We start from the raw sequence: 116,422 nt of genomic DNA, 5'->3' as shown, positions 1-116,422 counted from the left end.
ATCTCTCGGCTCTACAGTAAGCTCGTGGCGTTTGTAAAGTTTGATTTGTGAAAAAGAGGGCTACGTAGTAGTAATAATTTCTGTTACTAGCATAAATTGGGTTAGGACTAATAAATTCTAGAATTTTCTTTGTTTCTTACTAATGAATTCCACTTTGAAGTGGGGCCGGTCAGAGTGCATGAGAGACCCCTTTATTTTTTATTTGTTTTGTTCTGCTTTGGACAAGTAGAACATGAAATCAGTGTTTTCATAATCCGTATGGGACAGCTACCATTAAGGGTGGGTTTGGTGCTTGTTCTCAGAGCTGTTTTCTTTTAACCCATGCTTGCAAGTCAGGGGCATCGGTCACTGTTGGCGTCAGGCAAGGTGATTTTGCTGCCTTGTCCATCCATCCATCCATCCACCTGTCCAGAGTCAAGGACAAACACCCTGTGTCAAGCAAGAGAGCTGTGAATGAAGCACAGCGTTTCCAAAAACCAAAGCAAGTCCAATGAGCGCCCCTGTTAACCCTGTGCATCTAATCCTCCCCTCGCCATGTGCGTCTAATCCCCCCGGGTTACTCTGCTGGACTCCAGATGATGGGTCACAAAAATACTAGTACAACTTTTAATTTTTACACCCGTAAGTGAAACATTTTCCATTGACCGATGTTGCTGTTTATCTCAGAGAGGAGAGAATGTCTCCAAACCGGGGTTTCCCAATGTTAGGTCATGGTAAAAAAAATCTAGGACTACGACATAAAGTTAAATACGGGCTTGTTGAAGAAGCTGGTGTTTCTCTTGCAGAGCAGAGGAGACAGCTGCTGAAACAACGGCAATGTTATTGCAGCAGATTGATCTTGGGATCAATCCCGTTTGTTTTCTATGCTGGCAATCTCCCAGGCAGAGGGGCTGGGCCGGTGGGAGAGCAGCATCCAGCCCACGCAGGCGCTCAGGTAAATCCCTCCCAATGGGCAGGCCATAGAGCAGGGTTTTCCCTAAAATACCCCCCCATGTAGTCACCCCATGTGGCTGTAAAGGATTAACACAGATATTAGTTATTTGTGTCTGAATTTGGAGACGCTCAAACAGAGGGCAGGAAAAGAGTCCCCAGTATATCCGTGGTTTTTGCTTTTACATCTCGAGGCATAAAGTATGCTACCTGCGGGTGAAAGGCAGGTTATCTTGATTTGCCAGGAGGCAGTCTAAGTGGTCTAAGCATTTGTTTTAATAAAAGCCAGCCGTCATAATGCCTCGGATTAAAAAAATGGCCTCTGTCAAGCATAGAGACAGATTTTAATATAGAGCCTTAGTTGCGCGGTCACTGTGCTGGGTGCTGCGAGGGAGCGTGTTATCCAGCAGCGCTGTACGCAGAGCAGCAATGCAATCCCTGCCCAGGACTGCAGGAAGCGGGAAAGCCAGAAATCCTCCCAAAGGTCCTGAGGGACACGGTTCAGCCTCGGTGGCCGGAGAACGGCCATCGGCTCCTCGGAGCTGGAGCATCCATTGCAAGGGAAGCAGCTGCTGCCCGGAGTGGCTTTGAGGAGTAACCGTGCCAAAGCTGCCTCCTCGCGCGGGCTCATGCAGCCTCCTGGCTCTGGATTCCAGCGGGAACGTCGGTGGGAAGGGCTGCTGGAGAAGGGCAGGCAAAGGGAAACCAGCCGTGCAAACGGGTCCCGTTCCTTCTCCGTTGTGCGGGGGCCGCTCGGGAGCCTCCCAGCGCCGGGACCACTGGATTTTCCTCTCTCATTGAAATAACGTGGCCTGCATGAGGGAGGGAGCAATCGCTGTTAGGGACTGTCAGTTGACAACAGAGAATTGTCATTTCTGTGATGCAAAATAGTTACTTGAAATTCTCATTTTATTCTATTTTCTCTACTAATTATAAATACACTGTCATCAGAGTTAGCAGTTTATTGTTGTCCTTATCCAGAGGGTATTTAATATTATATTTAATTTTTCATATATACTATTGTGTTTTGACATCTAAGCCAACTGTCTTTCATCTCCGAGAAGTGAAACAAAATGAAATTAAGATGTCAAGACAGAACGGTTCACTGTTTATTGCAATTAAATATTTTCTTGTTTCCAAATCAGAAAATTTATATTAATTCCTTCGAATTAAATAAATAAATAAATAAAATAAATAAACTCCCTGCTGGGCAAAGCCAACACACTGCAGGGTGCGAGGCTCAAGGATGAGGGCCATGTTCCTGCTTTGGACGCTCAGGTTAAACCAGCACTAGTGATGAAGAAACAAACAGGAAGGTTAAAAAATCCAGGCGTTTTGCATGAGTACACGAGGGCTGTGCAATTTGGGCGAGAGGGATTGTCTCGCTGCGGGTTGGGACAGAAATCTGCCTCCGGGGACCGGAGTTGCCGTTACCGGTGTCGCTGTTTTGTTGTCTGGTGCTTTCGAATGATGCTGTGATAATGGCGCTTATATATCACATTTTGATGATGCTTTTTATTGACTTAATGTGAATATTATTGCCATCGTTTATTATGGGGAAGTATCTCATAGTAATTGAAATACAATATGGTGCCATTAATCACTGTGAGCGCCAAGTGCTAACTTTGAGCTCTTCGTGGCACATTAAATGCTCCTCTAACCCTAGGACAGTTTGACTTGTGAAAGGCCAGTGCTTGGGACTCGCCACTGTCACCCTGTGTGCCGTGGCCGTGGTGTTTCTGCCATCGGAGCAACCCCTTTTCTTTGACATTTTGGTGAAAGAGACCGGACTCAGCGGCTTTCCGAGGTGCAAACCGAAGGAACGACTGTTTGCTGTTTTTTTCTCCTTGGAAAGGCAAGAAGGAAAAAAGAGAAAGAGGTCCAGATACTGCAGTTGTACGCAAGGATAGGTGAACCAAAGCTCATTTGTTTTCATGGGTTCACTTTGCGGGGCCCACGGTTAAATGTTTCCTGTGAAAGAGCAGAGCGAGGGCTCTCCTCCAGTGCTATGTGCTGCTTTTATTGTCAATATGTATTTTTAATAAAAGGGGAGCGATGGCAGCAGGTGCCTGAGCCCTGTGCCGACCCTGACATTTATCAGGCAACACCAGTGTCTCTTTGACACCACCACCACCATGTTTCATAACCAACAAAAATGACAAGATGGGGAAAAATCCCAGGATATCTTCAGGACCCTTCTCCTTCTCCAGGGATGTTTTAGGTCCTCCTAGCCCAAACGTGGCAAATTGACCTTCACTGCGGGCGTAAAGGCTGCCAGTGGGGCAGGATGCACCTTCCTGTGAGCAGATCGATGCTGGGATGATGCTGCACAGGAGCTTTTATTTCCAGATGAGAAACGAGAGTAAAGCACGTGCCACAGCTATTGATTCTGCGGATCTGCATATCTGGGTCTCCGTGTTTGATGTCTGCCTTGCGTGTTCGTTGCTGAAGAGCCAAACGTGACAGGATTTGTTTTTTTAAACCCGGGGGCAAGTTCTGCCCGGCGCATTTAAAATAAGGGTTCTCTGAATTATTGAATATGTCAATAAATAAAGCGGAGGAAGCGGGCAGGGAAAAATCCAGAGGCCCTCGCTGAGAGGAAGTTGTAGACACTGATAATAGGCTGTTACGGCAGTAAGAGGAGAAAAAAAAAAAAAAGGCAACTTAAGGAAAGGGACAGAGAGTTGAAGCGATTGTCTCTGCCTGTTTTCCTCGGGTTTGATGGAATTGTTACCTGGAACTTCTTGTTTTCCTGGGAGCTCCCGTCCACCTTGTTGCAGAGGGTGAAGGATAACCAAGAGCTTAAATCACGAGTGAACAAGCTGCCCCCAAAAAGGGAAAAAAAGAAAAAAGAAGGCGATGGTCGTCCCTGTGCTGAGGGGGAAGCCGGGAGGTTGAAGGGCACCGGTGCCGGGGCAGCTGCTGGGTATCGGTTCGGGGGGATGATCCCAGCGCCGGCCTTTCCGCAGCGGCCCCGGGATGCTTCCTGGCAAGGACTTGCCTGTGCACCGGCTTCTCAACGCACCAGGTGAGAAGAGAGCTCTTAGCCAGCAGATAATTTCCTTGAGTAAATAGAAGGGGCAGTTTTGCTGTTATGTTGTAACCACCGTGAATGGAAGAGGATATTTGGGAGGTTACGCGTATTTCATATTAAGTAAGCGAAGTTGGGAGACACAAAATAGCAGGGTTTACTTAGCTGTGCAGCGCGGAGAGGGTGAGAAGTGGGATATTAGGAGCTGCGTGCATAATAAGGCTTGTGCCAATGGTTGTTGGGAGCAGCAGGGGGAAAATGCCCTATTTATTCAAAATATAGGTCCAGCATCCCTGCCACCGTCCTGGACCAGCAACGTTCCCTGCAGGGCCTGACCCCAGGGCTGTGGGGGGAGTCCCAGGCCCGCCAGCTCCTGGAATGAGGGCTGCTCTTCCCCACCTCTGGTAAACCCAGCCTGGCAAAGCCTTTGGGGACCCGTTTAATAAAACGTGGCATTTTGCAGAACATGTGTCATCCCATCGCCAAAACGATCAAGCCCCTCGCGCGCCTCTCCAGAGAGGCTGCTGGAGCAGCCACTTAAACGAGCGCTGCATTATTTACAAGTTTTGCAATTATTAAATTAGCGTCACATTCATTGGGGTTTTTGTTTTGTTTTGTTTGCGAGACAGAGCTGTAATTTAAGCAACACATTCATCAAGGCTGAAATGGTGGCGCCAATTATTTTAACATTCATTTGCCCGGGCAGCTTCCTCTGCATCTGCTGCTTCCCTGCGCGCTGCAGACTGTGGAAGCGCAGAAAAAGCCAGGATTTTATTTGTGCTCTTCGGCAGTAAAAGGGGATGTGTTTGAATGCAACACGGCACAGGCAGCCCCACGTTTCCATCCGGTCCTTGCAGCCTACAGAGCAAGCTGGGATGGTTAAAAAAGGCCATATGGGTTTGGTAGCACAGGCTTCTTCACCCAGAAATCACTGAAAATAAGCCCACCTGTGTTTTGTTATTTTTTTTAATGCCGAACGGGTAAGCTTTCCTGACCTGACCATAAGATCTGATCATTTATTTATGCTCCTCGTTCAGGGAATTCATCCCACATCAACCTCAGCCTTCTGCCTTTTAGTCCAGTGTTAGGACTCTGGTCCTCACAGTCATGGGGTTGTCTTAAAATGGCACGTCACAAAAATCCAGAAACTGAGAGCAAAGACCCGCACTGAAAGACAATAAAAGTCAAAAATGCTGTTCGAAAAGGACATTTTGCCGAATTCCTCTAATTTTCAGGCAACAACAGGCAAAAAGCAGCAGCGCCTGCGCTGTGGACCCGGGGCACAGGGACGCACCCGGGGCACTGCAGTTTGGGGACATAGGACCGATATTTTGTGCCGCTGCCAACACCGCCCCCGGATGCTGAATTTCGCAGGACAAACCCCCGCGGCACCATGAGGCTACACAGCCGTGGCCCTGCTCTCCTCATTAATCTGCAATAATGAGGCCTATTTGACAGGTTAACAGCGGTGGCACAGGGTGATTGCCCAGGAGACCCACCAGGACCCCTGATGTGTCTGAGCGGGTCCTTCTTTGTGTTCAGGAGCAGTCTGATGAGCAGGATTTGAGACATGCCAGGTTGGTGTTTTCCAATGAGTTTCTGACTCGCTGCATCAATGTCTTGCAGCCCACGAGGCCCAGACTCACCTGTGTGTGTTTTTTGGCTCTCACCCATGTCCTGCAGCAAGGGTTTGATCCATGTACCTGCCATATCCATCCTCTGAGCGCTTAACGAGGTATTCCCATTTTTGCTTTTGTCTCCTCCTTCTGTCTTTATTTTTCTATGTTTTTTTGTCCAGCAACAAAGCAGAAAACGAGATAAATAGTCATTACACGTGAAAGAAACAAGTTTTCTGAACCAAGATTTTAAAGATTTTTTTTCTGGCAAAAAAAACCGCACACATACAAACAGCACCAAACAAAACTGTTCTGCTGTGAGGCCTGTGGAATGGAAGCAAGCCCAATATTTCAGTTTCCATTTCATGGAAACGGTTTCCCACTTTCCGAGCAGCTATGGCTAAAGGATTTGCCATCAGTAACAGAAGCAGCTCCTCATCTGGCCAGGCTTTCGCAGACAAAGGGGAGGCCGCTGCGAGGCGTTAAATGCAGATAATGGATTATCACAGAAAAGTGGATCTCCAGGGGCCTGGAGCAGGACATCTGCACGGTCCTGGGGCTGCCTGCTGCCAAATTTGGGGGAAGAAAGCAAATATTAACCGGCGCCTGCTCTGAAACCAGAGCGAGGGAGAAGACAAGGGATGAGGGAGTGAGACTAGTGGAGCTAGGAGAGCCGCAGGAAGCCAAGCAGAAGCCAAGTAATAAATTATTGGTGAGCGGGAGGAGCGGGGCTTTCCAAGGCGGCTTTGACAGCAGCGCTAGCAAATCCCCGGGGCGAGGAAGAGCCTTTGCAGCAGCTCTGGGGGGTGGCAGAGCAGCCCTGCGGCCCGGCGGGGCAAAGGGGAAGGATCTGGGTGGCAACAACACGTCTGGAAGGGAGCAGCGAGGAGCCTGGATGTGGCCAATGGAGATGGCTTGGGTCTGGTGGGAACATACGGCATGGTGGACACCCGCAACCAGGGGTGGTTTCAACCCATGGACTCATAGGGCCCTGTTGCTCTTCTCTTGATGGGGATGGATGGGCCTTGCTGGCCGAACGCAGCATGCTTGAGCTCATGGGAAAACGCATGAGGGTCCTGCACCTGGGCAGGAATAACCCCGGGCACCAGGACAGATTAGGGCTTGACCTGCTGGAAAGCAGCTCCATGAGCGGGATTTGGGAGTCCTGGTTGACACCAAGTTCCCCATGAGGCAGCAACGTGCCCTCGTGGCCAGGAGGGCCCATGGGCTCCTGGCTGCAGCAGGAGGAGCGTTGGCAGCGGGCGAGGGAGGGGATCCTGCCCCTCTGCTCAGCTCTGGGGAGGCACCTGGAGCATTGGGGGCAGCTCTGGGCTCCCCAGGACAAGAGGGACGTGGAGCTGCTAGAGAGGGGCCAGCTGAGAGCCATGAGGATGATTAAAGGACTGGAGCATCTACCTTATGGGGAAAGACTAAGTGAGCTGGGCCTGTTCAGCCTAGAGAACAGAAGACTGAGAGGGGATCTGATCAATGTGTATAGGTTCCTGAGGGAAGAATGTAGGGAGGATGGGGCCAAACTCTCCTTGGTGGTGGCCAGTGACAGGACAAGGGGTAATGGGTGCAAGCTGAAACCCCGGCAGTTCCATCTCCATGTGAGGAAGAACTTCTTTGCTGTGAGGGTGCCAGAGCCCTGGCACAGGCTGCCCAGAGAGGCTGTGGAGGCTCCTTCTCTGGAGATCTTCAAACCCGCCCGGCTGCCACCCTGTGCCCGTGCTCTGGGTGTCCCTGTTGGAGCAGGGGCTGGACTGGATGATCCTTAGAGGCCCCTTCCAACCTCAACCCGTCTGTGGGTCTGTGCAAACAGCGCTGTGACTGCTGGGTAAGGCTGGAAAGGGACCGGGAGCCCCCAGGGGACGGCTGGTGACGCCACAGTGGCGCATTAGAGAGGGCTCCCGCGGCCACCAAGTGACCGGCACTTTACAGGGGGCCGAGATGCAGGAATGGGGAGAAAGGCCAGAGAGCAAATTAAACAAATCTCAACATACGCAGATTTATAACTTAGTTGGCCAGTTGTAAAAAGTTATTTCCCTTGCAGGCCGGGTGCAACATGAGCACTGCCCCTCTCCTCGCTTAGCAAGTGCTGGGCATATTTGATGGTCACTTGCAACAGAGCAGCTGAAAGACCCAAATGCTTCGCTCGCTATGCACTTCCCTGTGCTGAAACTCTTATTTCTCACCATTTCCTGGGAGAACTGAGCTCCTGGTGACAACACTGGGAGCAGGATACCCTTGAGAGCAGCGTCATGCGCCTTGCCAACGCTTTCATGCTAAAATCCCTGGGATGAGGACGCCAGGTGACCCATGGACTCACTTTTTTTCCACAGTGTTTGTCGATCCCTGGTTCTGTTTTGGCCCCTGTGATGGCAGGGCAAGAAGACTGCTAGGAGATCAAACTGAAAACCATGTGTTGTAATGAAATGTAATGAAAAACGGTTTGCAAAGAAATGGCTTTTTGCTTACAAAAAATCAATGGCAGCTTTAAAAAAAATAAAATATTTCCTCAAAAGTTTAATGAGAAAAAAAAACGTTCTCTGACGAATGCAAGGTTTTCATCAGATAAAACCTATTAATATGACCTAGAAACCTTTACTTATTGGGTTAAAAAAGAATTACTCCAGTGGCCTTTTTTTCCCTCCATTTTGCTGGGATCCAGAGCAGGCGATTTAATAACTGTTACAGCCTCCATGAGGAGATTCCCCACTGGAAGTGGAGCTTGCACATCTCCCTCCTCTGAGGGAGAGTGTTTGGATATGGTTTCCCGGGAATTGCAGCAGGAGCAGCACATTTAGTGCTCTTGTCTGCTCTGGATGATGCAGAGTGAAGTGCAGGGGACAGAGAGGGGACCAAAGCTTGGCTTTAGAAGGACTTTGTCATCGTTGTTGTGTAGATATCATGGTACTTCTTTGAAAGGGGGGTCCTTGGCCTTTGTTTCCTGCTGCATTAACACCCTTACTCAGGAGGAAGGGAAATAAGCAAACAAACAAACAAAAAAAAGCAAAACACAAAAATGCAGAGTATAACTAATCTGAGATGATCTGTGCAAACTGGGCAGCTGAAATTCAGATGAGAGCACCTCGCTCTGGCCCAAATGACTGAGGGGATTTCTGCTGGGCTTTCCTTGTCCGTGCTGAGCCATGCTAACCCGCCAAGGCCGCTATCCGCAGGCATGTGGGGCTGTGGTGTCTCCCGGTGCCATTTCCCAGTGTAATCCCTTGCTGTTTTGGAGCAGAACGTGCCCATCAGGTCCCTGGCGAGCTCCCGCTTGCTTTCCCTCTGCGCTTAGTTATTAGCGCAGTAATAGACACCCCTCATCCTCCCTCCTCGCGGCACAGAGCCCAGAGCATCACCAGCCTTTTGACCATTTAGATTTTCCCCATTTCTGCAGAAATTTTCTATCCCCAGAATGATTTTTTTTCCTGGAGAGTTTAGGCTTAGGGGACAAGCACGGCTCCAACCGCCCTGCCTGGGGCCGGATCCATCGGATTGAGCCTGAGCTTCACTCTCAGCTCCCAGGGCTGGCCCAGAGCTGCCAGCAGAGACAATCCGGGGAAAAACATCGGCTGGGGAGCTCTAACCCAAAATCCATGGGCCGGGTGGTGACACGGGGCTGGCGAGATGATTAGCAGCAGATGGCAGGTATCAATTATTTACCGTTTATGTACAATAAAAGAAATGCGCCGTAAGGCCGGGCCAGCAGCAGACAAGCTCCAACACAATCTGGGAGCATATGGAAACAAAGTGCAGCGGTTTAAGGGGCTGTAATAAATGTGCGCTGCTCGTTACGGTGCCCCCGCAAGAAATGGTAAGCCATGGTGAAGTGCACTTAAAAATAAATGTAACATAAAAAAAGAAATTAGGTACACAAATAACTTTACATCCAGGCACTTATAAAAGAAATCCTGTTTGCAGAAGCTAATTAGAAAAAAAAAAAAAAAAAAGGAGGCTCTAATGAGCATTGCTTTTCCTTTTCTTTACTGCCAAAACCAGGCTGAAATGCTAAGCACAGACATAGGTGTGTGTAGAAGGGCAGAAACAACTTGATGCTGGGATCACAGTTCCAGATAGTTTTTGGGTTTCCCTGCTGGGGACACAGTGAAAATGCTCAGCGGTTTTGATGGGGAAGCAGGATCAGCCCTGCCGCATCCAGACGTCACACAGCTGGGAAAAATAAAATCCAAATTCCGGGTGGTTCAGAACCTTCCCATCAGAATGGCATTAAAATGAAAACTTGGCATCGAACATACACTCGTAACGCAACGGCAGGGCCTCGCCAGGGCACGTCGGGGCCAGGCTCTCGGCACGGGCCGGCCCGCGGTGAGGCCTTGCAGGCCGAGCGCGTCCTGCCTCCCTCCGCTCGCCCTCCGGCCCCTGGCTCCGCACGCGCGGCCGGGCTCTTCCCCGGTTCTTTATGGCGTTTCATTAACGCCGCCAGAAGGCGATGCTGCTCCCTTTCCCGGAGTGAAATAAATGCGCTTTTTTATCGCTTCTGGAAACGCTGGAGCAGCTGTCAGGGCAACTGATGGATTTTCTCAATTACGGGACTTGTGGAGCATTTTATACTTACATCCTCACCGAAGTCTAATACACTTTGTATATAGTAGGAGATGTGTGTGTGTGTGTGTGCACGCCTCTTATCTCCATGCATCTCCCTTCCTAATAATGATCAACTTGCCTTTTTCCCCCTAATTTCATAGACTCATAGAACCATTAATGTTGCAAGGGACCTCTCGAGGTCATCTAGTCCAACCCCCCTGCACACGCAGGGTCACCTAGAGCACGTGGCACAGGACTGCGTCCAAGCGGGTTTTGAAGATTCCAGAGAAGGAGACTCCACAACCTCTCTGGGCAGCCTGTTCCAGGGCTCTGGCACCCTCACTGTTAAGAAATTTTTCCTTAAGTTCCTGTGGAACTTTTGGTGCTTCAGTTTGTGGCCATTACCTCTAGTCCTGTCGGTGGCCACCAGTGAAAAAGAGGCCAGCACCATCCTCCTCACTGCCTCCCTTGAGGTACTTCTAGACACTGCTCAGGTCCCCTCTCAGCCTTCTCTTCTCCAGGCTGAACAGGCCCAGCTCCCTCAGTCTCTCCTCATAGGGCAGATGTTCCAGGCCCCTGATCATCCTTGTAGCCCTGCGCTGGACTCTCTCCAGCAGCTCCACATCCCTCTTGTCCTGTGGAGCCCAGAACTGGACACAATACTCCAGATGTGGCCTCACCAGGGCTGAGTAGAGGGGCAGGATCACCTCCCTCGACCTGCTGGAGATGCTCTTCTTAACGCACCCCAGGATCCCATTGGCCTTCTTGGCCACGAGGGCACACTGCTGCCTCATGGTCAACTTATCATCCACCATGACACCTAGGTCTTTCTCTGCAGAGCTGCTCTCCACAAGGTCGGTCCCCAGCCTGTCCTGGTGTCTGGGGTTATTCCTCCCCAGGTGCAGGACCTTGCACTTGGCCTTGTTGAACTTCATGAGGTTTTTCACCGCCCAGTTGTCCAGTCTGTCCAGGTCCCTCTGGATGGCAGCACAGCCCTCTGGGGTATCGGCTACTCCTCCCAGTTTGGTATCATCAGCAAACCTGCTGAGGGAGCACTCTGTGCCTTCATCCAGGTCATTGATGAATAAATTGAACAGGACTGGACCGAGGACTGACCCCTGGGGGACCCCGCTAGCTACAGGCCTCCAACTAGACTCTGCACCGCTGATCACCACTCTCTGGGCTCTGCCATCCAGCCAGTTGTTAATCCACTCATCGTCCACTCATCTAACCTGGGAGCATGCCCAGGAGGACGTTGTGAGCGACGGTGTCAAAAGCCTTGCTGAAGTCCAGGTAGACGACATCCACCGCCCTCCCCTCATCTACCCAGCCGGTCATTCCATCATACAAGCTATTGGGTTAGTCAAGCATGATTTCCCCTTGGTGAATCCATGCTTACTCCTCCCGAGCACCTTCTTATTCTCCACGTGTTTGGAGACAACAGCCAGCATGAGCTGCTCCATGACTTTTCTAGGGATGGAGGTGAGGCTGACTGGCCTGTAGATCCTGGGTCCTCCTTCTCGCCATTTTTGAAGACTGGCGTGACATTGGCTTTCTTCCAGTCTTCTGGCACCTCCCCCGTTCTCCAGGACTTTTTGAAGATGATGGAGAGCAGCTTAGCTATGACAGCCGCCAGCTCCCGCAGCACCCTGGGGTGCATCCCACCAGGGCCGGAGAGTGCTGCAGGAGCTGGCGGATGCTATTGCTAAACTGCTCTCCATCATCTTCAAAAAGTCCTGGTCCTTTCTTTTTTTTTTTTTTTTTTTTTTTTCCTGTAACCATTTTCTCCTCCCTCATAAGGAGGAGAAGCCTCAAGAAGCACTTGCTTCTTTATTCCCCTGCGGCACTGGGGCATAACTTTGCTACAGGATGCACATACCCGCGTGGGGCTACGGCAGCTCCTGCTGCGACAGGGCTCCACTGGGATAACTCCTCTGCTGCCGTGGGATTTCCTACTGTGGGGCCTGGTTTTCAGCAGGGGTGGGTAGGTTGAGGTTTACATATATATTAGATTATATATATATTTGCTTTTTATTTTATTTCCCTGTGCTTGAGCAGGACTCAACTCCCACAACTCCCCAGATAGGGAAGCTGTGCCAGTGTTGAACAGGAAACATCTAGCAAAAGCTCCATTGCAGCTCCAGACATTGCAAAAACCCCATTGTAGCCCTGGAAAACACTGCAATCACCAACAAAAAGTTTCACTATGATCTCTAAATTCAAGGCTGACCTGAGTGACACTTTCCATCTTGGGCTGTCACAGAGGATGGGGGGAAAATTCCCCCTTCCAGCTATTGACGCACAAAACAGTCAGGCGAGGAATATCCTCCTTCCCTTTCCCAAGACTTATTGCTTCCAAAACCCCAAATATGCAGCAGAGGGGCAGAAACTGAGTCAGGAACATGTGGAAGGAGCTGGAGAGCAGCTCGTGTCCTCCTCCCGGCCATAAATCACCGAAATCAAAATAGATCATCTCAAATTGAGGGACAAAATGCCGGATATAGATCAACTCTGCAACACAGGCTGACACGGACTCCATTTGCTACTTGCTGAGTGACATTAGTTATCCTGAGTGCTCCCCTGACACCATCAGCACTTAACGCGAAGACACGTGTAAAATTGCAGCAGAATGAATGAAACTCAGAAAATGAGGATATTTTTTATATTTATTTATTTTTGTTTTCAGGTCTCCTCTCAATTTCTGCCCTTTAAATTAAGACTTGGGTCATGTATCAACTGACGGTGGCTTCCCAGAGTAAAGGTGTCCCCTGCTCTTGATGCATAGGAGCAACTTTGCACCCACAGCAGCACCCACTGAGCGGCGAACAGGCCTTTCTGTTGATGAGGCAAACGCCAAGGCACTTAAAGGCGAGTGCTGCCCAAGCATCCCATGTATCTCCGTCTCCAAAGTGCAACACGCTTATGGAAATTGCAGCTGCCACGGTGCTATTTGGCTGGAAGGAGGCATTAGAGATGACAGATGAACCCCATTTCTCAAACGGATGAGGGCTGCAAGAGGCTTAAGGAAACATCCATAAATTAAGGTGCAGAGCAACACTGACACTGTCTTCCTCGGCCTCCGTCGTGCTGGCACGGGTGGCGAGTGCTCACAATGGTAGCCTTGGCCGTGCATCAGCCAAATTTCTGCAGTGCGCAGCGCTTAGATATGAGGGGACAAAAGTTTGTTTTCTGCACCATGACCTCAGGAATGGCTCAAATGAGCCAATATTCCAGCCCCACACGCCTCCTGCGACAGCATCTGGGCTTTCCAAGGACACAAAATGCAGCAAGCGGAAGCAGCACCCGGGTTCCTGCTGCCATCTTCAGCCCTCCCACAATAGTGCATGTGCCCGGGGGCCACAAGCTGCGTCAGGTGGCCTCGGTCCACAGTGCCCACCTTGATGCGTGCGGCTGCTCCTGTCTGCTTTGCCCTGGAGGCCACCCAACACCGGGCTGCTGTTATGACTCCAGTTGTGGTGACAGAGTCAATGGGGATGCAGCCAGGTACGTTTATGTCTGTTCGGGTGCTTTCCTGGTACTTTTAGATTTCTTCAAAATGGATTTTGGGGAGGGGGATTAGACATAGACTGTTTTTTAGCTTAAAACCAGAAGGGTTTGGAAACACCCTCCATTGATATGAACTATATTCTTTCCCTTCAGCCGATCAGCAAGTGCATGATATAATGACTGTGTGAGAGAAATCCCACAGCAAGAAATACTCTTTTTTTTGCTGATCAAGCACTAGACAAGGTCCATGATGGGAGGTAGCACAACCTGACCACTCTTGCACCAAGTGTCCTCACTGGTACCTGCGTTTGGATGAAGCCAAGTGTCAGTCCACGCTCTCCTCCAGGCTGTATCGCCTGTAGGGATTGCCTGGAACGAGGAGGGATTAAAAGAGCTTGGCTCTGCACAAAGGACCTCAGCTTTGCAAACACCTGTGCCAGCAGCACAGCGAGCCCCGAGCTGACAGCGACCTGCAAGAGTAACGTGGCACGCTCAGGTTGCTTCAGCAGCACCCGTGCCCTAGCAGAAGCCGCTTGTAAATGATTTTCCTTTTTGTCAGCACAGTCTCTTTGAGGGGAACAAGGGAAATCTCCAAACCTGGCACAATAAACAGGGCATCAAGGAAAGGCACAGAAGTATTTCCATTTGTTTCATGGCAGGTTCATGGCAGGAGCATCTCCCATTTTGAGATCGTGGCTTGCTCTGCAGAAGACCTCCAGCTGACACATCACTTGTCATTTACAACCCGCTATTAAACTTTGGTAGTCATTGTATCTCCTTCCTCTGCTTGCTTCAGCCTCAGGACTTTTTGCTTAGGCTGCACATAAGTTCTCATCTGGAAGGCTTAAAAGAAACAAAAAAAAAAGTGGAGAAAGTGCCAGGTTGCAGTCAAGATGTGAAAAGTTCCCTTTTTAATGGGAAATCCCAACAAGAAGACAGGAAACCTCCTGGAAACTGTCCGGCGGGTCCATGCTGCCCTCAGTAGGGTCCAGGTCACACTGCACCAGCTTTGCTCAGCACCACGGTTTCGCTTCAGCGCTTTCCTACCGCGGGGTATCTTTTGTATCAAATTCTAGTGGTTAAGGAAAGAGCAGCGATCAATAGAGCCTTGACAAGAAACGTGAAGTCAATAGAGGGCTGTTTTCCACCAGCCGAGCATCGGCCCCTCCGCGTTTATCCCCGGTCTGTGGCAGAACCGGCCTTTACGAACCCAAGCGAAGTGCCGGTGCGCGGGTTGGGACAGAGGCGGCTCGGGAAGCAGCGTCTGCCTTTAGCCAGGAGCCGGGGACAGCTGTGGGCAAGGCAGGAGCCTGTCCCTGCGCTGGCCATCGCCACCATCTATAAAAATTAGGTCCCTTCCATAGGCACAGATTTTTATTTCAAACGTGGAGGAGAGAGAGAGAAAAAAATCAATATGTTTTTCTCAGTCCAATTCCCCTCTGTCTAATAGGTCTCTTGTAAACGCCAATTTTACTGTCATTTACACCCTGCCCATTTGAGCTATTTTATCAACAGTTAAATAAGAATACGCTAAAGTAACGCAATTTTTTATTTGAATTCCAATTTATGCTCAGACAGGTTGACACAAATCGAGTAAGGAAGGCTCACTACCTTCATACAGCAAATTAAATTATATGTTTTATGACCACACAAGTAAATACATTATATAATTGCAAAAATAAATACATGCAGTCAGACACAGCAGCTCATTCCCACCAGCGTGTAACGCCAAGGGTGGTGGAAGTAAGGCCAAGTCTGCTGGGCCCCATGGCTTCAGGCTCTCAGGAGAGAGAGCATGGGAGAGAAATTTGGGTCCTTTTGAGCCGATAAGCAGAGCCCCACTTGTTGCTTGGACATTAGAGGCTGTGAGACAGGTTATTCTTAAAGAGCTGTTCCCCTTCCAAAGAGGAATGGTCTTTAGGGACATAGAAAGACAGGGAAAATGGGAGCCCCACTGCCTTCCCCCTTGACCACTGGCAGGCATGTTTTTCTCCCTTTTCTTCAGTGCTTCTGAGCACTTTTTGGGTTCCCACCTCTTGGAGCAAGGGAGGAAGGCAAAAACAGAGCTTCATCACTGGCTGCAAGCCAGGGCTTTTGCCATGTATCTGCTGAAACAGAGCATTGCTCCTCTTCAGCATTGGAACATCCTCATCACACCCAAGGGGACCCTTTAATAAAGGTTTAAATAGGTCATTCATATGTTTTTAAAGCATCAGAAAGTTTTTGAGCATGCTCTGGTCTACAGGACATGAAGTGTAATATAAGAGGGCTTGATGATCAAGATAGAAGAGTGTCAGTGGGTTGGAGTGTACACCCATCCGTAGAGCATTTCTGAACCCCTTGGTGGTCAGCAGTTCCTTCTAGTTCTCCCTTTTCTGCAACAATCTGTCATGTGAAGATACAAGGTGCTCTTCAAAGCTTATGTGACCTTCAAAGGTTTGGCCCAAAGCTGCTTTGCTGACATGTGATATGAGATGAAATAATAAAAACCAAACTTGTCCGCTGCCTGTTACCTGCTGATCCCAAGGCGAGCAGAGCATCCTGGAAAAGAAGGCAGGGAGAGGGGTGGGAAAGCCATTCCCAAGTTTACACTGCTGCACCAAGGCGAAATCACAGGGGGTCTTTTCCCAGGGAAAAAGCTGCAGCTGGCAGAAAGGGAGGTTAATACCTGCCTGCAACCCCCAACCTTTGCATGAAGGCTGGCTGGTAACTCCCGCCAACAAAAACAGGTGGCTGCAAGAAGCTTGAACATTTATTTGAGGACATTGCCCTTTCTTGCACAGTTCTGGGGTAAATCTTAATGGGGAGAGAGTATCGATGTGTACATTGTTGCAGAAATAGAAAGTCAGGAGGAGAAAAAAAGGTAGCGACACAGTTATCCAGGGCTTTAAAAATAAAGAGAAATTCAGCTTAATGACAAAGATAAAGAGGAGTGAAGAGGGAGAAAATACAGTGGCAAGAAAACAGTCTTTTAAGAGGTGTTCCTGGAGAACACGGGGACAAAAATAAAAAGGGGATTTTTCCCTCGTCTTCTTGGTGGAAATGGTTTGGGCTGTGGGCTAATGCAGCCTTTGTGCAGTGTGCTCAGGGGCCTGGGCCAGGTAACTGGCTGTGTCCAGAAAATACATCACGCTGCCAAAGCCTCGAAACGTTGCACTTGTGTATCCCACGCTCTCCTACTGACCTGCAGAATTCCCTCTGCTTCCGCATAGACGATATCTGCGGATGCCAGAAAGGGTTGTAATTTAGCAGGGAATGCAATCAAAGGCACTTGGGCTCAGAAAGACATGGCTACACAGCCACTAGGAATCCAAACGTGTTGTGCCCATGGGAGAGGCATCCGTGTGATACACACGGACACGTAACTTCCTCCAGCAGCCGCGCAACTCCGTATTTCACACAGCCGGGGTTACGCAAAGCGACCAATTTCCTTGGACTAATTGAGCATGCAGCCTGCCTGCTTGGAAAGCCTGTATTTGGCCAGGAAGATTTATTACATCCAGCAGTGATGAATGTCCAAGAGCAGCAAGGGCAGGCCCGAGCTGCAGTTCATTAACTTGCAGTGGGGAGGTGTTGAAGAACTGTTTCTATTTTGGTTACTTGAATTTAGGTCTCTGCCTGCAACGAAGTGCTCAGGGAGGCCATGAATCCTATTCTCCGTGGCAGGTACTAAACCTGTAGGGTTTTGTTCTTATTCTGATATGTAAGCAATTTTACTCGGTCCTGAGAGGATGTAAAATGATACAATACTGTCTGGTATGGGAGTTTGAAGCTAAGCCTCCGTTTGTCTCAGAAGCAGAGACCAAAACAGAGGATTGATGTCCATTGGGTTTGAGAACAGCATCATTACCTTCATTACCTTCATTTTCTGCTCAGAGCGTCATCACCTGGGACTTCAGCGTTCATCTGTGCTACTGACCAGTCATCACAGGGGTATGGTAGCACCCCCCCTTTCCCCTGTGTCTGCTTTAAATCCAGTTGATCTATTTGTGTAGGGTGGAAAGTGCAAGACAACACTCATTGCACCAAAGTTCAGGCTCTGCTAACCATCTAACTTGCACGCACCTCTGCGTTTCCACAAGCAATATTATCTTGGGTGCTACCAGCGTGAGGACAGAGTCAGACCACTGCTCTGGAGTGCAACTTGTGCACTGCAGTGCCACAACACCCTGCAGCCAGGTATGCTCCTTTCCTGAGCACCTTAGGCTGTGGGCAATCAACCTGCAACGCTGTATGCAAGGAGCCCACTGCCCAGGAAAACCAACCAGAAAACTGCAAAGCTAAAGAATTTGCCCCTACGGCTTAATTGCAAGAAGAGTAATTAATCTTGCTGGGTATCACTAATCACTAAGCAAACTTCTGCTGATGGAGAGGAAAACTGGTGCGCACCCTGCTTGCCTCCCCAAGTCAGTCTCTCCCTGTAGGACATCACTCGTAACTGGCATATCATTACCATCCCATTTTATATAAATTCTCCAAGAGAAAACGTGAAAGGGATAGGTAGATGATAGGGAAGAAGGGTTCTTTGCAGCTCAAATGTTCACTCCCAGCCCCAGTGAAGCTCCAGTGTGATTAGTGCCTCACTTTTGCTCAGATCTGATGAGCGGAGAAGAAAGCAAACAACAAAATCAAACAACAAATCAAAAACCAGGAAACCTGCAACGGGAAGGGGAACGTGCAAAGCAGCTACCAGATTTCCCAGCAGCTGTGCATGAGATGTTTGTCCAGCTGTGCCGCTGAACCCGAATGAGTCAAGGCTGAATCCACCTGCACCCCATGCATCATCTGTTCTTCCGCCGTGGGGCAGGAGGGAATACCCTCGGATCACCTTGGGCATCTCCCCCACCTGAGACATCTGTTTCAGCTTGAGATAAATTGCACTCTTGAGCTGTCTGCCACAACGGCAGCTGAGGCCGGGCCGTGGTGAAGCAGACCCCTCTGCAAGATGCCCTTGAGCCTGGGAGCGACGAGTGCGAGCAGGGCTGGAAGGACCAGCAGGATGCCGGGATACTCGCAGTGCCTTAGGAGAGCAGGATCGAGAGCAGAGAACAGCACACAACGGCAGCCCCACCACCTACACTCACGTGGCTCAGGCTGCTGCCGAGAGCCGCTCACCAAAACGGGGCTCGCGCTGTTTCAGCGGCCCTTCAAGGACTGCGGTTTGGGGACAGCAATTCCACAGGCTTCCCACAAGCAGGCGGGCCCTGCGCTTCTGGGCTACGTGCGTGTGTGGGGAACGTGCACGGAGTGGGTCACCTGGGGGAGCCAGCAGTACAGGCGCAACACAGAAACATTTCTACAGAACTGGAAAGAATGAGAGGGAATGGGGAAAAAAAAAAAGAAAAGAAAAGAAAAAAAGAGGACAAACTAATGCACAAATCAACCAAGAGACACTCAGGTGGCTAAAATTGTCCTCTTTGTTGTAAATATTTCCTTACATAAAGAAGTTTGCTCCCTATATGAGGCACACGAAGGCTGGTCCTGAATGCTCTGATTTCAGAGCCACTCCCAGATGCACGATGCTTTTGGAAGTGATTTTAGCTGTACACTCCTGCCAGGGCAAGCAACAAATCAAGGAACAACACAAATCCAAACTAATGAGGGAGAGAAATGGCAGTATCCTCAGACATGCCAGGCTGCTAACTTGGACCTCATGTCTGCAGATGGAGTGGATAGGAAAAGTGCAAAACTAGTGCAAAATGACATGTGGCCCAACCATGTTCATGTCTTGTCAATAAAACAATGTTTATCAGTTTAACTTTAGCTGCTTGCTTTGAAAATATCAAAAGTGGGTTTATTTCAGGTTAATTTCTAAAAACTGCAATCAACAAAGCCAAAATCAGAGCAAGGCTCCAATTGGTGTCTGCACCGTCTCTGCCAGTTGAGATGGACTTGGATGAAACTCACTCCAAATAAACCCAGTTCAACCTTCTCAAGGAGCACCGGACTTGCGAAGGACACAAGAACGGGCACCGCTGCCCTTGATGTGCGAAGGCACCAGCGGGGCGGCTGTGCGAGGGGGACCTGGCGCCTCAAGCCTGGTGGTGCAGTGCCATCTTGAGGTCTCTGGGAACACAATTCACTTTCCTCAACGCTACGCATGGCTTTCGAGGGGCCAGCTCCCCACCTGCCCGTTCGTGTCCCCATCGTGTGGGCACGTGGGGCTGCACTCCCGCGCCATGTTACTGGTGCAGATATCTCCCTCTCGGTGACAGTCATCGCTCCAGCAGAGGCCTCCAGTCTAGGAGAGGGGACAAAATGGCACGTGGGGAATCCCGCCAGGCTGGGAAGGGGCTGTGGGACTGAGCGGAATGCTCAAGTTTCTGTATTCATCAATAAGGGTTTCTCCACAGTTTGGCTGAAGAGCAGGACAAAGGGAGGGGAGACTGAGTGGAGCCATGAGCCGAGAAGGACAAAAAGAGCCATCTGCAAGGAGATGGGGCCTTTACAAAGGAGGGAAATAGGGCAATTCCCCCACATTCTTCAGCAAGGGGGACAAAGGAGTTGGTGAGCTCAGGTGAGAACAGATGGCGGGAGGCCGGAGTTCGGTGTAGGCGGCCTGGGAAGGCTGTAACTTCTGAGTACCTTGGCCAATGGGGAAAAGGAGAGGGCGTCCCTCGGTCGGGAAATTAGGATAAAAGGGGGGCTGCGTCCCCCAGCAATCTGAGAGACCCCACAGGGATATGCCCGGTGGACTCTCCCTTTATTCGAATAAAGTTTTAGGACTCCTCTGTCTCCTTTTGGACATTCAGTTCTTGACAGCGAGATTTTCCGCACAATTGGGGGCTCGTCCGGGATCCTTCCACCTTCCGGGAACGGCAGACGGCGATTGGAGTCGACGGCGCGCCTCACCATAGCTTTTGGTGATCGACTCCCTTCGACGGCAGCCTGCACCGGACGACTGATTGGGTTCCCGAGACTGTCCGGAGACAGACGAGAAGCGGATCGGGGGATCCGCAGGTAGGACCGGGAGGGGGTCCTCAAGGGTTAGGTCTGACGGAAAGGGACTAGGTCTGACGGAAGGGACAGGACTAGGTCTGACGGAAGGGACAGGACTAGGTCTGACGGAAAGGACCTCCCGGTAGCGCTATAGTCTGACGGAAAGGGCTAGGTCTGAAGGAAAGGACCTCCGGGTAGCGCTAAGTCCGACGGAAAGGACCAGGTTTGACGGAAAGGACCATTGAAATCTCACTGGTGAGTACTATGGGACAGGGGAACAAAAGGGGTGACGACTCGATATGGACATCCAGGAAGGGCAGCAAAGGGAAGCCAAAAGAGGGTGCTGGGAAAAAGGTATGACCACCTTGACTTATACCTATATAGTCCCTTGGGGAGACTTTTGAGGGTTTGGGATAACTTGTGCATTCCCCCAGAAATAACCAAGGAACTAATGATAAAATATTGTTGTTTTGTTTGGCCAGAATATAAGTTACCAGGGGGATTTAAGTGGCCCCCTGTAGGGTCGGACGACGATCCTGGTCTTTGTCAGGTTTTGTGCCAGTATCTCAGTGATACTGAGAAGGGTCTCATCGAGAAAGAATGTGTGTCAATACGGTTAAGGGCAACATCTAGAGGAATCTATGTAAAAAAAAAAGAGAGGCAATCTGCTGAGGGGTTGGAGTTGATGGCTGGATTGGGAACGTCAATTGATATTGTGGGGGATGATAAAGAAGTTAGCACTACTGTAACTTTGTGCAAAGTGTCTGATAAAGCTAGGCTGAAGTGAACTCAGAAGTGTGGGCAGTTCCAGGAAAATGATAAAACACCAATTGACATGGACAGTCCTCCTGCAAGGATACACCAAGGCACCGGTCCTATTTGGACAAGCCTTGCAGAAAATACTGAAGGAATTTATCCCAACCCCAGGAGCCAGGTTATTGCAGTATGACTTGCCCCTATCAGGTGAACAAGAGAGGGTGGTGAAGGAAACTGCTGTGAAGTTACTCAATTTCTTGGCCCAAAAAGGGTTTAGGGTGTCGGGGAAATGTATATATATGTATATTATATATATATCTGGGGCATATTTTGGCTGGAGGTTTAACCCAAAACAGCCCCAATGTTGTGGTATGGACATGAGAAGGAGAACAGAGCTTTAGAAAATTAAAAGATAAATTGACCCAGGCTCCGGCCTTAGCTCTTCTGGACACAGAGAAAGAATTTGAATTATATGTGGATGTCAAACAGAGCCGTGGCAAGGAAATTTTAGTGCAAAAGCATGGAGGCATGCGAATACCAATAGCTTATATGTTAGACCCAGTGGCTAAGGGGTGGCCTTATTGTCTGCAGAATTGCGCAGGTACGGTCCTAATGGTAACTGAGGTCCGAAAACTGACCACGGGGGATCCCATGTTGTCAAGGTCCCATAACTGGTCAGGGCCTTGCTACCTGAAGGGGCTTCTGAATGGATGATCATTAAGGGGAGGGAGCTGCTAGAAAGAGGAAAGCTGCCGTCTACCTGGTCAGCCCAAACCGCAGAACTGTATTCTCTAATAAGAGCCTGTGAATTACATCAAGGCAAGCTATTGAATATCTTTATTCATATGGGGTGGCACATATGTTTGGAAAACTGTGGGAAGATATATTTAAAGCAATATGTGGCCAGAATACTTTTTCTTGTGAAGTCTCTCCAACAGGAAGCCCAGCTCGCACAGATCCTCCCCTTGGATTTTGCAGTCCATGATATCCAAGCAGGGGATTGGGTCTTGGTACATCAATCAAGACAGCTGAGCATGGATGGACTCATCACACCAGAGTTAAGATTTCCAAGACTCCAGAAGCCTGGACTTCTCAGTTGATCTGTACCGCTGGCTGGGAGTGGGTCTGGAAAATAAACTCTGGGTTGCTGGGTCTGTGGGAGTCCAGAAGAATATGAAGACTACTCATGGGTACTAGACATACTGAATGCAGGTTGTTAGTTAATAACCTAGTTTGTAAAAACAAATATTGTCCAAAGGAGGAAAAAAAAAAAAAAAGAAAAGAAAAAGAGGAGGGATTGAGCGGAATGCTCAAGTTTCTGTATTCATCAATAAGGGTTTCTCCACAGTTTGGCTGAAGAGCAGGACAAAGGGAGGGGAGACTGAGTGGAGCCATGAGCCGAGAAGGACAAAAAGAGCCATCTGCAAGGAGATGGGGGCCTTTACAAAGGAGGGAAATAGGGCAATTGCCCCACATTCTTCAGCAAGGGGGACAAAGGAGTTGGTGAGCTCAGGTGAGAACAGATGGCGGGAGGCCGGAGTTCGGTGTAGGCGGCCGGGAAGGCTGTAACTTCTGAGTACCTTGGCCAATGGGGAAAAGGAGAGGGCGTCCCTCGGTCGGGAAATTAGGATAAAAGGGGGGCTGCGTCCCCCAGCAATCTGAGAGACCCCACAGGGATATGCCCGGTGGACTCTCCCTTTATTCGAATAAAGTTTTAGGACTCCTCTGTCTCCTTTTGGACATTCAGTTCTTGACGGCGAGATTTTCCGCACAGGACCAACCTTGGCTGGCCCTGATGACTGGGAGAGCTGAGGAGCAGCCTGAAGGACACCATGGAGAGCAGACGGAAAAGCCAGGTGGAGGCCAGGCAGCCGTAAAGTGTTGATGAGCGGGGAGAGGAGCTGCCAGGGCAGCGGGGAGGCCTGGCAGGTTTGGGACAATACCTCATCCTCCATGTGGTGTTTGTGGACACCACATCCACCATGTTGAGGGGACAACAGGTCCACCTTATCATGCTTGTGGAGACCATGTCCGCCATGTTGTGGGGACACCACATCCACCATATCGTGCTTGTGGTAACCCTGTCTACCATTTTTTGCCTGTGGACACCCTATCCTCCATGTTGTGCTTGTGGGCACCACTCCTACCACACTGAGAGGAACCCCATGTCCACCAAGTTGTGCTTATGGAGACTTCATCCACCACATTGAGGCGACACCATGTCCACCATGTTGTCCTTGTGGACACCCTACCCACCACGGTGTGCTTGTAGACACCATGTCTGACATGTTGAGGGGACAACATATCCACCCATTTCGTACTTGCGGTCACCCTATCTGCCATGTTGCGCTTCTGGACATCCTGTCCGCCATGTTGCGCTTGTAGATGCCATCCCTGCCATGTTGAGGGGACACCACGTCCATCCATGTCATGCTTGTTGAGACCACATCTGTAATGTTGTACTTGTCATCACCCCATCTGCCATGTTGTGCTTCTGGACACCACGTCTGCCACACTGAGGGGAACGCTACCTCATAGAATCATAATGGTTGGAAAAGACCTTCAAGATGAGTGAGTTCAAACATAAGCCCTTCCACATCGTGCCTTGTAAACCATGTGCACCATGTTGTGCTCGTGGAGACTGTGTCCACCACATTGAGGGGACACCATGTCCACCATGTTGTGCCTGTGGACACCATGTCTGCCACATTCAGGGAAACACAACATCCACCATGTTGCACTTGTGGAAACCAGATCCACCACGCTGTATTGACCCAGCACCTGCCCTGCTCTGCTTGTGGCCACCCTATTCGCCATGTTGTGTGGACACAGCATCCACCACGACCTGCCCGTGGACACCCTGCCCGCCATGTCGTGCTCGTGAAGGGGGTGCTGGAAGACTTTGGGAGGAAACCACGGGGGCTGATGAGGACAGGCTGGGGCAGCGGCAGCGCACGGATGGCTCCTGGCAGGGCGAGGAGCGCCGTGCCCAGCGGCGGGGACCCGGGGCCGGGGGCGCCCAGCATGGCGGCAGCGGGCGCCCCCTCGCCCCTCTCGCCGCTTTTCGGCGGGACGGAAGCTCCGTCGGCCCCTTCCGCGGCCGCTCGGCTCTTTCCGCCTTGGCCGCCGTCCCCTCCCCTCCCCCGCGCGGCGCTTCGTTCGTTTCCGCGGTCGCTCGGCTGTTTCCGCGGCGGCGGGCGGTCGCGTTCGGCCGTTCCCGCCGCTCGGCGCTTTCCGTGAGCGCTCGGCGCTTTCCGTGCGGGGCCGCGGCGCGCTCGGCGCTCGCTCCCTGGCTGGCGCTCCTCAGTCGGCCGCTGCCTGCCTGTCGCCGGGCTGGGAGCGCCTGTGTGTGTGAGTGACGCGGCGGAGGTGTAGTTTGACGCGGTGTGTTACGTGGGGGAGAGAATAAAACTGCGGCGAGATCCCAGGCGCGAACGAAAGCAGTGACGGAGCAGCCTGGTAACCGGTAAGAGGAGGAAGGCGCCCAGGCTGCGAGAGGCGGAGGGGGGAGGGAGGAGAGGAAACGCAGCCCGGCGGGGACCGGGGGCAGCAGCCGGGCGGCAGGACGCGGGGGCCCGGCCTTGCTCCGCCGGCGGGAGGGGCGCCCGCTTTAAAGATGGAGCCGAGCCCTGCAACATCCCCGCCGCCGCCGCCGCGAACAAAGGATCATGGCGGATGGGAGCCGGCTCCGGCGGCGGCGGCGGCCGCGGGGGCATCGCGCCCCCGGCCCCGCGTAGCAGCAGCAGCAGCCGCCGCCGCAGCAGCAGCAGGAAGACGACGAGGGGGGAGAGGCGGCCGCGCACCCACCTCCCTCCTCCGCGCTGCCCCTCCTCGCCGCCACCCCTGCTATCGTTATTACTGCTTTTTACGTATAAAAAATATTGTTTTTCCGCGCCGCCGCCCAGCGCAGGGCGAGCGCGGCCTCCCGGCCGGCCGAGCCTCCCCGCGGCTCCGCCGAGCGCCCCGCTCCGCGCCGGGGCCGGCGCATCCCGCCATTAAGAGACAAAAACCCGCGGCCGCGCACGCGGGGCGCCGCAACGCGCCGCGCTGCTGCCAACGGCGCCGCTGCGCCCTTTTTAAAAGCTTCTAAAGAAATCCCATGCGCTGGAGCTTCGGGCCAGCATTTGCTTCTTTTATTATTATTATAATATATATTTTATTATTTTGCGGTAGTTTCCTCTGCCGCGCGCTCTGGTCTAGCAGAGAAGCCGTGTTTTCACTTTATTTGCTCTTGCCAGCCCTGGCTGCCTGCACTTTTGTAAAGATGCTCTTTCTGCGTCTGGCAACCTATTTTTTCCCATTTTCTAAGTTTTTCATTTTTTATTTCTAACCGGGATTTTTATACTTGTAAAAGTTTATACAAGGATAAACACACACACACACACACATATATAAATGTCATGTGACTTTTTCTTCCCAAAACACCTTTTTTTTTCCTTTTTAACACCCTCCCCCTTATACATTGAAATGCACTTATGTAATCTTCTGAACACTTACCATGAAAATTCTTTATTTTTGGGAGTTGGAAGCAAGTTTCCTAGTTCTTAAATAAAAAGATAGAAACTTAATTGAAAATAATGGGTATTTCTTTTTCAATTTCATTATCACCACCAAGTGTCGTGTTTTAAATTACTGGAGCTCTGAGATTCCGCTCCCCTTCCCCGTGTTATCAAACATAGGCTAAAACGTAAAGTCCCAGACATACATATGTTCATTTAAGATACGCATGATTTGTGTAAGCGCCCGGATAGGCCTGTCGCTCCTCACACATGAATTTGTTCTCTGTCACTTCCACCGCTGCTGGTGAGATGAAAGCCAAGGTGTTGTGCAGCGCTCCGAAAAACCCCAAGGTGGGAAGCGGGTTGCTGCAGTTGCAGGTGACTAACAGACATCTGTGAACTTCCGTGAGCAATGCAGCCTCTGGTAGGGATTAAACGGAACACAGTGCTTGGTGTAATGCATTCATTTTTGGCTCGATGCACTATTCATTTTAAATACAAGAATGTGACAGTAAACTTTAGCATGTCATTATTATTATAACATTTTATTTATTCCAAAACTGTTCTGTTTTGTGATAGAGTGGAGAGTTCCCAAATCAACATTTTCTAGCCCTATTTCCTGGGTTTCCTTAAAGCTTTGTACGCTCACTGATAGAAAAGGGGGCAGGAACGTAATAATGTATTTGTCAAGCATCACTTATGGGCGATTTAAAACGTAATATTATTTGGATGTAGGAAAGTGGAGTATAATAATTCTTCCTGTTTTTAAAAAAATCATTGGTGGAACATCCAGTAATATTTGCTGTTTAGATTAGTAATCTCAGCTTTGTATCTGAGCCTGCAATAAATGGTCTGCATCTGGACTAAATGTCTGCTGTTTTCCCATGCTTTTGGGAAGGGGGAGTACAAAGGTGCCTCCAGGAGGAGGAAAGGTCTGGAAGGGTCTCTAAGGTCAAAAAAATTAGAAACAACTAATGGAGACTGTCAAGTTATCAGCCTCTCTGCTTCCTGGAAGTTTGCACCAGCTGGTGCTGGTTCTAGTATCAAATATAAAATATTCTGTAGTAGCTCATCTTAATCTGGAAAGTCGTATTTCTGCTGCAGCAAGAAATAAACAGCCTCTTCTTGCGTAGCTGCAGCTACAGCTCTCTAGGTGCAAATTTTGGTCGTAGGTGAGGCTCCAACCAGGAATTTCTGTTGACACCCGTGTGGAACAAATGGGATATTCACACTTCACCTCTATTTTGGGATCTCCGTGAGCAAGTGGAGATCTGTTACTCATGCCACACTTCTCAAGGCTTTTTTATTTTTTGCAGTGAGAAGGCCTAGCCTTCTGCTGTAGCTTAAAATTACTTTTTATGGAAAATGATGGTAATCCTCATCGCCAAAAGCAACCTCACAGGGTTTGGTTTGAGCACTCTGGTGCCCAGCTGAAGCTCCACAGCAATTCAGGGATTTTATTTCTCTAAATCCAAAATTATGTTGCCTCATCTGCAGTCAGCGTGGTCATGTCTCATGGTGATTATGAAAGTCTGAGCACACTCTGTGGGTAACGATTTTCCTTTTACTCCTCCCAGCTGTTAGGTTGTTCGTGCCTACTTTATTCTTAAGCTTTTAGACCACTTGATTGTACCAAAATTTAAAAAAAAAAGGGAATGAGAAGAAGCACCGCACCGTGGTTGCAGATATGTGAAGCATCTTGTGGGCTGTTGACAGGGCCAGGACATGGCTGGGTTGGGTAGCTCTTTTGGAACACCGGGTAAGGCAGCGCTTGGAAGCAGACAGGATTTTCACATTTCATCCTGCTGCTGTTTTTTTTCTGGCAGTGCTGGATTTAGAGTATCCTCTGAGGAGTAGAGGGAAAAGAAAAACAGCAGATGGTGGAAGAACTTCTTAAGTGGAGAGGGTAAAGAATTTGAAGGAAGTTTGTGTGTCTGCATGAAAATATATATATATACCCACACATGGACACATATTTAATTGCACATGTTTAGAACAGCATTGGGTACTGGTTAGGTGCTCTGTGATTTTGAGCAAACTGCATAGATACAGCGTTTCTCTCACAGCTGGAGACAACAAGCATGTCTGCTTCTCTCAAACGAGTGTTGTGAGATTTGATGTTCGTCATAAATCTGAGACCATCAGGTGGAGGACGTAAAAATAGTTCTCAAGATGGGAGTCCTGCCAGCTGCTGTTCTGGACGTCCTTACTTGTCAGTTTGGTCTCTGAGACTGCACAAGCTGCTTCGGAGAAGGCTGCGGGAAGCCCTGTAATGGACTATTTTAAAGCTATCTCCATGCAGGAAGTTGAAACCTAAATGCCTGTCTCTGGTGTTTTCACACTCGTCTTTCCCTTCCGTCCTTCCCCTCAAACAAGTGGTTTGTGAAAATCTCTCTCTGTGTTGCTCCATTGGTGGTTTGGTTGGTTGATGAGGTTACCAGCATTTTATTTATTTATTTTTTAATTTTTCCTATTTAGAACACCTGTTAAGCCTGGCCCTGTTCTCCTCTTGTGAAGGAAAAAATTTCAGGTAGCTTTCTAAACTTACGAAAGAGCAGGTTCTTCGCTCGAGAAGGACGTTAGGAATAAAAGCGTCATGGTGCGGTAGCCTGCGAAAACCAGGAATTCCCGAGGCTTACGTGCTCCTGGACAGATGGAGCCTGGTTCCACATGCATTTTTGACATTACTGGCTTAAGCAACACCCCCAGCCGGCCATTTGCTGGTGGCCTCTCCGTTGCGCTGGCGCAAGCGTTGAGGCTGCGGCGCGAGCGCCAGGGAATGTGGTTATTTTTCACCTGGCTCCTTCCCTTGCCTGGCTGTAGTAATCAGGGCAGGACGGCAGTGCCGTGCGCGGCGAGATAAGGGCGCTTGGGGCAGCAGGGCTGCTCCGTGGGAAATGCAGCCTGCAGGCGTCCTTTAAATTATTCCTGCGCTTATAACTGTTGTTATAAAGCGGGCTATAACATGGACCCTGTTGTGGTTCTCTCTCTTGTGGTGCTGGATCGCTTCTCTACGTTTAAGTTTTAACGTGGGTTAAATGTAAGTAAATGAACATGAGCAACAGCTGTCGCACAGAAGAGTTTGCTGCGCCACGTGGGTACTTGGCTTCAGGACTTTTTATCTTGTATATTCTTTATCAGTGATGTTCAGGCCCTCAGTCCTGTTCTCACATGTTCTCTGTTCACCACTTTTAACGCCAGACGTCCCGTGTATGTTCTCCGAGTTCCCCATGGGTGCCTTTGGAATCCTCCCTCCAGCTCCTGTGCAACCCGTGGCATTTTGATTCCGGCATTACCGATCGATGCTGCCGTAAATCTTCTCACATTCTCTGCTGCTATTGAAACATCAATAACTCTGTTTGGGTGGCATTGCCTCAAACCCCAATGGGGCATGTCCACCCCTCCGAGTGATATGAAACACAAGCAGTTTGTACATCTGTGCCTTCGTACACTGTTCAGAGCTTTCTCTTGAAAAAAGCGCAGGGTGTTACTGTAAAAGTAGGACTTCTGCCCCTCTTTATGAAACTCATTGGACTTTTTCTCTTTCGTGCTTCTGGGAGATACCAAGGGAGGACAGAAGTGAAAAAGGCAGTTTCAGTGTGTCCTCCTGCCACAGAACGACACCAACAGAGGTCTGTTAGTGTGGTTTCAGCTGAGCTGCAGCATCCGATGGCAGCTCTCAAAAGAGAGCTTTTCTCTCTCCCACCTCTCATTGTGGGGTGTTGCCACCCTCTTATACTGGCTGCAGTCTTTGATGTATAAGTTTATGAGTCAGCTGAGGTCACTAATCCAGGGAAAACCTTTCTGTTCTTGTCAGGGTAGTTTCCTTCTGGGTGAGTGCGTTGGATCCATTCGCGATTCAGATCCTTCTAGCAGCAGCACTGGTGCAGAACCATAGCGAGAAGGTGGGACGGGGGGAGGCAGCACCGCTTTACCCCTTCAGCGGCACCAGAGATGGTCGCTCGCCCATCTCGTGGGGCTGCTGCACTGGGTGGTTTGAGAGCAAAGCACTTGGGCTCTGTCCATGGTGATCAGAGCTGTGTCAGTTGGTGACGAGCTGCAACACGCTGAGTGCTTCACTTAGAGAAAAAAGCTTGAGAGGGGGATTTCCCCTTCTGGAAAGCCTGGTGATATCTGTGTGGTTGAACTAGCTACGCCTCATCAAAGGTAGGTTTTAGTCTTATCACAGAACTGGATCGGAGTAACTGCTGAATCCCTCTCTTTATGAGGAGCCCAGGCACATGGGAAGAATTGTATATAACATGTCTTTAATCGGCCTAGATGGAAAGACAAAGTTCCAGAAGGGCTCCAGGCCCAACATCTTGGTGTGAATCCGGTCAGTCCTTCCCGACACTTGACACAAGGCTCCTGGCTGGGCAGCTTTTCTTTTACTGTTAGGACAACGTGATCAATGGCCTGGTCCCTCTTCCCAATTTTAAAATAATAATTGTGGCTCAAACTGTATAGTGTGAATGTTGGACCATAAGGTTACCTTTTCACCATGTGTGTGATTTGACATATCTTTACTTTCACTGGCAAGCCAGACTTAAGCAGACTATGCCTTGCTTTCTGTATTTCCATCCTTGTGCCCCTAGGATTGGTACCGCTGTTTGAGGGGCTGTGAGGTGAAATGAATTGGTCTAGGTTGGAAATAATTGTATTTTTCTGGTCCGCTCATAATCCAGATTCCCTCCTTAGTCTCATTTATTGCACAGCCTCACAGACAAGGGTAGGAATAAGAAAGTGAGAACGAGGAGGAGAGCGTGGCCTGAGCTGGCACTGCTGCCAACAGGAACTCTTGTAAGGTCGTAGCTGCAGAAAGCAAAAGGGAGCATCTCTTATTTTTTCTTATTTTTGCATAATGCCCCTTATGCAAACGCAAGGGGCATTTCTGTTCTTCCCGCCGCGCTGGCACGTCCCGGTGCCTCCGGCTGCCTCCGCAGGGTCGCGGCTCCGAGCTGCCCGGGTATCTGCCCGCCACCTCTTACATCTCTGCTCCGCCACGGCAGCTGGGTTGCCCACAGGTAATTCAGTCCTTAAAGTCCAGCTGAAGTATGCGAAAAACAAGGTAATTGTTCTTTGTTATGGAGATGAGGCTCATGTGTAGGGTAATTGACAGAGCAGGGGCCAGTGGTCTTCAATGAAAGGCATTTATTAAGTCCAGGGTTTGCGTATTTATACAATCTTCACACATCCTAACCCCCCAATCCTGGATTTAAGTGAATCCCCTCTGCTTCACCAGCAGTTCCTCATTCCTAGTTTTGCAGTCTTTTGCAGGTGACCTTCGTTTACCTTTTATGCTATATATTCTCACACTCGTGCAAATTAGATCTGCCCATCAAGCATAGGGAAGATCTTTCTCATTTACAAGGCTTTCCTGCACTGTCAAGACAAAAATACATGAAAAATTAACCAAAATCCACTCACATGATGACAGCCAAAATTATTTTAGTAGAAAATTCAGTCACTTAGTTTTGGTTGTTTTGCAGGGAGTGAGATTCAATGTTGGAGCATTAAGGTAGATAAATGTGTCTGCTATCATGTCAAGACCCGTGCTGATTGAGCTAGCACTACTGATTTTGTTTTCAGTCTAACCAATAAAGCTAGAGCAATTCTGGGTTACAGCTGTGCTTAAAATATCTTCAAGTCTGAGCTGTGGCTTAGGCACCAACCCTTTTGGTTTTAATATTGCCATAAATTTTGTGAATAGGAAGTATTCAGAAGCTGGACAAGGATGAGGTTTGTAAGAGCGTGCTGTTTTTCTTACGCATACCTGGGATATATGTGACTGTAGCACTCTTAACTATAGAAATAATTGAAAAAAAAAAAGTTTTCGCATGGGAGCATTGAAGCCAAAAAGCTTTTTTAAAAAAATATATTCTAAAAAAGAAAAAAAGCTCCTACATGATAACAAAAAGTATGTTACCTCTGCAGATTTTGGCCATTTTGATTTCATTTCAGACGTGGTTTTATATCCGGTAATTATCAGCCTCAAATATATAGCTACTTAAATAGATAAGTAGTCTATCCTACTTTCAGATGAGAAGTTCTCGTGGTAATTCATTAATAAAACAGTAAAAGCATTAATCCGAAACATCCATTTTGTTGTGTTTTCTTTCTGAACTCTTTACAAGTTTTTTCTGAACAAGATTTTTCACGATTTATCATTGTATAACTTCATGTTCTTACCCTGTGGGTTGGACTGTAGAAATACTCATTAGATTCCAAGCACTGAACAAAATGAACAGTGTTTTTTAATACAGTTTATGCCTATAAACCTGCAGCATAAATATATAACAAAGCATTTTAAATGCGTGGTTGCTTTGGCCATGGACATTCAGAAGTGGCTTAAAAACATTTAAATGGAGCTGTACCTTCTTGCCAAGAGACAAAATCACAGCACAAAGACTGATACATGAAATTCTCTCGTCCAGTTTAATTATACTGTTGATACTGCCAGATCTTGATGTATTTGCCCTGAATTTCTTAACTGACTTGTTAGTTCTCTAAAACCACGGAATGATAGGAAAACTGTAGACTTTATCACTATGGTATTTCAACATCAGCCCCTTTCCAATCTCAGTATTTTGCTGAGGCGGCCGGGAGCATCCAAACCCCAGGCCTTTGGGTTTGTTCTGTTTTACAGGAACAGGGCATGAGGGAATTCAGGTATCTAATGCAGTGCATGAGGGGCCTGAATGAGCAGTGTTAAATACCAGGAGTTGCCCTCCCTCATAATAGGAAGGGAAAAGAAGCATTTTATTCTAGAATTTCAGGGGCTTTCTAGAAGATGAGGTTTTAAAATATAAACTTGCACTCCTGTTATATTAGAATGTCATCTTTAATCAGTCTTACAGTACAGTCTTGTTTAAAATTAATCCAGAATCTAGAAATGAATTACTTTAGAATTGAAATTTGGTATTACTTTAGAATTGACACATTTCAGATAATAATAAGCATGTGTGTCTGTGGATATCTGCTTTTGTAGCAGTCGTACACATGCGTCCATTAAATCACACTTAATGCCTAATTTAAACATACACTTAAGGAACTTTATTGAGCTGGTTGTCTCTGTTAGAGCTGCAGGACTGCCCTGGGCTTGTAGTATTCGGGTTAACCAGACAGGTATGAGTCTGTGTCATTTTTAAGTAGCCATTCTGCTCCGAGCAGCCAAGTGAAGAGCTGGTAGATGTGTTGAAATTTAAAAGCAGCCTGAATTACTAATTTTTAACCTAACCAATTTGCCATAGAGCCAGTGATCCAGAATATGTGATTCTCTGTGTTCCATATATATATGGGACAAAAGTGGGAAACACCATTATTAAATACCCCTGGTTTGACCCAACTATATCCTAGTCCCTCCACTCGAGGACGGTAGCTCTGTTGATCAGCCAGTCATTGCTTCTTTGCTGGGTGCAAGTTTCAGTAGTATCCCCACCTCAGAGATGACCATTGGCTCAGTGCAAATAGGTACTTGAGTCTCTGCCTGCAGGATTTGATGTGACCGTGGATTTGGGACCGCAGCAGTTGCTCCAGCTTGTGCCTCTGGACTGCAGTGTACGAAGGTTGCATAGCTCACGCACAGAGATCCTTGAACATGTCAAGTGTTTGCAGTTATGTGGCTCATCTGTGCCAGAATGACCGATGGGGCAGTAAAAGGCCCTAAGAGGCAGAAATACGTAAGGAAAAAAGCAGATGCCTATTTGAATAACTGTGACACAGGTCAAGAGGAAACGTCAAGTCCTGGCAGGTCTGCAGAGTGGAAGAAAGAAACGTGCCTACCACCTCCGATGGATCCTAACCTTGCTGCCCCGGCATCGTGGTCTGCTCCAAATTCTACCTCCTTTGTGCTGTGAATACAGTTGTTTTCCTCACGTTGTCTCTTGCATGTCCTTTTGCAGAATTGGCTCTTTCCTTTCTATTGAGTCTGCACTGCCTCAGCTCTTCCTGCAAGAAGACCTTCAAGTGCTTGTGTATGAAAAGAGGCAGCCCTGCAGCTGGTGAACAGCGGGGAGGCAGGAGCTGCTGCAGAGCGGCACCGAGCCCAGGCTCCTAATCCTTGCTCAGAGCCAGGTTTGCTCGCCTAGACGGAGGGCCTGGCTAACAGAGCAGAGATGCTGGTTGTTAGACCCATCGCTGTGCTCACATCTCCTCAGCCACCATGTGGCTTTTCTGTGGCGTTGGGTCATGTCCGGCCACCTTGGACCATGGGCCGAGCAGATGCAATTCCCTCTGCTGTGCAGGAATGTGCCTGCCATTGGCAGGAGCGAGTACTGCAACGAAGCATCTGCTGGCGTTTTAGAGTCATAAAACAGCCTTCTCACTAGTCATAGCACAGATGCAACCATATCTTCCTTTGTTAGAAACTGCCACGGGACGGGAGTTTGTTGCAGTTCAGCATTCAGTGTTGAGGTGCAAATGTGAGGCAGGTCTGGCTTTGTGTCACTGAGAGGCGACCACTGGAGAGGTCACAGCTTCAAGTCTCAGGAGATCTTCATTTCTGCTGCTATTGTTCTGACAGAGATAAAAGGGGAATTGGGACCGGAAATTAAACCAAGTCACCAGCAGCTCTGCTGAGTGGGATTGACAATTTTTGAGGCCTGTACCAATTGCAAAGACCTGGAGTTGCTGAGACATTCACTGGGAGGATCAGCTCCCAAATGCTATCATAAAAATCAAGTGATGCCCATATTTTAGGTTATGTTAAAAATGTCTGCATATGAATGATGCTGTTCAGATGCAGTTTTTGAGAATTGTCTCGAGTTAGCAGCAGCTGCACAGAGCACAGTTTGGTAGCCAGTTGTCACCTTTGAGTGCACGTAGGCTGAGGATTATCTCCGCTTACGGCATTTTCAACGGAGGTGGCCGTGGAGGCAGTTCCTTCACACTTACCCGTCAAGCTGGTGGCAATGAAGGAGGCCGTTTGCGTGGCATACACCTTGAATGGCTCTGTGGAGAAGCGGTTCAGGGAGCTGACGTGGTAAAAGGTACGGGTTTAATAGGAATTGGCAAATGCAGCTGTGTTTGTGCTATGTCACACAGCAGAGCAAGGTGGGAAGAGACAGGGCAATGGCAGTGCCAGCATAGGGTGACAGGGAAACTCTGGTATAAATTACAATTCCTGTGCCAACACACCATGGTGATCAGGGACAAAGAGGGGTAATTGTGGACCTGTCTTGTCCTGTGGAGTGCTTATTGCTGGTTATTTGGAGTTCCGCGTGGCAGCGGTAAATAAGGTGACTGGCAGTCATTGAATGAGGTTCATGAAGCTGCGGCTGAGCCGCCGCGGGGAGGGCCGCCCTGCGCAAGGTGACAGAGCAAGTGTTTACAGGTTTCATGTGAATGTCCCTAGCAATTACATCGAAAAGGTGCAAACAAATAATAGCGTATGAGAGTAGCCTTTGGTGACCTTTTCCATGCTTCGTAAAGCCATGTATAGTAAACAGAGGGAGCTGAATTCCTGGAACTTTAGACTGGAGCTGTATTTGCTTTCTAAACAGAAGTACTGATACGCTTGCTATGAATAAATCAGAGTACAGAACTACTGGGGGAACAGATGTTACCTCCCTCTTCGACATGGCTTTCCAAAATCCGAGCGTTCATGTAGTTACATGACACTGATGTTAACCTGCCAAAGCTTATAACTTGCTATCGTATTTATTTTCCTGTTTGAACATGTTTGAATTGCCCTTATACCAGAGGTTACCAAGTATATTAGCATAGGCAGAACAATGCAGAAGGGAGCAAAATTAAGTCCATGCAGATTTGAAACAAGAAACTGTAAAAAAAAAATGTAAAAGGAAAGTGCTTTATGAAATAATGTAATGTTTTTATTACACTTAGCTTTCTCTATTTGTAGCTACCACTGTTTTTAAAGATTTTTTTTCAGGGAAGGAAGGAACTATTCGAGGAATCTTCCTTTTTATTGCAGGGCTTTGGTAGACTGAGATTGGCAGAATAGACCTTCCCCACTTGTTCCTCGCAAGAGACTTCCTTATGAGCCATTAACAATATCTTGGCCAACGTGGAACAGCTGAATAGGACGGCTGAGGACTTTTACAGATTTGGAGACGTTCAGCCCTTCTTCTCTGGATTCCTCAGAGTTCTGCCCTTTAGGTCAGATGAACAAGCAGGCAACCTCTCCAACAATGTGTTCAGAACAGACGTTTCTACTGTAGAAGCCGGTCAAATGCATTCATTTTTTAAACACATACACCTTCTAAACACATGCACCTCTAAGTGCGTGGCAAAACAGAACCTACAGTTCTAGATGAATGCACAGAAATTCAAGGGAGCTGAGTGTTGAAGCCGTTAGTGCTCCCACATTGTAAATGGGTAAACATGGGGCTTCTACTGGAAGAAGCTGTTTGACCTCCTTCAACCCCTCTCTGCCCTGGCACTTAGTTGCCATGAGCGTTTGAGGGGGTCCGTAATGAAGTGGGTCAGGAAAGGACTGTGGCCCCGAAGATGGATGGTGTAGGTGATGCCGGGGAATGGGTGAGTAACTCGCATCAGAAGGCGCCCAGGGCTGTTGGGTCTCTGATCTGCACTGATTTGGGAGGTTCTTGGGTTCTTCACAGTCTGGGCATGTGCTTCTGAGAATACAACCAAAAGTCCTTGTCTAGCTGTGCAGGGGAAGGGGACCTTAAAGAGCTGCAAAGAGTGTTCCTTAGTAAAGCTCCTCTTAGGAACAAGCTGTGACAGTAACAGAGGTGTAAACTGAACCGTATTGCCTCAAATATGGTTACGTGTGATCCACATATGAGTTAACAGTGAATTGCTGCCCCGACAGGATTAAAGAGAGGCTGGCAGGGAGAGGCATTACTGATACTGTCAAAAAACACGGAAAGCTTTGGGCCATTCCTGGCCTTCTTCACGTATGAAAGTGGCTGGTGGTTATGTCCCTTGCAGTGACAGCCACAGCAGTATGTTTTGACTCTTGGATTTAACAGTGTTTAGGAAAAGACCTCCACGTTTTTTCATTAGTGATTCTGGGAAACACAACCCACCTTTGCGTGCAGTGCAGGGAAGCTCTGCGGTTTGTGTGAGCTGAAGGCTGGGAAAAAGGTGCAGAGAAACCAAGGAGGAGCGCGGTGTTCAGCGGGGCTGTCGGCAGTTACAGGGACATTTGAGATGAGAGACAGTGAGAGAAGTAAGAACACCCAGGGAGACCAAAAAAATACGGACAGGTGGGTAGTGAGGAGTGAAGATGCTGCTGACATGAAAGGTGTGGGAAGACGGAGTTGGCTCGTAGGCTCTTGGGAGGAGAAATAACTACTTGTGCTCTCAGCGCTCCAGGGGGTACCGTGTACCGTATGGTGTCTGCGTTACGTGAAGGGTCAGGTCCTCATCACTTTTTACAATAGAAATTTATACATTTTTTATTTTTATACTTTTAAGTTTTTTGCCACCATTGAGCAAAAAAAAGAATGAAAAAAAAGCATGAAAAAGTGAAAATTTCCAGTGTACTTTCCTTGTTATTAATCTAAATATATTTTTAATGCTTGGAGCCCTTCTTTCTGAGGTAAATAACCCAGTTCTTTCCTGTCTCTATATAAAGCGTTTTCATTACCTCAAATACTTTCTTTTCTCTGCGCACCCAGATTTCACAGCATCCGGTTTTAAATGGGATTTACATTGTACCCAGCCGATGGCATAGGGTCCTCTATAGAAATAACTTATTTTTAAAACATTTGTTTTCTATCTTGCTACTCTTGCATTGTAACATTCTAGCTTTTACTATCTCAGGTGCATGTTAGGTTGAATTCAGTAATAGTGTCCAGGCCCCTTCCCAAATTCACACGGTTAACGATACAGTTTAGTTAGATTTTCCTACAGTGTGTGTAGTTGAGGATTTTCCATGCATTTTGCAACTGTTTGCATTTAAAGCCCGGCGAGTCGCATTGGGAACTCACTTAAATTGCCCATGTCAAGAATCCAGGAGGCTCTGCTTGGATGTGTGCAAGTCCCGTTAGCAGTTTCCCAAATGCTGCGTTCTGGAGGAGGGAGCACTTCACACAGCTAATGCTTGTGCTGAAAATACACATGCAAACCATGATGCAAGCATAGAAACCAAGCTCATAAAATCAGAGCAGTTGATACACTATAATGTTCCAGTTTTAGGTGCTTTGTTGAACGATGCACAAGAAGATGGGAAGTTCTTCTAAGGAAAACATTTCCATTTATTGTCAGGAATTTGGCACAGTTTACCTGTGTGAACATTGCAAAATATGTGATTCGAGACACTCCCCAGCTGCACATTTCATGTTTTCCTACTCCCTCTTGTTTGTGCCTCCACATTTGAGTCACCAATTTCTATCAGAAAACAAAAGCATTATCTGTTGGGCAACACACTTCAATTCACAGATGGAAATTCTTTAAAGTTCAGCTTTGCTACTGGCTGGAGATGGTGCTGCTACAATGATCTGCCAATTCCTGCAGGAGGGTGTTCAGGGAGGTGAGTTTTTGCCTGGAATGCCCAGTGCAAACACAGGGATTGGGAAAAGGTCGTCCTTTTGCTTTCCTTTGAAGGCCTGGCTGATGCACTCCCAAAAAGCAATAACATTACTCCTCCTTAAAAATGATAAACATAGAAGGAAAAGCTACAATAATCTAGTTGGCAGTTTGCACCTTTTGGCTTGCACATTACTCAGAAAAAGTTGGGGATGTGACATGACTGACTAAGACTATTAAAATATGTTTCATGCATCAAGGATGGTATAGAAAACTGCTTAGGTGTCATGAATGAAGTGTGTAAGCATAGTTTGCTAATGTGCATTATAAATGGTAGTAGTACAGGGCATTACTTTTGTGAAGTTACTGCTTTCTGGGAGATGAAAGTACCAAGTACTGTAGGAAAATAGGGCTGTCATCCTGGCATGACCACAGGCTAGTCTTGAAATAAAATTTAATTTGCAAACCACTTTAAATTCAGTGAGTCTACGCTGGATTTATTAGCTGGCCAGATTAGCAGTGTACACATGCAGGCACTGTATATCTGAAGCGTTTGCCAAGAGTAGGACCTGCTTCATGTGAAACTAAATCATGGCAATGGAGAGAGACAGAAAAAAAACTCCGGGTGCTTAGAAGAATTTAACTTGCTCTTTTTTTCCCAAAATGTGTAGTTTCTCTCTTTTAAGTATTCGGTAGGATTACTTGTTTTTGTTCATTTCATAAGAATTTCCTCACAGCTGTTTCATATTTGTTGGTTAGTACTTATTGTAAGGCAGAAATTTCAGATAATTCTTGGGGATAGCGCATGACCCTACTGTTTGTATAATACATATCTTCAAAGAGTATTCTCTTTCCAAAAACCTTAATATACAGTTTGCACTGAAGTGGAAGTTTCTTCAACACTGTGTTTAGAAGGAAATGGTTTATCATTCTTAACAGCTAACTGGTTTTCTTCACACTGAGTACCAGGGCTGCCTGCAGTGATTTTCCTGCTGCTGTCGTAGTTACTGACCATCTTTAAGTTTTTTCCAACAAGGCCCAGCAGGGAGCAGGGATTTCCTCTCCTTTCCACCTTCCTACAGATGTGAGCGTGTTCGGCGCCAGCTCTTTCCCAAAGCAGCCATCTCTCCTGGCCGTTTTTGCCCCAGCTTGGCGGAGAGGAATGTTTGACCCAGGGCAGGCAGAAAAAACACGAGTAGGTTTGGCTGCATAGAGCAGCGTGAGAGATTAGTATTGTGGATATGGAGGTAATACCCGTTTTCAGTGTTTTTGGTGTTGGGGTTCTGTATATTTGCTATTGTGAATTACAGTGGTGTTGCTATATCACCTTTTCAAAGATTTCCCTATATTCTTTGTTACATATTACATACTCTCATATCAGTATTTAAAGAAGACTAGAAAGTAATTTTCACAGATCGGTGTGGAATTTCACGTTCGTTACACTCTGCCTAATTGCATGGTTTTGGAAGCTACACAACCTCTTTTTATAGAATTGGATGTTCTGGTAATTTAGACTTACTCAATTATTGCTTAAAAATAAAAATGTATCAGGAGCCATGTAGGATACAGCACAGGCCATGAGAAACTACTGTGTATCTCTTAATAAAAAGATAAGTATTTGCAATAAATAAAGTTCATCTAGAAATGGCTTTCAGCACTTTTTATATACTGGTTTTATAAACATGGAGTGGAAGAGACCAAGTTCCTCAGCCCAAGTATGGAAAGAATTTGAATGGAAATGCTGCATATTTAATTCAGACTGAAGACACTGAAAATTAAGTGTTTAACACAAAAATAAATTGTGATTGATTATCTGCAAACTGCCTTTGGAGGAGGGGAGCTGTTGCAGGGGAGGCTTCTAAGACCTAATTTATGGCACATTTTCACCTTGACACTGAGACAGATGCAAGTTACTATTTCAAGTTATGGAAGTATTAGATTGTCTTAGTAAAACTCTGTAATCTCTTTTTTTAATGATATGTAAAACTTTTTTTTTTTTCTGATCTCAGTATTGTATGAGATTAGACCCTATTTTTATGGGAACATTACAGAAAAATCATGCAAGCAGACACACAGCATGATAAGTTTTGCCTACATACTTAATAGTTTAGCAGCATTTTAATAAGGAAGTGAAAATAATACGACAAATATTGTGATTGTAGGTAACTAAATGACCATGGAATCTGGAGCAGAGAACCAGCAGAGTGGAGATGCAGCCGTTACGGAGGCAGAAAGCCAACAGATGACAGTACAGGCACAACCACAGATTGCAACATTAGCCCAGGTATAAAATAAGTTCTACATATTGGATTTTCTTTTTAAGAAGGATGGTGTTTGCATGTGAGATTGAAAGAAGGATCCACTGATGTGATTCTAAAACAAGTGCTGTGTGTAGTTCCTTTAATTTGTATTTTGGTATTTGTGTGGCAGTAGAGACTTTTGACTTCCTGGCACGTTAGGCTGTTCTAAAGAACTGTGTGTGTGTAAACTGTGGAATTTTAACAGAATAATAAATTATTTGAAGTATTAAAGCGTTCTTTACTGCAAACATAACACTGAAAGGTATTTTTTCAAAATTCATGATTTACCGTATTTTTAATATTGACTGGATTGTTTGGCTGTTGCCTTCTTCTGTTAGAAACTTGCCTATAACAAAATGTCTAATTCTGAAGAAAACGAAGTGAAAGTATAGGTAAATAATGTAGTAAATACGAGAGCTGTCAGATGGGATAGAATATTGTAAGCATTATAAGCAAGTGGAACAGCATGGCATTTGACTGCTCAGGTTATATTGTTGTTTCCTAAATTTCGCAGAATTGTTTGCTATTTAGTGAGAGAGCAGTAGCTCATTTATGAACCCCACATTATTTTGGAGAGATAACAAATGACACAATCCTAGCCACATCTCTAATTTTGGAACCCAGTTTCATTCTGGGATGCACACACTGATGCTTGGCAGGAGCAACTCCACTGTGCAAATGTACAGGGTCTCTCCATGCTCTCTTCCATAATCATTTCCTTCTGAAACTATTTGCAGCCAGCACAGCACAAACTCTTTTTTTGGACCACATAACTGGGGAATTTAACATCTTCAATTGCATAATTGTTCCATAGCTTATCATTTTGTTAATTATTCCTTTATAAAGTCATGGCATCTTGCAATAAAGCAGAGCTTGGTTCTTGTCCGTTCCAGTGGTGGCACAAGGAGCAGAAGCTGGAAATGCACTGGGCTCTTCGTGTCCAGTGAGTTCCAGGGTGACTTTGCAGGCCACCCGCTTCCCTGCAGCAGCTTCCCTCTTTGGGCAGCTTTTCACTGTTTAACTTCAGCTCTGGATGTAGGTGGTGTGGATAACACTTTAGTGTGAGCTGTGTGGAAGTAGTTTATTAGTTTATTCTCTTGCAAAGCCAGTAAGCTGCTTTTTACTTGGTGCACATTAAGATTTAGCACAAAAAAAGAGAGCCAACATCTTTTAAATTTGTATCCTAACATGAACTCCAGGTAGCAAAACTTAACAGGCGGGCAGTAGATTGAACGCATTTTACTCAGGCAAAGTCAGCCTTGTACTAAAACGAAAATTTTATCTGGGTAAAAAAAGGTGGGATTCTGCATGGCTGTGGTTGAAGTCCATATGACCGACAAATACAGAAGTATTTTTTTTGCTAGCTTCCCCTACTGTTATTCACTGTTTTACTTGCACCGTAGCAGGTTCCCAGGCTTTGTGTTCCTTATGGAGGTAGTACAACAGTCCAAATGTAATTCCTTGTCTTGTTTATATCATTGTTATGTTATTACAGTATTTTTAGTATGTAGTAAAGCTTTATTTGGCATTAGAGAGTGTCCTCAGAAGCTTAGTAAAATCTAAATAAATAATTATATCTTTTTTTCATTTTCTCTTGCACAGAGAGAGGTGACCCTCTTTGCAATCTTAGCTTAATTGCTGCATTTTTAGTGAGTTGAGGGTGGTTTTCAGAGTCAAAAGGAAACTTGTTCTAGTTCCACAAGGTATGAGTCAGAGACATCTGCGGAAGTTGCACTCTGCTCTTGGCTTAGCTCAACCACAGAGTAGCCCTCAGTTGATCAGCTTTGCTGTCATTGCCAAGGAATGTTTAGTCAGACATGTATTATGAAAAGGTCACTTTGTAGAGCAATATAATTTGCTAGGACGGACTGTGTTCATGCTAATCAGCCCCAGTTTCTCCTAGGTGCAGATGTTAAGTGCTGCTACGTAAGGCTGCAGCCAGCTCCATGGAAAAGGAAGGTAAAGGCAAAGGGCAGCTTGGAGGATTAGGGAGAGACAGCTGCGAAGGAGAGGGGTCTACATGTAATTCCCCTTAATTTTCTTGCTAAGCAACATTTCTTTGTAAGTGCCTGATGTTTATGGAAGTTCAGAGATCATCCATTGTAGTCTTTTGAGAAGCATGTGTTCTTTAGGACAGGAGAGGGTTTATATCTGCATTCTGCATATAGCACTTCTTTGAGATGAGGGAGTGCAGCGTTACAGCCACCTCCTGCATTGTAGCCGGATGGATGGACCTTGCAAACGCCCTTAGATATTGGAAGATTATTACATTTTTCAAACTTGGTCTGCTAGAGCAGCCCAAACCCACCTGCAGTTCCTTGCTGAGGGCCACGATGATCTGGCTCAGGAGCAAACCACGGGTCGCATGAGCTTCTGTGGCACCCTCACATCCCCATGCATTTCAGGAGCCTGCCAGATGTGCACAAAGAGCATCATTTAGCAACTGAAATTTTAAAACCTGGGCCGTTTTTCCTCATAGAAATAAAATAAGACTAGAGATTGTGTTGCCCTGGAATACTGTGTTAAAATATCTCCTTAGTAACGGTTTGTTTCCATTGAAAACCCACATTTTGCCTGCCTAAACATATGGTGAGTTTTCTTTCTGAAACGGATTTTGCCAGCTACTTGACTGCATTCTCTAATAAGTCTGAAAGATAGGACTCCCTAAAAATATTAACTTCTTACATGTGGCAAACATTTTCTATTTTCTTAAGTGAGAACAAAACTGGCTCTACTCCCATATGTTTCTGACTTTGTTACACCATATGTTTCTGACTTTGTTTCAGCAGTGTCTGTAGGAGTACACCCGAGTCCTAGCCGTATTTTCCTGGAGAATTTTCGTAATATATTTTATCAGGCTACCTCAAAATGAAGGCAGTTGTGATTCTTGTGTTCTTGGCAGTGGTTTTACAAGCAATGTTTTGAGCCTGCAGAAATTCTGCATTAAATTAATCTGTAAAGTAGGTCAAATGTTGGGCTTAGGCCGTTTGGCGAGGTTTGTTTTACACGGAAACATTTGGGTCAGCTAAGCGGTGCCGAGACGTAATTCTTTCGCCAAAAAGCGATCCTGATAGTGAACTAAGAAGAATTCAGTGACCTGATTCGTGCTCCCGGTCTGTGTTTTGCAGGTATCGATGCCGGCAGCTCACGCGACGTCCTCTGCACCCACGGTGACCTTAGTTCAGCTGCCCAACGGGCAGACTGTGCAAGTCCACGGAGTCATTCAGGCTGCCCAGCCGTCAGTTATTCAGTCTCCCCAGGTCCAGACAGTTCAGGTACTTACAGAGAAACTCACCTCTTGTGTAAACTGGGCCTTCTGAAGGGCCCTGCACACTCCTCTTATTTTCTGTGTGGATTATGTTCTTTTTTATATATATACATAAACTTAAAGAGCATGTTGAGGGCAAAATCTGCACCGTCTATGCTGCTCTGTGACATTTTTTCTATTCTGCTTTAACCATTTTTCATCTCGATACATGCTGAGTTTCATTTCCCGCTAGAACTCGGTGAATTTAGCAGCTTGTGGGCTTTGTTATTGTACTTCCATACTTCTCTCTCTGCTATGTTTTTATACATCTTTATTGACTTGTCGGATTCCTATTATTAGCTCTGAAGTGCACAAAAGGGATTGAAGAAAATGTGGGTTTCTAATTATTCATGAAGCTAATGTATTGGGGTGAGAGTCTTTGCTGCTTAGAAAACATGTGCATTGTTTTGCACTCTGTGTTAATGGACCTTAAAACATACCTGTCGGTCCCCTCATAAACGTAATTTTAAAATTGCTTGTTGCCTGTTATTTACTTTGTAAAACCTTAGTGTTTTTTTTATCCTGTAAAACAAGACAGATAATGAAAGAATGGATGAAGAGACTGTTTAATGACTTAGGAGAAAAGTAGTGTATAATCCTTAAAATCTGCGACCTTTTTATTTTATTTTTTTTAGCTTTGGAACCCCTAAATCCAGTGTAATTGAACATAGAATCAGAAAATGATTACAAAGAGTGTACACTGTGCTTTTGCAATTAGCACATTGAGCACAAACAAAACATAATTATAAAAGCTAGCCATGGTGGTTATTTGATACCTTTATTTAGCTGGGTATTATTCTTAAAAGTAAGTGATGCATAATTTAAAACGAGGTCGTTCTGATAATAATCTTTGTTTACTCCTTGTCGGCTTTAGTTCTGAGTTTCTGGCAGGCCCTACCCTCCTGAGCCTTTGGAGTCAAAAGTTTAGAGTTTAAAGCTATGAGAGGTGAGCAGTTTTCACAGAAGCTCTGTGTTACTCTGAGTTACTAGCCAGGGGTGGAAGATAAGAGGCTGATAATGAAATCATGTTTGGAATTCACTTGCCACGGGGCAGAGCCAGCGTGTCCGGGCTGCCGTGGTATTCGCAGCCACCTCGGACGTGTCCAAGCCCACCACGTGGTAGCTGTGAGACTCAGGCATCAACGTGGCTTTTGAGCCTTTAGGAATCTTCCACACAGTGCACGAAACGTCAGGCCACGAGCTCTGTTTCTCACGTAGACCTTTAGCTTTTCACTGTTTCATTCGCTGTTGTATATTTGTAGTACGAGCTGTCTGGAAAAGAAATACCGCTGGTTTTATGTATTGAAGATATTCTTACATTTTTAACATTTCAAATTATTGAAGTGTGATTGATGAAAACATTTGAGCTTTCCTGCCTAAATCAGAGCTGCAGCACTGCAGAATTTCGTTAGTGTTTTCAGGTATGATATTTTCCTGCCAATTTCCCCAAAGCGAAGGCAGTCTCTGTGTGACTTCGCATCAAAGGACAAATTAGAAAAATCTTCTGCAGGTCCCATGTTCACCAAATGATTTATAAATGGATCTTTCTCAGCTTCAATATTAAGTTCTTTTGTCTCCAAACCCTTCTGCTTTCACTCTGAAGTTGCATTTAGTTTTTCTCTCCCTAAACTTGATAGGCAGCCTTTCTCTAGTTCTTTGGAATGGATAGAGACAAGGAAGGAATTACAGAAAGCAAAAAGTGTATAGAATTACTATTTATATTTTTCCAAAACTTCCAGATTTCATTTGTAAAAGGAAATCTGGTTGGTTGTGGCCATTCATTACTGTATCCAGTACTGAAATGCCTGCCCTTACTGTCAGTTGCCCAGGCCCATCTTACTTGCACTGCAGTGTTTTTCACATAATGTGGACAGTTCCTTGAAAGAGCAGGCATTGCCAGTGTCCTGTAGATTTTCACTGCTGTGCTTGTTTACAGATCTCCACTATAGCAGAAAGTGAAGATTCACAGGAATCAGTAGACAGTGTCACAGACTCACAGAAACGCAGAGAAATTCTTTCCAGACGACCGTCCTACAGGTATGGAGGTTAAAGGGGAAAGCAGTTTGCTTCATGAATGCATGCTTCAAATGGGGAGACAAATGGTGTCATTCTGTAGTTATTAGGGGGCTTAACTATAAACCCATTTAGCTAAAATATCTCTTCTGCAATATCTCTCCATAGAATTGGTTGCAAAGAGATAAGCAGATAGTATGAGGAGGAGGAGACCTCAAATGTTCCACTGAGGCAAGACGGAGATGAGCTGAGAATAAGCCAATTGCCAAATTTGTAAAACATTGAGATATCCTTGTGATAGGTGACTTAGAGGTAGCTTTAATAGATACTTAATATGGGGAGCATGCTGAAATTACTGTATAATCTGTGGTCAGACTAAAATCAACGTTACTGTGTTTTGTTAATGTTAAAATGTTAGCAGCAAGCAAACAATTCCTTCCTCCTGGGAGACTTTCACAGGAGGATGTGCTGTGGCTCAAGGAGAGTTTCTGCTTGAGCAAATGTGGTTATATTTAAAGTTAAAGAAATCAGGATGTGAGTTTAACACAGTGATAGGCATCTAGTGGCTTTAGTTGGTGTGGCAAATATTTGTGTGGTAAGACCAACTGAGGTGCTCCTTCCAACGGTATTAACCATACCTGCTTTAGTATTCTGCCCCTAGCACATCTTTTTTTCTGCCCATACTAAATCTCACTTTTCATCCTTAAAACTTGTTAAATAATTTTAAGGAACAGCTGTGGATTTCAGCAGTTTTTTAAGTGACTCGTGGATTGCTGCTACTTTGGAAAATTCAACTGCTTATTTTTTCTTCATGAACATAGCCTCAGAAATCTAAAGCAGCCTCTAGGCTTGATTATTTCTCACACATTTTATTAGCAGTCACAGGTTATTTCATGCCTTTTTGAGGAGCCTTCAAGGCTGTCCTAATGAAGATAGTGAAAATCTCCACTAAAGATCTCTTTCCATGTAGATCCTGGATATGTTTTAATTTGTGCAGGGCAGTGTTGCTATCACTCAGCTTCCTTGTAGCCTGCGTCTGCAGTAGTTCGCTTACTATATATGGAAGAACAGCTAAATATCATGAGACAACAGAGCTGACTCAGTAAACAAGCAGTAAACTGAGCAGAGAGGGCTGTGCGTCCCGTGTTCTCGTTCGGAGGAGCCTTTCCCCTCCGCCCCGGTCCCGGGGACTCTGGAAGCAGCTCAGCAGCGGGGCTGGTGTGCAGCTCCGCAGCCAGGCCGGTGCGGGAAGGTCGAGCCAGAGCTTCCCGGCCGCTGTGCCGAGCAGGCTCCCGGCTGGCGTTAGCCCAGCCGCTGCAACGTGCCCCGGAGACACGGGCGGTACGGATGGGCTCGTGGAGCTGCAGGGCTGTGCTGCTTCCTCAGCAGCTGCGCTCGGACCCCGATGCCAAGTGCCAAGGAGCTTCCTGCCTTCTCCATGTCTGCTCATATCTGCTGTGTCTCTAAAGCTGCTGCCTTGACTTTCATTTTACATCCATCTTTATGATGGCAGTGGTAGGGTTTAGCAGCCAAATCCTATCTGACAGGAGTTAAAAAAGCGTCGAGCTGCAATTTCTGCTTTTCTATTTTGAGCTTTGTGAGTTTAGTTCCTCATCCTTCCCGCTTTCTCCAGAGATTTCTATCATCTGTTTTGTCCACGAGTACTCTCTGGTCTCACTCCTCAAGTGCAGGTTCCCTGGACAGGAATCTGCTGCTTGTCCATGTGGTGCTTGGCACAGTGGAGAACTTGTGCAGCATCGGAGGTCCTGTGTGCACAGTCAAAACAGCAGCAGCAAAGGCCGTTTACCAAGTTGCTTGGCAAAGTGACCAGTGTCCCCAGATAGCTCCATACAGATGTTCTGGCTCCCGCAGCCTCAGGAGCCTCATTTAAGAAGTGAGCGTTGTCTCAGAGCTCACCTCTGCATCTGTGCTTGCCTCGTCACACTCTGAGATCTAGAGACACCGTCCACGGAACAACATAGGAGGAAGTGACACAAAAGGCTCCCCTGTATTTGCTGAGGGAAGTAGCGTTTTGCGGGGGCAGATGGGAGATGGTGCCGCGGGTGGACGCGGCGTCGCGCTGGTCTGTCTGGGACAAAGCGCTCCGTGCAGCCGCCGTCACGGTCAGCGTCACCGTCGTGCTCCGCGGTACTAGGTTCGTGACTGTTTAGCAGTTTGGGCTTTGGATAACTAAGCCAGGTAAGCAAGTGAACAACAAATTCTTGTTTCTTTACTCAGGGAAATCTCTCTCAGGAAGGATGGTTTCCTCCTCTGTGGACGTAGCTGCACGGGTTTCACTTAACCCTTGGGCGTTGCAGGTGTCAGGCTGTAAGCTGGTTGCTCTTTACAAGCAGAGCCGCTGACTTTCTGCTCCAGTCTCTGGCCTTTATCGTCTTTGAAACTTAGCAGTTTCTCTGATGTAAATCAGGACAGGTTTTACATACTTTTGCTTTTTTCATATCTTCATGTGGCTGAAAGCAGGAAACAAGTAAAAATATATGAGGGAGAAACATGCTTTTAAGAAAAAGGGAAGGCTGCAATAGTTGTATCTAGAGCCAAGGAGCAACTGGGCTCCATCTGTGTGTGGCACTTTGAATAATCTTCTCCAGCAAGAGTTCGATTTGTCCCGGTTTGTCATTCTGCCCCTGTTATTTCCTTTGCTGGGTCACTGCACTTGGTAGCTTTCCCCATCATCATGTATCAAACTGAGGTTTTATTTATTTATTTATTTATTTTGTTTTTTTATTAAAATCTCTACAACACACTGTCTTTGCCAGAAAAATTTTGAATGACTTGTCCTCAGACGCCCCGGGAGTGCCAAGGATCGAAGAAGAAAAGTCTGAAGAGGAAACAGCAGCCCCTGCCATCGCCACCGTTACAGTGCCAACTCCCATTTACCAAACCAGCAGTGGGCAGTACAGTATGTAGTCTGTATTTCTCAGTGGTGCTAGTAAGTGGGGATGAGAAGATGAAGAACCATTATTTGTTTGACTGTTTGAACTAGGACAATGCAGGACGACAATATAAGGTCACGTTAATTGGGCTGTTTGATACCCAGCACTTTTAAACACATTCCCATTCCCAAGTATTTAAAATGTTAATTTACATTCTCAGACTGCTTGCCAGTGTTAGTGCAGCAAATGTTCTGCAGACAAAATCCTGAGACAAAATGTAATTTAACTGTACAGCTATTATGGACATGGAACTGCAGGAACCAGATGAGGCAATTTAGGAGTCTTTTTATTTTTTCTTCCTGGCAGATTATTAATCCTGGCTCACTAAATTGCTACCCGTTAAAAATTGTTCAAAAGAACATTACAGTCTTCAATTACATTTTCAGAGAGTCCTGAAAGAAATAAGGATTTCTGTAACCTTAATCAAAACACTTAATAAATATAAGTTTCTGTACTGCAATTTCCTTATTCATTAGATTCTATAGATACATTGCTCTAACATAAAAGATTGAGGATACAGCAGTAAAACTAGAATTCACGGACCTCCACAAAGAAAAGAACTCAGTATTTAATGTACGAGAGAGAGAAAGAGATACCTGCTCACATCTTTCTCTTAGATGCCTTTAAAATTTGGTGTGTCTCTTTTCTCCTTAGCCACCTTTCCTAATATCTTGCTTAATTTTATTGAGATTCATATAGTTCACTCTGCTTTACCATCACTGTAAAAAAATTGCTCACATAGAAGTCTGAGATTTTATTGTACTTTTATGTGGGGACACAGTGAAATTTGGTAAATGCAGAGAGCGAAACACTTCAATACACCTGAATGACAGGTCTCAGGGGAAGCTAGGGAGAAAAAACCAAACTAAGACTGCGTGAAGGAAAAAGAATTTTGTAAAATTTGTCCTGTATGAGTGAAACAGGGAGAAAGTGACCAACAAGGTGGATAGCAGTAGCAGCAGAGGAAACTAAAGGGAGTAAAGCGTGCAAGAGGAGAGGAATTTCAGATGAGAAGAAAAAAAGAAAAGACTGAGGAAAAGACCTGAGTCAACCAAGAAAAAAATACGAACTGTTGAATAAAACGTTTTCTGGCTCCTCTGTGTGATGCTGTTTTGTCAGAGAAAATAATGCTGTTTTGGGCTGCTTTTTTCAACTCAGACAATATTCTTCTGTATCTAGGTTTAATACTATGAGTTAATGAGTTTATTACTCTCTCAAACACCGTATCAAATTTCTTTGTCCCCAGTTGCTATTACGCAAGGAGGAGCAATCCAGTTGTCAAACAACGGCACAGATGGAGTACAAGGGCTCCAGACATTGACTATGACCAATGCAGCTGCAACCCAACCTGGCACCACCATTTTACAGTACGCACAGACCACAGATGGGCAGCAGATACTTGTACCCAGCAACCAAGTTGTTGTACAAGGTGAGAAACTTCGGTCAGTCATTCTCCATAACATGTTCTCCCCATGGATATAATTTGCAAACCTAAATTTCTCAAACGTGTCAGGAGATGGAGTTAATGGCTTTGACACAGATCAGTCTCCAAAAGGAAATTAGAGGCAAAGCGATTTGTCACATTTTCTTGGTGCTGTTCCCTCAGACGAATACATTTGCAGATACTATGGTTTCACTTTGGAAAAGAAAAGCTTTTTCTTTTGTTTTTCTGTTTTGCATTTCCTGCATCTTGTCCACGTGACATTTGCCGTGTGTTCTTCAGAAACTCATGCCATAGACTATTTTAGAATTCTGAATTCTGCCAGACAGGCAGCTGCAACAATACATTTAAAGGAAAGTGTTTTAAGTTAGGAAAGCAGGCCTTTATAAAAATTTCCTTCAGTAAGGGGAGTTTCATTTATTAGTAACTTTTTCCTTTAAGTTGAAGGTCATAATTGCTTTCTACTGTGCTTGCTATCGCTACTCGCTAAATATTTAGTCACTGGGTATTAGAATACTGCAATATTTTAGATTGGAAATGGCCTCTAGAGGTCATCTGTTCGCACCTTTTTCACAGAGCGGAGCTACTTCAGGGTTAGACCAGGTTGCTTTTTCTTGTTTTATTAAAGCATATAATTTGGTTTATTAAAAATTGGGGGGAAGGAGGGTTATTAAAATCTATATATTAAGAAATAAGGGTAAAGTTGAGCTTCCGCTTTTATGACTTAAAGCAGGTGGTTTGAAAGCCACTCAGTGAAAGTGGCATCAGGCATCAGTGCACATGCGTAGTGGAGAAGAACTAATGTTGCATTGAGCCTTTGTTTTTGTTTTTTTTTTTTTAAGCAAATGCAACGTATTTGGGTAGTGTCATATTTTTATTAAATTCAGGACTTCCAGATTAAAAAAAGAAAAAAACTTGTTCATTCTGTAGAAATAGTAAAGTTTACTGCCAGGCTTGCACTGCCTGTCTTGGCAGTGTGAGTGCAGCATTTCTACACCCTTTTTTTCTGCCCCCAAATACTTGCTCATGTAGTTTCCCCTTTTGCCCGTAGTCATTTTGGAGCAAAGCTAGAATATTGTTTGCCCACTGTTTGCTGCTAAAACTGCCCCAAAATAGAAGGAAAAAGAAATGTACCAAGAGAAAAGAAGTACAGCAGGACAAATGAATGCCTCAAGCCCAAGTGAAGCCTTCTTCATGAGGGATTACCAAACCTCGCATGTGTTGATAAACTCAACACCAACATAGCAGCAATGACCCAGATGAGGATCCCCCCTGCTGCAGTGCAGCCCGAAGCGCGTGGTTGTGTGGATGAGGAGGTGCCTTTCCCACCGTGCTCGAGCAGCGTTCTCTGAGCTCCAAGTGACGCGACGTTTCCTCGGGGCTTTTGTCTTGCAGCTGCCTCGGGAGACGTGCAGACGTACCAGATCCGCACGGCGCCCACCAGCACCATCGCGCCGGGCGTAGTCATGGCGTCCTCCCCAGCGCTTCCCACGCAGCCGGCGGAGGAGGCCGCGCGGAAGAGGGAAGTGCGTCTCATGAAGAACAGGCACGTACATCGCGTTCGGTGTTCCGTTCTCCTCCGCTCTGCTTAGCACCAGGGGGTTAAGCAGTAGGACCAACCTTGCCTTGCTGACTTCATGATATGCTTTCTGAAGAAGATGCCCTTATTTAAGCGTGCAACGTGAAGAAGCACATAGGCTAATGCTGTGTGTTGTGGTTACAAAACCATGAGTAAAGATGTGGGACTCGTTCTGAGAGGTGTGTGTGTTACCACCTTTGTCCATTTGGCAGTGAGGAAAAAGGCCGATGGTGAGAGACTATCTTCCAGTTTTCATTTGGCTTACAGTATATTCTTAAGAACACTGAGGTAGGTTGTTTTTTGAACGATTACATTCCTGGAGTCTCCTTTCTTGAACTCTTTAGCTTAGCCCTCTGCTTGCATTCTGCTTGACTCTAACCTTTCGTGAGTATTTTATTTCCTGTCTCACTTTTCTTCTTTAGCTACTTGCCCTTCGGTGCTATTTTCCGGAGGCGGGAAGGCCCAAGGGAAGGCTGAGGAGCAGCAGCTCCCCCGACATTTTGCGGACTCAGTAGTGGCAGCAGAAGGGCTGAAAGAGACAGAAAGGAGACTTGACTCTAGGAATTAGCATGAGGTGAAACGTGGTTTGAATGAAGAAATAAATAATGCTGAACCGTAGAATTCACTTTTTTTTAAAAAGTGCTTGTCCAGAATTTCGCACATCACCATTTTTACCATTTTTCTGACATTGGTGAATAGTAGATACCATTATTCACCCTTCCAAGCTTCCTGTATTTGAGAAAAAAATAATTGGCGTTTAGAATCCCCTTGTTTAGTCAGAAATCTTACTGGGTAAAAGAAAGCTTTACTGTTTGGAAAAGCCAACAAAAACAGTGGGGAATCACTCTACCCTTGATTTGAATTAACACCTTTTGCAACAGTGTCATGTTGCATGTGCTGTTTTTAGCCTGCCTACTTAATAGATATTTGCCAAGCTGGCCCCCACAGAGAAGTGGGATAAAAGACTCTAGGAAGGCAGGGGGAGCAGTGATCCGTATTGAAACATTAAAGCATAAATAATACTAGGAACTGTTGTGTAAATTTTCTGTGTGTAAGTTTTAATTTTTAAAAGCTCTCTTATAATCCAGTATAACTGGTTGTTCATTATGAATAGTTAATGCGCACAGACTTGAAGTAGCTAAGTGCCCAGCCTAGCACAAAATCACAAAAGCAGAGGAAAAGTTGTCATCTAGGAATATGTATTAGTAGTTTACCACTTGGAGACACACTCCTTTCCTCATCCAGTAATGGTTAGACGTAACTGCAGTCCAAAATGACTTTGAATTCTGAATATTGCACAGGACCCACTGAAGTCCTATGAGCATGTGAAATCTTACTTGGAGGAGTGACAAATGGACACCTGAGTCTGTTTGGAAACGGGAAAATCAGAGCAGCAGCGTTGTTCTCAATGCAAAGGCCCAAAATCAAACCTTGAAAACATAATTTTGTCTTTGAGTAGGATCCCTTTCTCACACCAACAGGATTTTTCCAGTGCCAACCTTCCAGGATCCATATGGTGAAATAATCTTTGGATCTTGAGTATTTGTGATTTGTAAGGTGAAAATATCGTAAACACGGTCTTTCAAATTTATGATTTTTTTTCTTACAATACTTCCGTATTCTAGAAATCTCAGTATTAGATAAATGTTTGACTCAAATACTTAAGCAACCCATGTCTTTAAATAATTGTTCTGGGTTTTAATGTTTTTCTTTGCTTTACAGAGAGGCAGCACGTGAATGTCGTAGGAAGAAAAAGGAGTATGTGAAATGTCTAGAAAATCGAGTGGCTGTGCTTGAAAACCAAAACAAGACACTGATCGAGGAGTTGAAAGCACTTAAGGACCTTTACTGCCACAAATCAGATTAATTTTGGATTCCCATTTTCACTTGTCCAGGTGGGATTGAGACTGGTTCTGGCTATAACCAGAAAGACAAAGTAAACTTTTCATTTTCTAAACATTTCTTTTTTTTCTATGCGCAAAACTGCCTGAAAGCAACTACAGAATTTAATTCGTCTGTGCTTTGCATCAAACTGTGAATGTTCAAACACTTGCCTCCACTTCTCCCCCTACAAGATTATTTTCGTCATTAAATGTGTGCGAAGAAGAAGAACAGGCTTCTTTCTCATCTCCCCATCCTCGTCAAGGAGGAACAGTGATTCCTTGGGAAGCTCCTGTGGGGGAGGGTCCGTTGGTGATGATTTCAAGAATTTGTGTTGAGCTCTTTTGATTGCCTTAGAGACAGAACCACCCCAGCCTCTCGGCCCAGGGAACTGTGTGGGCCACGTACATTCTAGCATGTATGGTGCAATGAAGAAGCAGTGGTTGCCAAATTGGTTTCACATGTTCATTATAAACTACAAAAATACGTGGCTGAGAGACGTGCCAAATCAAAGGCACTTCACAGCCGTATCGTTGGTGTGGAGATAACATACAATTATTAAACTAGCCCAGAAGGATTTTGGTGTATAATCTGTGTTAAACCCTCCTGGATTAATAAAAATTTCTCCATACCTCAGAAAAAAAGGCATTGAAACTGCCCTTACTGGTCAGTTGTTGCTTCTTGAAGCATATTTTATACAAGTGTGTTCAGCATTCTGAATGCACAAAAAGAAATCATGAACTTTGTAGGATACTGGTTGGGAAATTATATTTGAGGGGAAATTGAATTTAAAAATAAAAAAAGGAACTACAGTGACATTTAGAAATCAGTGACATAGTAAGCATGGATAGCATATGAAAGCACTGCTTATTTGTATCAGGACAACTAAGCAGTTGAAGCATGGCCAACTCCACGTACATATTCCCTGATGGCAGTATAGTCTCGGTGTCCCGAGGCCTTCTAAGCAGTTAAGTTATTTCTATTTCCCTACCACTATCTTATGTAATGGAAATTATTGTACTTACCAGAAACATTATCCTGGTTTGCTCAATTCTTTTTAAACTTTGAGGCCACCTTAAAGGAAATAAATCTAATTGCAGTGTGGTAACTACCAGGTAAGCTTCAAACATTGAGCTGAAGAGGGCTTTGAACATGAATATTCCAGCTGGCTTCTGCGTTGCGAGAGACAGTATCGTTTACTTGAACCTGCCCAGGCTAACAAAATTCTTAATTTATTCAGGGGATTTATTAATGTAAAGGATCAGATTTACTAGGTTGTTTATTCATGTGAGTAAAACTACTCATGTGCCTAAGATGTTTGCAAGACCAGACTTCTTGTGTGCACCAAGGAAATGTGATCGTTCCCAGATTCACGTTCGTCATGTGTTGTAGATCATGTTAAAGAATTATGAACACTGTACTCAACATTTGGGACTTCCATTGTATGTCAAAAAGAATCATGTTTGGTTTGTTTTCCGGCCCTCTGAGGCCAGACTCTTGATATGTTAACTTGGGTCACTGGATGGTGTAAGTTTACTTTGGGCCCCTGGTCCAACTTGCACGTATACAGACAAAAGTAAGGCTGTGGGTTGTACTAATGCCTTGCCTAGCTAAGCATTGGCTCATGTGTTCTCTCGTGCATTCTGTCTGTTTTTAAGATAAATTTCAAATACAAGGTTTTTAAAGGGTTATACGGTCAATGTGACATTATAAAAAACAAATTTGCAAGACTCCAGGCAGGCGAGTCTCAGCCAGCTATAGCAGTATTAAAAGTTCTAGTTTTGTCATTTGCGAGGGCATTCGGTTTCCAAGAGACTTTAAAGGAGCAGGGTTAAACTTGTAGCATTATTGTTAAATCTAGAGTTATCAATAATTTCAAACTATGTTTATATTTCAAAAAACACAATTATCAGAATTATGAAAGAATTCATTTCCCAACCAAGTGTTATGGGGTTTTATAAATATTCTATTTTTATCTGCCATAGAGAATCAATTTTCCTGTTTTTATTTAATGTCAGAGGAAATTACTAGTTTAGCGGTATGAATTTAAGGAGACCCTAAGTTCTTCAGTCGCGCTTTTACGGAATGTGTTTGATTTTTGAAGGCAGAGCATTCGCGTGCGTCTGTGACGATTACGAGCGCTAGAGGCGGCAGTGGCGGCATTTGCAAAAGCTGGAGGATGTTCCGTGGATGTGGAGTGGGAAGCTGGAGCCCCCGCCAGGGCCAGGTGCTTCCAGCAGTGGGTCGTGCGGATCGGTGCGTCGGTACGAGGAGGGCTGCGTCACCGCGTCGCGTCCGCGCGTGCTCCAAGCAATCCGTAGTGTCACCCGTGTAGGCCTTAGCAACGAACATGTCACTGGGGAAAGAACCTTGTTGCGGAGTACACAGTGTTTTAAATTTATGGCGCGCTGAGGATTTGGGGGCTTTTATTTCTTTAATGGGAGTTTTAAATGACAGCGATAAAAAAAGGAAACGTGTTACACCAAGTGCAGGGCTGGCAAGGTTACCCATACATGCTTTACTGTTCCGAGTGAGCCAAAGAGGGAAGGAACACAAGACGGGGGCATCATTCATATATCACTTACCTCAGGAGCGAGGTTGGGGCAGTCAGCGTCTCTCAACGAAGGCCTGGACGTAGGATGGCAGCTACGTTGGCGCTGGGGAGGGAGGGTGAGTTTTATAGCTCACGGTGGTGAGTTTTCGAGAATCAACAGCCTGGTTTACCTGAGGAGAGGGTTAGAAAGGGCTAGATCCATTCTGTTCATAATAAACAAGAATTGATTTGAAATATAATTTTTGTAATGTCATTATTTTGCAAAACAACAGCACCGAGCAGGCAGTTAAGATATTGTCAGAGGTGCTCTTTTAATTTAGATATTCTTGGAAAAATACATATGTATAATATATGTACATATATATATATATATATATACACAGTATATAATCTACAGCTCTGAGAGCTTTTAAGTCAGGAATGCTGAGTATTATAGTGTATGGAGGTCAGAAGAAATTTTTACTTTTCTGTGTGTCTGGGTGTGCGTGGATGTGTGCGCGAGTGCGGAAGCCCCCGGTAGTTCTGGGCTCTATTATCCTAGCACTTATTACTGCTTTGTTTGTACTGTTTTTCAGTTACCCATTTTCAACCATTTTATCTCATCCTTCATGCCTTTTGTTGGATTGTTTTTTTGTTTGTTTCCCTTTGGAGATTTTTGAAATGATGTAAACAGTTGTTTTTAAACTCCCCCCCTCCCTCAGAATAATTCACTTTTGTGCTTTTTCACTTTGGCAGCTATACATCAAAGGCAAAAACAATTGGAAGGATTGTTAGGGATTTTTTTTGTTGTCGTTGCTTGCTTTTTAAGGAACCACTGGTAGGGCTCCTGTTTTCCTCTCGGGGTAGTGGCTGTGCATTTTTATTGCAGCGGTGATCTCAGCAGAGCGGGGAGGTTGCCAGCACCGTTGCCTGTATCCGAAAGCAGTTTCAGCCTGCCACACTTGCCAGGACTGCACAGAAAGCTCTGGGCTTCTGGCTCTCCTGTAGTTGTGCTGTGTCTTGGACAACAGTTTCTCTGCTGTTTTATGTGGATTAGAAACTGGTGGGGTGTTTGGAACCAGTGAGAGGCTCAGGAAAAAAAAAAAAGAAAAGGATTTAATAAGGAAAAACAGCCCTGACAGTTTCTGATCTAAAATTGTAGTACCTTTTTTTTTTTTTAATCTGGGCTTCCAATAGACAAGCAGCTGCAAGTAGTTATCCGTTACCAAAAATACTGACCTTGGCTTTTTTTAAATTTTATTTTAGACATATAGCCAATGCTTTTTGTGGGTTACAGACAAGTCTCCTCATCAAAGCAAGTTCATTATCCGTGGTTGCAGATCTATGACAATGTGTAAGATGATTTCATTGGTCTTCTGAGACCATTTTTATTGTCTTTTTTTTTTTTTCACCCTGAAGCTGATTAGTGATGTAACATTTGCCAATGATCCAACCATAAGGTCATGTATTTATTTTTGTTACATTATATTATTTGTAAATGTTTGATTAAAATGTGCACTTTAAAAAAAAAAAAAAGAAAAAACAAACAAAACGACAAAAAAAATAAAGAGAAATTGGATGTTGGTTTTGCTTATGAGCGCCCTGGCACCGTTGCTGTCACCCTGTGTCATGCACACGTCCCACCCCCTGCCCGCAGCAGGTGACTCCATCCCAAATTTGAGTTGATCCAAGGAAGGCGGTGAGCGGCGGCAGCCGAGCCAGCACTGGGAAGAACCAAGTGTCTCAGGGCAATGTGCACGGGAGGGATGTGGAATTACTTTTAAGCTGAATGGAACTAGTCCAGCGATCCCAAGTGAGGAAGGGGAATTGGTTTGTGAGGAAGGCGAAACTCCTTTCCAGTCGCTTTACTCTCCTTTTCCTAATTTAAGATCTGGGCTGCAATTTTTAAAAGCTGCATTCCAAAAAAAAAAAAAAAGGCAAAATAAAAACAATAATATAAAGCAGAGAGGCTTTGCAGTCCTTTGACACAGGGAGGTAAGGCTGCATTGGCAATGTGACATCCCGATTTAAAATGAAAAACAAAAGAACCACAACAAAGTGCACAACCTCCTGTGTGGGAACCGTGATCCCTTAGCCACAGCCCGGGGTTCTGGCACTGCAGGCAGCTTTTGAAGGCACTCAGTGCATGGAGGGCAGCAGTCACTTCACCAAGCTGCAGCAGGATGGCATTGCAGCAAGGGGAGGGAAGGCCTCGAGCTGGTTAGTTGCCTGGAAATGGCCCAAACTCAGAACCGAGGACGCTCTCTCCAAGCTGTGTTTTATCCAGGTGCCACTCCATTGTTTGTGTGTAATGACTTTTATTTATATTAAAACATATTTTTTTAAAAACAAATCCAGAACTGCGAGTTTGAATGCGATTTGACTCTGCCGCTTCTACGGATTTCTAGGGCCGGGATGGGGAGAGGAGCTCGTTGGCGGCCAGGCCCTCGTCTGCAGACCAGTGGTTCCCTTCAGGAGTGACTTATGTCCCGTTTGCATTTCTAATTTGCAGTTGTTTTGGAACAGTGTTTTTCAGGGAAGCTTCTAGAGCAAGGGTTATCGTTCTCCTTTTGCAATGTATCCCAGAAAGAGTAATTTCACCTCACCTGCCTTTTCTGATTCTTTACCCAAAGTGTATCAGCACAGAACAGGGTATTTGAGCTGACACCCACGTACCTGGGGAAGTTAAAAGACTAAATGAAAATCCATTGTTGCAGAGGGGGATCTTATTTTACATTTTCCCAAAATTCAGAAATATCCCTATTGTGTGTGGTTTCTTTTTTTTTTTTTTTTTTTTTTTTACTTTTGTGTTTTATCTGTGTTTTAAAATAATTGTACTGGGTTATAATGCATTTTGTTAACACTATGTACATATTAGCTGCTTTGTGTTTCAGAATGGTAGTAATTGCTTTGTATATTAAAGTGATTCTTGTGAATTTGTGAATTATTGTCATAAAGAAGTGTTTTTTCTTACTGTAACCTTTGTGGCATAACTCCCTTTTTACACAAACATTTATGTGCATTGACATAAACATGCTTTTAAAAAATCCACAAAGTCTCTTTTTTGAGCAGGAAGTTAAATTTACATGAATTTAGGGACAAAGAGGAGCTGGATACAACCATGGGAAGCCGCATTTTTTAAGCAAACTGTGGTTTCCCTTCTCTTGTGAACAGTAACCTGCAGGTGTTTATGAGATAACTTAACCTGCAAGTGTTTATGAGATAATTTTTTCAGAGAGAAGGCTTTTTAATTTTAATTGAATTAGATTAATGAGAGGTTAAAAACTGAAGGACAGTTTCTCTTCCATTTCTGCAGCTTATCCCCGTGAGTTCTGTTTGATTAGCATGTGACAGATTTTTCCCTTTTGCAGTTTGTGTATGCCGTCTTTCCCACTTTCAAACATTCCTGTAAACCATGTACTACTGATTTTAATAGCAGCACAGAAGGCAGCAAGCACTGCAAGGAGCGTAACTTGATTATGTAATCCGCAAAGCTGGATCAAAACACTGGGATAAGCGCCAGAAGGACAAACTCGGCACCTCCGGTGAAATCGAGGAGAGTAGTAAGGTCAGCTCCTTATGGCTGGGATTTCATGATTTTCACTACTAAGCATTTCCATGATGACATTCATATATTTATTCAGAAAACGACATCTCAGTAACGAGGGAGAATTCCAAACCAGCATTAGTCCACAAGGTAAAAGATAAAATTAATTTGGCTTGAATTTCCAACTACATATATCAGGTAACACAGATCCCTGCGCAGCCAGCAGATCTGATTCTCCTGATGCTGCTGCACCTTAAGGCTCTTTGCCCATGAGATAAAGAGCTGAATTTCATGCTCAGTGTCTTAATATTAACCAAGCATCATTTTAGTTGTAAAGACATTTTGGAAAAATTTGTTCCCTCAGAGAAAGGTGTGTTTCAGGAGCAGTTTTGCAACCTCATGCCGTGTCCATCCAGTCCCATCTGACCTGAGTAGATCATTCCTGGCCGAGCAGATCCTTTCACGACAGCCTGTTTGTGCCTCGCTCCCTTGCTGGGGATCCCGGGCACAACCGTGCTCCCCATGGAGGTGCAGGGAACCACGCTGACGCTTTGCTGCTGGGACCAGCACACGGGCAGCGCGCTCCGTACGTGCCGCACGGCTGCCGAAGCAGCGACACGTGTCACTCTGCGGTGGGACAAGCTCGCCGGGGCGGACTGGTCAGCTCGTGACGTCCGCAGCGCCGCTGGCCCCGCGCTCTCCGCGTGCCTGCTCACCGGATCACAGCGCCCGCACTCCATCACTCCCGGACACCCAGCGCCTCTCGCTCCCAGCGGTGCCGCGAGCCTCCCTGCGACGTGATGGAGAAGAGCAGTGAAGGCCGTCTGGAGACACGGGACGGCTCTGCTCACTACTTGGTGCAGGTGGGTGTCCGCGCGGCCTGACGGAAACAGGGCTGTGGGCTTGGGAGTTTCATGTTCTTGTGTGGTGCCTGCAGCCTAAAAAGCAACCGGGCCCGACTGCTCACGGCAATGCAGCTTCTGCCAGCCACCACCTTGGGGACCTGGGGCCTCGCATGGCTGCACCTACTGCTGCTCTTGGCTCCGGGAAAGCAGCAGTTCACACTCCAAATTTGGGGCTGGTCTCGCACCTAAGGGAGTCCCCAGACACAGCAGTGGCCGAGGACAAGTCTCTGGTGCGGAGTCAGAGCACCCAGGGCTGCCATGGGGCCAAGCCAGAGCTGAGCTCTGCAGCACGAGGACAAGGCGCTCTCCCGAGCTGCTCTCTCCCCAGCTCTGCTCCCACCATTTCAGAGGTGCATGTCCTCCACAGGCTCATTCACACCGACTCTCTGGGCAGCAACCCCTGGGAGAAGCCGAGCCTGATGTCTCTCCTGCCCTGTACCTGCTCTTTCAGGTAGGCCGCAGGCTACAGCAGCAGCGATAGCAAAGAACACCCTGAAAGCTCTAAAACCATTAAAAGGACACACAGTTATATTGACCTTAACTGTCAAAAACTCAAGCTGAGTGTAGAAAGCTTGTAATTTTTTTCCAACGCCATTCACCCAGCTGATAGGATAGAAAAGGATATGTCTGGCACATTAGAGCTCATATTGTGTTCTGTTTTTAATTGAAGGTGCTGTGTCCCTTCCCTCAAAGAACTTCAACCCTGCTCAGGGGCAGCAGGCTCGGCAAGAAGAGTGCGCTGTGTTAGTGACACCACGTGGTCACAAGGATGTCGTTGCATTGCGTAGCGTAGCCACCCTTAGACCGAGCTCGCAGGGAGCTCTAGCGGAAAACCCACAAGAGAGTCTTCAGGGATGACAAACGAGACCTTCGGCCTCACTCCTGGGACCCTCACGCCTGCTTCGTGGCAGCTGCAATGACAAACATGTTGTTTCCAGACTGTGTCACCTCTGGCCACAGACTCTATGCACCCTTTGCAGTTGGGAAGTTTGGTGGGAGACCAAGAGCTCATCATGTCCATGGCCCAGAAACAGCTGGTGCCTTGTGCTGGTGCTCATGCTACAGACATGAACACGGGTAAAGCTTGAACCTGCCCTGGGGCTTTGTAAATTAAGTATGAAGCAGAAGTTGTTCCACTTACTTGGAAAAGAAAGAGTAATTCCTGCCTTTACAAGCGTAGTGTTGCCCTATGATCATCCCTGTGCATTTGTACCTGCCCCTGAGGGAAAAGTATGTGGTAACTTTTCCAGGAAAGGGATTACAGGTGAAATACATGCAAGTGTCCCAAAGAAGTCACTGAGTGAGTTTGATTTTAAAAAACAGATCTTTTAATAATATTTTTCATGCCCAGAGATTTCTACAACTTAATCAGCTTCAAAAAGCTGATATCCAGTCAGTAAGAGACTTTATATATCTCACACTGAGGAGTGAAGCAGAGCTCCAATAGGCAGGGGGCCAGCGCGCACCATCCTGCCCACATAGGACAAGGGGCCAGGGAAAAAAAAAAAAATCTTTGCAGTTTTCTGCTTAGGAATGAGCATATTTGGTCAAAACACGGAGAATTGCAGAGCACCCAGGGTCTGCCAGCAGAGCACCAAGTCAGAGTTCGTCCTTGCGCCCTGCCTTCTGGGCTTGGTAGATGTGCACGTCTGTCCCGGCGTCATAGTGGACCTCCTGGACGGAGAAGCGGTCTCGGAGCATGCGCAGGAAGCGGCGGTCGCGCGCGTAGCGGAGGCGGCAGGAGAGCAGCACGACGGTGCGCTCGGCGCACAGGTGCTCCAGCGTGCGCAGCAGGTCCTCAAAGGTCTCCTCCAGGTACACTATGTCGGAGCCCAGCACGAGGTCGAAGGCGCCGGCCGGGAAGGCGCCCAGGTCCTTGCCCCACGTGAGCTCCCGCACGGCGGCGCGCGGCCGCAGCTCGGGCGGCAGGTTGTCCCGCACGTTGGCCTCCAGCAGCTCCAGCGCGGCCGCGCGGTCCGTGATGGTGACGCGGGCACCTGCGGGGACACGCGTTGGGCGCGTGCAGAGCCGGGCACGAGCGCGGCGCCGACGAGCGCAACCGCGGCCCTTACCCAGCAAGGCGGCCACTATTCCCAGCAGCCCGGTGCCAGCTCCCAGCTCCACCACGTCCCGATCCTGGAGCTGGACGCTTCCCGCCTCCAGGAACGTGCTCAGCACCACTGCCTGTGCCGGGAAGGGGGGCGGCGCGGGGTTGCTCGGAGCCGCCTCACGCCGGGCTCGCTCCCCTCGTCCCTCCGCGGCGGCACCTACCGCGTCCCACACGACGGCGGCGACGCCGAGCTGCGCCCAGCCCTGGCGGATGCGGAGCGGGCGGCCAGCGAGGTGGAAGGTGGCGGCCGGGCGGTGCAGAGCGGCCAGGGCGCCGCCGCCGCCCGCGTAGGGCACCAGCGCCATGGCGGCGCCGCGCGCCCCCGCCTCAGGGCCCGAGGGGATCGAGTTCCTGCGACCCGGAGAGGTTGTGGGGAGGGCGGCCTCGCGTCTCGCTGGCCCGGCAAGATCCCTGCAAAAACGGGGAGCGTTGGCGTGAATGTATGGTCTGATCCACCACGTCGCCTCTTGTACACAGAGTGGCACTTAAACAGGAAAAAAGTATAGAGCAACCTGGTTTCACAAGAGAGCTGAGCGCCAAGTGAAACCCAAGATGCTTCTGGAGCCTCTGAAGAAGGAGGAAAAAACTAGAAAGCTTTAGTTTCCACAGATTTGGCTCCTAAAGGCCAAGCTGGTGCTGCCGCACACCCAGCGCTGACCCCTCCTGGTTCCTCCTCTGCGAAGCCTGCGAGGGTGCCACGCTCCTAAAAGTCATGTTGGCCATCGCTTTCCTGCTGTGCAGCCTGGATGTGGATCTAGAGCCTTCATTTTAGGTGCCCAGATTTCTGATTAGTGCAAGCATTACCCTTTTAAACTCAAGCAGAACCCCAGTTTCAGAAAGTGCTTTTATATTTTTATGTGTAGCAGCATTAGCAGTGTCTCCTCGACTCCAGTCTTCAGGCACTGGAGACGCACAAGAGAGGCAAAGCAACACGCAAGTCTAAGCGACTTCAGGTACCCGAAGAAGCTCTTTGGAGCCCCCCTCTGGTATTTGGTGTCCGAGGGATGGCATTAAACCTTTACAAGTGCTAAAACACTCGAAAGCATTTACCCTTTCTTCACCGGAAAGCTGCGTGCCCGATACAGTCACTGCCAGCCAACAGCAGCACAGATGACAAAAAAAAATGTGAAAACTTGGGGTTTCTAAAAATCATGTACTCTGAATAAACCCGCTGGTTACTTTTTTCCTAGTCTAATGAAAATACTGGAATTCCTATTTCCCTAGCTACTGCTCTGCTTCGGGCTTTTTTCCCTTAAATGGCCGCAGTCTTCTGTTACTTGCCCGCTCCAGAGGACAATCATTCTTGCAATATTTTTGTCCTGTCAGCTGGTAGCCGATTTCAAAACAGGATGCCTGTTTTTCCACCCATTATTTGCAGCAGTGAGACACACAGCTCCCAGCTTTTGTTCTCCCTCGGTTATACAGGTTCAACCTAGTGATTCATTTTTCCTGCAGCTACGTTTCCAGGAAAAGACAATGTCCTGGCTCTCCTCCAAGTTATCCATAGGCCGCTTGAGAGTAAGATCAGAAAGCAGAGAGCTTTCTCCAGCAGCTGAGATACTTTCTAAGGGGGCAGATGAACAAAACACACCCCGAAGCCAGTGTTATCTTCCTAGAGACAAGCAGGGAAGCCCAGGGCCTTGGGACAGCATGCTCAGTACTAAGCCAAGGTGAAGGTAATGGTAGGATTTACATGATTTAAAAGTCTTGGCCCTGTGAAACACAACCAGACTTTTGCAAAGATTTTTTTTTTCCCTTTTCCAGGGTTGCTGGTGACCGTAAACCATGTGGCTTTAAGCATACCCTACACTTCTATTTCCAGGGTCCCCATTCAACAACTCTCCGCTTCTTGTTGCAGTGAGTGTGGGCTAAACCACACAAGTTTTTCAAGAGGTTTTATTCAGGCAGGAGCTCCTACCTATGGTTTCTGACATCTCAAAGAGGGAGCAAAGCAAAACACGCATAACTCAACCTGCAAGTAACCACAGTAAGGAGAGCCGCAGGTGGAAAGCGTAAAGACTTGTCTGAGAAGCAGGATCCCTTTGAACCCGGGCAGCCAGCGCGCTCCTGCATGGAGCCAGCGGGCCCAGCGAGGAGACACAATTATGTTTGCTGGAGAACCCACAAGCCAAAATGCAGCTCGTGGTGCTAACGTTAGTCCTGTCGAGCCTGACGGCCTTCGTTTGTTCTGCATCCTGTAGATAATCGTACGTGTAGCTGAGCTCACAGCACCAAACCGCGCGCAGGGCACGGCAGGCCAAGCGCCGTGCTGGTGTCGAGCCGCTGCCCTGCTTTGGCGTGCAGCAGGAACGAGCCTGGGCCTCTGCACCTGCACATCGAACCGCGGGCCTTCGTCACCTCAACGCGGCAGGACACGGGCTGCCGGTCCTCCTGTCACCGCGGGCCCACCACGCTTCACCCTGGACCGTCCCTGAAAGCCGTGTGAAGGTCTCCCGGCGGCTACACCAGCTTCCCCAAAGGACTTACACTAGGATTCATTTCTCAGATTTTGGAAAGACACTTCTTTCCCTTTGGGGAAAGTTAAAACAAGCATGCAGCCTTCCCAAAACACCCTCTGGCTCCAAAGCAACAGAATTACTTTTCACCTTCATGAAAGCAAGGTTCAAACTAAAAAAAAAAAAGTGTTGGGCACCCATCATGCTGCCTGGGCATGGTTTGCTGGTGGGGAAGGACCAAGGAGGGTAAGTGAAACGGGAAAAGTGTGTGGAGAAACCAGGACACCTTCACTGAAGACCTGCTTAACTTATCTTTATACTCCTGTCATCAGCATGGGTCAATAAAATCCCTTGTTGCATTATGCTCTAAAATCAGCCCATCTGCAAACACGGCCCCAGCACGAGGTGGGGACAACCTTGTAACTAATGGGGAACACTTCGAGCAGATGGGAAAAAACATCCAATCCACCAGACTGTGTAAAAACAAAAATTTGCTGTTCCTGAGTTGCTCTCCGTTGATTTTGCTATTGTAGGGAGAGACAGTGCAGGGCAAGAGCCCTCTCACAAAGCAGGAGGACACGCGGCTGCATCTCAAAGGTACAGAATGAGCTATTCCCAGCTTATGCACTCATTCCTGCTGGGATCCACTGTCCAAAATGCCTACTTATCATGCAAAATGCGGAACAAGGTATGTGCTTCCTGCTGTACATCAAAGTAATTCATTTTTTTATAATGGGAACTGTCTGACGATTCACTGGGGTAAATCAAGCAAAACGAAGTAGAAAGATGAGGCAGAAAGTAGGAAGATGACGAGGGCTGGTAATAAATCATGATAGCTGGTACTCTATGTGCTGCTGGGACAGTGAACCAATACGGTGCTAAGCTGCACAAATAAAAGATAACGTGCTTCCTCTCTGCAGGGCATTGCTTGGGCCGTGATGATTGCATGAACTGCCTCGTTCTGCAGAAAAACACGGAGCAACAGTTTGCACTTAGTTATTCGGATAAATCAGGTAAATATCAAGTTTGTAAGGGCAATTTGGGTACAAATGGGGCGAGCTGCCCCTCGCCCGCTGCTCCAGGACCAGGTTGATGCTGCCCAGAACCCCGGCTGGGTAGAGCCGAAGGCTCCACGATGCAGCTCAGCACTGACTCCAGCCTCCCCGAAAGGGCAAAACCAGCCCTTGGGCTCCCCAAAACCGCTGCTCTGAGGGAGCTGCTGGCCTCGCCGTGCCTGTGTCCCCACAGCCCACGGGGCAGGACGGGGTGCTCGTGCGGGGCTGCAGATCATGCAGTTCCTCCCCTTACCATGCCCGGGACTGTCATAGGGATTAGAAACATACGGAATTGATGGCTTCTTCCCCTTGGAGAAACTGGGTATGGCCAGGTATGAGAAACAATTTTTTTTCTTTCTTATGTAAACGGTGTGTCCTTGTCACACAGAAATGGGAAAGGCTCTCTATATGTATATACACATATATCTTTCTATACACGTATGTGTGTGCATATGTGTATACATACACAAAATAAAACACAAGCCCCAGACTGCCAGCACACCCTCCCCACACTGCACAGGGTAAGCAGGTCCTAAGCAAGCGGCGGGCTGTTGTTCATCCCGTGTAGGGGGTATATATACACCCATAAACTGTGTATTTATACCCTATATAGGGTATAGATCGCTGAGCCAGACCTCCCCAGTGCCTCCAACCCCCATGCCGGCTTGCAGCGCGTGCAGGAAGACCGCACAGAATAGACCGGGAATCACCACCACCAGCAGCCCTTAAAACTCTTAAAAAGGGGGGAGAACAGCGCTCCCAAACCGCACGCAGGCTGTGGAGCAACGCCTGAAACGGCCCCTAGGGCGCCCAGATGGTCGGGAGCCCTCCCCGAAATGCTGCACAAAAGCACCGCAGAGACGCTTACTCCCAGGACTGCCTGTTGTTGTTGTTGTTGTTGTTGTTGTTGTTGTTGCTGTTGTTGCTGTTGTTGCTCTGCCGCCGGCGCACGTGGCCGCACGAGCACCCGCGGGGGGGCGTGGCCTAACGCGCCGCGGGGCGCCGCCGATTGGCCGCGCGGGCGCTGCGCGCGCACGCGCGCCGGCGTGACGAGCGGCGCTGCCATTGGCGGCGCGGCGTGGCGTCACGCGGCGGCGGGCCAATGGGCGCGAGGCGGGCGGCGGCGGCCGTTGCTGCCGGGGGCGGGTCGCGCGGCGCCTGGAGGCGCGCGCGGGCGGCGGCCGTTGGGGCGGGGCGGCGGCCGTTGGGCCGCGCGCGGGCGGCCGTTGGGGCGGGGCGACGGCGATGCGGCGCTGACACCGCCCCCTTCGCTCCCTCCCTCCCTCCTCCTCCTCCCTGAGGCCGGTGGCCCGGCTCCCCCCGCCCCCGCCGCAGCCCGGGAGCCGCCGCCGCGCAGCCGGGGCCCGGCGGGGGAGCTCGCGGCTCCATGGGCAACACCGTCACCTGCTGCGTGTCGCCAGACGCCAGCCCCAAGCTCGGCCGGGCCCGCGGCGGCGGCGGCAGCGGGGCGGCGGCGGGGCCCGAGCGCTGGGCGGACGCGTACCAGGCGGCGGCGGGCGGCGGCACCACCACCTCGGGCTCGGCAGAGGCCGACTCGGGAGACTCGGATCCGAGCGGCGGCCCCCACCTGCAGCACATCAGCGACCGCGAGTTCCCGGATGGTGAGCGGCGAGGCGCGGGGCCCGCGGGGGCGGTGGCGGCGCCGGCCGCTGCATCCCCGCCCTGCCCGGGGCCGGCCCCGCCTGGCGCCCGCCCCCTACGGGGGTCGCCGTGCGGCCCGGGCGGCTGCAGTGCCCTCGGGCCGCTCCGCTTTGGGGCGAAACTCGGGCGTTTGGTTCCTCCTCAGCCTGGGGCCGTGACTCAGTTGCAGCGCTCGGGCAATTAGCAGGAGAATTAGCCGCGTTTCCAGGCCGCGCCGGGCAGCAGGAAGGAAGAGGGTGTGTGGGGAAGGAGGGAGCTCCCACGGCACAGCTGGAGCGGGACGTAAAAGCCAAGCCCTTGCTAGAAGATAAAACAGAAATCTCACACCTCTGCAGTACTTGTCAAAGGATAGCGCTAAAGTCTCTGAAAATTCTAATAAGCCGAGCAAAAATGCCTAAACCAAATAAATCTGCTCAGAAGTACAGCTGTATTTGTTCAGATCTTTAATATGTAATCATATTAGCAGCGCAGAATAACTAGACTTAACTGTGAGTTCATTCAATTCAAAAAAGTATTCATTTATCTGACTGCAGGCATGATTAAAGCTGTATAGTCCTGTTTATCACAATTTTTATTTTTGTAGCTATGGAAACTTTGATCTTGAGACTCAAACTAATCCTTATATTAGAGCTGACAATTATATATATATTAGATGATATAAACATCACTTAAAGTGAGCTGTGTGGTTCACTGTTGCATGGCCTCAGAAGCAGATCTTGCTGCAGGTGACTGATGCTACTTATCTGCTGTTTTCTAAGTATATATTTGACATAGCTGTTTAGGGCTGCCAAAAGTAGCAAAGTTTGCAAGAAAAGATAAACGCTTCTTGTGTTTTTCTGAACATTATAGAGGTGCTAACTGAATAGCATTGAAGTAACTAACTTCATAATACAAAGCAGTGTTTGCCAGGGGTCTGAAATCAAGTGTTATAAAACAAATATTATCATGGTGTTTTGTGTGTTGGTGCTGTTAAGTTTAAGACCTTATATAAAAATATTAAACCTGTAAATGTGGCCCTTGCATGTACCATGCAGCTATGCTTATCTTTACCTGAAGGTTGTCAAAGCTGTCGCGTAGCCAAGCTGTGCAGGCAGCCTGGGTGTTTTTGTGCTGTTGAATTCTGCAGAGCATTAGTTTGCTGATACTGTGGTAGGTAGTTAAGCCATTTAATTTGTGGGATAAATAATATTTCTATATTATGAGTTCAGCTTATGAGTTCAGCTAAGACTCCAATTTTCTTAATGACAGAAGACAGGGAGCTTACTAGCTGTTATTCTTTCCCTAAATGCTTTAAAAAACAAAAAGAGAAGTATGTAGAAGAAAGTTAAGATCATCCAGCTGTTTTTGTTCTGTGATGCCCAGTTATGAGTGTTTCTAAGAACACTGCTAAATTTATCAGAAAATTAGCATCCAAAGTTAATAGAGAAGCTTCATTCCTTAAATTTCTATCTATAAGTTGTTGGATGTTCTCTGGGCCTTGTTTTGCTAAAATGTAATGTTTCAGTTATACCAGGAACACAAAAGATATCAACTGTGCTTTGGACTTTGCTTTGTCTTGCTTTTTTGTAGGGAGTGCAATGTGGTGTGCACAGGTCAATGTTCTTAAATGGGGGATTATTCTATGACTTCATTTGCGTACAACTTAACAGTCACTGGATTTCATATCTGTTCATTTATGGTTTGATTTGGGTGGGTAGAAGAGGAGGAATAGATTGTGGAAAATGCCGTATACAAATCTAAACTACTCAAGATATGTTTTTGTTTCAAACAAAAATTACAATCATTTAGAGTTGAAATAATATGAAGTGATTTTTGTATAGCAAATTAGCCTATAAAATACTGCAATCAAGCGTTTTAGGACAGAGTCAGGAATTGTATCCCAGGAAATTGTTTTACATTATCCTTTTTTTTTTCCTGGATGTTTGTTTTGATGTCTTTGGCATGTACCTCAAATTCTAAGGCAAGCTTTGACTTTACCAAGATTTCAGCACGAAAGAAATTCTTCCTGAAAACTGGAAATTGATTCTTGTCTGAAAAGAGGGTAAAGTAGGGGAGTGCATTGGTTCCAGAAGATTTCTGGTCATCCCAACTTGGATCATCTATATCAAAACAGAATTGAACAAGAACAGTCTCTCACCTTCCTAAACAGAGTAGAGCAGAAAGTGAAAAGTAAGACAAAAAAGGAATGGCCAGTGGGGTGGAGATAAAACACACTGTGAAACCAAAAGTGTAATGTTTTTGGAAAAGCTAATTCAGTTGGGAGGGAATCGTCATATCTATTACTAAGAAAAAATGTCAAGTGTGGCTTTGTGTTTTAGTGTTATCAAGACACTGAGCTGTAACCTGTTTGGTACATGCCTTTTTTTTTTTAATGAGAAAACCATGTGTATTTTTTTTATTATTTTTTAATGAGAAAAAGGCCTGTCTTTGCTGGAGCTAGATGTGCTAAGCCCAGTCCTAATAAGTAAATAGGAATGAACCGTGGAGTAAACATGAAACTATTTAGAAAAAGCTATCAGTTTTCTGTGTGAAATGTTCAAGGCTAAAGTTATTAGTTGCTGTTGAGCAAAATGTTAAGTATTCATTCTTTCTGCATGCAAGCAACAGTTCAGAGCAGCTTGAAGTGGCAGAGGTTTTCCTCCCTAAGTTCAGCAGGAGCATTGCTTTGACATTAGCGTGCCATTTAGACCGTGTTGCACTGATAGCCTTTTCTTTTTCCAAATCAGTATCTGCTAATCTTTATTTTGTGCTTTTATTTCCTGTGATTTTTCTAGTTGTTTAGAGAACTACTTAGGGTTGGCAACTTTCTTGCTGCATCCCCCTGTTTAAACAGAGCTCTTGGTTTTCATGAATTCTTTGATCTTCTGATAAGACCAGAACAAGGCCTTATGTGGCAGACTTTTATCATTTGTACTTGGGAGCAGTGTCTCCCTCCACCACCATTGTTAGCTCAGCACTTCTCACAAGAAGTTTGGCCGACTCGCTGGGCCAGGTGGAAGATGTTGGCTCCCCGAGCTGACTCTCCTGGGACAAAATGAGCTCGAACCTTCATCTGAAGGAGCAGGGCAGTAGGGGGAAGTAATGAAGGGAAAATATGATTGTGGATGATAGAGAAGTGCAAAAGAAAAGTGCTGACCAGGATACCCCAGTTACATAGAGGTGAGATGGGGAAACAAATGGAAGGGGACTCTGAAGAGAAGAGTTAACGGAGGATTAAATAAGCGAGGATTCCCTAAGTAGGATCAGAACTGGGCTAGTGGCTAGGGTAGCTCTTCAAGCACTCTTTTTATAGCGAGCCCGTGGCTCTTGAAGCTGTGTCATGTTAAAAGGACTAAGCTTCAAGTTGCCTCCATGCTGTGCTTATTGATTACATTTATTATCTATGGTCTAATTTGGCCAATAACTCGTCTGTAAATCTGCTTGCATAAGGCCTAAGTACTGTTCATTTGCTCATCTATTACATAATGTCAGCCTGTTTAAAGCATATGGGTGTTTATTTTTTTCAGTACTAGTTAAAAGTGTTTGAAATGTGTTTTTATAACAAAACTCATGTAAGGAATCGGCTTTTTCCCATGCTGAGAACTGCTGGCATCAAAGGCTTAACCAGTTCATGTTGTCTTTTATGGCTCTACTTGGAGATCTGAAGCTGTGTAGCTGGCAGATTCAGTTGTCTACTTAAGTAAGTGTGAAGCTGAGGATGGAAAACCAGTTCTGTTGTTGCCTCTTTCCCATGTGTTTGCTGAGGTTTTCACCTAACATAGGCATAGTCTTCTTTCTTCAGAATTCTCAGTATTCATTTCCTTTGACTGACTGGGAATTACAAAGGTATTTATAGGAATTACAAGTAGAACGAGAGCTTGGCAAATGTTTAAGGAAACAACTTGAAACAAGTTTGAAAGTTCTTGATGTTGGCCAGGTGGTTGGCTCTGTATGTCTAGTATGAAACCCTTTATGAAACAAGCTGATAAATCCTCCAGAAGTCATGAAATTGTTTTACAGATCTGAGAATTTGAAATAGAGGAAAAGCATTTGTGTTTCTTTCCTTATGCTTGGATGACAAAGGCAGTTAAGGAATCCTCTATCTATTTCTCTGCCCACTAAAACTCACAGACTTGTGCAGCTTGCAGCTTTTTACATGAAGGTTTAGGTTCTTACATGAAGCTTATATGGAGAGAAATTGATTCTTTTTGTTGTGCATGATACTTTAGGCTTGGAATAGAATAGCTGTTATAACCAAGAAGAGGAATTTTCCTAAAATGGGAGGTATTGAAAGAAAACATGGTTATCCTGAAGGGTCAGTTCAGGGAAACTGAAAATTTTACTACTATGTTTTCTTTTAGTGTTTTTAGGGCTGCCTCTTGTTTGGGCTTTCTTGAGAAGACTTGCTCTTTTCCTCTCCACTGTGAGGACAGGGGTTTGCAGAACAACAGAAACCTTGTGACTAGAAGTCTCGTCTCAAGTGTGATGGTGTCATACTAAAACGCAGAGGAACAGAGGAAATACCTCTTCCACCAGCCAACAAAAAGCAAAAATACTGCTCCTCCCAAATCCATGTTTTATGGCTAAACTAAGTATAGTTCTAACAATGTTCCTTCCATGGAAGGAAGGAGGAGGAAGTTACTCTTACAGGCAGCAGGAAAACACAACTGAACATTAGGAGCCAAGACTTTGGATTTGCAGATCCTCACCAACAAGTTTGTCTTGATATTTCTGAATCAATTAATTTTTTCTTCGTTATAGTCAGAGTACAAATATGCACTTTAATTTTGCTCATTTTAAAAATCATATTTTCAGAGGAAAAAAATTAACTTCTGAACCTCTCTACTCAAAGGAACAACAGAAGAAGGAACCGTGCGTAAAGAATTCAGAGCCATTTATTGAAGTGTATAGTAAAGCAAGGTGAATAAAATGTGATCACGTTTGCAGGTGATGCAAATATACAGGCCTGCCTCAACAGCTTATACAAAAATCCCACGGTTGACCTGACAGCGTTTGGCAGTGTGTGAACTGAGTGGGTATAGAGCAGCTCTGCTTGTGTTTGGAATTTTTAAAGGTTTTGGGGAGGGGGTGGAAGAGAGTTGATTTGTTTTCCTCCAGTGTTAAATTCCGTACTGGCTTGTCCTCAGTCATGGCAGTCAGACACTTGCAAAATAAGCAATGGAACTCGGGTAACTTTTAAACCTCAAACTGCCCCACACTGCTTTTCCGCAAAATGGATACATTTTGTACAGAGATAATTGTTTTCCATTATAGATTATAATGCAGTTATCCTGAGAATCCCCATAGTTATTGTAAAGGGAGAGTTTATGCCTAAAATGACATGAAAGAAAAACTGAAGAATCCCTGTTAACTTTTGTACAAAGTTTGCATTGGTGCATTTATAGGAACAACTAGAGGAAGAGAGAAAAATCAGCATACCACAGTCCATCAGGTGACATATGGCACCTAGGGTGCAATGCAGTACATCTTTGGTGACTTTAAACACTAGATGATGTTGGATAGAACAGACTGGAATTTCTTGTGTGCCCTTGTTCTCCTTTCTGAGCCATGTCTTGTGAAAAGCAAAGCAGAGGGAATGTGAAGAGTCGTTACAGGGAAGGCTTTTAGATGGCTGCAAGTTGATCAATTACAATTATCGGTGTAGATCTGGGAATGCAAGATTCAATTGATCCTATTTTGATATGTACAAGTAGAATGCTCTTTATTTTGACAAAGGGAAAATAGTGCTTTAGCTTCTCTTGGCAGTGAATTGTGATACTAGCACATGTGAGGACTAGGTAAGGAATAAAAAGTGGGCAGCTGGATCTGACTGTTCCTACTTGTTCTGTTAAACGGTCCTATATTAGATGCAGTCAAGAAATCACATCTCATTTAGCTTGTGAGCTACTGTTTTCCTTCTAGTTCTGACATAAAGCCTTAGGGACGGCTAGTGTTCTTCCCTTTAGGTAGTCCTGCTTTCAGTCTGGAGTTGCGATACTCCAGACTTACCAGTTTTCTGACAGCTAAAATGTGGAGAAGTGATTCTAACATTTGAAGGTAGAGAATGAAGCTAGTTGGTGCTGGTCAAACACAGAAAGGCTGGCTACTGGCTGCAGTGGAATAGGTTTCTCTTACATTTCCCCCAGCACAGGCTGTGAACCAAATGCCATGGGCTCCTGCTGGGGTTTGTTGTGGAGGCTGACCACAGCAGCACGGATCCTCCTGCAAGTCAAGAAAGGCAAGAGTTCTAATATTACATTGTGGTTTTTTTTTTTTTTTTTTTAAACCACTGAAATGAATAGACAACTTGAACTGTGGCTATCCCACAATATTTAATAGGTTGTCTACAGTTTCCATTTCTGAAGGCTTCTAGTCTCGGTAGCAAATCTAAAATACTTACTGTGTCAGCCCTGTGTCGAACCAGGCCAGCTCAAGAGCATGTTGCAAAAGAGCAAAGAATGTGTTATAAAAGAGCAAGAACTGATTCTTAAGAGAGCTTCTTGTATATTGAAGTAATCTCTACAGCCTTCTAAAATCTCAAACAACCTAGGCATGTGGTGGGTGTTGACAGTGATATTGCTGTTCTCACAGTATTGCCTTAAGGAACAGCTGACAGGTCTAGTTTTTAAATAGTTTTATGGCATCCCTCTGTGGTCCTTGTGTAAAGTCATGGTCTTTAGAAATAATCACTTAACAGTGAACAGCTGTGTGAGTGTTTTTGGGCTGCTCTTGTTTGTAAGGGAATGGTTAATTTCCGCTGGGCAATGGAGGTTTAGGAGAGTTTTAAAGGACCTCTGGCAGGACAGTCTTAACCAACACTTGTTGCACAGATTTTTCCCTGAAAATAGAGTTTCTGTCTGAAGACTAGTAGTCTCAAAGTACTTTCTTGCACAACAGATCCAGTCCTTTGTGTTTAAATTTGCCTGTAATAGTAAAACACAGCAAGCTTTGTATATTTAGAGTCAATCCTGCTGTGGGGAGAGATTTAATCTGTTGAGGATGGATGATTGAGAGAGCAAAATGGTTTCATTCTTGGAGAGTTTGATGAAGAGACTAACCTGTTGTGTAACTGAGGACAGAACGGGTGAAGGCAAATGGCAAACAAGCTGTGTGTTTGCCTGGTTCTGCCATACATTGCAGGGCTGGTGATGAGTAAACAAAGCCTGCTGGTTTTAAAAATTGGACTTGTGATTTTTAGGTAAATTTTGATACCAGAAAACCATAGTTCAAATGAAATGAGTAAATGATTTTATATGAAGTTATTGTTAGGGATAATAGACTTTGAAATGCATGGGCAAATCTGTTAGTCTAATTTGTTTTACATTTAAATCTTTATTGAGTGCGTGAAATAACGCATACCTTTCAGCTCTGTTAAGTAATGAAATAAGGAAAGCTCAACCATTAATCAAAACCGGCAACCTACTGAGCAAGAGAAGATGCTCCACAGCAAAGAGATGATCTTATGGCTTAATGCTTAAAATATGTGCTATATCCAAATGTTAGTGCTACATGGAATATTGCTGTCTAGTGAAACAGAGGATGGGAGTAAAACTTTCACAGGAAAAGTAATGTTTGAGTGTCAAAAAAGTGCTTTTTAAAAGCACTTTAAAATTTCCAAGCACTGCTGCTTATACCAGCAACATGTCCTTGACTGCCAGCTTATATTTATGAGAGCAAACATGATGCAGTGTGTAAAATATGCTCTTAAAAGGTAGAAATCACATGCAGAGGTGCATAAAGCAGTAGATAAGTAGCAAGGATTATAAATTCCTAAAACCCCCACACACATTCTTTTATGACATAAATGAGTAAAAGTAAAGTCTTCAGGCTGTTTTGGTGCTGGGGAAAAGAAATAAGATCTTGAGTTAGGGACAGAGGTTTACTTTTAAAAGCAACATGATCTGCCCCATGGGGGCTGTTTGCTCTTATCAGCACATGGCAGTGCACAGCAGAAGTGTCTGGGATTGTCTGAAGGGCAAGCAAACTGCAACGATGCTTTTAAAATGGCAAAGAAGGGAAGCAAGTTCAGGCTTCTCTTTGTTGTAATTTGGGATGGGTGACTTGATTTGTCAAGCTTGAGAGTACCATGTGAGTAAGTGGCAGTGAGAGAGAAATCGGAAGAAAGGGTTATTTCACATACACCTCCAAAAGAGGTGGGGAGCTGTTGTAGTGTGGCAGTTTTATTGTGCTGCTCCCACGGCCTTAATTTCTGGTGGGAAACTTCCCTTCTCACCTCTCTGTCACTGGGTGTGAGGTTCTGATAGGAAAGCGCTTCAGCTTTTACTGAGTTGGGAGCCACTAAAACAAGTTGTTACTGTTTTTTTGTTTTGTTTTGTTTTTTTAATATGACTCTTTAAAAACATCGTCCTGTTGCCTCTATCACTTCTCTCATTCCTGTTTTAATGTTTCCCTTTCAAATGTTTTAATTCCATTATTTCTGTTCATCCTATGGGATAGCATCCTTCTTGCATCTTTTTCTGTTAGCTATTTGTGAAGCTTGAGCTTTCTGTTGAACATCTACTGATGTAGCTCCTAGACAAGGCTCGTCCTTGTTTTCAAGGCACAGTATTTTAGTTTTGGACTCATAAGCGCTGTCACAGACAGATTAATCTCTTCCTTTTACTTTGCTATGTTTCCTATTATGTTTTACCTAACAGCCTTATCTACACCTTCTTTATGCCTCCATCGTCCGTATTGCTGTTACACCTCAGTTCTTCATAAGCAATGCTGGCAGTACAGGAAGAGTGAAACATGACTAATTTTTCCATTGCCTGTCTTGGAAAAACACATTGTCCAGGGAGAACAGTACAGAAAGGAGCAGGAAAAATTCCTTACTGCTTAGAATGGGGAAGCCCCAGGAAGGTGATGTACTAAATGTATTTTCTGTCTTCTCAATTTCTTGCAAGAAAAAAAAAAAAGAAAAAAAGTTGGTTTTTTTTCTACCCATGCCCCTTTATTCTGGCATAGGAAGCTTATGTACGGCTGCTCTTGATTACATGTTGTAGATTTTTGCACTAGAAACTGCACAGTGTAGTTTGGAGTTCATTAATACAGTAACTGTACCTGGTTGGATAATCTTGTGTGTGGATTTAGTGTGCTTGTAAAAACTTTATATGAAGTTATTGTTAGGAATAATAGACTTTGTGAAATATATACCCATATACATGGCTATCATATATCCACGCATATTCCATGTGGATTTAGTGTGCTTGTAAAAACTGCTCAAGAAAGCCTGTTTTATTAGCTGACTGTGCCATTTTTTGAGGGAGGAAATTACTGAATGAGTAATCTTCATGTTCCTAAGCAGACCTTTGTTACCGCTGCAGTAGAGATTCGGAATCGGAGTGGTCTGTCACTTTTATTGTGTTCCAGACTAGAGTCGGAACAATACTGCTGGACAAAGATCAGTGATGTTGTGAGACAAATATTTGGAAAGCAGCCAGGTGCAGATAGCAGTGCGGTATTCCAGCGGGAATTGGGTATGAGAGCTCAGGGATGTATGCGCTTCTGCGGTCCCGTTTCCTCAGGGCTGCGGCTATGCTCTGTTACGTGGGCTAGCACAAAACATCCATGCTAGTCAAGCAATGGTCAAGGCTATTAGCACCAATTTGTGCATGATTTGGCTAACTAACTACTTCCCCAGAATCCTCTTAGTGGGCTGCATAAAAATCTCTTAGGATTTTTCTCCCAAAAAGTTGGTGGCATTTCTTAAATGACTTTATAGCCCAGGTTGGTGTCAGGGTATGACAACTGCGCTGGCATGCTGCAACACTACAGTGCAACACTATAACCCATGCACGCTAGTGGGCCTAAATAGCACTTGTGAGGATCATAATCACACATGGAAACAGGTGAGAATTTGTTCCTTCCAGGATGTTCAGGCTCATAGTATTAAAAAGACGATTCTGTTCATACGCTCATGTAAGTTGGTGCCCATAGCGTGACTCCCTCCGAGCAGCTGTTTGTGCTCTCAGAGCTCATGCTCACAGTCCCATGTGTCTGCAGTTGCATCGGTTCAGGCAGGCTTTTTAGCCCCCATCTTAATCTATGCGAATAATCTGTCCTTATCTGATGCCGTCACTGATTCAGTGTGGCAAAGCACTAAAGCATTCAAGTTGTACTTAAGACCCTGTGCACTTAATGTATAATTACTTACTTGAAATTCTGAAAGGAAAAAGAACAGGAGGTGGGGGGAAGGAACAGGTTAAGATCTGTATTTTGATGTTTATCATTTGGGTGTTTCTTGTTAGGAGATCTTCCAGTCATGCGGTAGATGCTTTAAGCATAGAGTGAAAGAGCTTAAGCTCTTGATATCAAGTTCTGATTTGCTGCCCTCTGCTGAGCACAGGCTCAGCTGAGCTCATCCAGCTGCCTCAGAGCCCAGGGCCCCTATTGACTTCTGAAGATGTGTGTGGGTTTCTGACGTCTCCCTCTCCAGATTTTGCCTTAATGGGAACTGTAAACTGTTTCAAAACCGCATGGCAGTAGAAATATAGCCACAGGATTTTTTCAAATTTTTATTTCAAATTTTATTTAAAATTTGAAATTTTTAAAATTGGTAAAATTTTATTTGGTAAAAAAGGGTGGTGTTTTTTGTTTTTTTTTTAACAAGCCATTCATTTTAAGGGTTTCTGCTCATGCCTTCATCACTGGAATTCTTGCAGTATCATCATCCTTGTTCATTGATGATCTCTCCTTTTGTTTTGTTTTGTTTCAGATTTAGCCTTGGAATCAAATCCATCTGATCATCCCAGAGCAAGCACAATTTTCCTGAGCAAGTCTCAAACAGATGGTAAACTTGCTTTTTCCAATTAAAATACAAGTGGGGAGGAAAACTGGAAAAAATAACTGCCTATTTTAATTATACATCTTGAACAGTTTAATTGCTTAATTCTTTCAAAGCATAGGGATTCATAATTTGCATGTTTAAACAGAAGTGTGTTTATAAGCTTTTATTTAACACTTAAAATCACTTGTTTCTTTAAGGACATTAAATAAATATTAGAAGTTTTCAGATTTGGGATGCTCATAGTCTGAAGTCAAGCTTTAAGCATTTATGTTCTTTATGACCAAAAGCTTTTTAAAATGGCTTTCAAGTGCACATTCCTTTGTAAGGAATATTAAGCCAAAGTCATCAATCTGTATTACTTGCTTTTGAATGTGCTGTTTTAATCCATTTGAAAAGTTTCACTGGCACAATCATTCTTGATTCTGTTCTGTAATTGCATGGGTAATTACATGGGTTTAACATGATTTTCAATTTCTATATAGATTGCTTGTTTACTTCACAAGGTCAATTTTAAACAATTACTGTAGCTTATGTATACCACAGTGCTTTTTTAAAAATAGAGATATTTACATATTGCATAATCCAAAAAAAAATCTAACAATAGTTAACTTCGAAATTGCAAATAAAGGGACATTAAGATACCCTGAATACCTTTATATACCTGGTTCCTTTATAGTTGCTTCTTGTTTGGCATGTTGTTTTTTTAAGGCGGTCGTGTTGACGGAAGGTTCCAGTGTGCCTATTGCCTCGGCACACCTTTGCCACAGAGAAGTAGAATCATTTTGACAAGTTTGTCAGTTCCAGTGCTGCTATTCATGCTCCTGTGGCAAGTAGTAAAATGGTTAGTTATATCAGTTTCACAGTGCTTGGATAATCTTCGAGCAACAGAAACAAGCGCTAGCATTATCGACAAGAAGAGGTGGCGCCAAGGAAACGTAGGCCTTTCCTCAAAGGCTCTAAGGTCACTTCTCAAGCAGAGTTTGACCTGTTCAGACACCTCTCAGACAAGTGCTGCTTACGTTGTAATTAGCAAGTTGATGTCATTGCAAAACAGCTTTTACAGCCTTTAAACTGCCACAAATAAGTTTAGAACTGCGTAAACATCCTGCTGGACGTGGTATCACTTTTAAACATGATTCCGTATTCCTCTAATATAATGGACTAAAGTTGTCTGCGCTAGGTGAGTTAATATCCATAAAACTATTCTCTGAAGTTTTTATTAGTTGGCTGAATAGATTTTTGTATAGCATTTTTATGGACAAGTGAGACAATCACGTATTCTCTTATTTCAGTGGATCTTCTTTACTAAACCTTTAGTAGAACCAGTAGGATTAATATCGTTAAATTCTCTAGTAGGTTATGTAGTTTACCAGCTTTGATAAAACTCAGTATTTTTTCCTCAAACTTTGCACTTCCAGACAAAGGAATTTGATAGCGAAATTTGAAATGCGTAGTACTCAAGTACTTCAGAAAATTAGGTTAATAGAATGACTTTTTTACTGGTGTAAATTGGGATTCTATTTTAGTGATTTCTAAGTTTACATTTTCTCCCTTATTCTAGTGCGAGAGAAGAGGAAGAGTAATCACATCAACCATGTAAGTAAAATAAAATTCTTAGAAGTGGGGTACTAGTTTAAGGAGTATTAGCATACTGGGACAGAGACAAATTCAAGAAAGAGATGTAGTAGTTGTATGTATGCAGTCCTGCATGGTCTCGAAATCCTTCTTAGCAAGTGAAAAAAAAAACCCAAACTCAAAAAACTATTGACTAGAGAAGCTAAGAACAGCATTTATTAACACAAAACCTAGAAAAATATTGCTTTGCAGAAGTGTTTACGGGTAAGTTGTTTATAAGGTAATGATATTTCAAGCCCACTACATCTTAGTAAGTTTGTGGGACTTTCTTGTTTGCAGTTTTTTAACTACAGTTTCACCTTTAGTGACCAAGGTGCTGACTGATTGTTTTTGCTGTCAGTTCAGCTGGAACAGGAGATGTTCCCAGGCATCCATTAGTGGTAAAGGACATCCAAGTTCCCATGTGGAAGTCTCCTAAGTTTTCAGAGATGGTATTGAAATAGATCATGGCAAAAATTAATGAATCTCAAACAGCTTGATTAAAGTGAAGATGCTCTAGCTCTAGTTCCAGGCATTCTCTAAAAATGCTGAGGGAAGCTTGATTTATTGTTGTAATAAGGTAAGAACATTTCTTAAAGCATAAAAGCTGCAGTGTGAGGACAGATGATGGAGTGTACTATTAGTTCTAAATAGCAGAAGTATTGGTCCCAGTAATCCTTCATTTCCTGATTCCAGGAGATCCATGTCAGGAAGATCTTTTAAAACAACCAAACAAAAAACTGTCTTTACAGGGAAAGGTGTTGAATAAGCAGAAGATATAAATATGTAGGAGATGGTGTAAAAGAAAGAAGATTGTGGGAACATTGGGAAATCTAAGAAAGTACAAATAGAAAGAAAGACTGAAACCAAATCTGGCAAGAATGGAGTAAAGGAGAACTGGGGGAAAAAACAGGGTTGGTGCTTTCCTTGTAGCTATTTCTGTTGAAAACTACTAATCCAAACATCTGTTCAGTAGTAGCTGTCTGCATTCGAGGTGTAAACCCAGTATTCGGTTTAGTAAACTAAATCTTACAGAATCACTCCTCGTGAATTTATTTCCTTTTTTTTTTCTTTCTTTTTTTCTTTCTTTTTGTCCATTAAGGTTTCTCCTGGGCAGCTTACGAAAAAATATAGCTCATGCTCAACAATATTTATAGATGACAGCACGGTCAGCCAGCCTAATCTTAGAAGCACAATCAAGTGGTAAGAACCATTTGTCCTCAAGAAGGATTCCAAGAACCACTGCACAGACTGCTGGGATTCTGTGGTGGTCGTGTCTGTTCTACAGCGGGCCGTGCACTGGGGTGAGAGGAGCACAGCGTTGCTGACCCCAGTTGCTCCTGGAAGGGCTCTCCAAGTGTCCTTATTATACTGTTGTTGTTTCCAGAAAACTACCCATCAGGGAAAACTTGAAAAGGTTTTTTGCATGGAACTGTAGGAAAAGTTTCTAAGACTGCATTTGTTACCTGGCCAGTGGTATTAGCCTGCCCTCTAGTTGTGGATCTCTGTATGTTGCTGGGTTTGGCATAAGTTCCAGCCTTTCTACTTTTCCTTCATATATTTCTTATTTTAGGTATGTGAGCTTGGTAATTCTTTAGTCTTTTTAGCTGTCTAGTGGAATTGGCCATTTGAACTGTTGGCCTGGATACCATGAAGATGACTGTGCAGAGACGATAGCAGCTGAGATTTGAGAAGAAAGTCTGCTGTGCTTGAAGGAAAGGAAGGCACTCTGCCTTCAGGCCCAGACTCTGCTACTGCTGGAACGCTTCAGTAAAGTTTGAAAAAGTCTAGGTGGATCTGTGACCTTCAAATTTGATTTCAAATGGGCATTTAGCATGTCATTCCTTCTCCACAGAAAAAAAAATATTAAAAATGGTACTTTTGCCTCTTTAAAGTGGTGTACAGTTTGTAACAGATCAGGGCTTTCCTGGGATGGATTCCTGTGATGCAATATTGCTGTTGCCACTGCCAATCAAGTATCTGAAATTTTGGCCAAGGAAGAGTGGCAGCATGAAATCTCTTGCCCTGTTTACCTCAGTAGAGACTGAAATCTGCTCTTGTTCCCTTCTTGAATTATACTGGCATTCCTTACTTTTCCTTTTAGACACACCCTATGATTTGAGGCAGAGGTACAAAATTAAAGCATCAGCAGCACAACAGTCTATATGACACCGGGTAGAGCGGTTATCATGCTTTAGTCATGCATAGACCAAGTTTTCAGAGTGTTATCTAATAGGGTAATGAATAATTGTGTGCATAAAATCTGGTATATAACTTTTTTTTTAATGGCATAAATATATGAACACAGAACATGGAAGTAGTTTGGCCATCACATGTTAATTCAGCATCTGTTTTGGCCAGTTGCTGTTCAGGCAGGTAAACATCAAACCAAAATACAAAGTATTTGAGGGTCTGTAGGGAAGCCAGGACCTAATGGATTCTGACCATTTTGTCCCAAGTAGCAGCTTATGCATCAAAATGATACCTGTTAAGTCTTTTTTTTTTCTCTCTCTCTCTCTCTTTTTCAGTGTTACATTAGCAATATTCTACCACATAAAGAACAGGTGAGTGATTCTTTTTCAAATAAATCAGCTTTCTTTTTAAGCAGGGAAAATACCCTTGTTGCTTATGTAACTGCTAGTGTAACTTAAGACATAGCTATTATAGCTTAAAGGAGTTGAAAAATGTGGCAACTTTATAATGTAGCTGCTTTCTCTTTGTACCCTTTCTTGAGCAGTTATGGAAAGGTCAATAATATTAGCCATGCTCTGCCATGTGCTTCATCAAAAAAGTCATGTGCTTCATCTGGCATGAAAAACCAGAACAGGGGAAGTGAGGAAAAATATATGCAACTCATTACACAGCAGCCTTTGGGCTTTGTTTAGCTTTTACTGAATACAGTGTTAGAGACTATTTTGGTAGGTGAATAAACACTCTATTCTCTGTACAAATAACCTTGCCATTATTGCTAATTACTGTGTAAACTTTAGAATTACACCTACCTTTTAAAAATACTGAATGCTATGAGATAGTTTCACGTTTTAAGGGAGAGCTGTACTAAGCATACTATGAGCTATGGCTTCTGTATTTGAAATGTAATTAAACTTGCTAGTGAGAACATGGAAGTTTATTGTTAAATTGTTAAATATTCATTTAGAGATCTCATTATGAAATACCTTGTAAAAATACAATAAAACTTCATATAATGTTCTATGAGTATCTGAATTGTAAAATATGTCCCCTTGTGCTCTTTAATGAGTAATACTTACTAGTGGAACATGCCATTACCAGTGAAGTCTTACTGTTAAAATAGAGGTTTTTGCTTTGCAGAGATTCAGACAGATCGTTGGATATTTTTGATGAAAAGTCCCATCCCCTCACAGTAAGTGTAGCTTTTTTGATCCTGTATACATATGAACATTTTTAATCTTGTTTTGTATTCTGTAAGTTCTGAAAATGTCTTAATGCCAAGTCACAAGCAACTAATATCTTATGTATAGTGCAGACTGTCCTCTGAAATTCTGATATCAGCTGGGTCATGAATACAATCCAGTGCTTCAAATATTGCAATATATGTTTGTTTTCACTACAGTATCTGAATATAAATCAAGTGAAGTGGTGATACTTCCATTTGTATGTCAGGACTTTTGTCTTGTTCATTTTTTCTCCTCTTCAGCACTACAGCAATCAATTAAAAAGGCTTTCCTGCTTACTTGGGAAGATGTGGTCAGTACATATGTGCCTAACCGTTTAAGTGATCACAAACAGGTCTACATAGTGCATGAAGCATCACACAAAGCAGGAGATAGAGAGTCTGTTCTCGAAAAAACCCGAAAGGCAACATTTTAAAGCAAATAGGCTCAGTGCTGTTGACCCTCCCAGGTAGGGTTGTTCAGTATGTGATTCTAAAGTGACCGGGGACATCTACAAAACCTCACAGTACAGAGTAGCCAAGGGTGTGTGCTTACCATTTCCAGTTTGAGGAGTAGATTTATGGCTTTCCTACAGAGTGCCTTGTTTTATTCTCTCTCTCTTTCAAATTATTTTAGTAAAGCTTTAGTAGCTTTAAAAAATCAGTTTGCTCTGGAAATTACTGAGAAATTGCCCTCTGACCCAGTGCAGCTGAATTTATCTCACAGCATTAGCTTGTTAATAAGCGGTATTAAATGGTAACGTTTGTTTGAGTATCACCCCTAAATGGTGTGCTAGGCATTGTACACTTTAATAAATACAGCTCCATACACAGTAAAAATAATGAACTTCAAAAGAAGAGCTATGCAGAAGGTTTCTTGCATTCTGCCAGTGTCACTTCAAGGAAAATACCTGCTCTAAAACTGTTCTTATCTGCTTAAACCATTTGTTTCTTATTTAACATTCTTTATGTAAGATGAACACCCATTTATGCTGACAATTTTTTTGTTGATCCATCTGACATCTTTTGATCCTTTCTTGTAACCTACTTCCCATTTAATGAGCGTGCACAGAGGAAAATCATTGCATCCTAAGTTTTGTTCCATCTTAGTAGTGTATGCAGACAGAAATGTAATAGTGGCTGTCCCTCATACTTTTGAGGAGAAAAATACAAACTACTTGCTAGTTTCAATAGCTATAGGTTTGGGACCTAGTATCTGCAACTCAACTGAGAGGAAAAAAAACCAGCAACAACAACAAAAGTCAGTTGGAAAAACTCTCCAGACACTTTATTCTTTAAGGATTCAGTCACAAGGAAGTTCAAATCCAGACAACTGTTCAGGCTCGGTTGTCCCTAACTCCAGAAGGCGCAGAAGCTTGGGCAGACTGTACGGACAGGATCACAAATTGAGTTTTTGTGCCTCAAGCTTCCAGGGTACAGAGCTTGAGTTTCTACACCTCTGCACCTCTAAGCAGAGGGCTGAATAGCAGATGTCTTGGGGACAGTCAGAGCTACTGAACACTCACATTAGGATTACAGTGTGTTTAATAATATTTTTCCCCCTCTCTTTAGAAATAGTAACAGATACTGTCGAAGATAAAGTCTAGCTGTTCGTTGGCTCTTCTGTCTTTCTAGATTTTTCTCAAGAATGAGTCCTGTGCAGACAGTATGTCACCATCTGTGCTGAATTAATAGAATGTGTTCTTTAGCTCTTTTTCAACTTGAAGGGGATTTTGGTGAAGTCTCTTCATTGTGCTTTTTGAAAAGTCGGTGCTTTCAAAAAACATATATTGAGTATAAATGACTAACTTTCTTGCAGGGAGAACCCTTTTTTGTTTCTTTTCTTTCTTTTTTTTTTTTTTTTTTTTGAGTCTCTAGAAAGCTCCATGGACAACACCTGATGCCAGTAATAGTGCCGGTAGTTCATGCTTTTTCCATTACCCTTGCAAATTAAAAAAGTTTTGAGAACAGAGTTATTATCAGCTAAAACTATTGCTTTTGACTTCTACCATTAATAATATTGCAGGGCAATAATTGAAAGTTTGTTCAGTACAGTGTTTCATTTTCTGATATTAAAGGCGGTTTACACCTCCACTCGGCGCGTGGCTGTTCTTAAAAGTCAGTAATAAGTAAAACAGCTATTCAGTAATTCAAAGGACTTTATTTCAGCGGGAAGAAGTTCCGGATGACTACTACAAGCACGACCCTGATCACAAGCACATCTACCGGTTTGTACGGACACTTTTCAGTGCTGCCCAGCTGACGGCTGAATGTGCAATAGTGACGCTGGTAAGAGATGCCTGGTTACTGAAACTTAAGCTTTTGGAAGGTGTGTGGTTTGTTTGTTTACTTTTCCTCAAAGTTGAGGCGAACTAACATTTAAATAATTACATTACCTAATGAAACTTGGTTAATAATGACTAAAATGTACAAATGAGTTCATTTGAAAAGATTTCTAAATAGTCACAGAAGTGGTTAGCATAGAGGGAATGCACCTTTTCTGTGTTTGATGACTATATAGTGCCTAATCACCTTTCCAGTCACCCATTTGTTTTGTAGTATATAATGCCTTAGAGGAGCCTGACAAAAGCAGGACAGTGGGATATACCACAATCAGCAACACAAACATTTCTTTTCCTTTCTGCTGTGCAGAGGGAAGTGGGAGAAGCTCAGACTTCATATAAACCAGAACAGGGCAAGGAACAGACCCCCTAATGATTAGTTTTATAGGACTCATATAGGAACTGTCTCATTATCATGTCCTTCAGCCACTGCCACCTTTCTTTCAAACCTAGTTTTCACTGATCAGTCTAAATCTTTAATGTTTTTTCTCCAGTTCACATGGGGTCCTTGGAACTTAAAAACAAGAGGAAGAGAAAATAATCTCATTAAAGTTTATTTTTTGATTTCAAAAAGTGAGATGGATTTAAAACAATGAGTATGATACTGATTATTACTTACACAAAATATACATGTATATAAGTTTTTAAAAAGTTACTTACACTGCAGTAAACTGTACACTTTGCTGCACACTAGACTTCAGTCTTCATGTGGCTTCTGTCTGAAAAGCAGCCTGAAAGGAGAAAAGAGTTGTCTGCAAAAGGTGCAGAAGACAATGTGGCCACTAAGCAGATTCATCTTCAAGGACACTTTTTAAATAAAGAAATAAGTAATTTAAAATGCCAGATAGTTATTAAAAAAAAAAAAAGCTGTTGAAACTCTGAAAGCATTTTGGATTTGGGGTTTTTGTTTGTTTTCTTTTCCAAAACTGTGCAAGCAGCTTGAACAGAACAAGATGATGCATAACCTCAGGCAAGCTAGCCAGTGTAGGTATTCACAAAATTATACACAGTTGGTCTTCCATGTGGATTAGACCACTAGGTGGCTCTGTTATTAAAGGAATGCCTTGAGTCCCTGTGATGGCTTCAAGCAAAAGATGGGAAGAAAGCGTAGGGAGATGCTGCCCTTAGACCTGGCACCAGCGTCCTGTGCCCTCTGCACTGCCTAACGGTTCATTAGGACCTGGGCGGTAACTAGTCTATAGAATCCAACAATAAAACTAATCTATATTCAAAGTTGAAAGTGTCAGTTGTTTAGTACATGGTCCATTATTTTGACAAACTTCATGGTAAAGAGATAAAATAGTCATACTGGAGTAGCATGTTGCTGCTCAGGACTGAGCTGCAGGTCTTAAACACACATCCAAACTTTTTTTTTTCCTTCTTTTCTTTTTGTAGGTTTACTTGGAAAGGCTTTTAACCTATGCAGAGATTGACATCTGCCCTAGTAACTGGAAGAGGATAGTCCTGGGTGCTATTCTGCTGGCCTCTAAGGTCTGGGATGATCAGGCTGTATGGAATGTGGATTACTGCCAAATATTGAAGGACATAACTGTTGAGGACATGTAAGTTGCAAGGTTTTGTTAATCTGTAATATTTTTTTCAGAATGGCAGTTTTCTTCATGCCTTACCAAAAAATCAACTGGCCTCTAGTGCTACAAAATACGTGTGTGACAAGTGCATCTGTGGTTGCACGTGGGCACATCCAGGTATTGCTATAACTTGTCCTCTCTGGGCGAGTTCTCTAGACTTGCCTCCATCGCTGAGAACAGTGCTCACAATTTTACTACTGCTTCTTGTGTGGAAAGTTGTTTGTGCTATATATTCCTGCCTCAAACAAGTTCTTAAAAAAGTCTTGAATCTGCTCCCTTTCCTTCGTGCCTGCAGCTACAGTTTCAGAGGATATTTGTCCTTGTGGCTGCTGCAGGCTGGAAGAGTGTTTATAGGAGTGGTTCTGACCTATTATATTTTTGGTCAAACTCCAGCTCACAAAGTTCTGGCTCTGCAAGCCTTGAGATTTCAACATTGTTGTTTTAATTCTATCAGCCAGCTTGTTTCTGTATTGCCCCTATTAGCGCAGTGCTGTAGGTACTGGAAGGATGGCTGAGTGTCCTGCTTTCTGACCTTGATAAACTTTATGACATGTTTTATGCATTTTTGAGTCTTGTCACCCTATTGAGCTGTAATTGGTTTGTGTCCAGGCCTTGTAGTAAAAGACAGTATTACTACAGGAACAGGCTGAGGTAAAGGAGGTTTGTATTTGGTAGTGATGAACTACTTAAGTGAGATTCTCTCTTCCTGTCCTAAGCTCCCTTCCCTAGATTCAGCCTAAGCTTATGTTTAAAATCCAGTTAGTAAATATTTATCCATGACTCTATAGTAGGAGGAATATCTATTTTTCTTTCACTTTATTTTTTTATTGATAGAGGAGGGGACATCTAAAAATCTACATCAAAACCACTTTTTTATTATTCCAGGTGTCTTACACTGAACAACAAGAGCAAACATAGCATCATGTTTTATACATACTCCCTTCCTCGGAGTTCTTTGTCTCCAAAAGCAGAGCTCTGCCTGCCAGGCTTTCAGAAAGGCATAATTAGTGATTTTATACAATGTACATCTTCACTGAATCTGGCTCCAAGTGCTTGTCTATCTGAGGAGCATACTTGAAGCGTTGCTGCAAATAACGCTGAGATGGCTGAAGTGGGGTCAGCAATGCTAGGAGTGCTGGAGTATACATCTTGCTCTTTTTGATATCTCTTCTTGTAGCCCTATTTGGGAAAAATCAAATTGATGGCACTGAAAACATGTGTAACAAGAGAGATGTTTATTCTCTGTTGCCCATGCAGGGCAGTTGTCTTGAAATTGTCAGGACTTACATTTTCAAAGCATAGGTAGTGGTAGGAAAAAGAGACTGAAATTTAGGCTTATTTTTTCCCCCAGTTTGAAGATAGTATTTTTCAATTCCAATCTCATTTGAAATAACTTAGAGCTTTGAATTTAGGAATGGGCAGACTGTGCAACACTGTCTGTGGGGTTCAGGAGTGTCCAGCCCTGCACTGTTCCTGGGCCGGGTTGCACCATCTGCATTGGGACCTTGGAAAACTGCTTTAAAAAGATACTTAGCAAAACTGCAAATCCAGTTTGTATACTATTTTTAATTAACAATGACTACTGTAGTTAATTTCCAGCTTGAGTAGTTCTGATGTTTCTTGAACTAGTCACTTGATGGTGAGCATTAGCTATTTTGAATACAAGTATTAGTGAGAGGAAACAGTCAGGAGAGGACTTCAGATATACCAGGATTAAAATGTTGGAGATGGCTGGTCCTGCTGCCAAAAGGGAAATATCCCAAACCAGGAGCTCCCCAACTGCAGCTCTTGACAGAGCTCCGCAAGTGCTCGGAGCCAGTGGGCACTGGTGCCAGCACCTTGTCTTGGGCTTTGCCCTTTGCCTCCATGTATCTAGAATGATTTCGCTCACCTGCTGCATGCCCTGTTGAGCCTCTGCAAGCCAAGCATGGGAATTACACGCCTGGAAAACTGGCAAAAGGGTTTGCATCAGTCTTAGTTCCCCCTGTATGTGTGTACACAGGCTGTGGAGGGCGGCCAGCCTTCCCTCCCGAAGGCTGCGGCTGTTTGCGTTGCTCCTCAGGCCCTCCTGGCCCATAAAGGTGCTCATTTGGCAGCACCACCCTGCAGCTGCCTGGTGCTTAGGGAAGCTGCTAAAGTCTGAGAGGGAATGGGAGTCACCTCTGGTGGTCGCTGCTTAGCTAAGTTCCCCAGGCCTCTTCCTGCTCATATGAAGTGTTCATCATTCATGCTTCCACCTCAAGACCTTCTAACAAAGCAAAGTTCTATCCTGAAGCCTTTTTAAAAACTTATTCCTAGTTAGGGGAAAAAAAAAAGAAATAAACGGATATTTGGAAGTCACCCTTTGTCAGAACTTGCTGGCTTTGATCCTTTGATGAGAGTGAATCCATAATCACTGAAAAATTAACTGTGCAGCTGCTAATCTTACTGTGATTGCTTGTAAGGGGACACATGCTGCTCATTCTTTTGGCTACATGTATTTGTAAATAAGGCATAGGAAACATACGGGCATTATGCTTTCCCAGGTTTTAAACCACTATTAATAGACTTGTTAATCCAATGAAGAATTGTGTTTTTACACAATTAAAATGTATTAGGGTAGTCGGTACAAAAGGGGCAGTGAAGAGCATTTATTCAGAGAGTAAATCAAGCTCTGATCAGCTGATCATCAAAACATTATCTGATTTACATTTCTATAGGCTTATGACCATATGAACAGGAAATTAATTTTGGCGCTAGGCTCAATGGTACTCAAGTCCGTCACGCTAGCAAAAAGCACAAAGCAGCTAATCATAGTGAGACCTGCCAGCCAGTGCAGGACACAACCTGGACTATTCCTTGATTCATTTCCCCGCACTGACAGGTAAAACATCCATTTCAGAAGCTCCCCTAGAGCGTGAGCAACCTCAGCACTGAACCTGTGCAACTTATCTTCAAGTGCTCACTTGACTTAGATCGCTGCTAAATTTTGTACATGCAGGTATGTTACCAGTAGAAAGCTGAGTTGTTGAGTTAGTGGTGAACAGAAGTGCTTGGTTTGGGTGCTTGGTTTACTTGGTTTTCAGGTTAATTTGTAGAGGGAGAAGAAAAACTTCCAGCTGTAGCCCCACTCCGCTGTCCGTGCCCGCGGTACAGCCGCTGAAGCAGCTTTGTTCAGGTCGCGAGGCTCTTCTCACTTCCCTCCAAATATTTTCCCCTCTGAAAACAGACCAGTGAGTAAAAAGTGGATAGTGCCCTTTGACATTGCACTTTGTTATCCTGCCTCCTGCTATTGAGGAGAAAATTCCTTCTCCCACCTAATACTGCTTATTTATTTATTTATTGGAGATGAATCCATGTTGCTTGGAGAGGCTTTTTTCCATGCGATAATAGCGGCGGCTCTTCATAGATCCATTTGTTGCCGTGGTGATCTGCCTACTGCTTTTGTTAGGCCACCGCTACTTCAATAAACCCCTTCCTGTTATCAGCCCGCTGAAAATGTCTGCAAGTTCTTCAGAGCTAATAAACAGCAGGCATCACTCCTTTCATCTAAGCACTATAGCGTGGGGCCGCGCCGGCCGCCTGGCTGCACTAATGGAACTTGGCGAAGGAGCCGCCGCGGCCGTGGCCTGGCCCTCACGCTGGCCCCGGGTGCTGCACCTTGCCAGGGAACTCGCTACTGGTTGCAAAAGCAAACTAGAGGAGGTGTGCACACAGCTAAAAGTGTTTTGTCTTTGCCTTCTGTCTCTCTCCTCCTCCTAGGAATGAGATGGAAAGACACTTCCTGGAGCTGCTGCAGTTTAATATCAATGTTCCTGCCAGTGTTTACGCCAAATACTACTTCGATCTTCGCTCCCTAGCAGATGACAATAACCTGAGCTTTCTGCTGGAGCCGCTTAGTAAAGAAAGAGCACAGAAACTGGAGGTAATGGTCTGGGAGTGGGGACCCGGGGGCTCTGTGTGATGTACAGGAAGAGCATCTCCTGCTAATCATATCAAGTGGTGGCTAGAAAAGCTAAAAAGCTTTTAGATTAGTGTATTACAGGCTAATTTAACCTTTTTATAACTGCTGTTAGCACTTTAAAACCATGTCTTATAGACTAAGCTAATATGCTGAGGAAAGAGCAAAAGAGAGATTATGGAAGTCTGTGTAGCAGCTCACTAAATAAAATGGATGTTATTTTGGGAACCATAGTTCGCCAGGCTCCTTAAGAGTGAAAGGATTAGTGTCATATGTAATGGATTGTCTGTCCCTCCCTGGTCACAGTCTGTATTCCAAGCACCTAGAGACAGTCACACTCAGTCCTTTTTAAATATTCCCAGCTGAGGCTTTTCCCACTGCATCCCACTGCACAGCTGCCTCCGGACTTAGCGAGAGAGCCCTTACTGTGCTCATGGTTTATTAACCTCATGGTTTAATAAACCATTTGTGCAGGGACAGCTGCAGAGATAGGGTAGGTTTCATTTAACTTTTACAACGTTACCTTTCCAAAGAAATATTGCTTTAAGCTTTTGGAATAGTCACTTCTAAGCAATACTTGGAATGCCCAGGGGAGCAGAAGTATAGATTACTGGCCTCTTTTTGCGAGATGGAGAAGGGACCTGTCCCTGAGTCCCACAGTGCTCTTCGGTGTGAAGACTCATTTAAAGCAGCCTTAACTTTTGCAGCATCACACTCTCTCCTCCTCTTTGCTGGATACGGGCAAGACGTTTTGAACATACCTAAATTACCTGGGTTCCCAGGCAAAACTTCGTGTTGAATCAGTGCAGCCGTTCATCTGTCCAGGTTTAATTGATGACCACACATGGTGTTTTGCTGACCTTTCCACAAAGGCATTGATGCTGCCTTAGGTACCCTGATACCCCCAGCCCCTTCCAGGTAAGGGGGCTGCAGGGTCATTCCCTTACACTATGCCACTCTCCCCCCAGTATCCTGTGCAGTGTCAGATTTTTTTGTGTTGTCCCAGAGGTGGTTGAACTTCTGGAACAAGCGTGTTTCCCTCCTGGTCTGTTGACATGCTGGGTATGACATGCCCAGGAATTCCTCTATGTAAAGCTAAGCAATGCAGCTCTTCTGCTTTGTCTCACCCCTGTTACTTGCACTTTAAGCTAACACTGTCACTAATTGTAAATGTGGTTGTAGGGTAGTTCATATTCCACAGAAAATTGTTTACTGAACTGTTCGGTGCCCAGGAATAAGTGGATGATTTACAGATTGTGAGCCTGTTTTGTTTCTTCTTTGCAAGTATTTGAAGGGCTGGTATTTAAAAAAATAATTTTCAGTGCAGTGTGTGATTTGCCGTAATGTACTTACTAATGCATGTATGTAGGGCATTTTAGGTTTAATTCTAAAACACGTGCTAAATACTCAGACCATTTGCTTAACTTTTTTTTAATCCTGCCTTTGGGTTCAGAAGCACAGGAGCAGTCGATAGGAGCCTGCATGCAAGAGTGAATTAGTATTCCAGGGATTGAAGACTGATTTACACCATATGGGCGGCTGGGGCTAAATATGTCAACGCAGGTTGCTCTGTGATTGATGTGCTAGCATTAAAACAGGATGGAGAGTCTGTCTGCTCTTGCACTGGGAGCTGCTGCAGCCAGGGTCCCAAGAATGCCACTCGAGAGCCAAATGCGTGCCTCCCAAAGGGCGGCAGGAATAAATGTAAATAATTATTTTAAAATACACTTAGGAGTTTATTCATGCTCAGAGTGCCGTTCACCTTTTGAACCTGCTGCACACTGGGCTGTGTTCAATGAGTGCTGCCTTAAAGGGAAGGTGGAGGCTGTAGCTGATTGCAGCGCTCTGAAGGTTCAGCTGGTAACGGATGGTAAATTATTAATGGAAAAAAATGCTCCAAACTGCATTTGGTTCAGCTTCCTGTTTCTGGTGTCCTTATTTATTTGCACTGATAGTGCTTGGAGGCTCCAATGAAGAATAGACCTTGCAGGTGAGAGCAGGGATTTTCAGTAGGGCTTGAAACTAGAATAGCTGCACAGAGTGAACGCTGCTCGCACAGCTAAATGAGCAGAACTGGAGCAAGCAAAGGGCTGGAGCAGCAGTTAAATACTGAGTTGTACACATGGGCAGCATGTTCAGCCACTGGATTAAAGCACCACTGTGCTGCCTGCTCGGAGCCCTCCCAGAGCCGACGGCAGGAGCAGCCTGGGGAGCAGGGCCTGTGAGGGCAAGGGAGGCCTGGCAGAGCTTTGGCTGTGTGAAAGGGAGAAAGCTGGTGGCATCACCAAGGGATGCCTGCCCTGCTGGCTGCTGCACTCACGATAGCCTCCTCAATGCTCAGCCCCTTCTAATGTGCATGTTTTTCTTTTTGTATCTGCACTTGATTTCCAGGCTATCTCCCGGCTGTGTGAAGATAAATACAAAGACTTGTCAAAAGCTGCTATGAGACGATCTTTCAGTGCTGATAATTTAGTTGGTATCCGCCGTTCTAATGCCATCCTCTCCTGAGGAGAGAGAAAGGTGCAGCACCATGAACCAGCATCCCTACGCCCCGGAGGAATCCACCACTCCATGCACACGAGCCAGCGGTGATGGTGTCTTCCAGCGAGAGGAGGAGAGAGGGTAAAACCAGCCAAGGGAGCCCAGAGCTTAAGGAGATCCTCAGTGCAAAAGATCACTTTGTCAAATCGAACTCTCCTCCTTTAAATGTATCCAGAGGTGCAAAAACAAACTTTTCTCAGTCTCGCCCCCACAGATGTTTGCTTACTATGTAGGCCTATAGCTGTGAACTCGTGAAGTTTTTAATAATGAGTAGTTTTAAATTTTAGAATTGAAACACTAACACCGTGACTATAGTTACAATGTTCTTCCCTCCTCTCCCCTGTCAGCCTGAACTTTGCTGCATTTGTCTTTCAGGTCAGTGCAGTGTTAACAAAAACAAAACATGGGACTCTTAACAAATTATAAAGCCACTCTGGAATTGAAAAACTGTAGCATAGACAAGTGTTGATGGCTTTTCCCTGGTTTGGCTACTAAAAGCTGCTATTATCGGTGATCTGTTCATAACCAAGAAGCTGCCTAGCAGGAAGGAATCCTATCTTTGCACCAACAACTTACTCCCATAGAGATTGTCAAAAAACTTTGGATGTTTTGACCGTGAGCAGGGAAATGGTTTCACGTATTGTTAAAGTATATAGGGTCCATGCTGCATTTCTTGTGAATTATGGTGCTTCTCTCATTTTTCTGATACTTATTATTGCTCTGGAAGAGTTGCAATCTGTTTATTTTTTGAGGCATTGGATGAGAAAGTTGGTCTGGAAACATCATCACCATCTCAAACAGTGTAGCAGTCCCATGGTGAACGGCATGTGTGCAGCACCGCTTCTCGAGCGCTCCTGCAGAGCTTGTGCTACGTACAGTGGAGTTCCTAAAGCTGATATTGTTGTGCATCCATCCCACTCTTCTTGGATTTTTATTTCCTGGGAGGGATTTACAGTTATGATGACAGCAGTGACTTTGAGAATGCTGAACTACCTAACACAGGGTAGATGGAGAAATTAATTGTGTTCAATTGTGTTTAATTATCAACAATATTTCCATAAAACACTTTTTTTTTTTTTTTTTTTTTTCAAGTGAAGTTTTGCCTTGTGCAACTACTCTTCTTGAGGCTTTGGGTTTTGCTCTTTCTGAGGCTTTGGAGTGGAGCGCACTTTTAAGGCTCTGAAACTGAACTCTAAACGGGATAAGTATTATTAAACTCCTCCTGGTACAAGTCTTTGTAAGATCTTCCCCTTTTGGATCCAAACAGCTTCCGGGCAGTGTGTCCTAGGAGCAGGTCTCACTCAAACGGGCACCGTTTTTGTGCCCTTCCCGCCAAGGTCCAGAAACATTTGGTGAGCAGCAAGTCCCGATGCCTTTGGAGGGAGATGCTGTGTGTGTCAATCAGTGTGGCTGCACTCAGATGCTCGAATGATGCATAGAGTATTTTATGGTATGCAAAATGCCATCCCCTGGCGCTCAAATCCACGGAACATGGCGCTTCAGGTAGTGATCACTATTCAATTCTGAAAATAATGCTACGTCTTCAGGTGGTTTTTCCTTTCTCATGTTTGTATTAAAAGAAAAGCTAATAAACTCTATTTTAAATAAAGTTAAGAGTGAGGTGTGTGCTCTGACCCTTGGGAAGGTCTCAGGTGCCACTGCTGGAGCTCACTTGGCAAACGTGGGCCAGGCAGGGCGCAGGCAGCCTGCGCTTTGTGTCAGTGCTTTGCTAGTCCCAGCTGCCCTCTGCACTTGGAGTTTGACCCAAATAACTAATTACTGACAACCTCTTTGCACTTAAATGACCTGCAAGGAGGGCCAGTCTTTCTGGAGGTGACTTGTCTGCCTTGGAGGCCTCTTGGAGGCCCAGGACCTTAGAAAGGAGGGAGCAGCTCCCGGGGTGACTCGTGAGCCGACAGCAGCAGGGCTGGGCGGCCGTGGGCTCTGTGGGTGCAGCCTGATGTGCTTAGCAGCAGCTCGAGCCTCTCGCTTGCTCTCCTGCTGCACGGGCCGAGCTCTGCCCGCTGCTCGTGGCAGCAGGAGGGCAACAGGGCCCCCAGAGCATCCTCCCCCAGCAGAACCCTGACCCTTGGCCAGATGCCAGTTCTGATCCGTAGGGCTCCACTGCTGGATTAACCTCATAGCAGGAGCAAACTGGTAGCGTCCTTGCTTGGGAGAAGCCCTCCCCTCGCATTAACTTTATAGGGGCCCCGAAGAGAACTAGAACCAGCAAACTGAAACTAGTGTGTGCCTTAGGTGAAGACAGTAACAAGTGAAGCAGACAGGTTCCTTCTGAAGGGAAGAACAGTGATACTGTTCCCAAGGGCACTGGATTGAGGTGGTTCTGCTGTGACTTCTGGCTTTGTTTGGGCGCCAGGAAGTGTTCCCGTGCAGGCTGGACCCTTGCTGCCCTGCAGAGCAGCTCTTGGATGTGCAGCCAGACCGGGGTGGGCAGCAGCAGGGCCAAGCTGAGCAGAGGGGGCAGGCGGGTGCCACGGCCAGCAAGTCAGCAAAGGGTTTGCAGGCGACTCCGCTGCCCATGGCTTTGGCTCTCCCGTCCCCCTGTGCACAGGACTCTGTATTTTGTTTCTATGGGGATCTCATGTGAGAGCTACTTCAGAGGGGGCTTGGCAGCTGCGAGGACAGGCACTTCAGCTACTGAATAAATGTCAAGCACATCTCCTGGATAAGAACCTGGGCCTCCAGAGGAAGCCCATCAAGCGGAAGAGGCCACAAGGGCCGCCAAGACGAGCGCTCCCATGCCGGGCTGCCAGGTGTGCGTGGCCAGCGCCAGCCCCTTTGGCAAGCCGGGAAGGCGACACTTGCAGCGAGACGCCGGACAGCAAACCCTGCTCCCAGGCTGCCACAGAAGGGCGCACGCATCCCTGCGCGTGTCCTCACACGCTGTCGTGAGCTGGGAGCGCGTCCCGCTGGGGACAGGCGGGCAGCGCCCCGCAGCACCGGCCCTGGCTCCAGCACCACGTTGGGCACTGCGCGACCCTGGCCCCCAGTCACTTCGAGCGCCTCAGCCCGGTGCCCGGGCGCTGCCCGGCACACGGGAAGTGTGAGTCAGGCCGGGCCGCCCGCTCCGGCGTGTGTTATCGCTGCTCCGCACTGGAATGCTGCTTCCAGGTAAGCGATTCTATCTGGCGAGACCCGCTGTGTGCCTACACACCTGGCTCGATAGCACAGTCCTGCACCATTAGTCACCGCCATGCCAGCATTAACCCCTTGCGCGCCTTGCGCGGCGCTGCTCCCCGCGAGGGAGCGCGCACAGCAGGTGGCCACACGGGCGCTTGATCCGCGGGCAACAACATCCTGCCCGACGTGCGGCTGTCATCTGCTCTGCCTGACACGTATCAAAGGGCAACTCCTCTGAGCCCCGGTTCAGCGCAGGGCGAGGAGCTGATAGTGCAAAAGGCCAATAAAAGTTGATAGTTAATCCTCATCGGCAGGAGAGGCACAACCTTGAACTACCAAGGAACCAGCCCTGGCCCTGGCCCGCAGCGGCGGCTGCCACCGTGCACCCCTGCGCAGGGCACAGAGCTGCTGTGCTCGGGCACACGCGGCAAGAGCCGCCGGCACACACGGGCCCCGCACGGCCCTCCCCACACGCCCTCGTGCCTGCTTTTATTGCAGTTATTCACCTCGTACAAGTGGGAGCAAAGAAAACACCACACACCTTTTTTTTTTTTTTTTTTTTTTTTTCCTCCTCATAAATAACTAATCTCTATACTTCTCTTTGAATAGAATTTCTTCAGCTTTTCACAAAATATAATACAGTTATTTAAACAAAGTTGAACAGCAGGAACTGAGAGGCAAAGGAACAACATGTGATTTGTCCCCAATACAGCAGGCACCGAACAACAGTCCCCCGCCACGGCCCTCCCTCTTTGCCTGACACTTTGGTGCCCTGCAGCCAGGCTCGAGTACAAGTTGGTTTTATCAACCCACCACATGATCAAAGCTGAACAGTCTTGCGTTTTTTTCAATAGGCAACAGTTAATCTTGGATTTTTTTTAAAAAAATAATAAAAAAATGAAAGCTTTACACAGTCAGTTACACTTAAAAAAAAAGAAATAAAAAAAAACAACTTTGACGTGGGCTTGCTCATTGTATTGCATGACAAGGGTCAGGCCGTATCTACAAAAGGCACTATAGCTATAGAAGGAGATGCACCTGGCAAGGCTTGGCTTGGGGGTATTTAATGCCCTGGATTCGTGCTGGAGTCCCCCCAGCACCTGTGCCTGCCTCACCGTCGAGCCTGGGTCCGCGGCGCAGGCATCGGAGGGGCTGAATACACCTACGCGCAGCACAGGGCGCAGGCACCGGAGGGGGAATATACACCTATGCACAGTGCCTGAGAGCCCGGCTGCAACTCCTCCCGGGACCAGGCGCTACTGCGAGTCCCACTGGGAGCGCGCAGAGCCGGGAGCCTCTGAACTTCCTGCACGAGGCGTCCCCACGTCCCCACCTTGCCAGAGGGTCTGTCCGCAGAGATGCCCGCGCAGGGGCTGGGTTGGCAGCCCCTTGCCTCCCTGCTGCTGCTTAAAGCAGCGGCCGCGGGTCACGGTGACACTCTCAAGAATGAGCTAAGGGAGCCGAGCTGCACCCCTTGGGGAGGGAGGGAGAAAATAAACCTGGTGCCTCTAGGAGGGGCTGAGGGCCGTGGGGCTCTGGCTGTCCGCGCCAAGCCCCCTCCCCAGGCTCTGGGAAAGGGCGATGGAGCAGCCTGGCTGCCCCCCACATAGTTCACCCCCGTTCGAGACCCGTCCACCACGCGCTGCGCTGCCCGCTCAGACGCAGCCTCCCGCAACACAGCGTCGGGCAGGGCTGCCCGCTCAGCCCCGCCGCACCCGGACACGGACCCCACAGGGCCCGGTGCCGAGGAGCGGCGCCACCCGCGCGGCCCCCTCTCCCACAGTGCAGGCAGCCCCATGGGGGCCAATCTCCGCTCGGCGCCCGGCGCCACCAACTCCCCACGGCAGCTCACGGGCTCCGGTGCTCTTCGCTCCGCTCCCGTTCCTGTCTCCGGATACCGGCCCGTGGCCGCCTCATCCCGGCGCTGGCCCCTCGGCCCTCCCCTCACGCGGCGGGGCTGACACGACTCCTTCCCGTCACACGTGGGACAACGGGACCTGCTTGTGGTAGGGGGCCAGGCTGGGCAGCGCGGCCCTGCCGGCCAGCGCGGGGCTGGCCTCACCGCACACGGAGGCGCCCACGGGCTTCCTGCCGCGGCAGCAGCGCGCCGTGAAGCGTCGCCACGACTCCAGCGTCTTGCCGGACCAGATCCACACACCTGAGGTGATGCCCACCACGAGGCACATGAAGTACTTGAGCATGAAGATGGCGTAGTCGGGCTTGGGGCGCTGGGGGTCCCCTGGGCAAGAGCAGTTCTGCGCCCGCTCCCAGGCTTCCCGGTTGTGCTGCTCGTAGATGTAGCAGGCGATGACGATGGTGGCCGGCACGGTGTAGAGCACGGTGAAGATGCCGATGCGGATCATGAGCTTTTCCAGCTTGTCTGTCTTGGTGCCGCCCTGTTTGATCACACTGCGGATGCGGAACAGGGAGACGAAGCCGGCCAGCAGGAAGAGGCTGCCGGTGAAGAGATAGACCACGAGTGGTGCCAGCACAAAGCCCCGCAGGTTCTCCAGGCTCTGGTTGCCCACATAGCAAACCCCAGCCACCGGGTCACCATCCACAGAGCTGAGGGCCAGCACAGCGATGGACTTGGCGCTGGGGATGAGCCAGGCGGCCAGGTGGAAGTACTGCGCATAGCCAGCGATGGCCTCATTGCCCCACTTCATGCCGGCAGCCAGGAACCAGGTGAGGGACAGAATGACCCACCAGATGGAGCTGGCCATACCGAAGAAGTAGAGCAGGAGGAAGACCACGGTGCAGAGCGCGGGGCCCGTTGTTTCGTAGTGCACATGGTGGTGCTCGGGGTTGCAGGCCACGCTGGCGTGTCCTGCCACGAGCCGCACGATGTAGCCCATGGAGACGAAGAGGTAGCAGGCGGAGAGGAAGATGATGGGGCGCTCTGGGTACTTGAAGCGCTCCATGTCAATGAGGAAGGTGGCCACGGTGGTGGAGGTGGAGAGGAAGCAGAGGATGGACCAGAGGCCGATCCAGAAGGTGGCGAAGGTCTTCTCATCCTGCGTGAAGTAGGGCTGGTAGCAGGGGATGGCGCAGTTGGGCACCTGCCCCGTGCGGACACGGTTGTAGAGCGGGTGCGACTCCTTGGCGATGGGCACCAGGGGCGCCTTGCATCGGCAGCGGCCGCAGTCGGGCCCCGACGGGCGCTGCCCGCCCGGCTGTGTCAGGCTTCTGCCTGCATCCCTGGCAGGGCGCGTGGGCTGCCCGGCGCGCGGCGGCGCCGTCGTGGCCTCGCTGCGGTTGTAGCCCATGCAGAGCACGTCGGAGTCGCCCAGCACGGGCAGGCGGTCGCAGCTCATGCGCTCGGGCCAGGCGAAGCCGTACTGCTGCATGATGGGCGAGCAGCCCGCCTTGGCGCGCTCGCACACCGAGCGGCACGGCGGCAGCGGCTTCGCGTAGTCAGGCAGGCAGATGGGGGTGTACATGGAGCACAGGAAGAAGCGCAGGTCCGGCGAGCACTGGATCTCCACGAGCGGCCAGAACTGGTGCACCTCGAGGCCGGCCTCGTCCTGCGTGTCGTGGTTGAACTGGTTGGGCATGTAGGTGAGGTTGTAGCCGATGCCCCTGCACATGGGCACCGTGATCTCCTGGCAGGCGGGCGCCTTGGAGCCGGCGCGGCCGGCCGCGGGCAGCCCCAGCAGCAGCGGCAGCGCCAGCCCCAGCAGCAGCAGCAGCGCCGGCACCGGCAGCGCCGCGCCGGCCCCGCGGCGCATCGCAGCGCCCGCCCGCCCGCCTAGCGCCGCATGCGGCCCGCGCTCGGGCTGCTGCGCGGGACGGAGCGGGAGCGGAGCGGGAGCGGAGCGGGACGGAGCGGAGCGGGACGGAGCGGGACGGAGCGGAGCGGCCCCGGCAGCGCCGCCGCCGCCGCCACCTGCGCTCTGGGCCGGGCGGGCGCCCCGAGCCCCGCCCCGCCCCCGGCCCCGCCCCCGGCCCCGCCCCCGGCCGCGGGCCCCGCCCCCTGGGGCGTGGTCCTGGCGCCAGGCGCGGCCGAGGTGGCGGGAGCGGGGGGGGGTGGGGGGGGGAACGAGGAAAAGAGGAGGAAAAGAGGGGAAAAGCGAAAAAAGGAGAAGGAGGAAGAGAGTGAAAAAGGAAGAAGAGGGATAAATGAAAAAGGAGAAAGAAAAAAGAAAGGAAAAGATTAAAAAAAAAGGAGGGGAAAGGGGAAGGCTAAGAAAAGAGGTGGGAAAAAGAAAATGGGGGGGGGAGCAAAACGGAGAAAAGGGAAAAGAGGACTTAATTTAAAAAGTAAAAAAATGAATAAAGGAAAAAAAAAAGGAGAGAGGAAAAGGGTGCCGGGGGGAAGGGACAAAAAGGAAAAGGAGGGGGGAGATAAAGGAAATAACCCCCCCACACACACACAGGACACAGTCACTGGGGCAGGGGCTGTGAGGCCGTGTACCCCGGTGCCTGGCGGGGGGCCCGTCCCAGCTCCCGCCACCTCCCCAACTTCAGTCCTTCCACAAGCGAGCACGGGGCGGCCTGTTCAGCATCACTGCTGGTGCACAGCTAGAAAACACTGATAAGAGCAGAAATGCTCGTTTCTGATGGGATCTTTGCCTTTATACAAGCATCGTCCGTTCCCCCCCACCCCAGCAAGGCCTCAGTTTGAGTTAACCCGCGACAGGGAGCAGGGTCGGAGGTGGACAGGGAGCAGAGGAGGAGAAGGGGACGGGGCAGCTCATGTGCAGACCCCGCAGTCTGGCCCAGGTTGCACCGCTCCTCCAGCCAGAGCTAATGCTTGGAGGCTGCCAGTAAATAAAGCTGCATTTGCTCCACTGGGGCCACGTAAAATCCAATTAAGAGGCAGGTAGACATCTGCTGGCTTGCTCTGCGCTTCTGTTTCCTCTGCGCTTTTATGAATATGTAGCAGAGCAGCCAGCACAGGATTAAACACGGGTGCTGCTCGTGCGCTGGTTATTTATCTCTGCAGGAGCGTGCAGGGCTGCACGTGCGGGTCCCACTCTGCAACCTGCCACACCAAGACCCCTCCAAGAGGATGACACGGCCTTTCTCTTCCCTCCGAGTTTCCTGGCACGGCTATTAAATGCTGCAGATTTAGTGGCGCCGGGGAGAACCCCTTCGTGGGGGCTCAAGTGACATAAAAGCCATTGGCTTCTCACCACGGCCACTTAGGTCAAGTCCCCTTGAAAAGCCCCAGCTGCATAAACGCCCTGCTTGCGAGGCAGAACCGCTGCGTTTGAAGCTCCTCTTGCTGGATTCGTTGGAGGTGGCGAGCTCTCCATGTGCTTTTCCCCTGCCTGCAACTCTTCAGATGCGTCATTTCGGAAACGTCATGTTGTGCTTTTTTAACGTTGGCCCTTGGAAAGGAAACAGTCCCCACAGCATTGCTGACATGATAAATGAGTAGGCCCCGGCAAAGCTCTCACTCGTCATTGGGCAAATACTTATTTATGGGCTTCCAAACTGTAGCTTGTATAACAGCACTGTGGACAGCTTTCAAAAACCCCACCATTTATTGACCTGATGGAGCCTAATGGGTCCTTCAGAGCAATTAGGATTTATTGTGTTAGCATCTATTGTATATAGAGACCATTTAAAAAAACATGTTATTTACCTAGAAGGCAGTAATGACTGTTTAAATACATATAGACAGATGGTTTCTCAAATGACTGCTGCTCTATATATTGCAAAGAAGTTTCTCCGAGTATTTTTCAGAGGTAAATGCTTTGCTCCCCTGAGATTTTCCAAGCGGGTGATTGGCTTGAATGTACATTTGTACGCGCACAAGTGGATTCGAGCTGTCAGGAAAGCTGCCAAATGAGCAACCCTGGAGCATGAAATCTGAGCGATTTCTCTTGACCACCGGCCCAGCACCAGCCCGTCCGGCGGTCTGAACAGCAGGGGCTGTTTCCCAGCCGAGAGAGCAACACGGTTCCCCCTTGGGCCACATGTCCAGCCAAGGGGACTTCCAGATTGGGAACGCAGGGGTTTTTTCCACACTGAGGTGGCCCTTTCTGGAGGCGTCCTGGGATCCAGCACACAAAGATGGGCTCTGGAATATTGGTTACCCCTTGCCCATGCACAGATGGGCACAGCGCCGACCCACATGCTGCCAGCCTGAGCACGAGAGCAGAGCAAACCCAAGCCCAGTTCATTCACGGGAGCACTCCAGTTCCTCTATTAAACAACAATAATACAGACTAATTATAGCCAATGCTATTTTGATCAGTGCCATCTTTAGGTAAATATTTCCTTCTCCGCTGCCGCGAGATACCATCAGGGCAAGACTGCTCAGAGCAGTTCAACTTTGGCACAATGTTTTTGTTACTATGCCTCAGACCCAAATATTTGGAAACACCCATATTTAAATAAAGGCTGTAAGTATGCAGTGTGTTAAGTACCTCCAGGGGAAAGAAGCACTAAGTTTTCTAACCTAGCAAAGACAGAGGGACGGCTGGCTGGAAACGCAGTGCCAGATACTTCAGAGCTAGGGCAGAAGTTTCTCACAGTCAAAATGAAAAATCCCCCGCAGGAGGTATTTAAGAAACTCCATCAATTCCCAAGCAATGGAGCTGGCTGAAACCCGGAACTTCCATTTTGTGAAAAATTCCGGCACTAGAAAAACAAAGTAAAACACCCACTTGTGCCAAACAGGGCGAGTTGTCTGAACCTTGGAGATAACCTGTTGCTTCAGGAAAAGCTAGGAGGTTTCCTGCCACAAAACACAAAAGGCCTTGGAGTTCTCTGCCCTGGGAGGACCAGAGGAGATCCTAGAGTGAGGATGGGGAAAGCCAGGGATTCCTGGAGCTGGTTGGGAAATGGACCATCTCTTCTACCCTTAAAAAAAACCTACGAGACTGTGCAACCTGTATGATGATAACTGTGGCTTCGGTCTGTGTTGGGACTAATCTGTGTTCAGTCTGTCCTTTCCTGACAATATATAGATTCCTACAACCAAAGCAGATTTCAAACACACAAACTTTTTGACTGCATTTCTCTACTGCGCTTTCAGGGAGCTATGATCAAGATTTTCCAAATGCAGTGACTGATTCTGGACCGGCAGCCTTAAGGTGTCCTTATTTTCAGAATAGTTCTGTGTCTGTCCTCTGGAAATCAGGCTCCTTTAGAGCATCCCACATTGGCCATCCAAGATCACAGGCAAACAAACAAACAAACAAACAAAATCACAGAGCATATGAAAATTTTATCCTTTATGCTTAATCATCTTAATCACTCCCGGAGGAGAACCGCTCCACACGGGATGTTCTTCAACATTTTCATGAATCAGCTTTTAAATACCAAGGCCAGAGACCTCCTCAGACAATGTCCTCTCACTGACCTTCCAGGCACTCTTGCTAAGACCAGGCATTTCAAGGATGTCAAAGGCACATGCTTGGAATCTGAAGTGCTTGACACAGGGTTGGAGGGGTATTTGGAGCTAAGACATAGAGAGCCATGTCATTCACATCAAATGACCCAATCTGTGTCGAAATACAGATTTAAATCTCTGAAAAATCAATATTTATTGGACACAAGAAGAATGAGACAGAAACTGTGAAGAAAAGGCAATTAGCACTAGGTGCTACACGTTTTGATTACTTCCTTCTGTGAGTCTTTCATGGGATAATGCAACACATCACAGGTCAAAGTGGTTTTTGGAAAGGATGTTGCTACAACCTTCGAATTAATGCTTTTGTGGAACACGTAGCATTAACAAACCTAAGTAAGTGAGCCACAGAGCCAGATAAATAGCAGCAACTTTAATGGGGAATTGGTGTTACAAAATTAGAGCACGTGGAGAGATTTGTGGGGCAAGAGAAGTTATCCATGCTCCAACTCCTATACCCCACTGTAATGTGCAAAGCTGCCAAACACGCAGTGATGTCACTCAGCCTGCTTGGAATATGACCTGGTGATCGCTGCAATATTTCCATCTTTCCACAAATGCTGGGGGAGGGCTGCCAAAAATCTCTGCTGATTGGGATGTGAATCTTATTAGACTCTTTTACCAAACTGTTGCGGCTTTGCATAAGCAATAAAGTAACAAAAAAAAAAGGTAGGACAGCTCCTACAGTGATGGATTTGGGCTCACACAGACCCAATTTTGTTCCCGGTAGACATAACACCTGGAGGGTAGACCTGCTGCCTCCCTGCCTGCATCCTGATGGGATGAAACATCCTTTGCTGGGGGGAAGGGGCAGAGCAAGGTGAGGAGCCAGTTTAATCCTTTCAGCGGAGAGCCTGCCAGCAACGGTCCCAATTAACACAGTGTGCAAGTGTTGCCGTCAGTGTGAGACGGAGGCGCTCCGAATTGCCAGACGCTGCTCAAACTGAGTCACTCTGCATGAGGCACAGGCCCAGCGAGGGCTCCCGGTGACGCTGGCGGCACGGGAGCATCTCCAGCAGCTCCCACTGAATTCCCGGGGCTCCCTGCGCCTCACTCGGCTTTGTGTGACACCCTCCACAGAATGTGGCGGGGGCAAAAGTCTTGGAGAAAAAGCCTGGTGTTGGGATCATAACTGCATTCCCGAAGCTTGTTCAGCTCTCGTAGAAGTGCAGCTGACAGAGGAAACCAGGAGTTGTTTCTAGCCTCTTCTTGAAAGGGGCCTGTGCTCTAGACCTGCACCCACACGTGCATGGGTCTCCCGCCGTACTTCAGCTCGGGAACGTTTCCAGCAGGGGCTACTGAACCTGGTGTCTTGGTCTGATGTGTGCTGAGTTCTGCCCACAAGAATGCAGAGGGAGCTCTGTGGGCTCTCATGCTGTCGGGCTTGAGATCCCAATCTGGTCTAATATTCCTGCATCCAAGGAAAACTGAAAGTCAAGCCCACCAGCTGAGAATAGCTAATAAACTAACCACTAAGCCCCACCACAGCTTTTCCAAGTAGGTTTTCTTTACAGAAGTGAAAATAAATGGAATCATTCATTAAATTTCTATTTACTTTCCATTTGAGCTAAGACGCCTTGAATTTCTCTTCAATACGTAAGTATGTCTCAGGTAGGAAATCCTACCTGGCTTCTGGATCTTTTAACTTGGCCTACTCCAGAAAGCCACAGCCAGGCCAAAAAGTGCCTTAAGAAATGTTGGAAGCTCCTCGAGTGCCTGCGAGCTGGCTGGGAAGGGGCACTGAAATGAGGGGCGAGGAGCTTGCTGATGTGCACACTTGGATGGAGAGCAGCGGGGTTTGGGTTTCAGCCGAGAACATTCCTCAGAGCTACTAAGTGGATAGAGGAGATGCCATCAGGCTTTTGCCTGAAGAGGCTGTGAAGACCTATAAACGTGACTATTTCATGAATAAAGAGAGAAACAGAAGCAGCAGAAGACCAGAACGACAGCAGTGATCTCTGTGCTTCTGAGGAGGGAAAGATGAGCAGGGCATGGACAAGCGCAGGCATAAGGCGCATCATGCCAGGCTGCAAAAAGGGGCAGGTCTGCTTTAAAGGTCCTTGAAACTGGCGCAACGGTAGTTCCAAAAACCATACCTGTATGTCCAGCTGCAAAATACCTTGTGTAATTGGCTAAAAGTTTTACAGACTGAAATCCAATTTACCTGCCACAAAGAAGAGCTGGATGGGGCCTCTGTAGAGCGTGGTGGGTAACGGGGGGCTGCCAATTCCCATCCCCTGGCTTTTCCCCTCCCCTCTTGCAGCCGGATCCGTGGGGAAGGGGGAAGGGGAAGCGGTAGCAGCAAGAGCAGGAACAATCTGCTGGAGAGCCAGGGTGCTCTTTGCAGTTTGCCCACTAATTACTATTAAGCCCTAGTTGCTTTTTGTGTTGCAAGGGGCGTCTTCAATGTGGCACTGCTTCTTGGGCCTTTCATGCGCCTGGGCTAACCCCTGAATAGCAGGTTTCCCCCCTCCCTTCTCCTTTGGCTACCTCTCGTGCGCTCTTTTTCTTTCCCCCTTTTGCTTTTCGGGCAGTATTTTCTGTCCATGTTGTGTAAGGCCCTAAATGAATCTTGACTGCCCCTACGGCCGACTGGAGCCGCACAAAGGCGGCCCATTCCAGCGGCCGCAGTGCCATTGTGTGCCCGAACAAAGCACTAATTGGCAGTGACAATTGTGCGGCCGGGGAGGAAGAGGGGGCCGGGGGGACGCGGGGCTTCTCCAACCACGCAGCAGGGTCGATGGAAAGAAGCGGAGGAGCGAGAGGGCCGCGCGCGGCTCCCCCGTGCGCGCGCACCCGCCAGGCCCGCGCCGGCGGCTCCGCGGGCCCCCCGGCCCCGGCCAAGCTCGTGGTTTTTTAATCGGCGGGGAAGTGGAGCGAGATACGGACAAAGTGGTCGCTGCAACCTCCCGGGCTGTCCCGGGGGCTGGCGAGCTCATGTGATAAGGACACCACCGAGATATCCTTGGGAAAAGATCCCGTACAAAGCCGAGGGGCTGCTGCTGCCGCGGTGCTGCGCTCCGGGGCCGTGCATGCGAAAGCGGGTTCAGCTCTGACCGGGGGAAGCAGGGATGGGGTGTTCTCGGGCGCTTGGCTCACGTGGTGGTCCCGTGGAGGCTGCTACCGCGTTGGGCAACACACGTGGACCGCGGCTTCAACACTGGCTGAGCTGGAAACCCAAAGGGATGACAGGGAGCTCTGGTGCCGCAGGAATAACCTCTTTGTTGTGGCACCTCCCTGGGCTCTGAGGAGGGACCGGCTCCCAGTTTTCACCATGAGGAGAATTGGCTGGAGTGAGTCTATCAACTGCAAGAGAGCTGCTCTGGTGCGGAATTCTGCTTGGAGGCTGACAATGCATTTGATGAATGAAAGGCAGATTTCAGCTCTGCTCATTTTCTTTTAAGATAAAATCTAGGGTAGGAAACAGCATGGGCAATGCTTCCAGGAGAGGTCATGATAACAAGCACAACCATAGAGAGGAAGGCTGATCCAGTGGTCCATGTCCAAAATCAATTTGGGCGGGTGAAGGAGGTGGGGGTCAGATATTGAGGTGCTCAACATCTATCCACCCGTTTGGCAAACAACCCCAATCAGCTCCCAGGGGGAAGGAATGGAGGAGACTGCAGGCCTGGAGCACTTGCCCACCGTTCGGAGGGATCGCGCTCTGCCCACGAGGACACAAAGCCACAAGAAACAGAGTTTTGCTCAGAGCTGTTATCTCTCCAATTCTGTGGGCCTGGCCAGCATTTCTACAAAACACCAGAGGATGGTTCAGTTCCAATAAGTCCCTGCTCCCTGCAGGAGCTCTCATCTCCCTCCAAGGACTGCAGCAGAGACTCATCAGAGGCGTGAGGCTGCTGGAACAGGGTGGTGGGAATATCCTCCCTGAGAAAAGGTCTCTAGTTACCTGCTCTGAACGTAGCCAAGAGGCTGCTCCAGTTCCCCTTCCCCTAACAGGCCTCCATGTGCCTCCTACTGACAGCTAGGGAAAAATTCCCATGGATTCCCACAGGAGCTGGAGGAGGACCTTATATAGCGAGACTTTTCTGTCTCCCCCCTGCCCTAAGCCCTTTGCAGAAGTACTTTATTGCTTTATGACAGTAACACTTGAAATAAATCTCTAAGCACGGCTAACAATGTCAATACTGTGTAAATACCTACAGTAAAGACCCATGCTTTTATTGTACTTTCTCCCTTCTCCACCTGCCATCACCCAGGTTCACCGTGTGCAGAACGCACATCCAGTTACTTCATTTTACAAGGAATCTGTCAATTTTATAAACTGCTGCAGCTCACATCTCTAAACAGTGGGAGCCCAGCTCTGGCTCTGCTACAAACTGCAGCTTTCAGCGGCCTGCAGAGCCCCTGTCTGCTTAAAGGATTGATATTGCTAAACCAAAGAGACTAATGCTCTTCAAGAGGGCAGAGTCCAAACAGGGCATTTTGCAATAAGTACACGACCAACAGCATCAACCAATGTCACAGCTATTGCACACCCACAGCTGATGCCAGCAATAAGCTGGGATATCAGGTCTCCCACCCCAACCTTGGTCCCTCGGGAGCCTGCACCCTTGCCCATGGCAATGGGGATCCCTTGCAGGACAAGGCCCAGGCAGCAGAGAGCTGCTCAGTCTTTGCACTTCCTGCACTCTTAGTCACGGAGGAGATTAATTTATAAACTTTAGTGCTATGGAGCTACTTTGGACTGAACTTTTCTGTGTACACTGATTACATCTATTGCTTTCTTGCCTGGATCCAGTAGGTGTGTATTCCCACCTTTATACAATATTTAATGTTACTAAGAATTCCTTCAGGCACATCTTTCTTACTGCATCCATGCAATAAACACCTGGGAACTATCAGGTCCGTGCGAAGTTCAGCCCTTATTACAAGTTCTTATCTGACTTCTCTTGCTTTTCAGATGAACCTCATAACCTCATCTTTTATACCTGACGCTAATGCCTCAGATTCAATTACAGAAAATCAAGAGTCTTCTGCTGTAAACAGTGAAGACACTTTTTACCATGTTTGCAGCCTCGGTGCCCAGGTTTATATTTGTCCATGCTTAAAATGATTGGAATTTATTCCTGCTCTCCTGGGAGACATTGTCTGGTTTTACTTGTGACACCTGATTATCTGAGATGCTTTTCACCACTTTCTCATATTGATAATACCAAGGCTTCTAGATGGAACCACTGTTTTGGAGAGCATTGAATCAAACAAGAACTCTTAAAAAGACAGTCCAGAGCTGTGTGCACACAAATGCCCATTCCCCAGATATTTCACTTGCCCTCAGCATGCTTCTTCCAGTGAAAAGCTCTGATAACCTCAGCCCTGAAGAAAGAGGGAGCAAGCCAGCTCCATCTGGGTTAGTTTGTTACTGTACTGTAATCTGGATTATGTCATACGCATTATGGGGACCTGACAAGTTGAATGAAAAAAAGGAAATACATCTCCTTGAGCCTGGAACACAACTCTGGACAAAGAGCTTGAGTCATTTTATTTATTTTAGATAGTGTCCTCAAGACGTCTTAAACTTGTTGACTTATCACTGTTACAGATTTCTGGAAAAAGGGTTGCATTCTAGTTGTGCCACTTTTTAGAAAATCAATCAAACAATAAATCCAATGATAAGTTGGGAGTCTTAACCCTCAGACCTTGCAAACTCCTCACTTAGGAAAGGGCTTTCTGCTGCTGCAGGCTCCTTTGTCAGAGAGCTGGTCATAGAGACACCTCCTGAATGAAACCAAATATTTTTAATGTGGGTCCAAGAGCTAAAGCTTACTTTGAAAACGCACTGTACTGACCTTGGGGAAGAGCTGAAGCTTGGCTTGGCATGCTCACATGGGTACAAGACCATCCACAGGACTTGGTCGTAAGAGATGATCAATCTACTGTCAAGTCTTTCATGTGTGAGGGGAACGTTGCAGGACAAGATCCAGAAGGCTGCACATGTTGGATCTACGGGGTTGAGAGATTTGCCTGTGATTTCATATTGCCTAACACATAACCCTATCTGGTTATAAAATACTACCTGTCCCACCAGAATGAGGGGTGTCAGCCAGAAGAGTGGGTGATCTGTGGGTGCTGGTCTGTCTCCAGACAGCAACAGAAGCATCCAGTTTTTCTGCTGCTTCCCAAGGGACCTGGAAGGGCTGCGATTTTGGGGGGCTTGCTGAGCTAAAGGCTAGTCAATAACTTCATGGAAAAGGTCAAGAGAGTCACCCAAAGAGCATGTCTTTGCGGGGCGGGGGATTAGGAACAGGGCTGCCAATGTAAATTTTTACTGGGATAGATGAACTTGTGCTGCAGGGCTCAGCCCCACTGTGAGGACAACATACACCAGGAAGAAAAATCCCAGCACTTCTGTTCCTGACCGAAACCAGAAGAAATGCTGCCTGAAGCAGCAGCCCCAGGTTGCCTTGGGACAGTTCTTGGAATAGGTTTTTTCAGTGAAGGCTCCATACACTGAAACAGGGCACGAGAAGGAGGTGGGGAAGGGGTGGTGAGGGGAGAAGCTGCACAAATACAGTCGTGTGAGGACAGGAAACACAAGCCAAGGCCAGCGCTCCTCCCGGGGCTTGCCTGAGCCGTGACCTGTGTTCTGCAGCGATGCTCCCTCCCCACCATCTCCCACTCAGCCGAGTGAGGAGGGCAGGAGGCAGTGAAAGGGGACGAAGGTGTCGTAACCAAATTTGCTCACCTTGTAAAGCAAATAAGAAGCAAGAGACAGTTCATGCACATGGCTCCTTCGTGCAGCTTGCGTGGTCCTGGTCAAACATTAACCTGTTGCTCATGGCCGATTTCATCATGGGGATGAAGTCCAAAGGTACCTGCAGGAGAGCACTGACATTGCTGGTGGCCTCCTGGTCTAGGCTGGTTCTAGTGCTCGGAGCTAGAAGCCCTGCAGCGTGGGCTGATCCTGCCCTGCCCTCCAGCCCTTCCGAACCCGTGGAAGGCGCCTCCGTTGGACGCGCCGCGTGGGAGCTCGATGCCCAACGGTGCGACCCAACAGTTCTTCCCAGTTAACTTCACCGGCAGCCGCTGAGGCTTTAAAAATCCAGGCAACTTCTGAAAACCTTGAGATTTAACTGGAAATCCAAATACCCGGAGCCTGGTGCAGCCATTGATGGTATTCCCAGCGACGTCCTGGCTCAGACCTGAGAACAGTAACTGCGATAATTGGCTTCGATTTTGAACATTTCAGCAACAGCCTGCTTAGCTTTTATAAAGAAACTAGTATTCTTTCAAGCTTTTGTGCTGCTCGTGGTGCAGTACCCAGCAGAAGTCACATTAAAAAGGACACGAGTGATGTTTTTGTAATATTTATTGAGGGTTGCCTTTATACACGAGGCTCTGGTGCTGCCACAAATGACCCAAAGAAACCCTGCTCAAGTGTCAACAAGCAATTCAACCCACTGAATTTAAATTATAACATCATTACACATCAATAATAAATTAAGACTATTGCCCAACAGTTGCAGACAATTTAAAAAAAAAATCCTTGTCAAAAGTAAACAAACCAAAACAAACAAGAGCAACGAAACACAAACAATGAAGTTGTCAATAAATTAACAGAGACAGGAGCACACACACATAGTGGTTTTCAAAACACTTGGGGTGCACTGCCACTAGTGCTAAAATCCATCTGTAGGTGCTATAGGTGACCTGGATGCTCGGGGTGGGAAGGAAAGCTCAGACCGACACAGACAGCGGTAGCTCAGCCACCCACGGGTCAGATCCAGCTTCTTCCCAGCCCCAAAATTGCCTTGGATGAACTTGGATGAAGCTGTCTTTAGGGTTTAGGTGCAAAACCTTTCAAAGATCCTTATTTTTTTTTCTTTTTGCTCATCAGCTTGTTTAGTTCAAGCCCGAGAGGGATTATATAATAACAAAATAGGTGCTATAATAGCACCTGCTATAATAGGTGTCGGTGTCATTAAAAATCAGTTTAAAACACATACCTTTTTAAAGCAAGATAACTCTGTAGCAGACAAGTGCATAAGCAAAACTGAAATAAATCCTTTTTTTTCCCCACTGAAACAGCAGTGTGTATTCAAGGACTTCGATTAGTTTAAAGCCTGATCATGAGTATGTAAATAATTAAGCTTGGGGAAAAGTCTTTCCCAGCACGGCATGGAGCACCATGAGCACCACGAGCAGAGCCCGTTCCCATGCCCGACCTCAGCAGCACTACAGTGCACGGCCCCTCGAGGTCCCCTCACTGCCTGCTGGTCAGAAGCCCGGATATTCCTCAGAATATCCATAACAAAAATCAGCACCTTCGTTGTGTGAGCTTTTCCCATCTTCCCCTCTCAAAGCATGGATGGTTAAGTAATTTTTATGGTCATCACACGTAGCAAGGCAGGAGCTGCCAGGAGCTGGGGTTCGCAGCTCGACAGCAAACACACTGCACAGTGGCAGAGCATTCCTGACAAGAGCCATCGCTTTTGAAGATTTAAGGCACCAAGTTAAGCAAAAGTGAGGGGGTTCCCAGCAGCTTGGTGTCTCCAGAGCTGGTATCTGTAGGGTGTACAGCTCACTTCACGAGGGCACAGCAAGCAGATTTATGCAGCTGTCCCTGCAAAGCAGCACATGCAGCCACAGGACAGCTTCAGTTTAGGTCTACAAGTCAATAAAAAGCAGGCTCGATCAGGAAATCCCAAATAGGAAGAGACATGCAAACGTACAGTACTGTAAGGCACTCCTACTGGGAAGGGGAAATTGGAAGGCAAATTATGAATGAGAAGATGATCAGACTCAACTGGTTCAACGTCAATGCAACGAGCTACAAAGCTTGAAGCCTGCGGACTCATCCCTGTCAGCAAAGACAAGAGACGGCGAGAAGGGAGGGACCGGCTTCCAGCAGAGCAGCAGCAAACAGGAGAGCAGATTAAAACAATTATTTGATTAAATTCCTTTTATGTAGACCAACAGGTGGTTGCAATCCAGCCCATGACTCAGGAAGCACAGAAATTCAATGGCTTCTGTCACTACAGGGGAAAAAAACAAAGTAGAAGCCACAGCTTCCCAATTTCACTGGAATCTGACACCGTACGCTGCTTTTTATTATTTTTTTTTTAGTGTTGCAGGATATTATCATCAATCTATTAACATACGCACAGTATGCTGATATTAATTACCAAGAGAGGCCTTAACAAGAGCATTGCTAAAGATGCTCTGATGTTTCATCTCTGAGAGCCATTGAAGCCTGTGGAGTACCCCGAAGAACTCAAATTCCTCCCTAAAAAGATTTTACCCCATTTATCTAGGAGACCAGCACAGCCACCCGTTTCAATCAGCCCAGCAGCAAGTTCATACGGGTACTTGCCAACCAGGATAGTGGGTCACATCACAAAGGGATCGTTTTTCGTCACCAAAGGCAGACACAGGGAGGTGAGGGAAAGATTTCTACATAGGAGCGCCAAATATTTCAGGACAGAAAAGTAAATGGATCCAGAAGGGCTGTTTTCATTCTCCTAATTTTAGTGTGGCAAGAACACTAAAAATTAATCTAACAAGAAGAGTTTAGCAGTAAAAATCCAAACATCGATGCCTGAAGATTTGTTTTACATAGAGATTAGGACAAGGCTGAATTGAGACATCAAAATTCAGCAAGACTTGGTGAATTTCTCTTTCTGTGGTTTGACCATATTAAAAAAGTTGCAGTTTACATCCCTTATGTACATCCTTCCCCCACTAAAGGAAAGCTAGATGGTGTGGATAAAAGAGGAAAAAAAAAAAAGAGGGTTGAACAAATGTCTATACATTGTCCTGTGCTAAAAAAAAAAAACCTCAGACCAACTAAACTGAGATTTGAAATTTTCTGTGTAGTTGTAAAGAGAGAGGGCACCTCCACTCTGCTCCTACAGGACTGTGAGGGCTGTGCGAGGCAGAGCAGTAACTGGATGCAGGGATCAGTGCCTCCTCCGCAAGCCAAGGCAGCCCTTCCTTTTGAAGGAGGTGAGCAGCACATTTGCTGCGTGATCCACAAGGAAATGTTCCCGTTCAAACCTATTTCACCTGCACGCGGAACAGGACGGGAGTTACCGCTACGTAACGTCCATTTGCGCGTGTGCAGGAGGGGAAAGATTCACCCAGGCTGGAAAACCCAAGGTGCTTCTGCAGCTGGGGCCCACACAGACGTCTACAGACCGCAGCACGCGACGGGCTACGGGATGCAGGGTGGGAAATACGACTTGCAATGGGAAACGAACACGTATCTACGGGCTCCTAAATCCCAATCTGCTACAGTATGAAAACTGCCACCTCTTTTTTTTTTTTTTTTTTTTTCCTTAATACCCCACCATTATGTCTGCAGCCAACTCAAAATACCCCCTGCCAACCCTGAGGGTTTCCGAGCCGCTGGCTTGGCCCTCGGACTGCGCTCGGTGACACGTGCTGAAAATAACACGGGAGCGGGCTGTTTGCTTAGCCAGGACGGCTGCAGTTGCTGTTTGCATGGCCAATTCCACAGCACGTCCCCAGTGTTTGCGTTTGTGAACGTGCAGGGAATTCTCCACGAGGGGAATGGACAGCACGTCCCCAGTGTTTGCGTTTGTGAACGTGCAGGGAACTCTCCACGAGGGGAATGGATCTGCAAGGAGCATTGAGGATGACAGCTGAAAGTAACATGAAAAACAGTGAGCTGAGGCATTGTGTAGGGGAAGTACTAACTTTAAGAAAAGTACCTGATTCCCCAAATCTGTTAAATATGGGAATCCCTATACTGTTTTCCCAAGAACATGAAAAAACCCTCACTTCCTTCCCAAAAAAATAAAAATTAAAGAAAAACCACTGTGAGAAGGGCTTCTGGAAAAGAAAGGCACTGGTTGTCTAATGTGTACAGATATAAACATGCTTCTATATGTTTGTTACTTACACCCATTTGAAAAAGCTTCAATTCAGCTACTTACTCTGACTGGAGGCTGAAGAAGGTAACTACATACCCTCCAGCACAAGGCAATTCTTTGTGTAGCTTTCTTGACCCTTCACCTAAGCGTGATGTACCCTGCTCTTTTATTTAAAACAGTTCTGTCATTAGTGAGCTGCTTCAGTGACTGGGACTGCTTTCTGCCTTGAATACAACCTCCTACAGATTATATAGTAAGCAAAGATCAATGCTCTGCATTATAATAAAGCTATGTGGAAGGAGAGAAAAAATACACATGCACATGGGGGTGGGTTGTGGGTTTTTTTCCTGAAACCGTATTTGCTTTCTATGGACACATACATATATATGTACATATATATGAATGCATTAGTATGTACACAATACACATTAGCACAGGGTCTGGAGAAAGAGCTAAGAATGCCGACTCAAGTGAGGAGGATCCCCAGGAACTCAGAGGAGGTGACACCATAACTAATTAAACACACTCTCAGTGGTGAGGCACATGTATTTCCCCAAACAAATCTACCACACACTCCTCTTTCACAATATATGCAATATTCCGTGTTTAATACTCCTCTGTGTTCCAGGTATGTAAGGCAGAACCATACCTTGAAGAACTTCCTCTCTCCACCACACACGTCACTACAGAAGTCATAAAATCCTTAGAGCTTCCAGACAGCATGGACACAAACTGCACATGAACATAGCAGAGAAAATAACGTTTCACAGCTTTGGAGATATTTTCTAACTAAGGAAGGACAAGACACTCTTTTGTTTAGCAGTCTAGGAGGCT

General features: G+C 46.5%; 4 protein-coding genes across 7 annotated transcripts; 2 read left to right on the top strand and 2 right to left on the bottom strand.

The window, feature by feature from the left end:
• Positions 1 to 24,394: 24,394 nt before the first annotated feature.
• CREB1 (cAMP responsive element binding protein 1) lies at positions 24,395 to 55,081 on the top strand. 3 transcript variants are annotated; one of them, XM_088523772.1, is made up of 8 exons: positions 24,395 to 24,796; positions 40,445 to 40,566; positions 43,711 to 43,857; positions 45,826 to 45,926; positions 48,680 to 48,822; positions 50,103 to 50,285; positions 51,693 to 51,843; positions 53,599 to 55,081. In XM_088523772.1, the coding sequence occupies exons 2-8, from the start codon at positions 40,453 to 40,455 to the stop codon at positions 53,741 to 53,743; spliced, it is 984 nt and encodes a 327-aa protein (XP_088379898.1). In that variant the 5' UTR covers positions 24,395 to 24,796; positions 40,445 to 40,452; the 3' UTR covers positions 53,744 to 55,081. The 3 variants fall into 3 exon arrangements, with proteins under 3 accessions (XP_088379898.1, XP_088379899.1, XP_088379901.1); XM_088523773.1 differs by lacking the exon at positions 43,711 to 43,857; XM_088523775.1 differs by lacking the exons at positions 40,445 to 40,566; positions 43,711 to 43,857; positions 45,826 to 45,926.
• A 7,260-nt stretch (positions 55,082 to 62,341) lies between these two features.
• METTL21A (methyltransferase 21A, HSPA lysine) lies at positions 62,342 to 63,157 on the bottom strand. Of its 2 annotated transcripts, XM_088523788.1 has the most exons (3): positions 63,014 to 63,157; positions 62,815 to 62,926; positions 62,342 to 62,739 (listed from the first exon to the last, which is right to left on the bottom strand). In XM_088523788.1, exons 1-3 carry the CDS (start codon positions 63,155 to 63,157, stop codon positions 62,342 to 62,344), a joined length of 654 nt encoding a protein of 217 aa, XP_088379914.1. The 2 variants fall into 2 exon arrangements, with proteins under 2 accessions (XP_088379914.1, XP_088379913.1); XM_088523787.1 differs by having other exon boundaries at positions 62,342 to 62,926.
• Positions 63,158 to 67,750: 4,593 nt separating this feature from the next.
• On the top strand, positions 67,751 to 95,479 carry CCNYL1 (cyclin Y like 1). The gene is made up of 10 exons (XM_088523771.1): positions 67,751 to 67,985; positions 78,722 to 78,796; positions 80,355 to 80,389; positions 81,510 to 81,610; positions 82,936 to 82,971; positions 83,738 to 83,789; positions 85,989 to 86,108; positions 87,557 to 87,723; positions 91,492 to 91,654; positions 94,082 to 95,479. The coding sequence occupies exons 1-10, from the start codon at positions 67,751 to 67,753 to the stop codon at positions 94,196 to 94,198; spliced, it is 1,101 nt and encodes a 366-aa protein (XP_088379897.1). The 3' UTR covers positions 94,199 to 95,479.
• Positions 95,480 to 99,348: 3,869 nt separating this feature from the next.
• On the bottom strand, positions 99,349 to 101,100 carry FZD5 (frizzled class receptor 5). Its single transcript, XM_010219047.2, has one exon. The coding sequence runs from the start codon at positions 101,098 to 101,100 to the stop codon at positions 99,349 to 99,351; it is 1,752 nt and encodes a 583-aa protein (XP_010217349.2).
• Positions 101,101 to 116,422: the final 15,322 nt, after the last annotated feature.

Source organism: Tinamus guttatus, unplaced genomic scaffold (genome assembly GCF_059628265.1).
Source record: "Tinamus guttatus ecotype Peru unplaced genomic scaffold, ASM5962826v1 Tinamus_guttatus_pri_ptg000197l, whole genome shotgun sequence".
In the NCBI taxonomy this organism is placed as follows: domain Eukaryota; kingdom Metazoa; phylum Chordata; class Aves; order Tinamiformes; family Tinamidae; genus Tinamus; species Tinamus guttatus.
Note: the sequence above shows the minus strand (reverse complement) of the source record. Positions and strands in the feature narration are given on the sequence as shown.

Bases quoted from the DNA above. Each gene is read 5' to 3' on its own strand.
- CREB1 (XM_088523772.1), top strand. From the start codon at position 40,453: ATGACCATGGAATCTGGAGCAGAGAACCAGCAGAGTGGAGATGCAGCC. The intron at 43,858-45,825 runs GTACTTACAGAG...GCTTGTTTACAG, and splicing joins CCCAGGTCCAGACAGTTCAG to ATCTCCACTATAGCAGAAAG. The intron at 48,823-50,102 runs GTATGTAGTCTG...CTTTGTCCCCAG, and splicing joins AACCAGCAGTGGGCAGTACA to TTGCTATTACGCAAGGAGGA.
- METTL21A (XM_088523787.1), bottom strand. From the start codon at position 63,157: ATGGCGCTGGTGCCCTACGCGGGCGGCGGCGGCGCCCTGGCCGCTCTG. The intron at 62,927-63,013 runs GTAGGTGCCGCC...TTCCCGGCACAG, and splicing joins CCGCCGTCGTGTGGGACGCG to GCAGTGGTGCTGAGCACGTT.
- CCNYL1 (XM_088523771.1), top strand. From the start codon at position 67,751: ATGGGCAACACCGTCACCTGCTGCGTGTCGCCAGACGCCAGCCCCAAG. The intron at 83,790-85,988 runs GTAAGTGTAGCT...ACTTTATTTCAG, and splicing joins AAAAGTCCCATCCCCTCACA to CGGGAAGAAGTTCCGGATGA. The intron at 91,655-94,081 runs GTAATGGTCTGG...CTTGATTTCCAG, and splicing joins AAAGAGCACAGAAACTGGAG to GCTATCTCCCGGCTGTGTGA.
- FZD5 (XM_010219047.2), bottom strand. From the start codon at position 101,100: ATGCGCCGCGGGGCCGGCGCGGCGCTGCCGGTGCCGGCGCTGCTGCTG.